The sequence below is a fragment of the Lampetra planeri genome, chromosome 25, assembly GCF_965212315.1.
Source record: "Lampetra planeri chromosome 25, kcLamPlan1.2.h2, whole genome shotgun sequence".
Classification (NCBI taxonomy): Eukaryota; Metazoa; Chordata; class Hyperoartia; order Petromyzontiformes; family Petromyzontidae; genus Lampetra; species Lampetra planeri.
The window spans coordinates 3116604-3260782 of record NC_136131.1 but is presented as its reverse complement, the minus strand read 5'-3'; the positions used below and the strand labels follow the sequence as shown (position 1 = coordinate 3260782).

General features: G+C 44.7%; 3 protein-coding genes across 3 annotated transcripts; 1 reads left to right on the top strand and 2 right to left on the bottom strand.

Annotated features, from left to right (window-relative positions):
- Positions 1 to 24686: 24686 nt before the first annotated feature.
- LOC144727253 (uncharacterized) lies at positions 24687 to 69445 on the bottom strand. The gene is made up of 6 exons (XM_078605945.1): positions 68689 to 69445; positions 61361 to 61506; positions 56514 to 56633; positions 49792 to 49928; positions 47071 to 47222; positions 24687 to 28158 (listed from the first exon to the last, which is right to left on the bottom strand). The coding sequence occupies exons 1-5, from the start codon at positions 68796 to 68798 to the stop codon at positions 47100 to 47102; spliced, it is 636 nt and encodes a 211-aa protein (XP_078462071.1). The 5' UTR covers positions 68799 to 69445; the 3' UTR covers positions 24687 to 28158; positions 47071 to 47099.
- Positions 69446 to 87799: 18354 nt separating this feature from the next.
- PPP5C (protein phosphatase 5 catalytic subunit) lies at positions 87800 to 121782 on the top strand. Its single transcript, XM_078605943.1, has 13 exons — positions 87800 to 87954; positions 98814 to 99055; positions 103267 to 103414; positions 103801 to 103922; positions 104865 to 104930; positions 106592 to 106690; positions 108446 to 108551; positions 109674 to 109816; positions 112809 to 112896; positions 115424 to 115464; positions 116632 to 116810; positions 118155 to 118236; positions 119419 to 121782. Exons 1-13 carry the CDS (start codon positions 87852 to 87854, stop codon positions 119479 to 119481), a joined length of 1482 nt encoding a protein of 493 aa, XP_078462069.1. The 5' UTR covers positions 87800 to 87851; the 3' UTR covers positions 119482 to 121782.
- A 15002-nt stretch (positions 121783 to 136784) lies between these two features.
- C25H1orf115 (chromosome 25 C1orf115 homolog) lies at positions 136785 to 140276 on the bottom strand. The gene is made up of 2 exons (XM_078605944.1): positions 139539 to 140276; positions 136785 to 137478 (listed from the first exon to the last, which is right to left on the bottom strand). Exons 1-2 carry the CDS (start codon positions 139941 to 139943, stop codon positions 137359 to 137361), a joined length of 525 nt encoding a protein of 174 aa, XP_078462070.1. The 5' UTR covers positions 139944 to 140276; the 3' UTR covers positions 136785 to 137358.
- Positions 140277 to 144179: the final 3903 nt, after the last annotated feature.

Below are 144179 nucleotides of genomic sequence, written 5' to 3'. Positions count from 1 at the left end.
CTCACCTTTAAAAAGGCGAATGTCACCTTTATAAAGTACAATATCACCTTTGTAAAGGAGAATCACACCTTTAAAAAGGCGAATGTCACCTTTATGAAGTACAATCTCACCTCTGTCAAGTAGAATCTCCCTTTGAATCTCACACCTCTCTGCGAATACCACCTTATTGTAGCTGTTTCCCTCTGCATGTAGACCAAATAATTTATCCATTTGTAATAAAGGACTCGATCCTGGGTCTGTCTCCGTTGTCCTTTATTCGGGTTCTTACACTTGTCCCACACGGCCCTCGCTCAGAGCTCTCCCCTTGGCAGCTCCATAGCTGCCCTCGCTCCCGTAGCCTCCACACCTCTGCAGCTCCGCTGCAAATCCCCTGTGCAGTCCTCCGGCTGCCCTCACTGCAGCTCCACCGCTGCCCATCGTTCCTCCGTGCTTGGTCACCGCTGGCCGACGGTGCCAAGTCTTACTCCACGTGTGTGTGGCAATCTCGCCACTCCTCGACCTCCGCCCTGCGTGGCCTCACTCTAACTCTATCTCCCACACTCCCCCGTCTCTTCCGGTATCTCTCCCTTAAGACCTCACCCCTCTCTCCCACGTGACCTAACTCCTCCCCCCCATGACGTCATATCCGCGAGGCCGTTTACGCCCGCATTACACCACCCTCCCCCGTAGAGAAAATCCAGCCGCCCTCGGCTGAACAATAACGAGACAAGTAATGCGAGCGAACACAACCATCACACATTCAAGGACAACGAATCATACAATAAATATAACAACAACAACAACACAACAGTAAAATTCAACGAAATGTAAGGGACTTTGAGCGGGTTCGGGTCGCCGGTCCGTCCCGGACGGGCGGCGGCCCTCCTGCAGACCGGGAACGTGACGGGGTTTTAGGAGCGACAGGATGAAGTCCTCCTGTCGCTATTGGAGGCCCGTCAACGTCCCGGTCCCGTGTCCCTGAAGGCCCAGCGTCGGGGGTGCGTCGCGATCGTGTCTGCGACGGGGTCGGAAGGGCGGCGGGGCTCGGAGTCCCCGCAGCCGTGGTAGGCACACCCCGAGCAGAGTCTCCTGTCTCCAGCAATGTCACGGCCGGCTTGTCTGTAAAAGGCACGACAGGCGCTCTTGCAAGGTCAACAGGCACAGGCAAGGATGAGTCGGCAGCCACAGACCCCGGCAAGGCAACATCGGGAGATGACACATCGTTTCGAGGGGCCACATATGGTTTCAAGCGCGACGTGTGAACGAACCAACGCTGAGATCCAAACCGAACACGCGCAGACTGTGGGTTGGGAACCTCGATGAGGCGAACCAGCCCTTGCCATAGTTTGTGTAATTTAGGAGAGGTACCTGGCCGCACCTGCGGGCAATGGAGCCAGGCCATGTCCCCCACCTTCCAGGGGCACTCCCCCTTCGAGCGTCGAGCACACCGCTCGTTCCGGGCCTGGGCTTTGGCAGTAGCCATGCGGGCCCCCTCCCGTGCCTCAGTAACCCGGCGAACGGTATCCCGAATGTAATCAGGAAGAGGCTTAGCAGGTCCCCTCACTCCAGTTCCCAACTGCACATCCATTGGCGGCACGTTCTCGCGACCGTACATAAGGAAAAACGGCGAATATCCTGTAGCCGCATGCGGCGTCATTCAGTATGCCGAAAGTACCCCAGGGATATGCAAATCCCAATCCGATTGTTTTTCACTCACGGTGTGACACAACATGGCGGACAATGTCCGATTTAGCCGTTCGACCATACCATCCGTTTGCGGATGGTAGGGAGATGTCCGTATCTTTTTAGTTCCAAGAGCCGCGCACACCTCCCCCAACAATTTAGAAGAAAAATTACAGCCTTGGTCTGTGAGGAGCCTCTCCGGCGCCCCCTTGTCCATAACGTACCCGAATAGAAAGGCGTCTGTGATAGACGCCGCTGACTGGTCAGGCAAAGGCCAGGCCATCGGCCAGCGGGAGAGGTACTCCACCCCAACTAGCAAGTATTTATTTCCCTTAGCAGATGACGGGAAGGGTCCCAAAATGTCCAACGCCACCAATTCGTTAACTCTAGACACCTGAATAGATTGTATGGGCGGCACATATGGTTGTTTAGGTGGTTTTCGCCGGGCACAATCGGGACACGCGCGAACGTGACCGACGACATCCGTTGTCATGCCGTGCCAAAAATAGTCTCGCTGCAGCGTCAATAGGGTCTTCTGCACCCCCAGATGTAAAAGCGTGTCCCCATGCAGAGTCCTAATCAACTCGTACCGCAAGGATGCCGGAACAACCAGACGCCAGCGTTCCTGTAACCCTTCCCTCCACATCAGCAGACCATCGCGGAGAGCGGTTTCCGGCATACCCCCCGTACCCAGTCCCCCACTCTTCTTCACAGTCCGATTCCGTAACGAGACCAATGAACCATCCAACATTTGTTCCTGAATCCACACAGCCCTTGGAAGATTCAAAATCCCATCAGCCGGTCCCGGCTCCTTTGGAGCTTCAGGCACGTCGACCGCCAACGCAACAGGCTGAGGGGGTTGCTGAATCGGCGCACATCTATGCGTCCCCGACGCGCACGCGCAAGGGGATCGCTGCGGCAACCTAGAAAGCGCGTCCGCATTCGCGTGACGCACCCCCTTCCGATGGTGAATTTGGAAGGAAAATTCTTGCAGCGTGTCCAACCACCGCGCCAACTGGCCGGATGGTTGGTCCATCTTAAGAGCATACTGCAAGGCCGCATGATCCGTGCGAACAATAAACGAACGACCGTAGAGATACGGTCGAAATTGGCGGAGAAAGAAAACAATAGCCAAACGTTCCCTGCGTGTGACGCAGTAGCGAGTTTCTGCGGGAGACAAAACCCAGCTACCATACGCCACCACGCGTTCCACACCACCTTTTGATTGAGACAACACGGCCCCAATGCCCGTGTCACTCGCATCCGTATCCAGAATGAAGGGGTGATCGAAATCAGGATAATCTAACGTCGGTGCCGTAGCCAGTCAATCACGCAGGCCCTGAAACGCCGCCTCTTCCGGCGGTCCCCAAGCAAATTTCCTTCCTTTACCCGTAAGGAGGTGCAAGGGCCTCGCGATCGTCGCGAAATCCGGAACAAACCTCCGATAGTATGAGGCAAACCCCAAAAAGCGACATACATCCCCCACCGTGGCCGGGGTTGGCCAGTCACGGACGCATGCTGTCTTGTCCGGATCCGTGGCCACCCCGTCCGCACTTACGATATGCCCCAAATAGCGCACGGACCGTTGCAGTAGGTGACATTTCTTAGGCTTAAATTTCAAATTTGCGGAACGCATCCTGGCGAACACCGCCTCCAACCGCAGTAAATGCTCATCAAATGTGCGGCTGAAGACGATAATATCATCTAAATATATCAGACATGTCTCCCACTGCAACCCCGTTAACACCAACTCCATCAACCTTTGAAATGTGGCAGGGGCAGCATTCAGCCCCATCGAAAGACAATTAAATTGGAATAACCCCTGCGGCGTACGGAAAGCAGTCTTCTCCCGCGAGGGCTCGTCAAGGGGAAGCTGCCAGAATCCCGAAGAGAGATCTAGCGTTGAAAAGAACTTCGCCCCCGACAAGGCATCGAGGGAGTCGTCCATACGCGGCAGGGGGTACGCATCTGCCACAGACACTTTATTCAATTTCCAAAAGTCGACACAAAATCGCAATTTGCCATCCTTCGTTTTAACCAAAACAACAGGCGCGCCCCATGGGCTGTTAGATGGAGATATTATGTCTGCAGCCAACATGTCATCCACTGCCCCTCGAACCTGATCTCGCTCCGCCGGACTCATCCGATGCGAGTTCAACCGAATAGGGGCAGCGTCCCCTATGTCAATATGATGGTAAAGCAACGAGGTGGGTCCCAAGTCCAAATCGTCGGAGCTAAACACATCAGAATAACTCAACAATAATTTACGAAGCGCACAACGTTGTTCACCGAAAAGGGAAGAATTTTCCCCACACAATTCGGCGATCCAGCGATTATCAGCGGCACCAGGACCTGAAACACCACCAACCACGACCTGGCTGCCCAGATGATCTTGTGCCGTAAACGCCGTAGTGGCATGTTCCACAACCGTACCAGCCGGCACACACATTTTCGGTACTTGCATTAAGCACCTGCAGAAACGGCTGCTGGTCAGGCCGGACAATAGTTTGCGCCCCAACGAGCGCCGCTCCGCCCGTTATAGTGGCGGACGGCGACAACAAAACCCCAATTGCACCCTGACGACCAGGTACAGGCTTCCGATATCGCAAGGGGATAAGCATCTGTGAGCCAGGTGGAATATCAACAGATACCTCGGACAGCGCCTGCACCTGAGCGACCGGAGCAGGTCGCCCCCAGGGCGACGGTAGAAATGTAATTTTTCGCCCACCCGGTAATTCAATGCAGTTTTGATTAATTCGAATTAGAATGGGCATCTTGGCCAGGAAGTCAGTTCCCAACAAGCAAGGAACCGCGAGGGACCTCGAAATTAACACAATTCCCGAGGCCGACACTCCCCCGATAGATATTGTAGCGTCCACCTGGCCCACAATGCCCATGCTACCCCCGTTGGCAGCGACGCAGGAATCGTAAACCGGACGCACGGCCTCAGGTGGGATGTTCAACAGATGGAAAATGACATCCGATATAATGGTCGCGGACGCCCCTGAATCCACTAACACACGTACGTCCACCCCTTGTATAGAACCAGGTACAGTGGACGAACCAGTAGCGGCCGCGACGACCCGCCGTGCCAATTTACGCCACTGCGTTACCGAGCGACGTGGCCCAGTCGATGGCCTACCCCCCGTTATTAACAACACCCGGATCGCACGACAACGGTGATGAGTGAGGTGTCAAGCCTTGCCGGGTGTCTGGTGCGCACTGACTTGCCTGTCCTGGAGGATCCTTCCGTGGCACGTCCGCCGACGAGGCCTCCTGCTGGGGCGGACCCGGGACGCGGGCCCAGCAGTCCCTGGCGTAATGGCCTTTACGGCCGCAGCGGAAGAGTCGATGTTGTTGCGCCGCGCCGCAAGCAGCCCGTCCCGACGCTCCCGTGGTGGCGGAGCAGATCGCGGCCCTGGCGTACTGCGGGCCGACCACTGAGCAGAGGCGGCTGTCAGCTCCTGCGGGCCCCCCCCATCAGGAACGTACACCGCCTTCTTGGGATCCCAACCCGCGGCACCTCCATCGACGATGGGCCCCCCCGTCCACGCCGTGACTTGCTTCCAACGGCGCAGGTTGAACTGGGCATCAAGACATTTAGCGGCCGCCCGGGATGTGAGCTTTTCGTGGCCACACACCGGCATAGGAATCCCCAAATCCCGGGACAGCTCGAGCATCTTACCCAAGATGTGAGGTTCGAGCAGGTCAGGCTCCATCTCCGGGTATGCAGCCATGGCCAACTCCAATACCGCACCCCTGTATGCCACCGGCGACTCCTCGGGTGCTCGCTAACGTTGAACAAACCGGTGATGAGCATCATCCGGTGGCTCATATGCATCTGCCATCTCGTCGAAAACTCCTCTCAATGTTTTCTTCTTCTCGGCCTTCATAGAGCGGAAGAATCTCACCGACTCGTCATCGAGAAGAGTCAGTAAAACCTCCAATGCCTCAGCGTCCATCCACCTTGCTGAGCGTACCGCCGCCAGAAATCTGCAGGCGAAAGCACTCCAATCGCCCCCGATGGAGAATTCTTTAACGGTCGTGAGATGATGACTGCGACTCCTCGTTGCACCGTCCTCAGCCGATGACTCACCAGGCGGCATATTCAAAATGGCGTCGCATCGCAACGTGTTCAAGATGGCGGCCTCTCCCGCGGAGAGCGCAAGATGGCGGCTTCCCGCCGTTCTTCTCCTGCCACGCCCAAGATGGCGTCTTCTTGCCGCGTGGCCAATGGCGCCGACAGCGGAGGCAAGGCAGCGACCTGCGGACCTCCATCGGCTCTCCCCAACGCTGTCCCCGGCGTGACGAGCTCGCACAATTGCGCGAGCACGATTCTCAGTGTCTCCAGCTGCGCCGCCATCTGCCTCCATCGCCAATCCGCGTCCTCTGGTGCAGACGGGTCCACCGACGCGGCAACATCTTGGACTCCCGGACCCGCACTTGTTCCCGCATGGATCTCCTCCATCGCAGGCAGGTCGACCGCCCGAGGAAGGTCGTCGTCGTCGGATGATGTAGCAGATGATGGCGCAGGAATATTCTTTCTTCTGAGCTGTTTTGACATGCCGTTTCACTTCTGACACCAGTGTAATAAAGGACTCGATCCTGGGTCTGTCTCCGTTGTCCTTTATTCGGGTTCTTACACTTGTCCCACACGGCCCTCGCTCAGAGCTCTCCCCTTGGCAGCTCCATAGCTGCCCTCGCTCCCGTAGCCTCCACACCTCTGCAGCTCCGCTGCAGATCCCCTGTGCGGTCCTCCGGCTGCCCTCACTGCAGCTCCACCGCTGCCCATCGTTCCTCCGTGCTTGGTCACCGCTGGCCGACGGTGCCAAGTCTTACTCTGCGTGTGTGTGGCGATCTCGCCACTCCTCGACCTCCGCCCTGCGTGGCCTCACTCTAACTCTATCTCCCACACTCCCCCGTCTCTTCCGGTATCTCTCCCTTAAGACCTCACCCCTCTCTCCCACGTGACCTAACTCCTCCCCCCCATGACGTCATATCCGCGAGGCCGTTTACGCCCGCATTACACATTATCTAGGACAGACAGACACTCATTTATAATTAAGACCCAGTTATATGTGTTGTATGAAGACACGTGCAATAACCCACTCCATCACACTCATCTCTCAAAACATATTGATTAAGTTCAATTCAAATGCCAATACTCAAGCAGGAATATAGCTTCGTCGGGAAACTATCGGGTTCCGAGGCATGGTTTCATATCCTAGTCAAAATCGACTGTGTCAATCAACAATTGAAGGCAGGTGAATTTAAAACCCCTTGGAGGAAGGTTAACACGCTTGATAAATGGTGAGACAAGTCGTATAGAGGTGATCAGGGCAATCCCCACCATTCTCTCAGGGCTACCCAATCGAGGTAAACTATATAATATCCGATGTTTCGGGCAATAGGCCTTCTTCATAGCACATGAGCACAAACGCCCATTGGCCAATACGTAACTTGTTGTTTATTTATTCTAAGGCCGCATTGTTATTGGCGAATGTGGTTGCGGGGTTTTTTTGTTACTTTCGCTTGTGCCGCACTGCCAACACGGCAGCAAATTATTTGTTTAAAAAAGATTAGAGATGGGTGAGCTGCTAAGTTTATTTTATCTCACCGGGATAATAAAGAAGATCAAAACAACATATGGCAATGACATGATATCATTCTAGATTTGAAGCTTTCGTGACTGCAAGGATTAATATTCTTAGGTTTTTGTCGGTAAAGTCACGTAGGTTAAAAATTCTAATTCATAAAAGTCTCGTGCTGTGACGGTTCCACCTGAAGACGGAAGCGTGTGTTGCCTCTGAAACGTCGTGATTTTTATTTTATTTTTATTTTTATTTTACTTTTATTAATTTTAATTTTTTACCTACGTGACTTTACCGAAAAAACCTAAGAACATGATATTTATATTATCGTAGAACAACTTCCTTGCGGGATGAATAAATAATAAAAACACTGCAAAAAAAATAGTATTTATATTGAATCACATCATATTCCCCACAGCATACGTTGGATCGGTCAAATTACTCGCCTGGCCCACACTTCCCATGTATGCCCAGTGGACTCTGAGATCCTTGGATGAATTGCGCCTTATAAAATGTCAATTATTATTATTAAAACATTCATAGTCGAATTAAGTTAGAGAAAACAGTGCGACCGCGACACAATTTTTATTTGTGTATTGCCGGGGGAGGGGGGGTTCGGTGAGGGGTTGGGGAGGGGGGATTGATGAGTGGTAACACTTTTATGATCAATTAAAACAACAACCTAGTTACATTCACCGTAACATAACCTGTGAGTCTGTCCGTCCTTACCGGCACCTCCGATTAGCACGGTTGCCTACGTACGGTGCGAAGGAAGGTCAACGTACACACGTGATGCGTTCTGTGCGCGCGCTTGCCCACTGCTACCAATGGCGATCTCTTCATCTTTCGTTTCACAATGAAATCGTAGTGTACACCGTGAGATATCACTTGAGATGGCTTGCCCTGTGTCCGTATGCAGTGGCAGAGTGTGGCCGCTTTACCCACGACGTGAAGCAAACCGTGACCCATGCTCCGCCGAGTGCCTGCCCAACGTAAGACAAATTATTTGGTATGTTTTTGCCTTTTAAGGCCACAACAGTGTTGTTGTAGACGAATGTGGTGGCGAGTTGTTAATTACCTCGCCTGGCATGCAGGCGTTCGTGGGTTCGATTCCGACCCTGATGCCTGCTGTATATTTGGAGTTTGCATGTCTCTCTCCCTGTAAGCGTGTGGAATTTTTTTCCGGGTCCTCCGGTTTTTTCCTCCACATTTAGAATCAACACGCGTTCTTAGTATTTGGCTGCTATACATTTCCACGTGATAAGCCACTTAATCGGGCTATCGTTGGTGGCCAGGTTGCTTCTGAAAAATAGCTACATAGCTCAGTGGGTCTTACCTGGTAAAATAAAAAAAAAACATAGTTTATAGTTCAGTTTATTTTCTCGATGAGGCAATTCAGCTTAAAATTATCTTTATTTTAAAAAAATCTATTCAAAGTGCTTTTTTTCCTGGTACGCAGCAGAATCAATCCTATTGGACCAAGGTGCAATGTGAGCACTTTTTTTCCTTTCTTGACAAAGCTGTACATATCAGCAAAAAACCTGCGGCCACATGAGGCCCCCTGCTGCCACTTGCACACAGAGGCAATTTTCACAAACGTTTAACTCGCTCCTCAAGTAATTTCAACCTGGCTGTGATCAACCGAAAAACATGGGGAATCCATCATTTTTCGTTCCCAATAGCTGGCACTTGCAAAGGAAATCTACCACTAGCCCCCGGACTGTCGGTACAGGGTGCGATTATGCTCCACGTTATTACCGTGTATATTTGCATTGCAAGTGTTGCGTATGGCATATTGTGATAACGTTCCAACTCATTATTATTTTTTATTCATCTGCAGTTGCCATTGCAGTATGGCGACCAAGTTGGTTTCTGCATTGCTATGACCCATGTCTGTGATTGCAGACACGGTGTAAATACTGCATACCTATTACAAGTGGTAAGAGAACGCACGGCTCATAACAGGAAGATTATCTATTATAAAAGCCAGGCATTCCCTTTGTCCGTCAACTAAATTCTCAGAGCATTTCAGAAGGCCTGAATCAAAAAGTTGTAGAAAGTGGAACTCCTCCGGATGTGAGGTTGAAAAGTTTATACAACAGGGTTACAACAATTGTCGACCCCCCCCCCCCAAACAAAATTCACTCCCTCTCCCCTCCAATTTTTATTTTATTTTGTAGGCAAATATGCCTACACACCCTACATACAATATAGTCAGTAGTTTCTACTATATACTGAATCTATATATAAATATGTAGTTACTGACTTGGAGACGTAACTCTTGGAGGCAATTCTTTAATTAACACCGAGCACACTGTTACACACTCTGCACTGTTACACAACGCTCTGTCTCTCTCGCTTAAACGCAACTCGATACTGGTTGCTGTCCTACAACACAACACTGACGGCAATGAACTAAGACAGCCACCTACTACTAGCAGCGCAATTATCAGCAGCGACGACGACGAGGAGATCCCACTCCAACGACAGCCTCGATCCCCCGCTCGGGGTCCCCTTTTATCCTGTTAGCGTCGCCTCGCTCCGCCTCGGCCACGCCCCCTTTCTGGAACCTAATAGCGGGCTCTCGACAAGTGCCCTCCGTAACATTTACCCGAGATTCCTCTCGGGTCTATCACGTGGCCTACTGTCAGTCAGGGCTGCTTCACTCTGCAGATCCCCTTCCCTGCCAGCTGCCAGCGCTATGCTACGTAGTGACCCACACACACCTTACATACAATAGTCAGTAGTAGCTACTATTTACTGACTATATATGCCTACACACCCTACATACAATAGAGTCAGTACTATCTACGATCTACTGACTATATAAGTCTAGACACCCTAGTATAGTAAATAGTAGTATCTACTATTTACTGACTTTATATATAACTGCACACCCTCAATATTTTCTGCACACGTTAGGGGGGAAGAAGAAGACATCAATGGAGGTGACGAGCGAGGCGTGAAGCGCTGAGAAGCCTCTACAGGAGCTAGAATAAGGAAGCCATAGACTGACAAAATTCTAGCTTCCCGGTGAGGGGTCAACTCAACCCCTTCATTGTTGTGGGGTCAATAAAGTGTAAGTACCACTTTGGTGGAGAGCTAAGTTGTTGTCTTAGGAAGAGAATAGATTCACCCTCACCATAGGAATTGACTGTAAGCAAGAGGTGAGATCCAACCCATGCTCTGTTGAAACTACTGTGGTGCCAAGACCGTGGAGCAACTCCGCAAGTGCCATGATTGTCCACTACCCCCCACCCTGAGCACACGCTCACACGCAGCACTTGCACCCACATAGTGTCCTGGCGGGGGATTGCCTGGCACATCGGGTTTTAATCCGAAAGGCCCCTAGATGGAAAGTCCCATGGTTTCCCGGTACCAGGAGATTGGCCGACTCTCGCAGGACAGGTTACATTGCGATGCCCCCACCATTGGTTTAAAATTGTATGGGTGCAGAAAGAAAAAGTTTCCTGAGCCAAACGCAATGTGTTACTCACAACAGTGGGGGGAGGACAGAGGGCCGAATATTAAGCAAGCAAAAGTGCAAGTACCATTTCCAGACAATGGGCAACGAGGGACAATGGGTGGCCGCCGCCGCCGGTGTGCAGCACTCGAGGGAAGACACGGGAGCAGGGGAGGCGGTAACCCCGGGCACGATTGGCCGAGCGGTACAATGGCACCCCGGGCCTTTGAAGTTAAGGGAATAAAAAGAGTAGCCCGGGACGATTTTGGGTAGGTGTCTTCAACCTCCGGGCCGTCAAGACCTACTCCCTGCCGTCCTGCCTCCTCGAGCCACTCGCTGCATCCGTGTGATGCCAGCGAGTGCTGCTACGAGGCAGTGATAGGTAAAGTTTTCTCTCGTTCTTCTCCCTCCGACTCTCAAGTGTCCGTGCGACGCTGTGAGTACAGCTTCGAGGTACGTGGTAGGACGTTTTAGTGACTCGGTTCGTAGGCAGAGTTAGGCTAAGCTCTTCTCACGAAATATTTCCCCCAGGTAGTGTATATTTGCGCCGTTAATAACCTTTAGTACAGAGTATCGGTGCAGTGTGATTTCTGTGTGTGGGTATAACATCAGCGTGGTGTCTGCGATTTGTGTGTGGTGCTACTGCACGGGGGACGGTGTGCGCGAGAAAGTGAGCGTAGAGCTGCAGCGTGTGCGCGCGTTCTGAGAGGAGATCATTGCAGACGTGGGTGCAGTCGTGCCACGGTGGGTCAGTGACGGTGTGCGCGGGAGAGCGAGCGCAGGGCTGCGGTGTAGGCGAGGCACGCGTGTATTAAACCATAAACAGCCGCCGATGCTCACGCGTCCATTCAGTTGTGCCGCGATAATATTAGGGAGGGGGCGGGGTGTGTTAAAATCCGCTCGCGACGCTCATGCGTGTTCACGCAACGATAATTAGCATTAACGGCAAGGCGTGCACGCAAATTTGCACAGCCCTTAAGAGCTAGCCTTTGTGTGCAAGCGGATTAGGGCTTAACCACCCGGAGGTGCGCGCGCATATACATACCGCCGCTTTAGCGCTAACCTTTGTGTGAAACGACCGCCTCTCTCCAGCCGCACTGACGCAGCAGCAGCATCGAAGTGTAATAAGAGCGCCATCTCCTGTATTATTGTGGGGCGTACATTGTTTTATACAGTTACGGTTTATCTATAGTCAGGATTATATCTGGGGTAAAGGTGATGGGGCGGATGCACCAGGGAAGGCTCTGGAACGTTCCCAAAGGTTCCAGGAGGGGCGTGGCCAGAGGCGGAGCGTGGCCAGGGGAGGGACTTAGCCCCAGGGAGCGAATATAAGCCGGGGGCACAGCAACGAGCGGGGTCAGTGTGTGAAGATCAAGAGGAGCTCCTCGTCGCTGCTACCCCACCAACTCCACCTACCACGTGGCGGCTCGACCTCCAGCCGCTCAGCCGCTCCCTAGCGCGCCGTCAGCCGGCGGCGTGTTGGTGAGCGGGTGAGCGCCACGTGGTGCAGGGCAGCGCAGCCACCCAAGCGGTTCAAAATCCACAGAGAGACAGAAAAAACTGAAGCTGTACCGAAATATCTATTAATAAATAACTTGAAGTTCTTACCGTATCCGAGCCACTCATTACACTGGTGTCAGAGAGTGGACTTTTCTGGTGGTGTTCTACTCAAGACGCAATGTCTAAACATCAGCAAAAGAAGAATCCACCTGCAGTGTCCTCCGACAACGACGAGACGGCGACTCAGCTCCTGCTGACCCCGGGTGCCGTGGCCCCAGTGATGGAGCCCACGACGGGTGCCGATGTCGTATCTGCGGCGGACGGCGCGGCGGAGTCTTCCCACCAGCTTCGCCCTGACAATCCGTGGCAGAGGGTGGAGACACAGTTGGGCGCTCTAACAACAGCGCTCCTCCACCTCGTCGCTCTCGTCATGCCGATCGCCGCTGGAAGTAGTCCGGTGGCAGACCGTCCGGGGGTGGACGAGCAGAGGGCCAGTGACGGTACCTTGGAGGGTCCCCCTGTTGTATGTGTTGGGTTATGAAATTTTGATAAAAATAATAAAAATTATTAATTTTCCGAAAAATGCGCAAATCGCAATAATTATGTTAATGTGTGTATTGACATGCATAAATTATGATAATGTGTGTAATTATATGCATAAATTATGATAATCGCGGAGATAATCGTAGTAATTTATGCGGATGCTTGCGATTATCTTACTGTGAGCAGTTATGATAATTAGGCTTAGCTTCGTTTATCCATTGTTATATCAATCAGGATAACACGATTATCATTGATTAAACGTTTACCGATTATCTAAGTGTGTTTATGTTATTTTAGGTCTCCATTTTCATATCTCATCGCAGGATACAGTTATCAAGAATAAGATAGTTTTGCATGGACTTGGAAAGAAGCACTCGAACAGTTGGTGTTAAGCAATTTTATTCTAAACAAGCACATGACACTCTCTTATCCGAAAGCAAGTATACGTCAATCAATTCATGGACAAGATTATGCGATTACGTAAATGAATGACTAAAAATACTTCTTCATTGGCATGATTATGCAGTTAACGAAAATGAATGACTAAAACATTTCTTATTCATGTAACTCGACGGCAGCAACTGCTTTGCACGATCCGTTGATATTGAACGCGCACCTCGAAATGGCAACCCTTTCTGAAACGCAATGACAATTTTTTCTTATTCGTGTGCGTGCTGTGTGTGCGTTGTCCCCTTTTAATATTAATTAATTCTTAGAGCCGGGAGTTGTGTCGTTAGCTTGTGTGGTGTGGGAGGATACGAACAGCGGCCAGAAGTTTTCTCTGGGTAGGGCGTGGCCGCCGCGAGCCCCTGCTGCTCCCTCGCTCTCTCTCCACTGCTGGACGACGAGTTGGCACGATGCTGTCCTTGAAGATGCTCGGTCGCTCGTGTCGCTCGGTGGCGCTGGGTGACGCTCGGTGTCGCTCCTTGTCACTCGGTGGCGCTCGGTGGCGCTCGGTGGCGCTCGGTGGCGCTCGTTCAGAAGACTTTGACTCTCTTTCTCCACTGCGGGATGACGAGTCGGTTTTGGTTGATGCTGGTTGATCTGGGTGTGTATTAGACACACGGCGCATTCAACAGCGCTGTCCTCCTCCTCACAGCCGTTTGACCAGGCTTTCTCCACTGCTTCGCGCTCTCTGCTTTGCTCGCTTGGCGATCTCCGCCTTTCCTGCGGGTTGTTCGCTGGTCGTCACTCTGACGAGGAGCGATGCTTCGTTCGTGGCAGGGTGGACGTTGGCGTCTTTGTTGGCTTCACTCGCAGCTCGGCGACTCAGGGTAGCGATTCTTCTCAGGTGGTGCAGACCCCTCGGCTTGTAGCTGCATGTCGCTACCCCGCGAACCTCGTCATTCTGGATGACGAAAACTTCTTGGTTGTCGGCGTTGAGATGAGGTGGGGCCCAGGGCCTCTGACGAGATGTGGTGGGGGTCGAAGCCCTTGACGATCTGTGTTGAATGGATTTTTCCCCGGCTTATATTGGGAAAATCCACTCAGTCTTCCCGAGTTGTTTGAAGGCCGTCATTTATCTTTCTGTGGGTTGAACACATCTGCGTCCGTGTGTTTCGTGTGTCGTGTGCGTGTTTATTAGTAAAGACACAGCTGTGTAACCATTCTGGAAGGAGGGGTGGGGAATGTTATTTGCTCGCGTGTGCAAATCTTGCTGTCCGTGCTGCGGGGAGACAAAGACGGCCGTGTTTAACTCAACGTGAGCACCCTCTCCTCTCTCCGCGTCTCTTGCGAGAGAAAACAAACAAAAACAGAGCGAGAAGAAGCAGACACCCCCGCGACTCCTCCTCGCGACCTTTCCTAACCCTCCAAGCATTCATGGGCCATCTGTTTGTGCTGCGGGGAGACAAAGACGGTCGTGTTTAACTCAAAACGTGAGCACCCTCTCCTCTCTCCGCGTCTCTTGCGAGAGAAAACAAACAATGTCAGCACAAACCCCCCCCCCCCCTTGTGACCTTTTTGCTCCCTCCTTGCTTGCCAGACCCCGCTGGAAGACAAAGGTGGCTAAGGAGATGTTTGTAATACATTTATGTGGTCCTGTGTGTTACATTTATTCTTGATATTTTTTTTTATGAGTTCCTTCGGTCTTAGTATCGTGGTAATCATTCGTCTATGTTTAATGAATATTCGTAATGATCCACGTCACATCATTATTTTTTAGGGTTTCGCCAAGTTTAGTTCCCCAGAGATTGGTGTTTTATTATGAGTTATTTTTGTATGTCCTGAGGTTAAGTGTACTATGTTTCCACTTAAGCTTTCTGGAATTCGTACTCTTTAGTTTTTTTGGAAGGTCGTGTAGGTAGGAAACATATAATAATAATAAAAATATTATTGTTTGTTGGTTAATTATCTTTGTTAATTTTCTACTTTTCGGTAAGGAAAACGTTAAGAAAACGCGAAGTTTCAACCGTTATTTACTCTGCACCTTATCTGTACATCTCCAGATGTATTGGGAGGTGTTAGTCCATACATCTTTTTGTCCATCTGGATGTCTATGACCTTTCTGTGACCGACTTCTTACCAGTTTAATGGCCGTTTCACAGATTCCTGGTGTGCTTGTAGTGGGTTGTTTTCATTATTTAATTAAAAAGTATATATATAGATATAATAAAAAGAGAATTTTTTTTAATTATTCTTAATATTAATAACGGAAAACAGGGCATAGATACAACAATCCGCCCTTTTAAAAATTTTCAGTGGTTGATTCGGCCACTGGCGAATTTTTAAACAAAGTAAATGCCCTGTTTTTTTCGTTATAAATCCATCAGCCGCCCTCACTCTCGGCGGTTATTTCTCACAACGCGCGCGTATGTATCACAATCTTAACATGGTTACATTTGAAATAAGCAAAGAAATAAAACACAACGTTAAACATCGGTACTAATCCATAACGCATTCCTTCCAAAGCGCGCGCATATGTATCACAATCTTAACATGGTTACATTTGAAATAAGCAAGGAAAATACAACAAAACGTTCAACATCAACACCACAAGTTACATTGATTCTCAACCATCATAACTACGGCAGATATTAATTTTTTTTTTTTGTTAAATCCTGGGAAACGCTAGGTAGCGGTTTCGAACGCATTTATGCGTTACCTTCCTCATATTACCTCGTCGCCATAATTTTTCCAAGCTCCGAGTGTCTGGTTTACCACTTATCACTTTGATCATTCGATCACGGTTTTCCGGTTCGTTTTTGTAATTTCCCCTCTCACTCTCTCGCGTCGTGGGAGTGTGTGGTGTAAAATTGTGCTGCACATAATCAGAATTCGCGCACACAACCAACTTCTGTACTCCGTTATCAATGGCATTCGCTCTCTCTGCGATTACATGCACATTTGCCGAGTCAGCGTGTCGATTTAATTCCGTGCCTCGTAATGTTGCCCTTTTGGTTTGTACGAGTGGGTTGGATTTCAACACCATTCCCGATACGTCATGGACATTCGTCTCCATTTCAGCACTCCGATCCACATTAATTTTAGTTTCATTTGGATATTTTCCATTCAGAGGCTCACGCCTGTACTTCCCAGGGTGGGTCTCTGTGTTCCCTCTCCCTGCACTATTATCGCACTCTTTTGCAACGCGTGGCACTGTTTTCCCTGTGCGCTCTGGTTTTCCTCTCTGTCTCTGCTGTCTGTTATCTACTGTCCGATCACACTTCAATTTAGCCCTGTCCTTGCATTCGATTTGCGCGTCATTTACGGGAGCACTGTCCGCGTTTCTTACCGCATCGTATGCATTTGATGTTTCCCGGTTGTGGTGGTATTTGCCCGCCCTGTCACTTGCAGCCTGCTTGTATTTCCCATTGAGCTCAGGGTTTAACAAAACTTCAGCGTGCGTGGCGCGTATGGGCTGCTCGCTCTCAATCACTGTGGGTGGTTCATCACGTATTTGGACCGCATTCTGTGTTATTCCTCTATTCCCTCCTGGTATAGCCGGTGGAGGAATTGGTCGGAATTGGACCGATTGTGTTTGACCTCCCATCCTGCGATTCTCGTACATTTTTGGCCCAGTGTTACTCCCATTTGGGTGCCAAATTTTTCCTGGATCGTTACTTTGCCATTTTTGTGGGTAATTTTGACCTTGCGTATGTCGGGGCATGGGGTGTTGATATGATTCTGCCCTTGGCCTCCACATTCTGCGATTCTCCTGAATATTCGGCTTTGTGCCGCTCTCATTCTCGTGCCAACCTCTCTCTGGTTTATTTTGCCACAGGTGCGTGCGTGTTTGCTCCTCCCTGCATTGTGGGACTGCTCGGTGAAGTTTTTTTTTCTCTGAGAGGCTGGGTTCCTTATCCCTCTCCCTGTGTTCTGGACCCGAATTATGATTCTTAGCTCTGTATAACCATGCCATGTACGCCTTGCTCTCTATGCGGCGTAAGGATGCGGTTTCTGGATTCAAAACCATTCTCACCCTTTCGGTAATCTCTGGGCTCAAGGATTCAAAAAACATAATTTTGAACATTTTATCTCCTTCGTGGTATTGATTCACATCGCCTGCGTAATACGCTCTTTTAAATTGTAAAAGGTAGTCACGTGGGTCTTGGTCCATGCCCTGGGTCATCGATTTTACAGCATAAAACCCCTCAGTGAGTGTCGAATATTCTCCAAACTTCCGAATCACTGCCAGGCTCAGTTGTTTAAAATCATTTCTAACCTTGTGTGGTAGTGAATTTACCCATGGGATAGATTCTTTATGTAAGCTCTGTTTCAACAAACTCGCTTTTTCATCCCGTCTCCTCAGCCCTCTAATCATTGCCTCCTCTTCTACTGTTGCGATATGTGTGTGTATATCCATAGACTGATTGTGTGGGTCAAAATCGGGAATTCTGACTAGAGCCTTGTCCATCAATTTAAGGGTTTTACTGTTGAATAAGTATTCCGAAAGTTGATCGCCGTCAGCGTCATCATAAAACAAGTTATCATCAGGCAATCTGTCACTTTGGTCTGTGCTGTGTCGCTCGTGTTTCAGCGGTGTGCATTTTTTGTGTGCGCGCCCAGTGCTGTGTCGCTCGTGTTGCCATTTCCCTTCAGTTTTTGCCTCTGCCCTTAGTGAAGAATGTCCTGGTAGCTTTACTTTAACATTTTGCCTTCCTCTATCTGTGAAGTTGTCAGTCTCACATGTTTTTGTTTGCATATGTATCTCTCCATCCCTTCTCTCGAATTGTGAGGGTTTCCCTTTGTCAAGGATTTTTTGTTCGATATCCATAATTTTTGTGCGATCAGTCCCTGGACTCTGTCCACGTACCCAAGAGTGTGATTTAATGTTACTTCCATATTTATTCTGTGGATAAACGTCTGTGAGTTTCGCTGGTGTCGCGAGCACTGATTTCTCCTCCCTTACGATGGTGTGAGGACATTTTTCCTCGTTTATTAGAGACGATTTCTCTCCCGTTTCCTTTCCAAATTTTTCCTCATTCCACAATCCCTGTCTGTATGCCTGTGGGAAGGCATGAGTCCTGCCCTGCCTTCTCTGCAGTTTTTGCATCGTGTTCGCCTTCGTTACATTTTATCCAGTCAATTAGTTTCCCCCGAGGTGTGTTCGTGTTATCGATACAGCTCCCTTCCCATATGTCTCTCTGACTGTACTGCTTTGTAACAGATCGGTCGGTACGTTTTAATACGAGCTCCCAGTATTCCGTAATCCATTCAAAAATTATTCTTAATCCTAGCATCTCAAGTGGCAGGAGTTACTTTGACCTTTCCTTTCAGAGTGCATATAAAACAATTATCTCACAGAGTGTGGTCAGTTTGACTCGAGCTATTCTGTACTTTTCCGATTCAGAGTGCGTACCTCTAACACCATTTATCACAGGATGCAATCGGTTTGATACGATATTATCTTAATTCCACTGTCTTTTTTTTTCAACCTGCTATTCTGGGTTTTAACCTCAGAGGGCGTTTTTTTTTTTGTTTTACGCCCGTTTACAATCACCATGCAATGTTTGATCACGATATTCTAGTTAACACGTAGTGATTCATTCCTTCATCCATGCAAAACACTGTCTGCGAGAGATCCCGGACGACGCCACCCATTATGTTGTATGTGTTGGGTTATGAAATTTTGATAAAAATAATAAAAATTAAGAATTTTCCGAAAAATGCGCAAATCGCATTAAATATGTTAATGTGTGTATTGACATGCATAAATTATGATAATGTGTGTAATTATATGCATAACTTATGATAATCGCGGAGATAATCGTAATTTATGCGGATGCTTGCGATTATGTTACTGTGAGCAGTTATGATCATTAGGCTTAGCTTCGTTTATCCATTGTTATATCAATCAGGATAACACGATTATCATTGATTAAACGTTTACCGAGTATCTTAGTGTGTTTATGTTATTTTAGGTCTCCATTTTCATATCTCATCGCAGGATACAGTTATCAAGAATAAGATAGTTTTGCATGGACTTGGAAAGAAGCACTCGAACAGTTGGTGTTAAGCAATTTTATTCTAAACAAGCACATGACACTCTCTTATCCGAAAGCAAGTATACGTCAATAAATTCATGGACAAGATTATGCGATTACGAAAATGAATGACTAAAAATACTTCTTCATTGGCATGATTATGCAGTTAACGAAAATGAATGACTAAAACATTTCTTATTCATGTAACTCGATGGCAGCAACTGCTTTGCACGATCCGTTGATATTGAACGCACCACCTCGAAATGGCAACCCTTTCTGAAACGCAATGACAATTTTTTCTCATTCGTGTGCGTGCTGTGTGTGCGTTGTCCCCTTTTAATATTAATTAATTCTTAGAGCCGGGAGTTGTGTCGTTAGCTTGTGTGGTGTGGGAGGATACGAACAGCGGCCAGAAGTTTTCTCTGGGTAGGGCGTGGCCGCCGCGAGCCCCTGCTGCTCCCTCGCTCTCTCTCCACTGCTGGACGACGAGTTGGCACGATGCTGTCCTTGAAGATGCTCGGTCGCTCGTGTCGCTCGGTGGCGCTGGGTGACGCTCGGTGTCGCTCGGTGTCGCTCGGTGTCGCTCGTTGTCGCTCGGTGGCGCTCGGTGGCGCTCGGTGGCGCTCGGTGTTGCTCGGTGGCGCTCGGTGGCGCTCGGTGGCGCTCGGTGGCGCTCGGTGGCGCTCGGTGGCGCTCGTTCAGAAGACTTTGACTCTCTTTCTCCACTGCGGGATGACGAGTCGGTTTTGGTTGATGCTGGTTGATCTGGGTGTGTATTAGACACACGGCGCATTCAACAGCGCTGTCCTCCTCCTCACAGCCGTTTGACCAGGCTTTCTTCACTGCTTCGCGCTCTCTGCTTTGCTCGCTTGGCGATCTCCGCCTTTCCTGCGGGTTGTTCGCTGGTCGTCACTCTGACGAGGAGCGATGCTTCGTTCGTGGCAGGGTGGACGTTGGCGTCTTTGTTGGCTTCACTCGCAGCTCGGCAACTCAGGGTAGCGATTCTTCTCAGGTGGTGCAGACCTCGGCTTGTAGCTGCACGTCGCTACCCCGCGAATCTCGTCATTCTGGATGACGAAAACTTCTTCGTTGTCGGCGTTGAGATGAGGTGGGGCCCAGGGCCTCTGACGAGATGTGGTGGGGGCCGAAGCCCTTGACGATCTGTGTTGAATGGATTTTTCCCCGGCTTATATTGGGAAAATCCACTCAGTCTTCCCGAGTTGTTTGAAGGCCGTCATATATCTTTCTGTGGGTTGAACACATCTGCGTCCGTGTGTTTCGTGTGTCGTGTGCGTGTTCATTAGTAAAGACACAGCTGTGTAACCATTCTGGAAGGAGGGGTGGGGAATGTTATTTGCTCGCGTGTGCAAATCTTGCTGTCCGTGCTGCGGGGAGACAAAGACGGCCGTGTTTAACTCAACGTGAGCACCCTCTCCTCTCTCCGCGTCTCTTGCGAGAGAAAACAAACAAAAACAGAGCGAGAAGAAGCAGACACCCCCGCGACTCCTCCTCGCGACCTTTCCTAACCCTCCAAGCATTCATGGGCCATCTGTTTGTGCTGCGGGGAGACAAAGACGGCCGTGTTTAACTCAAAACGTGAGCACCCTCTCCTCTCTCCGCGTCTCTTGCGAGAGAAAACAAACAATGTCAGCACAAACCCCCCCCCCCCTTGTGACCTTTTTGCTCCCTCCTTGCTTGCCAGACCCCGCTGGAAGACAAAGGTGGCTGAGTAGATGTTTGTAATACATTTATGTGGTCCTGTGTGTTACATTTATTCTTGATTTTTTTTTTTTATGAGTTCCTTCGGTCTTAGTATCGTGGTAATCATTCGTCTATGTTTAATGAATATTCGTAATGATCCACGTCACATCATTATTTTTGAGGGTTTCGCCAAGTTTAGTTCCCCAGAGATTGGTGTTTTATTATGAGTTATTTTTTTTATGTCCTGAGGTTAAGTGTACTATGTTTCCACTTAAGCTTTCTGGAATTCGTACTCTTTAGTTTTTTTGGAAGGTCGTGTAGGTAGGAAACAAATAATAATAATAAAAATATTATTGTTTGTTGGTTAATTATCTTTGTTAAGTTTCTACTTTTCGGTAAGGAAACGCGAAGTTTCAACCGTTATTTACTCTGCACCTTATCTGTACATCTCCAGATGTCTTGGGAGGTGTTAGTCCATACATCTTTTTGTCCATCTGGATGTCTATGACCTTTCTGTGACCGACTTCTTACCAGTTTAATGGCCGTTTCACAGATTCCTGGTGTGCTTGTAGTGGGTTGTTTTCATTATTTAATTAAAAAGTATATATATAGATATAATAAAAAGAGAATTTTTTTTTAATTATTCTTAATATTAATAACGGAAAACAGGGTATAGATACAACACCCCCTTGGTGAATATGGCCGCCATTACGGGCGGGGTGGAGACGGCTGGCATTTCGCAGTTCTCGCCAAACACGCGCGTCACGGCCGCCATTTTGACCACCGCCAAGGAGAACGGTGCGTCGGCCGCTAGTTCGTCGCTGCCACGTGGGGATTCGCTGAGCATCGTGACACCCGCTGCAAAGGAGAACGCCGATCATGGTTGACGCCTGCCCCAAGTGCATGAGTTTGTGGCAGCTGGCGGCGATTGGAGTGCCTTTCGATGGCGTTTTGAGGCCGCCTACAAATCTGTCCGCTGGTCGGAGGAGAAGGCGCTCATTGCAAGGTTGATGTGCACGTTGCACTGCGAACGCCTTTTCCATCTTGGCGTTCAGAAAACGTTGCTTACCCTTCAGAGGGATTACTATTTGCCGGGTATCATGTCTGACGTCATTAGTGCACTTTGATCATGCACCGAGTGTGCCCGGCAGAAGTCGCCCCGGCAGCGTTACATTCCGCCGTTACAATCCATCTCTGTCACGCGCGTCAATGATGTGGTTGCCTTGGATGTGTTGAGCCTGTTCCCTGTGACGCCTCGTGGCAATACATTTATTTTCATCGGCATGGAATATTTTTCCCGTTGGCCTGTGGCGTGGCCCCTGCCAGATCAATCCGCTTTATCCATCGTTGACGCCTTTGTGAATGGCTATGTGATGGAGAAAGGGGTGCCGGAATAGTTGCTCACCGATCAGGGTAAGAATTTCACTTCCAAGTTATTGCGTGACGTGTGTACTGCTTTGGGTACCAGAAAGATCTCTACGTTGTCCCGACCATCCTCAGACGGACGGTATGGTTGAGCGCTTAAATCGTACCTTGTCCGCCATGTTGTGCCAGACGGTCAATGAGCGGCAGGTCGACTGGGATTTGCAGATACCCAGCGTCCTCTCGGCTTACCGCATGGCGCCTCACGCTTCTACAGGATACTCGCCGTTCTTTCTCATGTATGGGAGGGAGAACGCCTGTTGATGTTCAATTGGGTTCACCGGTTGTACCTCCTAAGTCAACTCTTCCTGACCACGTCCAAGAGTCAATTTGGCAACTTTCGGAGGCGCAGAAGGCTGCCAGGTTGAATACCTCTAAAACCCAGGCTCGGAATGAGCGTTGTATGCGGAGGTCAAAAGCGGACATGCAATGGTCGGTTGGGGATGAGGCGTGGCTCCATTGCCCGCAGGTGCCCGTTGGCACCTATCCCAAGCTCCACAGACCTTGGCAGGGCCCAGTGACCATTGTTGAGGTCTTTGCGTCCTCAATGTGTCCGTGTTCGTCACGGTCGCCGGCGTTGGTTCGTTCACCTGTCGCGATTGAAACCGTTTGTTGCTCCCGCGAGGCCATCGTCATCTCCAAATCCCGGGATCCCAGTGTCTGATGTGGCCAACAGGCCGGCTGCCCCTGTGCAGAGTGATCTTCCGAAGTCTGTTTGTTTGCCGCCCATAGTGCCCTTGAGTGAGACGGCGGCACTGGAGGATGTCGCTGTTCCGCCATGCCCACCTGCGCTAAATCCGGCTGTGTCGCCCTCTCCTGGACCGCTCCTTTCACCAGCCGGTGTTCCTGTGCTTGTTCCGCCGCAGACGGATGGGCCGGCTATGCGGACACGCTCCAAAACGTCGCGGTTTTCTTGAGTCGTCCTGAATTGTCTAAATTCCGAAGTGTTGTTGGCAGGCATAGATTGTTCGCCATTCTGTTCCTTCTATCCACTTCCAGTTGTGCTATGCTTGGTGGCTGATGGTGCTCTATATTATGATTTATCCTTCCTTAGCCGGGATGGCTAGATTTTTCATCGGGGGGGGTGATGTAATAAGAGCGCCATCTCCTGTATTATTGTATGACGTACATTGTTTTATACAGTTACGGTTTATATATAGTAGGGATTATATCTGGGGTAAAGGTGATGGGGCGGATCCACCAGGGAAGCCTCTGGAATGTTCCCGAAGGTTCCAGGAGGGGCGTGGCCAGAGGCGGAGCTTAGCCTTCGGGGAGCGAATATAAGCCGGGGGCACAGCAACGAGCGGAGTCGGTGTGTGAAGATCAAGAGGAGCTCCCAGTCGCTGCTGCCCTGCCAACTCCACCTGCCACGTGGCGGCTCGACCACCAGCCAATCAGCCGCTCCCTAGCGCGCCATCAGCCAGCGGCGTGTTGGTGACGGGTGAGCGCCACGTGGTACAGGGCAGCGCAGCCACCAGAGCGGTTCAACATCCGCAGAGAGATAGAGGAAACCGAAGCTGTACCGAAAGATGTATTCATAAATAACTTGAAGTTCTTACCATGTCGGAGCCACTCATTACACAAGCACCAACCACCGTCAGAGCAGCAGCTCAAGGCTCCCCGACTCGTTCAGACTCTCACCTGTCCAGGCACTCACCTGTCCAGGCTGGCATATGGAGGGACTTGGAGCTCTTGACTTTGCGCCTCCGAGTTCTCGATTCGTGAAATTCGAGCTTTATAAAATCACCTTTGTCAGTATTATTTAACATTCACATGCTTCTTGAATTGAGTAAGGCTATCTGTGAGAGGTTTGGAAAACCAGACGATTTGAGGAAGTTCCAAAGCAGAGCAGTACCAGGGAAAGAAACAACAAGAGATGTGAGGTTACCTCCTGCAGTTTGGTGGGCAAGAGGAAACAGTCTGGTAGACGAAGTCTTCACCACGAGTAAAATCATCAATGTTTGTTGTCGTGGAGTGGTAGTGAGTGGTAAGCATGTTGCGCGACGAATCCGGCATCCTGAGTTGGATTGCCACTCATGGCCACCAAGAGTGGCGATTATCTGAAGCGATCCTGGGTTTCCGCTAAGTCGACTCAGCCTTAAATTAGTACCTGGTGTGGTGTGTAAACATTACCACTCGAGAGACAAAGGTGGCCGGGCGCGGTGATGGCCAACCTCCCCTTCATGTGACGTGCTGGCCTTCATAGGTGCTCACTAACAGAACTCGCACCAAAAGTTATCTTTGTTGTGATGTGCAGTGCGGTGGTGGTGGTTGAACATTGTGGATGAGACAAAATAGTCTGCCGGATTTCAGTACCGTGTGTGATGAACATACTATACAAAAAAAACAACTCCTAAAATGTTTAAATACGCAGAAACACAATTTTTTATTTGATTTATTTTTAATGTGTAAAAACTAACAATAAAAAATACAAATGTACTGTACATGTTTATAATATTACTTGCAATTATTTCCCATATTTTTGGTGATTCATGAATCAATACCAATATAAGCAAATGTCAAAACACGTGTTTTAGTTCGCCAAAAATTTGGGACCCGAGCTATTGTAGCATGCCTTATGTCAACTACCTCTTACCATATATCAAATATAATCAACTACACTTTGCATAAAATATATATATACATGCTCATGTTAACTTGCTTTCATAGATTTATATATATACTTTGCAAATGACAGTACTTTAATAACTTTGTAAATCACAGTGCCTCTGCTCCTCTTCTTGATAAATCCATGTCATTCCTCATGCCACGAACGAACCCCTTACAGAAACAAACGTTCCAACTCTGTATAGTTATTTGAATTGTCACAATCCGGTGTAATAATTTTATTTTATTCCATTCGGAACCAGTTTCTTTATTGTTTCACTTACACGCCTTGTTATTGACTTGCTTGTTCATGCCATTTGTACAGTTTTCCTCAAAATTGTTAGCCTTAAAGATAACAGGGCAACATTAGCATATGATTTACATCATTACTGAGTCAATTGTTTGCCTCTATAATTTGATGCGTGTATCACAAGCATGGTTATTGATTTAATCGATGAATTGTCACTTAGCATCACCACCGTTCCACACCGCAACAACGCGTGCTCGGACACAGTTTAGGATTTAGATTGTTCCAATCTTAGCTGGGCCCATTCCAACCTGCCTATTACTTTCAAAGTACAGCACAAGAAAATTATTAACAAAGGTCTTCTAAAACAAATACAACTGATGTCTTCTCAATAATATGACCTAAAATATATAAGAATACAATATAACAGAAGCACACCTTAACATATGACGTATGTGGCGTTGCTATACAGTATATGAATCAACACCATATCTTTCCAATCAATGCAGTCGCATATACACTTTTACATAAACATGAAAAAATGCTTATCTTAATTAGGAAAGAAAGAATATCTCACAATACCGAAAGAGGCAGAAACTACATGTGAATGCATTGTCTTGAGCGGTGGATTATCGCGCAGCTGACGAAAGCTGGGACATATAATGCCCCCGGTTAGACTTAAGGATTTCCCATGGCAGCCGCCTTCAACAAGAAGACGATCCTGGGAAAACCAGGACAGGTGGCAACCCTTATATAAATACGGTGTTAAGACCCAAGCGTAATTGTGTAAGCTGCAGGTTCGCTGCTCGTTTTAATTTTTTTACATGGCGTATACTTCTTTACATGAAGCATAAAAACTAGCACATTTTGTTAATCTTTAGAAAATGAAAGGACATTCGTTCAGTGCTCTTGTTTACTTTGCTTTTCTTGGTGGTCTCCCATATCTGTGAAGCTCTGCACATGCATCGGTGTGTTAATGCGCTGCTTTAAAAGAACGTTCATTAGGCGAGAGCCCTTTCCAGATGGGCACCATGACAAAATGTGCATTGCAGCAGTACAGTTGAAACCGTTGCTGACCTTACTTAAAAGCCAAACAAGTACTATACGCTTTCATATTATGTCCACACGCAAGCACTACCACATGGACGTGACGTTATCATAAATATGATATTACTTGACCATGGGCAACCGAAGATTCAACACATAACGTACTATCCGTCCAATGAATGCCATCTGGAAAGTGTTGAAATATTTAGGGTTTGAACCGTGATACAATGGCTGTCACACGACATCATTCCGTCTGGAAAAAAAACAGTAAAAATCAACCGGTACTGTTCAGTATAAAAAAAAAACTTGCTTTATATCCGAGTGGTTCTTTGGCGTGATTTCGGGTCATCGGCATAACTGAAAGTTCCGCTGCGCATGCTGGGGAACTTCGGCAGGAATAAACAACCAAATACCGCATTCAGTTCCTGCGCACGGAGCGAAACGCTGAACATCGTGCCGTACAAGACCGGGAGACAACCTGAAATTTACGTCAAAGAGCTGTACAGCACAACTGGCAACAACAACAAAAACCTGCGTGGTAATTTTTTATATCGCAGTGTCACGAGGCCTTTAGCTGGCATGTCTTTCATGCCGATTTCAGACTTATTAATGAGTTTAAACCATCAGGATAAAGAGTCGAGAGGCATGATTTGAACGAAATGAGGCTTCGGTCTGGGTGAATCGATTTAGGTTACATTCTTTCATATGATCCTTATGGCGGTACCCCAGGGTAACAAATAATACAAAATGGCCGAGGCAATTAAATATTGTATTTCTGGGACATTATTTTTTCAAGGGGTGTACTTAACTCCGCGACTGGGGTACCAATCAATCCAAAATCAGTGCCACTCCACGATGTCGAAACGCAGCGAGGAAGATTGCGCTGAAACCCTGAACGCTCGTACGCACCGTAGTGGTGCATCGTGTACAGCTCGTCGAGATGAGTCGATTGCCGCATCGCCGACCATCAACAGACTAAAAATGACTGCATCACAGACATTATGCGAGAGCCGGGGTATTATGGTACCCCGGGGTACCGCCATAAGGTTCATTTGTCGGAGCCAACCAGACTTTTGTCAACACAAGAACCCGTAAATTAGTTTCTAAATGCATAATTGATTTTTGGGTTTAGATTGCGCGAGCACAATGTGTGTCATCGTACACCGCACTTCACCTAATACAGCCAATTAATAAATTTGCATTGTCTACAATGTTTAACTGTGTGTCGATCGCTCCCCAACACACCACTGGTGCTGAAGCAGATACTAAATTGTCTACGTTTGTTCACGTGAAACCTTTATTCATTGACTGCGTCAGGTGGAGGAGGGTGCACAACACACACGGTTTACTCACGTGATCTGACCCAAAAATCTATGAGGAATTGTAATATTGCTCGCGAAAGCCTCCGTCTTAAAATTTATGGTGCCCCGCGCTTGGAGTTAAGCGATTATTTCCAAAAATGTGTAGACCGTACGATACTAGCATGGTTGAATACTGCAATATACAGCAAAATATACATGTGACTAAAGCAGAACTTAATGCGATATAAAGACTTTAAAGACAGGTGTATTGGTATTGTAGATTTATTTCGAAAATGGATTTACTTGACAATACCCATAAGCCCATAAAGCATTTGTGAATGTGAGTTTTTTCCCCAAACTCATAAGACGTTACGTCATGCTGGATAACTGCACACCCCAATACATTGGTGTATAGAACTAAACAATTATTGGACATTGGCTTGACAAAATCTGGCATTCAAATTAAAATAAAATGTATAAAAAATACCGTTTGTTTCCACCTTTATCTAAACCTTTAACAGTCTTCACCCATCAAGCATATTTAAAGAAAATACATTTCTAAAAAGAAAACGTGATGATCGAGTGCAGCGGTGGCTATTTCATAAAAAATGCACGGTCCTTTTGGTTGTTGGTGCTTGCTTTTGTAATTCTTGGGGGGGGGGGGTAAAAAGAAAGCAAGGGAAAAAATCAATCCGCACGGATTCTGGAATACTTTTACAACTCACGTTTGTGCTCGGGTGGTCTTTAATTGGGGATGACGAGTGGCGTTCGCGCCGGGGCGAATGAGAAGCTGCAAGCGATGGGACAACGAGGCTCGGATAGCGGCTCTGACGCGGAGGGCAAGTCTCGTCCTGAAGACGAGGTGGGGGGGGGGGCTTTTAGTGCTGGTTTTGCTTTTCGTTGTCTCCGAGTTTTGGGTATACCCCATTGATCAATTGGGCCAACTAAGGGCCCGATTGGATCATCTCTGGAAGAGTTTGTGTGCCGCCCTACATTGTTAAGGGTGGATGAGTGGGGGAGGGTAGGAATAATACACATTTCCTCTTTTGGATATTGAACCCTGTTCACTGTTTTTACTAAATAATCCGTATCATGTCAATAGTCGTGACTTTACCGGGTTGTAATTGCAACTGCTAATTTTGTAATAGTAGTAAACGCACTTCTACATGTACCAAGCAGATAAGTGCCACTAAACTTCGATTAGCACTGCTGGCTACGTACGGTGCGAAAGAAGTTCAAACATACATATATACTGCGTGACTTCGGTCCTATCAATTCACGCACAGAAACAAAATGAATCGTAGCATCATTGTAGGACCACGAGGGACAATTATGGTGTGGGGAGGGCCTTGCAATAAGTGATGACTGGTCTCGTTGATTTGTGACCGTTTCGGAAATCTTACATGACAAATAACAGTTTTAATTAGAACTTTAACAGGTGTATTTTGCATATGTGAGGGAAAAGAAACCCTTCACAACTCAACTGGTCAATTAATATGTAAAATGTAAAGATTACATAATCTCCTGGAGCAGTGCACTCTCTCATTCTATTGATAATTCAAACTCCACGATATAATGTGCGGTACTTTTTCAGTCCACTGCTGAATGAAGACCTGCCTGTACTGTGTCCAGTTATGGGGAGCTGTTTGATCATACTTCACCACAATGCTCAGTGTTGGTTGGTGAAGGCAGTGACGCACTACGGTATAATGCATTACTTTTCACTGACATTAGCCCTTGACGGAAATCTAAATCAGTTCTCTAGGTGAATTTATTGTGCGCAAACCACTGTACCGCTGCTTCCCACCTACTCCGTGATACTGCACCATAATACAGATGCTTACCAATAGCCATTCAATACACTCACAAACACCTTCCTTTATCTACCGATGCTGGTTGATAGGCCCGACAGCCTCTCCCCCCCCATCCACTTCTCATGCATTCATGTCCCTGTAAAGAGCTCAAACAAACCAAGCCTGGTCAGCTAAGCAATACATGGGTGCCTAATAACTACCTCGCCTGGTATACAAGAGGTCGTGGGTTCAGTTCGGACCCTGACGATGCCTGCTGTTTATTTGGAGTTGCCTGTCCTCTCTCTCTCTCCTTGTGGCCACGTCGATTTTTCTCCGGGCCCTCCAGTTTCCCCCCCACATTTAGAATTAACATGCGTTTCTCGTATATTTGGCTACTATAAATTTCCAAATAAGCCACTTCGTTGAGTTACCAATTGTGGCCAAGTCGCTTCTGAAAAAAAGAGCTAGAGAGCTCAATGGACCTTACCTGGTAAAATAAAAATAAATGTTTTAGTGTGCATTGTGAGCTACTCAAACACAATTTGGTTTCCAAAAATGAAGCAATTATTAGGACATGCCTATGCTAAAAAGAAGCTGCTTAATGGAGAATAACTTATTGAACATTTACTTTTAAGATATATACAGGAAACGTATTCTTTATTAACTCCCAAAACACTTTGGCATCCGCTCAAACTAACCAACAATGTTAATATAGTGGAAACATAGTATCTGGAAATATAAGGCAACAGCGTTTCTACCGATGTAAAATATTTTATCTTGCATATGTGGATATGCCACATTTTCAAACTGAATTTGCACAATGAAAACCCCCAAGATGCTACTTTATATATTCATCACTATTGCCTGTGTAAAAAAAAAAAAAAGGCATATAAAATACCAATTCACACCCCCATCCAAGGGAATCAATGAATTGTGACTGAATTGAAGAATCAATATCTGTTTTACTCTTTTGTGCTGTCTCATTAATATTGTTTCTCATCTATTATATCTCATGTGTCCATACGTGCATTACTCAATTGCACGTATTGCAAATGTAAGAATCAACTTTTATTGGATGGCTTTGTTACCTGCCTCGTTAATACCGTAGCACTTGTGAAAATATACAGCGTTTAAATTAAAACTTTATCACTAGAGGTGGTCAAATAGCCCGTGGTTAATGTGCTCACCACTGAGTATTATTTGCCAGAATCCATGGTACAAATGCTCACTGTGCCTGCAACGGGGCATTCACTTAGGACGCTGCACCTCGTATGAGTAAAGCCACCATTTACCGTATTCTTCGTATGAGAAAGACACTCTTTTCTGCAGTATTTTTAAAGCAAAGGTTCGGGGTGCATACTTTCATCGGGTAGGTGTGTGTGCGTGTGGGACCAGATTTGTTTCACTTCATTTACATCAAGCGCAAGTTTGGGGTATGTTTTGTTTTCTGGAGCATCTGATAATCCAAAGAATATGGTAATTATCAAAAACACACTAAAATTATGAACTATTAACGCAACAGTGTTGATGTCTATAGTTTTCCTGAAAAATATATAATCTTAGAATGCAAATTAAATCCAGGATATGTGTATAAATGCCCCTAGCGTGATTACAATGACAATTTTGAGTGTAGTCTTATCTTTAGATATATCTCACCATATGCGTGTGTCATTTAGATAGCAGTAGCATCGATTGTTATTAAGCATTGTCGTTATCTCACTAAGTATATGTTAGCTATTTCTTGCACCATTAAGCGTTAATATTACTTATACAAGTATTATTTATTCAAATAGCTACGTATTCATAATACTGTACTGATTAAAATATTGGAATAAAACATCTGTAACTTATGACAACATTTTTTATTTAAAGCTTTCGTGACTGCAGGGATTCATATTCTTGGTTCTTTCGGTAAAGTCACGTAGAAGGGAAATAATACAATAATAAAAATCTAAAAACAATAAAATTATCACGACGTTTCGACTGCAACACAAGCAATCATCATCAGGTGTGAAATCCACAGCAATAAAATTTGAAAAAAGTGGCGTTTTATTTCAGCATCACGGACAGTGATTTGGCAGTTGGTCAGATGGACGAGTCCATCTATGAGTAGTGGTGTTAACTACTCGCTGTTCGCAAACTGTGAGAGCAGATCGTAAACAAGGTTTTCCCGCTCAATCAAATGGTCAGGGTCAAATGGGGTGAGGTAGGATCCAAACCCAGATTGGGAAGGACCAATCAGAGGGTCCCACAAGGTGGCCGGGGATTGGACAACCCGGCCACGAACAGATATAAAAGCCAGAGCGCTGAGAGCTCTGGAGGAGTTCTGCTACACGAAGACCCAAGTCGGCCGAAGACGTCTAGGACCCTGGACCAAGCCCTCCAGCCCTTAGCAGGGCTAGGGCTCAGAGTAACCAGTGGTCGGGGAGAGATCCCCTAGGTCCAGCCAGAGGACGCTGGGAGAGCAGGGAGATTAGATAGCCTGCAAGGTCCAGAGGCTTGTACCTTCTGAGGGTAACGGGTGAGGGGACCATATACCCCTTAGTGGGATAGGGACTGTGTATTAAGATAATAAACAGTGTGTGCCATAAAGAAGTTTAGAAGTCCATCCTTACAACACTACATTGGTGTCAAAAGATGGAAACAAGACGAACGAACCGCACGCGAAGTCCGGACGACGCAAGCTCCAACTCACCCGTGGGTGCTGAGGGCGGCGCTGAAGACGCCGGCGTGCCGACAGCCATCCCACGACCAGCGGTGCAGCCGATCACCGCGAGCGGCGGCATCCCGGCTGCTCACACCCGTCTCGCCCAGCTACTGCATGCTGCAGCAGCCATCCTCGACGAGATTACCTTGGGGGCTGCGGGCGGAGCGGAGTGGCCGACGGCGGACATTGCCGCCATCACAAACCCGGAAGACATCGTGTTTCCCGCCAATGGGTCACTTGGTTCCGCCGGAAGCGGAAGCCACGTGCATGCTGGGAACTCCGGCGGCCAATCACGGCACACCGCGTCATCAGAGCACGACGCTGCCTCTGCAGGACCCTCCAGCAACGCCACGTCATCACGGCTGCGACGCCGTACAGTACATGTCGTGGATCAGGCGATCGCCGCGTTCGGGACCGAGTCCGACCTGGACGAAGACGACGACACAGCTGCACTACAGCAACGCCTGCCCGTCTTCCGTGAATTCTCGTCCACAGGGGGCGACTGGGCGGCATTTGAGCATCGCTTCCTCAGCCACCAGGAGATGGTGGGCTGGTCAGATGCACAGGCTCTTCGTGCACTACCAGCCATTTTGGACGACGACTCTCTCGCTGCGCTTATCTCCATTCCCAAGTGACAAAGAGCGACACTACAAGCAGCACTTCGGCGGCTGTCTGATGTCTACGGACCTCCCTCTGCCACACGCCACCAGTTTTACGAGAGACGATGCAGGCCAAGAGAATCGCCATTGGCGTTCCGCACCGCGCTACTCGCCATGGCAAGAGCGGCTTACCCCCGCATGGACGATGAAGCCATAGACGATCTTGTCCTACAGAAGCTGGTCGAGATGGCACGGGGACTGCGCCTTGTCATCCAAGCCGTGGATGATGAAGACATGTGCTCATTGCGAGCTGCCCGGAGCATCCATGCTCACTTGATGCTCGACCAGGACGAGCCCATGACCGCATCGGCTACGACATCGGGGCCTGCCAGCAGGGACGACGATCGCTCTCCAGATCGGGTCTTCTCAACGTCCAGGGCGACAGGCCGGCGATCACCGGATCGCACCAGACGCCGCGACGATCAGGAGCGGGGACGGGCCTTCCCCCGCAGCGACGTGACGTGCTTCAACTGTTGCCGCCGAGGCCACGTCTCTTCCGACTGCCGTGCACCTCGTCGGCGCTCCTCCGGATCCCGAGACCGGGACCACAGGGCTCCCAGCACACCGCGGCATAAACAGGCGAGTCGCGGCACCCCTCACGCTCGGTCCTCACTCACACCTCACACACCACAACGCACCGTTGACTTCGCTCGGGATTCTGCGTATGACGCGCGGTGTTCAGGCGACTCTTCACGGCCACTCCGACCTGGGCAGTGGTCAGAGCTGGCCCATAGGATGGTCGCAGCGACGGCGGGTTCATCGGTGGTTGTTGGTTCGATCGAGGGGGTAGAGTTGCGCGTGCTTGTCGATACCGGTGCATCGGCCACTATCATTTCCGATTTAATTCATAACATACTGCCGGTGCGATGTCGATCATTGGAAAAGGTCTCTGTTCCGTTTTTTTCCGCAAATGGAAGTTCGCTGGGGATTCTCGGGCAAATTCGGGCGCAAATTGCGATTGGTGATATTAAATTGGCCGGCCCTGTTTTTGTCTCTTCCTCCCTCGCGGTGCCGTGTCTCCTGGGTACTGATTTTCTCGCCAAAATGCCCATTAAAATCCTCATCGACCAGGGATGTATTGAACTCTTGTCGGGCCGCCGGATGGCATTTTTACCCGCAGCCACGCATTCACGGACGGCAAATGCCTCCGTGCAGGCTTTTACGGCTTGCGCTGTACGCATTCCGCCAGGGGCACAGATGCTTGTACCCTTGCGGTTAAAGAAACCGCACGCTCCCACCGCCTCGGTAAATGACATTCTGTTGGGGCCCTCCAACCCAGCAGTTAATGGCCTATCATTGGTGGCCGCACAGACTCTCGTAGCGGCCGACAGGGAGCCATTTCTACAGGTTTTGAATGTTGGTCTGTCCGAAACCGTCATTCCACAGGGGACAGTGCTCGCTCATGCGACGGTGGCGCCCCTGGGGACCGGGGTTGTTGGACATGTATCTAACAGTCAGCAGCCTCGCCCTCCTCCTAAGTTAGACGAGGGATGGATTGACGCTCTTTGCGCGGATGCCGGCGATTTATCCGGGTCACAGCAGAGTCAATTGCGGGCTCTTTTGCGGGAATTCTCGGATGTGTTCAGCAAATCACAATTTGATATTGGCTACACCAAGCTGCTGCGTCACCACATTGATACTGGTGATGCTGCCCCTATCCGCCAAAACCCGTTTCGGCTCAGCCCGGCGGAGAAACAGCATGTCAAATGGGCAATTGACGACATGCTGGCGGCTGATATCATTTCTCCTTCAAACAGCCCCTGGGGTGCTCCGATAGTGCTGGTCAAAAAGCACGATGGCAGTCTTCGATTCTGTGTCGATTTTCGGCGCCTAAATAAAATTTCCGTGGCTGACGCCTATCCTCTTCCACGTATGGATGAGTCATTGGATGCTCTGGCAGGGGCGCGTTATTTTTCCACTTTAGACCTTCTGTCGGGGTTTTGGCAACTTCCCCTCAACGAAGCGTCGAAACAAAAGACTGCTTTTCGGACACCACAGGGCCTTTTCGAGTTTAATAGATTGCCCATGGGTCTCCACTCGGCCCCAGCGACGTTTCAGAGGCTCATGGAGCTGGTCCTAGCTGGGCTCCAGTGGGACTCATGTCTCATCTATCTTGACGACGTTATTGTCTTTGGCCGCACGTTCAACGAACACATTGAACGGTTGCGCGCTGTTTTCGAAAAGATGCGAGCTGCTAACCTCAAATTCAAACCGCAGAAGTGCCACCTTCTGCGTGAGTCTGTGCGCTATCTGGGCCACATAGTCAGCCGCTCGGGAATTTCCACAGACCCTGAAAAGACAAAATGTGTCAGCCAATGGCCTACCCCCACCTCTGCGGGGGATGTTCACAGTTTTATTGGGTTCGCGTCATATTACCGACGCTTTGTGGCTGGTTTCGCTACAATCGCCAAGCCACTGCATGCTCTTATGGCGAAAGGGGTCAAATTTCATTGGGGAGATGCTGAACAGGCCGCATTTGACTTCTTGCGGAATGCTCTCGTAGCAGCACCGCCCCTGGCTTACCCCGATTTTGCGAAACCATTTATTCTGGACACTGATGCCAGCAACACTGGGATCGGCGGGGTGCTGTCCCAAACCGTAAATGGCGTTGAGAGGGTCGTTGCCTGTGGAAGCAGGGTCTTGTCCCCTGCAGAGCAACGCTATTGCGTGACCCGACGCGAGCTGTTGGCCATTGTTTACTTTATCCAGCAATACAGGCCATACCTATATGGTCAACGATTTACCGTTCGCTCCGATCACTCTGCGTTGCAATACGCTTTGCGCGTTGACCAACCTTCCGGCCAGCTCTCCCGGTGGCTTGAAGTCCTCCAGGACTACAATTTCATGGTGATTTACCGTAAGGGTACACAGCACAATAATGCTGACGCGCTATCTCGCCTTCTGCCAGAAAAAAATGCGCGTGCTTTACGGGTTCTGGCCGGTGCAAGCCACAAATGGTACAGCCGGTTGCACCTCCTGAAACATTTTCTGCCGCGTTTCCCTCAGATTCATTGGCGGGAGCGGACCACGAAAGTCCGCCAGCGAGTGACGACTTGCTGGGGATAACGCTGGACGAATGGGGTTGGCACCAAATGAACGACGCGTCATTGTTGCCTCTGCGTCGCGCATGTGATACGACCTCATGTTCGGGTAAATTGAACTCTTTTGCTATGCGGCGCGGTCTGCTCATGCATTGAGATGCTGATTCCTGCCAGTACAAAATTGTGGTGCCATCGGCTTTGCGGTGTACGGCTGTGTGCGTGGCACATGAGCGATTGTCGCACCTGGGTGTGCACAAAACCATGGGGTTGCTAAGATTGCAATTTTACTGGCCGGGCATGCTTCGCGACGTGACTGATATTTTAATGGGCTGCACCCAATGTGCGCAACGAAAACCACCAGCGAAGCCGGCATGCCCACCACTGCAGCCCATCTCGGTATCCCGTGTGAACGAGCTGGTTGCTCTTAACATTTTGGGGCCTTTCCCTACTACGCCTCGTGGTAATAAGTACCTTCTGGTTGGGGTTGAGTATTTTACACGGTGGCCTATGGCCTGGGCCGTCCCCAACCAGTCGGCAGCGGCCGTTGTGGACGCCTTTGTTCAAGGCTATGTGTTGGACAAGGGTGCTCCAGAACGGCTGCTGACCGATCAGGGAAGACATTTTTCAGGTACCCTGTTGAGCGAGGTATGCCGCTTGTTGGGTACTAAAAAGGTGCGCACATCGCCCTATCACCCTCAAACTGACGGCATGGTGGAGCGCCTGCACAGGACGCTCACCTCTATGCTATGCCATCAGGTTGATGAATCCCACCAAGACTGGGACTTGCAGATTTCGGGGATCCTCGCTGCTTATCGCATGGCGCCCCATGCAGCGACGGGGTTCTCCCCGTTTTTCCTAATGTATGGCAGGGAGGCCATTCCTCCCATTGACGTTCAGCTTGGGATAGAGCAGCTTCCACGGTCATCGAAGCTCGCTGATCATTTACGCTTCAATCTCTGGAAGTTGTCTGAGGCACGTGATGCGGCGATTGAAAATTCCGCCTCCCTCCAGCGGGCCAATTTGAGGTTGCAAGCCCCTCGCGCGTCCGTGCATCGGTGGGCTCCAGGTGATAAGGCAAGGCTTCATTGCCCCCAGGTGCCGGTGTCCACATCGGCAAAGCTCCTTAAACCATGGCGGGGTCCGGTTGAAGTCGTCCAGATTGTACGACCACAATGTATTAAAATCCGTTGGGGACGGCGTCGCTGGTTTGTGCACCCTTCTCGCCTAAAGCCATTTGTTGCTCTGCGCGGCTCTGCGTCAAACTCACAACACGAGGGCCGAGCGTGTGATGTGTCCGACGAGCCGTTGCCGCGTTGGTACCTAATCCACGGCGCAGACGTGTCATTCCTCCCGCAGATGATGCAGGACTGATAGAGTCGTGCGAGCCGCGTTCTGCCGCTGGGAACCGGGGGGCGCCACGAGTCTCTGCAGAGAGGCCTCAGGACCCACCCAACATTTTTGTCAGGCTTCCTGACCCGCCCGACATTTTTGCCAGGCTGCCTCACCCGCCTGCGCCTAGAGTCTCCACAGGGAGGCCTCCTGACCCACCCAACATGTTTGCCAGGCTGCCTGACCCGTCTGCACCAAGAGGCTCCGCAGAGAGTCCTCCTGACCCACCCAACATGTTTGCCAGGCTGCCTGACCCGTCTGCACCAAGAGTCTCCGCAGAGAGGCCCCCTGTCCCTACCGACATTTTTGCCAGGCTGCCTGACCAGCCTGCAACCCTGATGAGGACACACATCCCCTACGATGGGCCCGCGAAATATACGCGGGCTAAATTGCGTCGGTTTTCATGATTGGCCATCGTTTTTTTTCTGCAGCGGAACGCTGCATGGGTTGTTGCATCGCGAATGTCGTTATTGGTGATTGTCTCTCACCGTGTACATATGTTGCGTTATTGGGGGGGTATTCATATTGGGGAACTTGTTGTTCTTGCTGTTCTTGTGGTTCTTGTTGTTTTTTGGCACACACATCGGTTCATTGATGGGGGGTTTTTCTCTTTGTAACAGCTGGGATGGCTGAGGCTTCCGAAGGGGGGAGTGATGTAGTGGTGTTAACTACTCGCTGTTCGCAAACTGTGAGAGCAGATCGTAAACAAGGTTTTCCCGCTCAATCAAACGGTCAGGGTCAAATGGGGTGAGGTAGGATCCAAACCCAGATTGGGAAGGACCAATCAGAGGGTCCCACAAGGTGGCCGGGGATTGGACAACCCGGCCACGAACAGGTATAAAAGCCAAAGCGCTGAGAGCTCTGGAGGAGTTCTGCTACACAAAGACCCAAGTCGGCCGAAGACGTCTAGGACCCTGGACCAAGCCCTCCAGCCCTTATCAGGGCTAGGGCTCAGAGTAACCAGTGGTCGGGGAGAGATCCCCTAGGTCCAGCCAGAGGACGCTGGGAGAGCAGGGAGATTAGATAGCCTGCAAGGTCCAGAGGCTTGTACCTTCTGAGGGTAACGGGTGAGGGGACCATATACCCCTTAGTGTGATAGGGACTGTGTATTAAGATAATAAACAGTGTGTGCCATAAAGAAGTTTAGAAGTCCGTCCTTACAACACTACATATGTTCGGAAAAGAGGAGGTGGGAGAAGAGAATGGAATGCGGTCTGAAAGTCACGGTAAGCGCGAACACAATTAATTAAGACCCGAAATGGTTTATCACGTCCTTCTAATGATTGCTGAGCCAGAATCCATCTTCTCGGTTGAAATTGTCTCTGTGTTTGTATATGTGGATAGCCTCATGAACGAATCTCTCATGGTAGCCAGATGGCTTGCAGAGAACCTCTGTCTTGGAGAAGTCAATGTTATGTGAGCCCACTGAATAATAACAGTGATCTGCCACGGCCGAGGTGTTGGTCCTACCGTATTTTAGGTCTGCTTTGTGCTCACGGATGCGGTCCGAGACAAATTTTCTTGCTGTGGATTTCACACCTGATGATGATTGCTTGTGTTGCAGTTGAAACGTCGTGAGAATTTTATTGTTTTTATATTTTTCTAATTTTATTATTTCCCTTCTACGTGACTTCACAGAAAGAACCAAGATTATGACAACATATTCTAAATGTGCAGGGCTTGGATGTAAGCACATTTTATATGACATAATGGTGATTATTCGTTGATATTTTTGCGCTAAATTACATGTAACAACTATCATTTACTAATCTTTCGATTTGGACTTCTGTGGATTGCTGCTATCTATTTTAAAGGCTACATTCAGTCATTTTATTGTAATTCAGGGCATTTAAAATCATAGTCAAAACCAATATATAATACAGTGTGTTCTCCTAAAATGCGTGTTGTCATGACACCAAGTGGATATAACGCGATGAATGCATTAGGGAACACAATTTTTAGAACGCGGATGCGAATTTGATTTCATACAATCGAGTGAACGAACTACGTCGCGCGAGTAGGAATAAGCGATTCTACGGCTGCCTCGGCGTAGCATCACACAAGGAGGGATGCTGCTGGATGCTTCTAGACGCTACCCACGCACCTGAAGTCTTTGTTCAGACCATGTACGCATCTCACGTGTTATCGTGGACTGTGCTTTACACTATATCATATATTATAACGCACTTTTCCATAATGCAGTGTTCTTCAAGAACACAACTACTGCGTTATAGGAGAACAGACTGTATTCATATTACTGCATTTACCACGTTACTCAGAAAGCAAGTGGCACTAAAATTCAATTTTGAGAGTTCTGAAAGCTTGTAAGAAATGGGAGAAACATTTGAGGTTTCTCTGAAAACGTCTGCCTGTCTAACAAACTCCATCCAATCTGATTGGCACGGACAATACACAATATTGTTCAGACTTGCTAACAACCGATGTAACCCTCACATTACATGGGTCCCAGTTCCATGGGTAAGAAATACTTTTTAAAAAAATTACTTGAAGAGATGGATATGTGAAGGACACCTATTGTCTGATTTTTTATTTCGTCATTTATATTCTCCACGACAACGCCAATGATTATTTTGTGCCGTCCTATAGAGTTGAACTCCTCTGATCCGCAGTGTTTTGGGGGGTAAGCATCGCAGATCCTATTATCCGCTATGTTGCCTGTTAATTTTTTCCATCACAGATCCTATTATCCGCTATGTTACCCGCGAATTTCCTCCACTTATTTGCAGGAGAAATATCACGAGCAATCACGGATAATGGGGATAATAGAGCCGCATATAATAGAAGTGGATGGTAGGGCTGTTAAATTACTTTGTGTTACCAGCAAATGAATGAATGAATGAAAAAAAGGTATAAACTATTACCGGTTTGCTACAGATATAGAAATGTGGAGGGCATTGAACATGACCGTTTTACATATTGAACTGAGAAATAATTGGATGCTATCACTGTGTAATGGTGAGTATACGGGACTTCCAATTCACAGATCAGTCTAAACAATTGGGCATGTTTCTTAAGCCGTGCAATAAGCGCCTTAAATCTGCTCGCCTCTGTCCGCCCGGCAGTTTAGCCAGAGTTAGTCACGTGTGGTGGTGTGAAATGTGGGTACTCTCAGCTCTTCTAAGATGTCTGGCCAGTGTGGAAGAGTAGGCCAAAATGCCCTTTAAAGGGGCTCTGCAGAGCTCCATCTAGTGGAGGCCCTTCCATGAGCAGTGATGCAAGAAATAAATTGTAGAGCTGCCCCTTTACCTTTAATGTGACATAATTCATACCAACATGTGGTGGTTGGTCTAGAAGGGTTTCATGATTATATACAACTAGCCATTTGCCACTCCAAGGACGGGTGTATTGCAGTAAATGTGAAACTTGAAAGTGGAAAGCAGACCGCGACGTGATATTCACTTGCATTAATGCGTGTGCAATTTGTAAGGGCGTGGTGACACAGACCGATTTCATTTTAAGGTTATAATCCCTTGTTCATCACGACGTCCTTTTTACTTTGATGTCTTAATAGCGTTACGGAGTGAGGGTTGTAAGTTGACCCCAAGGAGGGGGGAGGAGGCGCCTCGGCCCCCCATGTGGAGTGACGTAAGCCGCTAATTATTATGAATGGGGGGGGGTGTCCATTTGGAGGACGTCACCTTATAATGATTATTAATGAGGGGGGCCTATTCAATTTGGAGTGACGTCACCTGCTCATGCTTATTAATGAGGGGGGCTGGTCGACGTGGAGTGACGTCACGAGCGTTGCACACAGAAATTCTTGGCTCATTATAGTAGGTAAGAATAATGGCGGGGGTGTCTATTTGGAGTGACGTCACCTGCTCATGCTTATTAATGAGGGGGGCTGTTTGATGTGGAGTGACGTCACTTGCTTATGATTATTAGTGAGGGGTGGGGGGTGTCCATTTGGAGGACGTCATCTGCTCATGACTATTAATTAGGGGGGCTGGTCGATATGGAGTGACGTCACGAGCGTTAAGGACAGACATTCCTGGGTGATTATCGTAGGTATTGTGGTCATCTACACCAGTGGTTCTCAACCAGGGGTACGCGGGCCCAGGGTGGTACGTGAGTTCATTTCTAAATGTGTGCAATTATATTGTACATGAAAGTCATTGATGAATAATGATGTATGAATCTGCCAAACAAAAATAACTACGATAACATTAAAATCCATCTGGTAGCGTAGAACGATATAAAATAAATTTCTAAACTCATTTATCGTAAACAATGCGGTTTCCTAGAATAACTAGTGGACAAATGACGTCACGCATGCAGAGCAGCCGTTCTGCATGCGTGACGCTTGCAGATACTAGCTAGTAAGGGTGCCTCGCAAAATAGGAAATGGGTGAAAATGCTTATGTTCATTATTCATACATTTATTTCTCAGAGCCATGTTGGGTCAGCCAGGGGGGTTACTCTATTTAAAATAAATTAAACAAGGGGGGTACAGTGGCCAAAAAAGGTTGGTCTATACCAGGGGTCTGCAACCTTTAAGACATAAAGAGCCACTTGGACCCGTTTCCGAAGGAAAAAATAAACTGGGAGCCGCAAAACCATTGCAACATTTAAAACAAATATAACACTGCATATATTGTTTCTTACCTTATTGCTATATACAGGATCGTGCAGTCAGCTGTCAATCTGAATAAAAAAGGACTTTTTCACTTAACAATGTAAAATATATTTTTGCAAATTAATAGCTAAATTACCTGGTTAATGGGATTTTTGCTCCTGAACCTCAGTGCACAGTGTCTGCACATCAGGGCTGTAAGACGTCACCTTCATTTTCACACAGGCTTGCAAGCTGTCATCTGTGAGGCGTGATCGATGTTTGTTTTTAATATAGTTCATGTTGGAGAAGACCTGCTCACATACATATGTGGAGCCGAAGATCGACAGGACTCCAAATGCATACGTTTTCATGTTTATATAAGTGTTGGGGATGGCATTCCATGTTTCGAATACAAGTTTGTCCTGTTTGGGAAGGTTTTCAATATCACTCCATTTATGATTCTGAGCCAGAATGGCCTTCTGACGGGCAACATCCTCAAGAGTAGCGGTCAAGCATTTGAACTTGGACACCCATATATCTTTGTCGGCTATATCGGCCAGTTCCATCTCAAGATCAGGTTGACTTACACCTGCAAATGCAGTCATATTCAATAGGGATGGATCGATCGCCAGGGGAGTGACAGGGAAGGATAATGTCGTTTTTTCCTCTCTGAACTCACAGAATCGTTTCCCAAACGAACTTTGCATTGTGGTGATTGCAGACTTGAAATATTCCAAATTTATCGTATCATGACTTTGTTTGAACTCTCTCAAAGAGGGAAAGTGAGACAGTGTACCTCTCTGTAAATCTTTGACAAACACTGTCAACTTGCGCTCGAATGCCAAAACCTCCTCCAGCATGTGCAGGGCTGTGCCTCCTTTCCCCTGAAGGGTTGTATTTAGCGTGTTTAGATGTGCTGTCATGTCTACCATAAAATGTAATTTTTCCAGCCACTCTGGCTGTTCCAGCTCAGCAAAGGTGAGCTCTTTGCTGCCCAGGAAGGTTTTTACTTCTTCCAAACATGTGACAAAGCAACGGCAACGTTATTGCCTGTCACCGGGCGGGCAGTGTGGAGCGGAGCGGCGACCTGTCAGCAGCGGCAACGCCAGAGCAGGTGTCACAGTGCGCCTCCTCCCCTCGCTAGCATCCGCCCCGGAGCCGCGGTCAAGGTTCAAAAGAGCCGCATGCGGCTCCGGAACCGCAGGTTGCCGACCCCTGGTCTATACACTCCATCTTTACCGTTTACTAGCTTCTTATAAGTATTTTAGTTTATAATTTAAATATCCACGCATACTGTAAATTCAAAGCGGATTAAACAATCGTTTTGCCTACCATTCAAATCTCATTGATGTTTTCCCCAGAATATTAAGAACTCTCAGTCGGTTGAGTCTTTTAGGTTCCATCGTTTAAACATATTTGTTTTCAAGCTAGATTCGAAGCTTTCGTGACTGCAGGGATTACTCTTTGGTTATTTCGGTAAAGTGACGTAGAAATAAATTTAATTCAATAATAATAGAATACGACGTTTCGATTGCAACACAAGCAACCATCATCAGGTACAAATGAATGAGAAAACAAACATAATACAATTGGAAATATAATGCAATACAACACGCTAAACTTCGAATTTAGCAATCTTTGGAAGAACGTAATCAACCAGGCTATGCGTTAACTGTGTGCTAACCGACTCTCTGTGTTGCATTGCATTACGCTTCATAATTTTACTAAATTTGCTTTCTACCGTGCTTGTTTATAAGTCCATTCTCTCCTCCGGCCACTACGGGCAGTAATTCCACACAACGCTCCGTGCTTGTTTGTTTCGCAGTTCAGTGTCCAGCTCGTCCGTCCCCTATGAGTAGGAATTCCACACAACTCCCCTTCTCTCTATTTAAGGCCTCGACACAGAGACGTTGTCTTTCTGTGTGTCTATGTGTGTGTGTCTCTCTCTCTCTGTTTGTCTCTGTGTGAGTATCTCTCTGCTTCTGTGTCTGTCTGTGTCTCCGTGTCTATGTTTTGTCTCTCTCTCAAATTTAGCAATCTTTGGAAGAACATAATCAACCAGGTGGGGTGTTGACTGTGGTATTGGCCGACCGTTGTTTTGCATCATATTTCCAAATTTACTATGTTTGTTTTCTCATTCATTTTACCTGATGATGGTTGCTTGTGTTGCAATCGAAACGTCGTATTCTATTATTATTTAATTTCTTTCTACGTGACTTTACCGAAAGAACCAAAGAATATTTATTTTCACTTGAATATTCGTCGTCTGTGTTGGTTTTGTGGGCCTTTTAAATGTTTTACACAGTTTTTTGTTTCATTCAGTTTTACCTTGTGAAGGATTTTATTCAGCTTTACTCGTTATGGGGGTTTGTTAAGAGTTGGGTTATTTTATTTGTTGTGAGGCCTTGTGTGAATGCCACTGTATAAAATCGAGTTTTAGCAAATTCAATAACTAAAAAAAAAATTGGCATTTAGAACTCATTGATGTTTCGTGCGACCTGTACAATGACAGCGCTGCGACTGCACAATATCACAGGGTTGGCTGGAAGTTGCTCGACAGACAGAGTTGGGTTTACAAAGCTCATTTTTTTTAAAAATTAAACCCTTTCCTGAAGTGTCATTTGATTTTATGGCAGTGTGATAAATATCATCGATATTGAACACTATCTTTTTTTAGCTGCTGACCTCTCAAAGGAATTATCTTTCTTTTATCTCAAGGAACATACAGATTCAATAAGTCGTTAAAAGCAAACTTGAATAATTTATAATTGATTTTCGGGTCAGATCGCCACGAGACGTAAATAAAAATGCAAATGTAGTGTCATGAAGTTGTCACATGAACAAACAAGTTTTCACGTGATGAGCCTCAGAATTGTCACGTGAACAAACAAGTTGTCACGTGAACAACCTCTGAATTGTCACGTGGTTCAGCAATTGTTAAATGTTTGCAGACTGCTCTCTCTAGCAATACGGGCGGCGTACTGCAACAATGAAGAATGCCCACGTTTATTCTTGTGACGACTTTATTTGGATATGAGTTGGGTGGAGGAGGGCGTACGACACACATTTACATTTTAATCAAGCAACGATCTGACTCAAAGATCTTTTTTGAATCATAACATTGGTCATGAAAACCTACGTGTCAAATTGAATCAGATTTTCATTTGACCAATTGTGGATTTTTGTTTTTTACATTTTACACCTGCAACTATTTAACGAATCAATATTTTCTTATACAATGTACAATTTATAATGGATATATACATTTTTTTGGTATTTTTCTGTATCATAAAGCTTTCGTGACTGCAGGGATTCATCTTCTTGGTTCTTTCGGTAAAGTCACGTAGAAGGGAAATAATAAAATAATAATAAAATTATTATGTTTTCTTTTTATTATTTTATTATTTCCCTTCTACGTGACTTTACCGAAAGAACCAAGAAGACGCACCCTCGCTCTTAAGTGGCCTCCAAGCCTTATGAACTCTATCTCTCTGACCCCCTCACTTATGTCTTATGCAGAAGGGCCACTGTCTGAAAAGTCGCCAATTTATGTTTTTTTTTCTTTTAAGGCCACACACTTGTTGACACATGCCTTGAGTGTTTTTTTTGTTTTGTTATTACTTCGCGGGGCCGTGGGTGATGGTGGCAGACTGGGGAGGTCTTCATCCAGCAATGGACTGACCATTGCTAATGATGACGATGATGATGAAATCGTATTTAACAATGAAAGAAAACAATGTTACGAACACAATTTCCCACTCTTGAGCCTTTACGTAAATCATATTGCGTAAGATTAACACCAAAACTAAATGGATGTATCTTTATATATCTTGGCCCCAGGCATTCATTAAAACTTAGAAAAACAATCATAAGAATCTACCGAAAAATGCCAGATCGTATTTGATGTAAACTTCAATGGGCTGCTATTTGAATGGCCGTTTAACAAATCTCAATAAGGTCGTTGTATATAATGTAATAAAATAGGCACTTGGTTGATTTGCTTAGTGGACGTAATTATCAAAATAATTTAGTCCTGAGAATGTTTGCACAGCTCCACTTTTGTCATAGATTTTACTTATACTGTGAATGAAATAATTATTGGATTTTCTTGTAATTTATCCTTCATTGTATCTATATTGTGAGTGCAGTTTTCATTATTAAAGTTATCTTTATCAACTTTTAATGTATTTCGATTGGATGTTATCTGTACTTGTGAGTGTATTTCATTATATATACAGTGCTTTGAGATATTTCGATATGAAAGGTGGTAAAATAATTATTATTCTTGCGTTACACATTAATCTCAAACAAAAAATATGCCACGTTGTGGTGACACGTGATGTAATTTTTTGTGTGATTTTAAATGCCCCCAATTAGTCAGGTTAGGCAGTTAACAAGTATCATGCTCGTTTAATGTCATGAGGACCACAAGTAGTATTGCCGTGCAGACCTTCCTAGCTGCTCACAGAGTATATGCAAGCAGCTTCAAGTTGTCAGAAGTTATAATTTCAGGCGGCAAGCATTATCGACATCGTAAAAGAATACCATTAATTGTCAATCAAGAAAACTGCTGATGGTGCTCCGAAAATGAATCGTTTCGAAAAAAATGTTAACAAATTATTGGTAAAATAATTTCAAATCAGCATTAATGGTATAATGCTCATTTAATATTGTGCTTCGCTTAATTATCTTTCAGCAGCTTGACGTCTGGGGCTTTCCAAATGTGCTGTGGCTTATATTTCACGAGGAACAGCACAGAGGCTGCAGAGATAAGTCAATCAACGTCCATCGCAATTGTGTTATTGGTGTCGTGTCGGCATCATGTACCCTCTTCAATTCCTCGCAGATCACTGCGACCAATTGTGCATGCAGGGTCCACTTAAGTAGACATTACAGAGCTATATATGAGAGGTCACTTCAGGTCACCTCTGATTCACACTCAGTAGAGGGCAGCACTTTCTCTCTCGCTCTGTGTATAAGAATAAGGTTTGTCGTACAACAGTCACATCAATACGGTGTATTCTTTCTCAGGGCTGGAATTTAGACAAATTAAGTGCAGGTGCAAATTTGATGGGATCGTTGTTTTGCTCTCCAGCTATTGGTGACCAGCCTGAGACTATCAGCTCAACTACGTTCGAAAACCCCACGTTGATATTGAGGACCTGTATTTCTCGAGGTTCAGTCTGCCAAACGTATATACGTTTGCAGCCCTATTGTGAAGGTGTTTTAAAACCTATGTTGAGCACCTTCGACTGAAAACCACTCAATGCATCGGGTCTGCAGACACGTGCCCAACATTCCCCATTTCCACACTGCGTTGTCCGTGGTGCTCGCACGTCAACAACGCGTTGTACCCTGGACCCATTGGAAACATCCGAACGAGGTTTTCGAAGTACCTGGAGCATGCCACTCTATCCCCCGGTCGCTACTGGCAACCACACGTGGCCGTCAAGGGCACGTGGACGACGGCGAGGGCGTCATCGCCGTAGGCGAGCAGGAAGCGAGTGAGCGGCGCCTTTGGCTGCCGTGTGCCGCAGCGATGCACCTCCTGGCGATGGGCAGAAGGAAGGCAACAGCAAACGTTCACAGACATTTACATTTGCATTGGAACCGTGGGCGTAGGTTTCAACCCTTCGTGACATATTTTTGGTTAATTCAGATTTATTTATTTATTTGTTTTTACACATATATATACAGTAAAACCTTGGATTGCGAGTAACTTGGTCTGCGAGTGTTTTGCAAGACGAGCAATTTTTTTAAATACATATTTATTTGATAAACGAGCGAGGTCTTGCAATACGAGTAGTAATAATAATAATAATAGTTCAATTTGTAACGCGCGCAAATTTGCAGACGTAGTGGCCGCAACTCTGAGGTGCGGGTACGTGTATACGCTTTGTCTGCCGAGCGTCACGTGATCACAACTGATATACGAGTGCTTTGATATACGAGTGCTTTGGATTACAAACACGTTTCCGGAACCAATTATGCTCGCAATCCAAGGTTTTACTTACAGTGTTTCCTTGTTTATTCGCGAGGGATATACGTTCCGGAGATGCTCGTGAATTGTACACTTTGCGGATAATGATGTTGGCCTAGGAAGTAATTACCTTAAATAATTACGTAAATAAGCTACTAAATACTTGAACATTATCATAATAACACAACAATATAAAAATTTGTTTAAATAAACATTAATCAAATAAAAATAAAATTAATATTTACGTATTAAATAACATGTTTTAAATTATGACGATGCGCATCATTCACTTTATCTCTCATCACTTTATCTGTCATCACTTTCACTTTCCCTCTATGCAGTCGTGTAGAGTTCCAAATGTGATTCGCGGATAGCAATTTCGTGAACAACGAGGGAATACTGTGTGTATACAGCCGTCCTCCTTAATTTTGGAGCTTTCGTGACTGCAGGAAATATTCTTTGGTTTTTTCGGTAAAGTCACGTATAAAGATAAAATAATAAACGTCGTATGCTATTATTTAATGTATTATTTTATCTTTATACGTGACTTTACCGAAAGAACCAAAGAATAGCCGTCCTCCTATATGCCAGAGGATCTTAGATCTCTTTACATCGTCATATCTCATCGTCTCCACACATTTGAAAGGGCACCTCCCAATTGGCAGCCTTCCCTGTGTGACTCAGCACCTGGCCTACTTCGTCACACAGGTAACTCAGCACGTGACCTTCAAAGCGACCATTAGTCTGCCTACGAGTCAGTAGAGGGCGATGATTTCCTTTCCTGTAATGTGCACTCCTGTAGTGTTTTTGTATTGTATGTTGTAACGTTCTTACCCCGTGCCCCTACTGGACATGTACGGTGCTTTTTTGTCTTTCTGGAAGACTTTGCAGTTTTTTCCTGGATTTTTCTGTTTGCGCAGAGTCACTTTAAGATTCTAGATTTGAAGTTTTCGTGACTGCAAGGATCCAAACTCTTTGGTTCTTTCGGTAGAGTCACATAGGTGACAAAATAAAAATAAAAAATAAGACTAAAAGTATAGAAATAACTGTTTTCTTGTTCATGTTGCGGTTGCACCCGATTGAAGAGCCGAATGGCTCACAGGGCTATACCAAATAAATGAAACTGAAACTGATCTGTGAAAAATAGCTTTATCGCTCATCGGATTCCTCCAGTATAAATCTTCTGATTCTTATGATTGTTGCTGTGTACAATCCCAATATGAGTGATTTGAACGCATCGGAGGGCTACATAAGCACATCCGCGAATGTGTTAACTAACTGCTGTTTGGGAAATCCGGCATCAGATATTATCTTTGTAACATTAACCAACCTGCGTCGGGGTGGAATTTGCTGAACATCACCTTGCCTCACCACACAGCGGGGATTTTTGCAGTTGAGCTGCGTATCTCTCCAATGTGTGTTCGGGTCGCTACCACACGTTGTTCGGCATGATTTTCCTGGAGTTTTTTTTATGGCCGACTGAAGTTTAGCTTGAAGTCACACTGAGTGTGCGATAACCCCATTCCAGGATCAGCTGAGCAGGAAAACTCCCAATTGAGCAGAAGCTCGGTCCAACCCCCGAATACAAACCATAGGGGAGTGGTGTGGCCCAGCACCCTATCTACCACTTTATTTTTTTCTAAAAACAAAGATCCCCCATATAGCCTTCATAGACAGTTGGGCCAAGCGCTGTTAGCGAGTAGCACCTATGAAAGGCCGGCAGGGACCACGCCCTTTCGACTTTGTCTTCCCAGTACTGATATTTACACATTGCAGCAGGTATTCGTTTAAAGTCCAGTTTACCTAGGGGAGGCCTAAGACCAGTTCAGATATTCGCCACTGTTCATGGGTCGCGTAGCAGGAATTTAATTCGGGTTGCAGGATTCGTAGCACCGTGCGCTAACCACTGCGCTGCCGCTTGCTACTTTTCTTTCTTAGCGCATGCCCAGACACACCATGCATGTACAATAAGATAGCCTTACCCTGACATGCATTGCTCCCGATCATTACCCCTACCACGGTAAGGTGGCTAGCCCAGATGCCCTCGTTCCATGCCTAGTTTTGAGGGCGGTGCATTACGCCCGTGGCTGGGCCCCATTATAACGCTTCATACAAGGGATTGGGAAATATCAGTGACCTGAAGCGGGGGTGGCTGTGGGCCGGTGAAGTGGGACGAGCACCACTGGTGGAACGTCTCCTCCGCCGTGGAGCAGGGCACGCACAGGGTGTAGTTGAATGCCTGGGGCAGCAAGATCCACGGACTCCATCCGAGTTCTGGGGATACACACGAGCAACATTACAATGAGTTTACACATTTTTGAGCACTGTGATTGTTGGTGGTTGGTTGGTTGTTGGTGGTTGGTGGTGGTAGTGGTTGGCAGTGGTGGTAGTGGGTGGTGGTGGCTACACTGCACTTGGTGTGTAGTCCAGCACTGTGGAGGCTGCGAGGGTTGGTGGATCAAGATGGTATGGGGGAAGGAGGATTTGCCATACCCTGGCTCGCCAGAAGGTAGTACAGCACAAATGTGGACTCTACATCTTCCAACTGTATGGAATTGAGTAATGCCTCCTCGCATTTTTGAGTTTCATGTGGGTGTTGAGGTTTCCTCCCACATATAAAAGCTCATTAACACCTTCATATGCAGAGGACCATAGAACTTGGGGGGGGGGGCAGAATTTGGTGCCGGCTCATCGCATGGCTACTACTACCTCCCCGCTTGTCTGTGGTTTCTCATCGCGCCTCTGAGTTGTTCCAAGTTGTAATTATAATTATAGAGCCATATAAATAAATGAATTTACAGCCCTATGTCAATCCATTGTTGAATGATGGTGTCCTTACACTGTTCCGGTTATGTGGGTTAATTTAGTTTTGAAGAATGTTATCCTCTCCCCACCTATGTTAGCTGTGGGTGGATTCAAATTCTAGTTACCATGGTTCATTCCGCAACGTCCAAAACCACTGCACCACCACGCCACCCACAGGCAAGTAGCATTCATTTAAACACGTGCCAGAATATGGAGTCGCGAGCTTTCAATGCTGCATACTTTTCGAATATTGCAAACAATATATGTATGTTGTATGTATGTTTAACTTCTTTTGCACCATACGTAGTCAATCGTGCGAATCAGGGGTGCGAAAATGTCAGTTCACCTGAGTTTTCAAACATGTTTATGCTTGCTTTAAGCTATTTCCATGTGGGGCACAATGTTTCTTTTGAATGTAGACAGGCACGTGTTGATGCCTATCGCTTAACTTGCTTAAAAGTGTGTTTCTTCATTCCAAAGCTTCGTCAATAACACCGTTGCTTTAAAAGAAAAAAATGTATGATAGATGGCGTTTTCAGGCGATGGCCCTTCTTCATAGCAAATAAATATAGGCCATAGCGAGAGCAGCTACGGCGAGCTGGAGACTGCATTTGTTTACACCATGGGGACTGATGGGCATTACATAAAACAATTGTCATGACCAGTTTTTAAATGGGAATATGAATAGTTGCCCGATAGTAGCTAATGGTTAACAGACAAACTCTGCAATAATCAAAAAGTGGTACTTAAATAAACCTACTAATATTAAAAGCAACATTATAATGTTGCCTGCACATTGCATTATGACAATATTTGTTCTTGTGAGGATAAGGGACAATCCACTTCGCAATGCAGACATTTTATCCATTGTCTTCCCAGAAAGCATTGTGCCAGCAACACTTTGGTGGATTGTGCTTATCCTCACAAGAACAAAATTATCTGCAACGTGCAGGCAACATACTTTGTGATGATTGCAGAATGTGGCAGTTGGCCAAGAACAACTATTATTTAGCTTATTCATATGGTCCATTTAAAAATTGGTCATGACAATGTTATTTGTATATCCTCTTAAGGCCCCAAAGTGCATTCTCCAACTCTTAGCAACTCTATATCTTCGTCTGAAACGTCACAGGTTAATATATTTTTTTCCTTTTGAGGCAACAGTGATTTTAACGAACGTGTTGAGTTTTTGTTTTGTTTTCTGTGCTTGTGCACCACTGCCGATGCAGCAGCAGCAGCATCACCAAAATAATTCGTTTCAATCGTAGTCGGTAGCCAAATGGTGAACTCTGCTTGCTGCGTCTAAAATCTGCCACTAGAGGGTAGATCGCGGCCTTCCCTCGGTGACGCGTCGCAATTCTGTTTTTGCAGGCCACGCTTGCGAACACGTTTCAAGGAGTTTCCTCCACGTACAATGATATTTAACTAAACAAAACGCGGGCCGTTTTGTAAACTCGTTTTGAAATGATAATTGAAGATTGCCCCTAATTAAAACAACGCGTGTCTGCATTGCAAGCAGGTGCTGTGCGCATGCAAATGGTGATAACTTTGCAAACAGTAAAACACGAAATCGCCGACCCGTTGTTGCGATACATTTGATATTGGGTAGTACAAAGTTGAAGGGAAATGTAGCAAAGGCTCGTGACAACATTGACCCTCATAGGAAGTCCAAGGCCAAATTCCCTATTTGTTGAATCACTCTATCTTTGATGCTCTGAAAATGGACAAGAGAGGGCATGCATTAAAACAACATCTTTGCATCTGGCTTTTCCATCCCCTCCCTATATCTCTGTGCTCCGTTTTATAATTGTGGCCGAAATAACCGTTTGACTCTGGTTTGACCACAGGCATATACTATGCGTGTTTAATGTCAGAACAATTTCTAAAAGTGGATTATAAATTGTGTTCAATCTCTGCAGGGATTTAATTATATGGGGTTGACCACCTTTAACTTCTGAACAAATACTTTTACTGATCCGAGAGGGATAATGGTCCATGATGTTTGTATTGTTTTGACAGAGGTCATTTATTTTATTTCAAGTCCCCGAGTCTTTCAAGTATTGTTTTTGCTGGAGTTTGATTCATATGACCAGAAACAGTCTAGTATAATTTAGCACGTTGGCTTTCACGACCAATATTATTCATAATAAAGGTTTTTTGGGTTAGATCACGTAAATATGAAGGTGTCGTCAACCAAAACCACACGACACAGCCAATCAGCAAGGTTTGTCACGCAAACAAAACGTGCCAATTAGTTACTTCTTCAGCACAGCGGTGTGTTGGAAAGTAACCCCATAACATTTAAAATATTTGCAATTCGATGATTTGCGGACTGAAAAGATATGAATTTCGAATCCGTTTACTCCAGGCAACATTTGCAGCAATTGGGGTAGAACGGCAGCACAGTGGTTAGTGTACTTGCTGTGACGTATGGTTAAGTAATCCGTGCATATGAGGCTGCATTTTATAAGTGGATCTAGGCTGCATAATGCTGCATAAACAAAAAAGGATACAGCACACTTCCTTCTGCCACCACGAGGGCATTAGACCCGAATTGCCATCAGTGTTTACCTGATGACTGGCTGCTTGTGGCTTCCAAGCTGCTTCCGGCCCTTGGGAAGCAGCTTGGTGAGATGTTACCTCATCTGGTATGCAGGAGATCGCGTGGATTATTCTCCGGGTCCTCCGGTTTTTCCTTCCACATTTATAATCAATATGCGTTCAGATTATTTGGCTTCTACAAATTTCCACGTGAAAAGCCAATTCGTTAAGCTATCTTTTTGCGGCCAGGCTGCTCCTGAACAAAGCTATATAGCTCAGTGGGCCTTATCTGGTAAAATAAAAAAAGAGTTTAATAGTTTAGTTTGAATATAAATCTTCAACAAGGCGGAAGATCGTTTTATCCCACCCGAGTCACAATGAGATATCTCATCATTCAATTCGAAAGGCAATTGAGACGGACTGAGAGTGCTGTTGGACGTCGAGGAAGTAGGAGACAGAATGGGCAACTAAATTAGTTATTAAAAAGGATTCATGCCAAGAAGGATGAGGAAGATTGTAGAACTGACATGCAGATGCATGGACAAATTAATGGAGGAAAGTGGGCAATGGGTTTGACACAATCATAATAATGAAGTACATTTGGTATTTGCGCCATTCTTTTAACGATAGGCTATCATCACAGAGCAAGGTGCTGCCGTTTCGCAGACAGCCTGCAGTAGTTTCACAGTAGGGGTGATGTTGCTGTATGTGTGTAAAACCAATTGAGTAATTTATACAATCGCACTCATTACACACAAAGTGCTTGCCACAGATGAACCAAAATACCTTGCCAATCTCATTCCGGAGAATAAACTATGACGCAAACTCCGGTCATCCGTGCAGCAGCAGCTTTTGGCTAACCATCAAACAAAGACGGTCACCGCATCGCGCGCTTTCCTATGCACTTCTGTGGCCGTCTGGAACGCTCTTCCTTCCGATATTAGGAAGCTACTGGAGTTATACACTTTTAAATCTATATTTAAAACTCATCTCTTTATAACTGATGTTTGTGTTTAGTTTGTTGTCCTTCCCCCGCACTTCAAATTTGCATGGTTGACTACTTATGGTGCGAAAGAAATTCAACATACATACTTGTAAGAAATTTGGACATTGACGCCAACACATATTTTACACTCAATCTGAAGCTGACGGCGCACACTTAATGGTCATTGCATCTGCAGTGACAGCCAGGGATATATTTTTCAAACTTCAATGTGAAGCCTATTTCTATGATTGCAAACATTTCCGTGAAAATATTTACCACTAATAATAATAATTAAGATTCATAAGATGCCCTTTAACAATAGATATCAATGCACCATGTAGATAAAGGAGGAGGGAATAAGTGAGAAGTAACCGGTGATGGAGAGACGAACGAGGATGACAGTGAACCAGAGAGAGAGAGAGCGCATGTCAAACAGATGCAGTGGGGGTCCTCAAACGGGACTTAAAGTCTCCAACGACTGCGATCTCCTGACCTCCAAGGAATGGGAACTCCCAGAGCCTAGACGACGTGTAGACAAAAGCCCCGTGGTAGTCAACCCAGTGTTCGAAACCCTGGAGCGCGGTTACGCTGAGTAGGGGGGCACGATCGGTGGATCTCAGAGATCTCAGTAGTGGAGTGTGTGACTGGGTAGTGGAGCGTGTGGCTGGGTAGTGGAGTGTGTGGGTAGTGGAGCGTGTGGGTAGTAGTGTGTGTAGCTGGGTAGTGGAGTGTGTGGCTATATAGTGGAGCGTGTGGCTGGGTAGTGGAGTGTGTGGGTAGTGGAGCGTGTGGGTAGTGGAGCGTGTGGCTGGGTAGTGGAGTGAGTGGCTGGGTAGTGGAGTGTGTGGGTAGTGGAGCATGTGGCTGGGTAGTGGAGTGAGTGGCTGGGTAGTGGAGTGTGTGGCTGGGTAGTGGAGTGTGGGTAGTAGAGTGTGTGGTTGGGTAGTGGAGTGTGTGGCTGGGTAGTGGAGTGTGTGGGTAGTGGAGTGTGTGGCTGGGTAGTGGAGCGTGTGGGTAGTGGAGTGTGTGGCTGGGTAGTGGAGTGTGGGTAGTAGAGTGTGTGGCTGGGTAGTGGAGTGAGTGGCTGGGTAGTGGAGTGTGTGGGTAGTGGAGTGTGTGGCTGGGTAGTGGAGTGTGTGGCTGGGTAGTGGAGTGTGTGGGTAGTGGAGTGTGTGGGTAGTGGAGTGTGTGGCTGGGTAGTGGAGTGTGTGGCTGGGTAGTGGAGTGTGTGGCTGGGTAGTGGAGTGAGTGGCTGGGTAGTGGAGTGTGCGGCTATATAGTGGAGTGAGTGGCTGGGTAGTGGAGTGTGTAGCTGGGTAGTGGAGTGTGTGGCTGGGTAGTTGAGTGTGTGGGTAGTGGAGTGAGTGGCTGGGTAGTGGAGTGTGTGGGTAGTGGAGTGAGTGGCTGGGTAGTGGAGTGTGTGGCTGGGTAGTGGAGTGTGTGGATGAGTAGTGGAGCGTGTGGCTGGGTAGTGGAGTGTGTGGCTGGGTAGTGGAGTGTGTGGATAGTGGAGTGTGTGGCTGGGTAGTGGAGTGTGTGGCTGGGTAGTGGAGTGTGTGGATAGTGGAGTGAGTGGCTGGGTAGTGGAGTGAGTGGCTGGGTAGTGGAGCGTGTGGCTGGGTAGTGGAGTGTGGCTGGGTAGTGGAGTGTGTGGCTGGGTAGTGGAGTCAGTGGCTGGGTAGTGGAGTGAGTGGCTGGGTAGTGGAGTGAGTGGCTGGGTAGTGGAGTGAGTGGCTGGGTAGTGGAGTGTGTGGCTGGGTAGTGGAGCGTGTGGGTAGTGGAATGTGTGGCTGGGTAGTGGAGTGAGTGGCTGGGTAGTGGAGTGTGTGGGTAGTGGAGTGTGTGGCTGGGTAGTGGAGCGTGTGGCTGGGTAGTGGAGTGTGTGGGTAGTGGAGTGTGTGTGTAGTGGAGTGTGTGGCTGGATAGTGGAGTGAGTGGCTGGGTAGTGGAGTGTGTGGGTAGTGAAGTGTGTGGCTGGGTAGTGGAGTGAGTGGCTGGGTAGTGGAGTGAGTGGCTGGGTAGTGGAGTGAGTGGCTGGGTAGTGGAGCGTGTGGCTGGGTAGTGGAGTGAGTGGCTGGGTAGTGGAGTGAGTGGCTGGGTAGTGGAGTGTGTGGCTGGGTAGTGGAGTGTGTGGCTGGGTAGTGGAGTGTGTGGCTGGGTAGTGGAGTGAGTGGCTGGGTAGTGGAGTGTTTGGCTGAGTAGTGGAGTGTGTGGCTGGGTAGTGGAGTGTGTGGCTGGGTAGTGGAGTGTGTGGCTGGGTAGTGGAGTGTGTGGTTGAATAGTGGAGTGTGTGGATGGATAGTAGAGAGTGTGTTGTCGGATAGTGGAGTGTGTGGCTAAATCAACTCCTGGCTATAAGGTTGAGCAAGCCCAATTCACCCTAGCCCAATATAAGTTCTGAGAAGATAAACTTATATTTTATTTCCACAAGAGGGTCAAACTCCACCCCTGCCTCTGCAATCTATGTGAGTGGGAATATAGTATCCAGTGGTCGTGCCGTAGCGTGTGTGCGTGTCTGGGATATTCACTTGACACGAAGATCTCAAAGCTGAACAGGCAGAGCTGGGCAGCGTTTGGCGTTGGCGGCGGTGAATGCGTCAAGGTCGCGACTCCTATCTCTGGTGGCTGCAGTGTGGACCCCTTCTTGCCTGCACATTCATACACATGCCCACAAGCACCAACATGACAATACTTTCATTTCATATCGCTTCATTCATAGAATCCCACAACACTGTACATTCATTATATATGAGAACCAAATCCCATATTCAACCACTCCCAAGCAAATGAAATCCCTACTATGAAGCAAAATCAAAATCACATATGAATAAACCAATTAATGAATGGCCTTCGGCCAGGAAAGTCATGAAAAAAATTGCGCACGAACGACGCATTCATACAAGCACCCAATGCTCCGTTTTGAAGTTTTAAAATGAAACATCTTTGAATTGTATTATATTTTGAATTAGATCATTTTATTTCTTCATTAAAAGCTTATATCATTTTACATCTGGAAGACTTCAGTGAAAAGGACATTTCATGTGAATTTTCGCTCGTCGTTAAGTAGATGGCCTTGCTGGGGGTTCGGTTCGATGCGGCTTTCACCGAGATAAGGTGACATAGAGCTGGCCGTGCGAGAAGACTGCCGTCTGCAGATCGATTCCAACGTCCTCGAACGTCTGTCCCTGCGCCACCGTCGTTCATGCAGGGGCATGTAAGTTTGCAGCGCCCCCTGCATGAAAACGACGGAAAGTGCAGTGTTCATCACAGATAGATATAGTTGTGTGCTTATATAAGAGTATAGGACCGCAGATCTTGGGCAATTGCCAGCACCAGCTCACTGCGTGACTCGCGCTTTTCCGTCATTCTCTCTCTTCCAGAGTGAGCGAATACTGTGCACTTTAAAACTTGAAATTATTATTAACAAGTCCAACTCTAATCTTGATTTGAAGCTTTCGTGACTGCAGGAATCCATACTCTTTGATTATTTCGGTGAAGTCATGTGGGTAGAAAAATAATAGATCACGACGTTTCGATCGCAACACAAGCAATCGTCATCAGGTGGGACAACCACAGCAATAAAAAACTGCTGAAGTAGGCGAGAGTTTTCACGTGGCACGAGTGGACCACCGCTGCTGCTGCGGTGGTCCACTTTCTGCCCCGCCTCCTCCCCCCCCCCACTTCACTCCCCCCTGCAGCCGATCTCTCAAGTGCTGCTGCGATGGTCCACTTTCTGCCCCGCCTCCTTCCCCCCCCCCACTTTTCTCTCCCCCCCTACTGCTGAGGCCTATGTAACCTCGTGCCACGGCAACTCTCTCGCCTACTTCAGCAGTTTTTTCTTGCTGTGGTTGTCCCACCTGATGGCGCTTGCTTGTGTTGCGATCGAAACGTCGTGATCTATTATTTTTCTACCTACGTGACTTCACCGAAAGTCCAACTCTGCAGATTGAAACCCAGAAGATCAAAACTCGTCTAGTTTTCTCAAACAGTTCCACTAGTTTATTCGAAGAGTGCATTACAATAGCCAGTATTTCCACACACTTTGGTACCATACATCAATAAGAAGCAGATCCTAACACGGCTCTCAATATCAAGCTGATGATCGTCGAGTCTCAGCTCATGTCAAGTCTCGAGGCACAGATCATGGGCCAACTCTGGACATAGAAAATGAACAAAGTCATTGTCCAGATTTAGGCACAGCTCTTGGCTCAGACAATATCGCACTTCATGATCCAGATCATAAAGCCAATGATTTAATACACATTTTGCATTATCAACGGTTATGCATCTTTTTTTCTTGTAAAGATAATGAGAGTTGACAGACATTTTTCTTGTAAGATTTTGAAAGGACTGAAACCAGTCTGGAAGGCAATAGACTGAAGGACGAAGACATTTAATTGCTATGTGGAGACAAAGAACACCATTTCTGAATGTATTTGCATTTACTCATCATAGCATGAGAATGGTAATTGGTCTAAATGAGTGCCAATTACAGCCACCAAGGCACATGAGTGTATACTTCTTCTGTTCTGGGTTACCTACAGATGGATTTTTTCGTGGCTCCGATGTTAAACCCTCGGCTGGCTTTGTCTTCCTTATTACTAAAACTGACACTGTACCACATTACCGTCGTCACACCGCACCGCATTCACTTTTACGGGAGGCTCAGGAGAAAATCACATACCAACCACCACTGCTTTTGCACGCATACGCATAATTTACAAGCATGTGTGTATGCACATACGCATTGCGACCAAGGTCATTTACCAGTTCAACTCGCAGCTTGTGCATTATGAAAACAAATTCCTTCTTCCCTTTGAAAAAAAACATTTTGTTAGCAATTATTTATTTTAAGTGTCTGTAAATATACAAGTATGTTGAGACTTTTTTCCAACGGGGCTTTACTTTTGTGTTTTGGCGATTAACATATTTAGAGTTAATTATGGCCAACATTCCTAAATAAATTTTGTATCTGTAAATCAAAAATTGATAGATTAATGTTAGTAGTGGATACTTTTTTTTCCTGGTCCAAGCGAATGTTGTATATATCTTGAACTTCTTTTGCACCATACGTGGCCAACCGTGCTAAATATCAGTGGGCCCCCTTGGCTTTTAGCTGGCTTTAGTCGCATCTGAGAGCTCACACCAAGCAGTAGGTGCCTCTCCATATCAGGCTGAGTTGACCTCAGCGCTTAGAGGCCCTCACTGGGTATAGAGGCTGGCACTTATCCAAGGTCACTGAAATGGAAGCAATGTGAGCGAGCCACTATGCTTACTCCCTTTATCCTCATCCTATCTCCACTTTATCTCTTACTCGTGCCACCGCAAACCACAAGTCCCACCACAATGCTCCCGATGCATGTGTGCATCACATTTAAAGATAAAATGTCTTCTTGGTACCTTAATATAAATGTTTCTCCTTGTCGTACGTTCCCATTTATCGTATTTCCTCAACCTTTTTCATACTTTTTTAACAAGACCACACCTTTCCACGATGCATTGTGCTAATCCGGCATATACAACACCAGCAACATTTTATAATTTTACTCTAATATAAACGACTTTATTTAGAAATAATAACTTGTGGTTATTGGTTCTGAATAGCTATTACCTGATGATTTATATACCCCTGATTAAGTGCAGTTTGATCAATTCTGTCTCTCTGGCCTCTGTTTATGTGATATGAAGGTCTATTGCTGGAAACATTGCCAATTATATACTGTATTTGCTTTATCTTAAGGCCACAGTGTTGTTGACGAGTCTATTCAGTTTTTTGTTAAAGCAACAGCATCGCCAGATTGTTTGTTCAACTTTGCACCAAAATAGACATCGATCCCTGGTCAATAAGTGAACACTCGAAGGGCGAACCGTCTGTGTTGTTCCGATGGTCTGGAATAACCGTCCAATACATTTTTTTAGCCCCAGTTTTGTCTGGATCGAGCTGTCAGCACCACGTCACAAGACGAAGCAGCTATTTAAATGTATTACAGAACTAGCGCAATGCTTCCTGTTAAAGAACAGCCCGTGGAAGTGGACAGAGCTTCCTCTGAGATACCCAAAAAGTGACCTCTGGGTCCATCTGCTCTGCCACCGAGGGCAATGCTTATTGCATGATAGTCAAATCGATATTTAAATTCTCAGAGCTAGAATTTAGTGGCTTCATTTGTGCTTTATTCACCAGATGGGCACGTGTCCCCCCCCCCCAACTCATTGGAGCCCTGCTGGGTTGAGAGACTCCTTTGCAGGAGATTTCTCCCTTCATGAATATGTTTGCACTTTAAGATTTCAAAGGGAAATTGGAGTGCACACAAAAAATGAACACATTGAATGTTAACAATCAATCTCCACACAAACAAATTAAAAAGACAGGTGCTGTACTGCTCCCTACAACCAGCCGTTTTAAACTCAAATGGGCATTGAGGCTGTGCTCACTTTAACACGTAGGCTTTTGAGACCAATATGATCTATAAGAGGTTTCTTTTTGGGTTAGATCACGTGCATATAAATGTGTCGTTAAACCCGCCACCACCCGACACAGCCAATTAGTAAGGTTTGTCACGTAAACAAAACATGCCACTTCGTTACTAGTACAGCACACCAGTGTGTTGGAGAGTAAACATAACTTGAGCAGTGCTTACAGCATGTTGACAGCGCTTTGTCAGTGGCGGATATTGAACATTCCTATGGAGGGGAGAGGGGTCTATAGGACAACCACTGTTGACATCCTTTTCTCGACCCCAGAGGGATGATGGGATGACTCAAATCTCACCAGGATTTGAACTTGAAAACCTTCCGATTGTGAGCCAATCACTCTGCCGCTGAGCCACCTGGCCAGTTGTCCTGTCCCCATTTATGATCCTCATGGCCTCTGGCATGAGTGTCTCGTGTACGTGGTTCAGGCGTGCATCACTACCACATCCAGCCTGAGAGCTGACCTCCTCAGCCATCTACGGTCGCTCCGAGTTCCGTTACTGAGTCTACTAACGCCATTCAAACATGTTAGCAGAACTACGACAAGCAATGGTTTTAACCAATGCAAGTAGATTTTGACAATGTCAGTTTTCCAGAATTCTAAGATTCCCCACCAGTGGCTGATGCAATAAATATAAGTCTGAAGGCCCGCTTTAAACTATCCATTTTTTGCCTGGCCAAGGCCGGCCACTGAGTAAAGAAAGCAATAATTAAAAGTCAAGTTATGTTGTCCAAAATTCTCGGCGTGGGAGGCTGGAAGCTGAAATGGATTCCACAATAATGTGCCACTGTGTGCCAAGTGCAGAGGGCCACGACAGAAGCAATCGCTTGATAGAGAGCGGCGTTTTAAGCCAACAGGTGACCTTGGTGGCGCCACGTGAGAACATCGCCTCCAGTCACATACCGGCCTCTGGCTCCGTGCGATTGCCTGGAGGGGCTGTGGGATCTTCGTGTAGGACGCCAATGCCTCTGAATGTCGGAAAAGGCAGCATCAGCCTGGTGGTGTTGAAGAACCTCTCGCGGAAGGTTTCCAAAAAGTGGGCCTTGCATCTGTGTGCAAAATCAGCAAACGCACCGATTAGCATTATCGCGCACAATTTTTTTTTGTTCAATTACGTACGATATCATATTTTCGGTTTTTTTATTTTTGGGGGTGCTGCCTTGATGTAATGAATGGTTAAGCACACTGGACCAACAATCAAGAAGTCGCTGGTTGGATTCGACCTCCCAGCGTGGCAGTTGAAACGACGGGGCAAGTTTCTTAAATCCTCCCCCCGCAGTCCAAATGGGTTCACCATAGCTAGTCGATCACGGGTAGTGGGGTAAAATATGGGTACCGCCCCCCACACCTCTTACAAGAGGACTGGCCAATGCAGGCAAAGTAGGCCAAAAACACCCTCTCGGGGGTGGCGTGGGGGGTCTATATAACTTCTTCTCGTGGAGGCCCTTCAGCACACGAAGGCACGAACAAGGAAATTGCAGGGCGGCACCTTTACCTTGACTGTGCCTTTTGGTTTGACAGGGGGACATAAATAAATAATAATCTCTGGATTACTTCACCGATTGGAGACAAATTGTCCCGTCAGACTCAAAACACAAAGCATAGGGCACTGCAGTCATGCATTCATCACAGAAGCCCCGATAGACAACACAATTTTATCGCAGATTATAAAAGCACTTCAGAAGAGACGCCACCGAGATATGCGCAACTTATGTCAGCAGACCTTCTTTGCCACAAACACAAGCCAGTGCTCCTTCAGTAGAGATGAAGGGTTCACTTGGAGTTTATATCCTAACGTCTATAAAATACAGTGCTCAAGTCCGGAATAAACCGGGTGGCCAGTGGCGGTGATGCACACCTGTAATACAGTGCTGTGGAGACAGTGGGGATGAGTTGAACATTAATCGTACAAATGTTGTGAAACTCCGTTCCCGTGGGCATCGAGGAGGAGCCATACTCTGGATCGTCCGTAGAAGGAAGTACACCTGATCCGTCTGCATGGGATAGAGTGTTTCCCCCTCGCACGCGTGGATTATCTCCGGGTGCTCCAGTGTCCTCCCACATGTAAACACTCACTAATTGGCCGATAACATGTTAATATATAGAGAGTTGCAGAACTTGTTGGTGCCGGTTCACCGCGTGGCTGCTGCCTCGCCGCTCGTCTGTTGTTCCTCCTCGCGGTACGTAACAGGTTGGAATGATACCATAAACCATATTAAATGGATTCAAAATATAATTGATGGGAATGTTTTTTGTTGCAGGAAAATAAACTCTCAAACTCAGGTGAACACCTTTGGCACAACCCGCCAAAGAATCCAGTCACTTTTATGCCAATTACAATTAATTGCCATCAGGAAAAATTTTACAAAAAATGGTATAATACGTTGGCAGTGATGCTCATGCACAAATAACAAACAAATGTAAAAAATCGTCATGAATACTGCCCTAAATATATTTTACAGCACGCAACGGGTAAGCATTGCATGGGTTTTCTTGTCATTCACAGACTGGTATTACTGCCCTAATATGAAAAATAGAAGAACTGTACTAGGTGACATTTCAGATAATGACCATTCGTGTGCTATACAGAAGGGCCATTGCCTTGAACGACATTTTCTATTTTCCTTCTAGAGCAGTTTTAATGACGAACATGTTGACATTTTGCTATTGTTACATAAGTTTTACAGTTGTAATAAAAACAACATACCAAATGGCACATATGGAAAATTTGGAGGCATAATTGCTGCACAAGACAAATAAACTACATGGAACATAAGCCAGCTCATAAAACGCAGTTGGTCTGGTAAGCAGTTACACCGAGAGTAACATATATTTCAATCAAGGGAATTCCTGAAAGTATTCACCTGAATTATGTACAAAGTATTAGGGAGCTATTGCCCTCAGGATAAGATATTTTAAAACATTCCCCTTATTGCTGATGAAATGCAACAAAAGTATTTTTTAAAATCTGCTCAATGGAGACGTTAATTGTTTATTTAAGCTTTGGAATTCAGTCACTTTAGGAACAATTCAAATTGGAATCATTGCAGCCTTAAAAGCACACTTTAAAACATATTTCATTTCTGCAATGCTACCTTTCTGCCTGATTACACATTAAAGAGCATTAACGCTACATGTGAAAGACGTCTTAGAATTGTAAAGGTGATTTTGATGTTACCGTACTGTAATTGTTATGGAAAATAATTCTAACTGTAACGGCTATATCTTGATCACATTTTGGGAGACAGCTCACAAGCCAACACTAAAGAGAACATGTCACAAGATCCATTCATGTTCGTGTTTAAAAAGACTACAGAGTCTGGATTAGTGAAAACATGCAGATAACTATGCAAGCTTCGGTGGTCTGGGTTGGTATTTACTATTTATTGAACTAAGTGGCAACTTGAATACTTGCAGTGTCTATTATGATATGTTTATCACAATATATATTAGTCGTTCGTCCCTTTGGCCAACTATAGATGTATTTGTTTATTTAAAAAATTATTGTGATGTGTAGTGCCCTGAATACCTTGTAGAAAGGCACTTTATATATGTAATTGATTATTGATTATTACATATGTAATGACATATGATGTCACTACTCTGTTAGGACTGTACGGGTGTAGTGACATATGACGTCACTACTGTGTTGGGACTGTACAGGTACTGTAGGTGGGGTGTCACTGAGGTCACGTCAGGCCGTGACACTCTGCGTGAACCCGATAGGGCACGTGACCGGATGAAAGGGGGCCAAGGGCCCCAGGGGGGAGCTTGGTGGTCACGTGGTAAGGGGCCCGGACCTTCTAGAAGGATTGGGAAGCGGGGCGTGGCCGAGGGCGGTGCCGGCCACGCCGCAGCAGGTATAAGCGGGGTGTGAAGAGAGATCGTGGCTGTTCAACCCCGGGAAACAGGTCCCTGCGAGGTGGGCTGGTAGGAACGAATAACCAAAGAATATAAACATAATGTATTATTACACTTGTTTAGCCAGGAAAGCCTCACTGAGTATAAAGGTTTTTGTAGGGTCCTGCCAAGTGTTTGCAGTAGGGGGCGATGTTGCTTCACCTAATCGGATGATACGAAGGGAGAGTTTGAGGCCTAGTTCTAGGCTTTATGCCTATCTGTAGGCTTTAGGCCGCTGTGAGTTAATTTTTAATTTAAATGTTTTAATTATTAATGTAAAAGCTTTAAATGTAAATGTTTCTATTTAAAAAAAAACATCATGGAATGTAACATTGTTAAACATTAACTCCCTTTGACACGCGGGGGTACAATACGAAGGGAGAGTTTGAGGCCTAGTTCTAGGCTTTAGGCCTAGCTGTAGGCTTTAGGCCGCTGTGAGTTAATTTTTAATTTAAATGTTTTAATTAAAAGCAATCTCAGGGAATTATAAGGGAATGTTACACTTGTTTAGCCAGGAAAGCGTCACTGAGTCTAAAGGTTTTTGTAGGGTCCTGCCAAGTGTTTGCAGTAGGGGGCGATGTTGCTACACGGACGGACGGACGATATCATCTATTGTAGGCTGGTTCACTTCGTTCCTACCAGTATTAAGACGCCATCAACGGTCCTCGAGTCTCCGATCTTTGTCCGTTACGAGGCAGCCTTTTAACCTGCCCTGGTCACGTTATATAGTATCCCCCCGAGTGTTAAATTAGGAATGGTGATCACCACCTTATATATAGTGTTCGAGTTGTCTGTTATGTTGTTAATAAATAGTGTTGCCTCCAAGTTGAGTGTGCGCCTCAATCGAACCCATTACACATATGTAGTGAATCACTTCAGAAACACTAATAGTAGGAGGCACTCTCGTTTATTCTAGCCATCACAGGTACAGGGGATAACTACACTATGGTCAGGACAGTTAGCACACTGCCTGACCAACCATGCCGAGGAGGTGAAGACGAGCACTAAGATGGAGACGAAGACTTGGTAGAACGACGGGTTCCATTCCAGACGACAGCCCCGACCTTGAGTCGGGGCCTCCCTTTAGCCCCCCAGCGTGGCCTGGCTCCACCCATGGCCACGCCCCCTTCTGGAACCTACCAGAAGGTTCCCGGCTTCACCGCACGTGCCCCCTCCGTCACCTTTCCCCAGCCTATCACATGCCCTGCCGGCAGACCGGGCCGCTACACTCTCAGCTCCCTCTCTCTACCAGCAAACCAGCGCTACGCGCCATAGTGACCCATTCTATGTCACTCCATCTCACATGCCCTGCTGGCAGACCAGGCTGCTACACCCACAGATCCCTCTCTCTGCCAATAACCAGCGCTATGCACCCTAGTGACCCATTTTACGTCACTACACATACAACGCTGCAGTTTCAGGAGGGCAGTTTTTATTACTCATCGTTTACAAATAATGTTTATGTTTCAGAATGTTCGTATCTATGTTTGTTGAACTCCATTCGCACCATACATCGCCAACCATGCTAATCGGAGGTGCTGTGATCCATTCCACAATGATGCCACCACAATGGGGATGTGGCGGCATAGCCAGTGTGGGAGAGTCGGCCAAAGTACCCTCGAAGCAGTTCTCCAGAGCTCCCTCCAAATGGAGGCACCAGCAGTGGCGTGGGCAACAAGCAATTGCAGGGCTGTGCCTTTACCTTTCACGTCACATAATTGACACCTATATGTGGCGGTTGTTACAGAAACATTGAATGATTCTTGGCATGTGTGGTCGTCTATACACTCCACTCTCATTTTCACTGTCACTGACGTACCACGCACACAATCGAAACTTGCCGGCGCTTGATAACAACACTTTCACGCACCACTGTCTGAATGCGCATGTACATATGCATTATCGCTCTGTGATTGTGAGCAAAAGCAATCGGCCAATGGCCCTGAATTTACCTCAACGTATGAGTTTTGTAAACCGTTAGTTTAAAAAAATATATATTTTATTGAACAAACAATCCAGGGGCTGCCAGTGGCCCGCAGGCCTTGCAAGGAAGAACGCTACTCTAGGGGAAGATGGTGGAGGTGGAGGGGCATTAAAAGGGAGGGGAGGGAAGAGGGGTGGAGGTGCCTAAATGCCCAAATGAATTCTCTTAAAAATCAATGCTCATTGGAGGAGACGCTGTGAAGGGTTTCACCTAAATCGTTATTGAAATTCCTCTTCTTGGTTCTTTCGGTAAAGTCACGTAGAAGGGAAATGATAAATAATAAAAATAAAACATAATAAAATACAACTCTCACGACGTTTCGGCCACAACCCAAGCAGCCATCCTCAGGTGAAGAACAGGGCTGTCGGAAAGACAGCGTCCGAATGAACACCACCAAGCTTGGCAGCGTATATTTAAGCAGGGGTTAGAGGAGGAGAGGCGCTCTCCTCCTCTAACCCCTGCTTGCGTTGTGGCCGAAACGTCGTGGAAATTGTATTTTATTATGTTTTATTTTTAAACATAATCAAGTTACAGGCCCATCATCTTCTGGAGAATCTCGGTGTGTGGTGATGGTGGTGGTGGGCGAGTGAAAGCGTGTTGTGTGCTGCAACATCAGAGAGACACTCCGAATATTTACTTGTACTGGAGGAATCCGATGAGCTATAAAGCTCTTTTTCGCAGATGTTCAGTTGTAAATCCAGCTGCTGTCTTCAGCAGACAGAGTGTCGATGGCACCCATATCCTCGGAGAACGCTCGCAGTGGACACAGGTTCCTCCCAGAGAGCCAACGACTCAGAATCATAGCGCCGTTAAGCCATCCTTACCACACTGGTCAGTGTGGGATAGTCTTTGCCCGGAATCAAATTCAGGGAGGCCAGACTCATTAGTTCAGCACGCAGCCCAATGCACCACTGTACCACTCCTATATTCAAATCAATGCTATTTATGATTAATTGTAACTCATGATAATGTAACTGCAGCTATATTTTTTATTTACAGTTCTTTTTTAATATATAGAGTAGGAAGTTTGCCATCCTGAGCCTCAAAGCACCTTCTATAAATTATGAAAGAACAACAATCTTACCCGCCACTCTTTCCTTTAACAGAAAGCCCAGGTAAACAAGCGAACATAAACTACTGGCCATTTTTTCAGCACCCTATCAAAATCAGACCCAAGACGTGTCTCAGCTGCCCCGAAACTCCAGTCTTGGTCCTTCTGCTAAGATGGCGATTACGCCTGGCCCAATACATGGAGACTGGTTGTTGTTATTATTACTGACAAAAACCGGTACAATATCCAGGAGAACAGCTACCTCAAAAAGAGGACGATCCTGAGAAAGCCAGAGCAGGTGGCAACCGTGGGAACCAGTTTAAAGGTAATGTCCCAAAAGAAGTGCCAATCCAGAGGATATCAGATTCTAAATGAAATCAGAGGTGGGAGTAAAAATAATTTAGTGCAATATAAATCATATTCAAACTCTAAGCTTGATCTGGCAAGCCACAAGCAGCCACTGCAGGTCACGGAGTACAAGTGTAATTCGTTCCAGAAGATGTAAACAATGAAGTAAATATCCTGGCTGCTGCTGCATTCTGTACCAAATGCAGTTTACTAATTCGAGGCAAAAGTGGAGTAATAGTCCAAGGCAGAGAAATATTTCCCTCGGGTTTGTTTTGTAAGAGAGATGACGGCTCTCCGTGTGCTCCGTGTGGATTCAATTAGATAATTTGAATTGGGGCATTATCATCACCCTCATCAGTGAAATAATTCTCCATCTACTTCCAGAGGCATCATAAAAACCACTTTGTAATATTGTAAAACACCTAGATATTTTTGCCTAAAAATGCATGTAGAAACATTTTATCCGAAATAAGAAATACACAAATGAAAGATCGAATAGTCCATCAAATTATTTTGTGATGCGACTGCGTTGCTGCGCAAGCACGATTAACAAGCACAAAAACTCGACACATTTGTCACAAGCGTGTTGACGTTTGTTCTTAATAGTCCATCAGAAAAAGGCACATGCATTAAATGCTCATGCCAGACGAAAATTGAAACACAGGGCTATCACCTGCAAATCACCAAGAAGCACATTTCTCAACCATAGGCGCACAGCGAAAATTATTTCTGAATGCGATCGCCGTAATATCATCCCCAACCCTGACTGCCGTCTCCCCGAAACCAAAGCTTGGTGGAAATCCGTTGAGATTCCCAAAAGTTACCGTGCCCTTTGCACACAAACCCGTGTCCTGGGGACAGAGCTACAAAACACAAATGTACGGATGCTTTTATGTCAAAGAAAACAAAAACAACGCTGACACACACACAGGGTGGACCACACCTCACCTAAAAAGGGTGGCTTGCGGTCCATTTCCCAGAGGCGCTCCATTTCCCCGCGGCGTTAGCAAGCCCAGCAGCAGGGCGACGGCTGCTAACAGATGGGTGTGCTTCATCATCGTCGGTCGTGGGGGGGAATGCCTCGCGTCGTCGCAGGGCTGAAGAATATTAAGGGGAATCGTGGCGTGCCACGCCGAGCCCAGACAAGACACCTTCACAGCGGGGGTACCTGCTGCAGCAGAGGCGAACGTTTTGTGATGTTAAATCTCACCCCGTCCTTGGGTGCCCTATCCGTTTAAGGAGGGAACTGCTCAGGGGGATACAAGGACGTGGGGTCCTTCTTCAGGACCCAATTCCTTTTTAAAGTCTCATCAATTTGGACAAACACACAAAAAAACACACGTCTTGCTTCCCCACGTTTTTAGGCAATAAAATTGCTGAGATAAAGAAAGAGCCCAAGCTGTTCAGATACAAATTAATCATTCAATGTCAGAAAAGGTACTTTTCTTGTCAAAGATGTGCTTCATTTCAAGCACTGGAACTTGCGCTTATCTGCGCGCGTGTGTATGCATGTGTGTCTGCTTTCACGTCTGTATTGTCTGTGTATGCGCCTGCAAGGAATCTGTGCTCATGTCTATGTCAAGGTCCGTGCATGTTGAATTTGTATGTGCGTGTTATTTTCAAGAGGCGGAGAGCGGTAGCGTGGCGATCAGAGAGTACTGCGCTACGAACCCAGTGGTCTGAGTTTGATCGCTGCCTATGGCTGACATCAGTGGTGATTACACGAACCAGGATTGGGGCCTCTCCAAGGTCAACTAATGCCTTTATTGAGTTACATGGAGCATAATCACGGTAGAGACAAAGGCAAACCAGGCACGGTTCCTGGTCACACCACCCTCCTCATGCGCCACTGTAGGCGCTTACGAAACAGCACTTGCCCAAGCAGCCTGTGTTGTCTATATGGGGGGCCTTTGTTATTTTCAAAACAATATGCTATTTTCCCAAGATTTTTGTTGCTGTTGTAAATTCTTTGTGATAGACCATGACATGTAATGTTAGCATGACATAATCTTTGGTTCTTTCGGTCAAGTCACGTAGCTAGATAAAAAAAATAGATCACGACGTTTCGATCGCCACACAAGCAATCGTCTTCAGGTGTGGCAATCAAAACCTCTTGATCTATTATTTTTTCTACCTACGTGACTTTACCAAAAAAACAAAGAGTATGGATTCCTGCAGTCACGAAAGCTTCAAATCAAGATTCAAGATTAGCATGACATGTTCAAATGTTTAAAATGGCCCTGTTGCTTTGACAGTGTGCTAATAATGCCTGGGAATAGTTTAAATTCACATTGGCATTTCACACACACATTATCAATAAGCAGTGATGCATGTAATTATTAAATGCAATGTGCATTTACCGTGCCCACGCTCTATTGAACGTTGTTGATGGTAAGGTATTGAATACAATTTTAGTGTCAAAATTATGATTTTTCAATGGAAAATTGCGATTATTTTTTGCAGTAAAAACAATAAAAAGGCACAATAGCCGCACCGGTGGCTATTGTACTTCAGATGAGCACGGCTGGCTAAATACGTGCGATCGAAGTTCAACATACATACATTTAAACCTATAACCAGAACAAGTGCATACTGCACTGTAACATCAACCTTGACAATCCACGACGTCGGTCAGTGCGGGTAGGTGAAGGGTGGCGGGATGAAGGACTGGTTCAGACATTAACCGGGCAGTGGTGGCTACACACGTAGCCTATAATCCAACACTGTGGAGGCAGCGAGGGTTGGTGGACCACACAGATGCTGTGAAACTCCCTTCCTGTGGGTATCCTGGAGCCACACCCTGGCTTGCCAGGAGGAACGGTAGGGAAAAATGTGGACTCCCACCTGTTGCATCTCTGTAGGATAGCGTTTCCTCCTCGCATGCGTGGGTTTTCTCTGGGTAAGTTGGTTTCCTCTGACATATAAACACTCATGAATTGGCTGCTTACACCTTCATATAAAAGTGTCATATCTGTGGAAAAGAGCTTTATAGCTCATCGGATTCCTCCAGAAAAAATACATCTTCTGATTCTGATTATCACGTGGCTGCCTTCCTGCTTATCTGTAGTTCCATTCGTACCTCCAACTCGTTCTCTGTCGGTGAGAGTGCGCAAATGCTGTACGGATTACAAGTTGATATTATCATTATTAGATGTAACTCAACGCCGCTGCTAGCCGTGTCCAGCAATCCAACAGTCTCGTTACTCCACCAAATGACTCTTCAAAGAGAATAACTGATGGTCCTTTGCCAATGCACTCGTGGATGAATCAGAATAAGAATCAGAATCTTTATTTATCCTGGAGAAATCCGATGAGCTATGAAGCGCTTTTTCAGTCGGGGCGGGTCTGAAAGTCACAACAACAAACAATAGGAAAGATAAGCAAATCACCACGAATAAATACGTAAAATATAAAGTATATAAGTTCAAACTGCATAAGTACACCAACTCCTAAGTTTGGGCAAGGTAACAAATCAACAGCAAAAAAACAGTCCGAGACCACACCAAGACAACAACACACAGCCCCTCAATACAATTTAAATATATCCAGATCAGAGTTACAACAACAAACAATGCTAAAAAACGATCGGAGTGAAAAGTATAGGAAAGGTAAACACATCGATTTGCAGCGCAATCGAATGGGAAAACAATGTTTGTTTCTGCGTTAAAAAAGCTTAGCTTTCATTTTCTTTGAGAAGTGATCAATATAGACTTGAAATATACGATTTGAATCAATCAGTAAACCCAAGTATTTGAATCACTCCGTTTGTTGTCTCTGATATTCGTAACAGGTGAAGGGAATAAAACTGGATTTTTGCTGGAAGAAAATTGTATGATTTTCGTTTTTGGGGGGGAATTTAGGAGCAATTTTAGTGATAGCAATTGATGTTGAATTAAGTCGAAATCGTGTCGGAGGTTCTGTTTGACTTCGTTTGGAGATTTACCCGATACTAGTGAGTGTCATAAGAATTTTTTTTTTATTCTGAGTGATTAGTTCAAGATTTTTAAATGAGAACAGAATTGAACCGAGCACGGGACCTCCCTTTGTTATTTTAATATTTCTGGATGATATGTTACCGCTAAACCTTTTTAGAACGGTCTGAGAGGTAGCTCTTAAACCATTTTATTGTACAGTCTGAACATTTTAATTTACCAATTCTTGAAGGCCTCTCCTTGCCGCGTCTTGGTTATGGGGGGAAGTAGCATTACGATACTTCACCACGCTGGTTAGTCGAGTTGATGGAAGTGGTGGTGCCAGGCATGAATTGTTCAGATATCAGTCGCCAATAATTGTTAACCATGTTAACTGCCACACCGTTAAGAACATGTAAATCGTATGGTTAATCAAATTACTCTCTGTGACTTGACACGTGTGGATTTTTGTCCATGGTGCTCAAATAAGTTTCCGACCAATCCATCTTGTCTTACAAAGAACATCCTGCATATGATTTATTGAGTACTTCAGTTTGAACTGGACGTAATGCGCTTCCAATTAAGTCGATCTCCCACCCTCTAGCGGATAAAACCTCGCAACCACTCACAGTGCACGTGGATATCTAAACAACACATACACACGTGTAAATACTGCAGCACTAAGCATACGTGCACTATGCAAAAAAAAAATCGACATTTCCTGAAGAAGTACACTGTGGTCCTCTTGTATTAGATCACCATCAAAATAAAATGTTGCTAAATGTAACAGACAGCAGCAGCAGTGATGCACTGATAGAAATCTGTGGACCGGTTCTTATCTCATTCGGACATAATCAGTAGATGACAGTCACCAATGCTCACTGTTGCAACTCTGTCTCTGGGCACGATTGGACCCACTGGCTTGGCTAATGCCAACAATCATCGAATCTGTCATTTCCAGATGCGCTTCCTCTGCTCCACACTCCCATACCTGTGAAACCCATACTGGTTACCCCGTATTTTTGTCGATGGAAATTGAGTTTTGAGGTCCATACGTCGTACAGCCGTTTCAATACGGACAAATACAATGTGTCTATTTGTTTGTGTTTCTCTCTTGTGATGGGACTTTGTAAGGATGCACGTATGCACGTTGAGATGTATAAGGGGTACGGGGGTGACCAATGCGGTCTTGAATTGGTCTGTAATAAGATAGGGGACACTGATAAGGAGTTGACAGGTACGCACGTGCGAACGTTTACATCGAGCTTGACCAATATACGTTTGATGCAGTTTCATATGAACTTCCGAAAACGTTGGACATGGCAACAATAGCCGAACGAATACAATTCACACCTTCACGCATATGAAGTCCGTCGAGCTATCGCGGGTTGACCCCGCGAGACAGCGTCAGAGCTTTAGAGCGTTTGCCAATGGCCCAATGTTGGCGGTGCTTCTCCGTGTACATTGTTGCCGTATTAGGAAACACTCTGGATCGGTTTTTTTGTCATTGAATACAGCGGTCCTCTCGGTTAACGATGTACATCGGTTCCACGATAAATTATAGTTCATTGGAAATTGCCGTTAAAGGCTTAATTTGTTCCAAGCCGTTCGCACGTTGACCCTTTTCACCCACAAATACAAAGCTTACAATATTTAAACGTGCAATTTTAATAAATAAACGTTATAACAACACATTGAAGCATTACTATTATTAGAAACGTGGATAACTAATGAATAAAGAGAGCATTCAAAAGGTGCAAGAACAGAGCATAAAATAAAATAAAGTATTACCTTAGGCTTTCTTCACATTCATTTTAAGGGGCCATTGCTACTGATCTTACTTAACTTTTAAGTTTAAAAATGTAAGTATTCAAGAGAGCTTTTTTCATAAGAAACGCACCACCAAACATTGAAAAGCTTCGCACCAAACTACACTCAAAACGCTCATGAAAGGACGTCGCTGATTGGCTGAGGTCTGCCGCCGAGTCCACTTAGGAGGGCTCCGATTGGCCGAAATTGGCGGGAACCGCGTTATATCCTAAACACTCGTCAATCAAAAATTGTGCCATTGAGAGCAATGGGTTCTTAACATTTACTGCAGCCTTGCACCCCTTTGGGTTCTTCTCAATCGTAAATAAACACGTAGGGTTTGATGAAACGAAGTAAGTTGTAATCAACGTGCCCGTGCGTAATTTGTGTTTAGATTATTTACCTTATAAAAAAAAGTCTGGCCATGTCTCTCGCACACCCCCCAGAAAGGGCAAATCGTTCAACGAAATATCGTTCATCGATGGCATCGTAAAACCGAGGGACCAATGTAACTCATTTATAGGCGTTATTAGATCGGTGGGCCACTTGAGAAAAGTGCACAACGTTCGTTTTTTTTTTCGTCACAGTTCCTATGATCACTGTTACATTGCCTATGGCTTTATTTTGGTGATTTCGAAAAGTTTTTTGGTTTGGCCATGTTTGTTTGTTGTAGTACGGAGTTAGAATGATGGCTTTAATCGAAGTTGTCTTGTTGTTGTTGTTTGACTTGCATCCCACTGGGATTTTTGCACAGTGTTGGTGTATGGTGCATTTTTTCTGGAAGACTTTGCAGTTTTTTCCTGGATTTTTCTGTTTGCGCATAGTCACTTTAAGATATTTTCTTGTTCATGTTTTTGTTTGTTGCGGTTGCACCCGATTCAAGAGCCGAATGGCTCACAGGGCTATGCAAAATAAATGAAACTGATATTCAGAATTCATACCCAGAACAGAGAACAGCTAACTTCAAAGGACCTTCTTAAGCCTTTGGTTCAGGAGAGTCAGGACATTAGGGTTTCGAGGATTCTGAAGTAATGGTTCAGACACGTGTGTTTATTGGAAACTACAGGAAACATAAATTAAATTCATTAAAAAAAATCACGACATTTCGATCGCAATACAAGTGGTCGTCATCAGACGACTGATGACGACCACTTGTGTGTTTTTTATTATTTTATTAATTTCTATCTACATGACTTTACCGAAAGAACCTAAGAATACAGGCGGCATCTTTGTTCCACGTGACGTTAAAATATAGAGTAGCAGAGATGGGTATTGAAATCATGTCGGTTTCAGTTCCTCCTGTAAGGTATCCCTATCTTCTTCATCAATGTATTATCCAAAATGGAATACATGGTGCTTAAAAAAAGTAACACTTATATGGGACTATCGTTTTTAATGGGAAAATAATGGATAATACACTGTAACATGATAACAAATGTAATGTTAATAGCTTCTAAAAGTCAAAGAGTCTCCACTTGTTCGTCATCATTGTCAACACGTGCCTGGAATCTTCTCCAGGTGATCTCCAGAGCCTGGCGACACATTTCTTGTGATATTGTTGCAAATTCTCAGAAGTGTTAAAAAAAAATGTTGAAGCACCCTGTATATCGCACAAACTCCTGGCGTCATATTCTTAGGTTTTTTCGGTAAAGTCACGTAGGTAAAAATTTTAAATTAATAAAAATAAAATAAAAATTACGACGTTTCGGAGGCAACACAAGCTTCCGTCTCAGAAGTGTAAAAAAAAAATGTTGAAGCACCCTGTATATCGCACAAACTCCTGGCGTCATATTCTTAGGTTTTTTCGGTAAAGTCACGTAGGTAAAAATTTTAAATTAATAAAAGTAAAATAAAATAAAAATTACGACGTTTCGGAGGCAACACAAGCTTCCGTCTTCAGGTGGAACCGTCACAGCACGATAGCTGTATCAAGTGAGAGAAATTCCAAGAAAACAGTCCTTGTATAGTTTGTCACATTAGGAAGTTCAAATTGCTAACACGTTGTTTGAAAATATTGCAATGTCAAATTTCATATTTTATGCAATAGCGTAAACATGAAAATATTCCGGTTACACAATGAGTCACAATGCCCTCCCCATCCATGGCTGCCTACCACATCACTACTTCCCCATCACGACCTTGCCTCTAACAGCCAACCACCGTCACATACACACATGAAGACATTGTACAAATTATTTGGTGATGTTGCATTGGAAGTGGTGTACAAACACAACACAAAAAAACCTCAATACATTCATCAATAACAATGGGGCCTGAATATAATATATATAATTTGCTATGTTTCTGGCAATGCCCTTTTTATGGCAAACAAATATAAAGGCCGAAGACGAGTTGGTGACTTCACTTTTACACCATGGGGCCTGATGAGAATTTAAAAAAATGTGTTCTGATGACCAGTTTTTGAATACAAGGTAAAGGTACAGCCACCTTTACCATTTAACTGAGAAGCAAGTGCAAATTGACTAGGGCCATGGTGCCGTTTGTAGATTCGCGCGTGTCAATTGGTGCATTCATTGATAGAATTCCACCGAAACTGGTTACTTGTTCCTAAGTTTTAGAACCTGTGATAGTCTGAAAATGGTTACCACTTTCCTGGTTGTCATCGAACAACCCTTGGTAGAGACTGAACCCTGACATAGAAAAGTTAAACTGTTCCATACCACATTTTCTACTGCTGACTCTATTGCAGAAATGCGTGGCAGTTAAATTCCTTCCATTGAATTGGTATTAGGGCCCAGAAATTAGTCTCATAGTTCTCCACATTTTAATTCCCAGACTCCTCTGCCTCAGACAATCATGACAGTTAAAATCTTTACATTGAAATGGTAATCGAGCCCAGAAATGTACTTCCCATGATGCATTGTGCCAGTAACATTGTATAACTTCATTTTTTATATATATATATAAATAACTTTTTCTAGGAGTAATACTTTTGATTATTGCAGGCGTTGGTTCTCAACATATAATCTTTGATAACTATTTAAAAACTGTACATCAGCATTACTTACATTTTTCAAATTACATTTTTCAAATGTAATCTCATTCGGCCCTATGGTGTAAAGTGCAATCTCCAACTCTTATTATCACTGTATTCCTCTGGCCTGTTTATCACGACGGAAAAGGGCCATTGCCCAAAATGTCACCAATTATGTATTGTTTCATGCCACTATGTTGTTCACTAGTGTGTTGAGTTGTACTGCTTACTTGTGTGGGAATATACATTTAGACATAACCAATTATTTTACCCTAAATTATTCTGTAGATATTCTCACACTGATCACTGAAGCCTGAAAAAAGTGCATCTTTATTTCACTGAAGCCACTTTAACCTTGCTTCTTAATTGCGAATAAACTTTGAAGCTTTCTCATGAATTAAATTGCACTGTGAGAACATGGAACAGTTCTTAATCCTTTAAAAAAACGACTCGGTTCGAAAGTTGTTAAAACTCCCATCCAGTTGATAATGTGGGAGGAGGCTTGGAGATTGAATTTTGATAAACAACACCACTTTGTAGACATAAGCAATCCCAGTTGTGAGATTAATATTGAGTAAACATTGTAATGTGCCTATAGAAGTCTCGCCAAAATACGAGAGGGACTCAATTATTAATATTCTGCCAACACAAAATGCTGAAGGTTTCATAAACATCCCATAGCAACACTTGTTGTCTGCAAGCACACACTTTGCCCGCCAGCTATTGAACACTTAGTCGTACTTTTTTCACTTTAAATGTTTCATTTATGCCTTGTAATTCACACCAGTGATGTTAAGAAACCAAGAACTGTGTTGTATATTTTCAGTCATGCGACACAACAGCCACTATGGGCTCACTTAGACATGGCATTAAACATGGCACGCTGATTGAGTATTCATGAATATATGTTACGGTATGTTTGCTCACAAGAGTTTTGAATGGAAATTCAGAACTAAAATTATCGCCTGGTGGAGTTTATTTTGCAGGCATTACGTTTTAACTGAGTGGGACTAAATTTTCACGAGTACACAGTGAAAACAATGAACACAGAAATACGCAGGAGTCCCAAAACCTTTATAGTCTGTGCATTTTATTAGAATGCTGCCACAGTGAAACGGTCAGCACACTGGTCCTGACATCCAGAGGTCACCGGTTCGATCTCGAGGCACGTGGCAGTTGAAGCAATGGCGCGAGTTTCTTAAATGCCCTCACCTCTCTGTCCACCTAGCAGTATAAATGTGCGTCCACCATTTACAGTGGATCGGCAACTTGTGTGTGGTGGGGTCCGACCAGCATGAAAGAGTAGGCCAAAACACCCTCTGAAGGAACCTCTAGTGGATGCCCTTTTGCTGGAAGTGGAGTGAGCAAGTAATTTTTTATTTCAAAAATACCATACGCTGTTTTGTTTAATGCTAGATTTCACGACCAATTTGTATTTCATACAAATCGCTCCCATTTGCTGTTGTATCACACGTTGTGTGGGTTTTTTGCGGTTTCTGCCGTATAGCTCCCCCGACAATTTACGCGATTATAAAACACACCGAAGAACTGTACTGCACACTGCGAAAAATTAAACATAACGACAAATATACCAAATAAATAACAAGGTGCGCAATTCCTACTCATGGCCACCGATAGTTTTTTTCCATAAGTGCGTACAGGTTAACAAAAAACCACCCGGTCACATCAATGCCATCGTGCAGGTTTCCCTTACATCTAGACTGTGGTCTTGATAATGAGGACACTGCAGGCTTGCAGGGATAAGGAATTAATTCAGGGAGTGCTGGTGAATTTTGTATCCTTGGGATACTCCCACAAAACAATGACTTCCACACAACAGGTGTTTGGCACGGGTGTATGGGAAACGCACGCGTGTCGCGTACGAACAACTGCTCTATCTCAGGCACGTAAAATAATCTCGGAGGCCAGTGCTGTTTTAACATGTTATAATTTATTTACAGGTGACTGTTACACTTTCACAGGGCCAACGGTTTTATTAGCTTGGGGTGGTCAGAAGTTAACTGGAAGAGATTAGAACAGGGGTCGGCAACCAAAATAACAAGAAGAGCCTTTTCTTTCCAATTCGGTACAAAATTCAATATTTCAAGAGCCGCAATGCAACTGAGTACATACTGTACATACGTACATATCGTCAAGAAGCAGCCCGTAAAGAGCCGCATGCGGCTCCGGAGCCGTAGGTTGCCGACCCCTGGATTAGAACAACAAAATGGAGGACAATATAGGTATATTGTATTGCCAAACCAGAATTACTATTGGGTATGTATTTAGTTTTTCACGTATTTTATCCCAGGGCACAATATATTAGATATAAATATGGAATGGAACTGTTGCATATGACATCCCCTGGGTGGGGTGGGGGGATGGAGCAAGCAATGAAATCAGCTCATCAGCTTGTGTGCAGGAGCCATGTGGATTATGATGTCGTAGGATCATGAAAGATGGTGGTGGATTGGGGAGGACTTCATCCAACAGAGGATTGGCCGTGGATGACGATTATATATAGCATACGTTTTGGGATATATTGTACATCAACTCGCGTGAATAAACACAGTATAGTAAAACATATCGTATCCAAAATTATGTCATCGTACACTATGAGATCTCTTTTACCAGTGGCAAAATATGATAGTAGGTTATTACCCTTTTAACTGGTACAAAACTGACACCTTTATTCAAGGCATCATGTTTGCAATGACCACAACACAAGTAGTCAAAAAAGCAAACAAAAAGAAGCAACTCTGATAAGGATGATAATATGCACTGTCCTTGAAGTTGATTGGCCCACACCCGAGACGGCTTTCTTTAGAGCCTAGTCCCCATTGGTGTAGGGCCAGATGACACCAGAAGGCGTACAACTCAAACACAGTGCAATATCAGAGTATTGAGAGCTCGGGGTAAGCATTTACACTATGAGATCTCTTTTACCAGTGGCAAAATATGATAGAAGGTTTTTACCCTTTTTAACTGGTACAAAACTGACACCTTTATTCAAGGCATCATGTTTGCAATGACCACAACACAAGTAGTCAAAAAAGCAAACAAAAAGAAGCAACTCTGATAAGGATGATAATATGCACTGTCCTTGAAGTTGATTGGCCCACACCCGAGACGGCTTTCTTTAGAGCCTAGTCCCCATTGGTGTAGGGCCAGATGACACCAGAAGGCGTACAACTCAAACACAGTGCAATATCAGAGTATTGAGAGCTCGGGGTAAGCATTTACACTATGAGATCTCTTTTACCAGTGGCAAAATATGATAGTAGGTTTTTACCCTTTTAACTGGTACAAAACTGACACCTTTATTCAAGGCATCATGTTTGCAATGACCACAACACAAGTAGTCAAAAAAGCAAACAAAAAGAAGCAACTCTGATAAGGATGATAATATGCATTGTCCTTGAAGTTGATTGGCCCACACCCGAGACGGCTTTCTTTAGAGCCTAGTCCCCATTGGTGTAGGGCCAGATGACACCAGAAGGCGTACAACTCAAACACAGTGCAATATCAGAGTATTGAGAGCTCGGGGTAAGCATTTACACTATGAGATCTCTTTTACCAGTGGCAAAATATGATAGTAGGTTTTTACCCTTTTAACTGGTACAAAACTGACACCTTTATTCAAGGCATCATGTTTGCAATGACCACAACACAAGTAGTCAAAAAAGCAAACAAAAAGAAGCAACTCTGATAAGGATGATAATATGCACTGTCCTTGAAGTTGATTGGCCCACTTGTGTTGTGGTCATTGCAAACATGATGCCTTGAATAAAGGTGTCAGTTTTGTACCAGTTAAAAGGGTAAAAACCTACTATCATATTTTGCCACTGGTAAAAGAGATCTCATAGTGTAAATGCTTACCCCGAGCTCTCAATACTCTGATATTGCACTGTGTTTGAGTTGTACGCCTTCTGGTGTCATCTGGCCCTACACCAATGGGGACTAGGCTCTAAAGAAAGCCGTCTCGGGTGTGGGCCAATCAACTTCAAGGACAGTGCATATTATCATCCTTATCAGAGTTGCTTCTTTTTGTTTGCTTTTTTGACTACTTGTGTTGTGGTCATTGCAAACATGATGCCTTGAATAAAGGTTTATGTCATCGTATTCAAGTCTCTGCATTGTAGCATGGGTTTCTACACTGTTTAGAACCATGGCTTATATCTTGACTTAAAGCTTTCATGACTGCAGGAATTCATATTCTTTACGTCTTTCGGTGAAGTCACGTCGATAGGTTCAAAGAAAATATTTTTTGTTATTTTCTTTAAACCTATCTACGTGACTTTACCGAAAGACCCAAAGAAAATGAACCATGGCTTAGTTTTGGGACAGACACAGAGAGATTCTATCACAGTATCCCCCATGCAGGTCGACTCACAGGATGTTACAGTGCCAAGAAAATATTTTCACATATTTTACATATTTCAAACCTAAAATGTTATTAGATCTTAATCTAAGTCCTAATAATAAAGATAACCTGATTCAACAAATTACACAAAGAAACATTACACTCTTTCAACATGTATTTATCCTCAAGTAATTCTACATTAAATAACCATGTGTGAAAAAGTATGTGAACCTTTAGATTCAGTAACTGGTGACACCCCCTTGAGCGGCAACATTTCGATGGGATTTAGGTCCAGAATTTGACTAGGCCATTGTAAAACGCAGAATGTATTCTGCAGACATCTGTACATCTGCTTGTATGTTTAGGATCATTGTCTTGTTGCAAGACCCACCTTCCGTTCAGCTTCAGCTCACGGACGGATGGCCTGACATTCTCCTCTAGAACCTTCTGATACAATACAGAAGTCATGGTTGTGGCAATAATGGCAAGCCGTCCAGGTCCTGAGGCAGCAAAGCAGCCCCAAACCATCACATTCCCACCACTATGCTTGATGGTTGGGATGAGGTTCTTCTGTTCGAAAGGAGTGTCTGGTTTTCACCAAACATAACGTTTCTCATTGAGGCCAAATAGTTCTACCTTTGACTCGTCTGTCCAGAGAACATTGTTCCAGAAGTCTTGTGGCTCATCTATGTGCTCTTTTGAAGAGCAGTGGTTTTCTCCTTGCTATCCTTCCATGAATATCATTCTTGTTCATTCTTTTTCAGATAGTTGAGTCATGAACACTCACATGAGCAAAAGTGAGAGTGGCCTGCAGAACTTTGGATGTTTCTTTGGGGTTCTTTGTGACTTCCGTGATGATTTTCAGGTTTGTTCTTGGAGAGATTTTGGAAGGACGCCCGCTCCTGGGTATAGTGACTGCAGAACTTTGGATGTTTCTTTGGGGTTCTTTGTGAATTCCTTGATGATTTTCAGGTTTGTTCTTGGAGAGATTTTGGTAGGACGCCCGCTCCTGGGTAGAGTGACTGTGGTCTTGAACTTTCCCCATTTGTAGACTATCTGTCTGACAGTGGTAGGCTGGAGCCTCAAATCCTAAGAAAGAGTTTTATAACCCTTTTCGGACTGATGAGCATCAATAACTTTTTTTCTGAGGTCCTCAGATTTATTTTGCTCATGGCATGACTTGTTTCCACACACACCTGTATGGTGAAGACCAAACTCACAAAGTTTCTGATCTTTCATCTTCTTGGTTCTTTCGGTAAAGTCACGTAGAAGGTAAATAATAAAATAATAAAAATGTCGGGGAGACAGACCTGGTCTTCACCTGAGGACGGCTGCTTGCGTTGTGGCCGAAACGTCGTGAGAATTATTTTATTGTGTTTTATTTTTATTATTTTATTATTTTCCTTCTACGTGACTTTACCGAAAGAACCAAGAAGATCTACCTAATTATTTAAACACCTGATTCAACTTTTTCCCTTAATTAAGCTAATGAAACCAGGGCTAAATTACTTTTTCACCTACCCAGAACCTTAATTCCTCATTGGTTGTTTAATTCATACACCGTGTTGTTTCAAATGCATGTAATTTGGTAATATAAATCCTATTGGATATTTAAGAAAATACCGGTTTTTATTTAAGGTTATCATGGTAAAACTATGGAATTTACATAATTTTAATTGGGGTTCACAAACTTTCTCTCGGCACTATATATAGGTAAATACCTAGGAATTGAATCTTATAAATCTAGTGGTATGTCCAGCGGGTAAGATGCAGTGCTTAGATCTCCACCTGTGTTGGCCCTGGAGGCATATGCTGCTTGTGAGTTTGGTGAGGCCACGGAGCACGTGAATAGAAATGGATCAAGGGAAATGGTTCCTCCAGTGGCTGGACGCTTTGTTGGACAGATCTGATACATTCCCAAGGCCATTCCCAAGCCATTTCAGGCTGTTCCTTGAAAGATCCTGGAATGTGTCAGAATGACCTGAATTCCATTATGGCTTTGCTGTTTCGAAATGTGGTCCTCCTGAAATTGGAATTTCCATTAACCATCATTTAAGAGATGCAGCTGAGGTTTTCCTACATGGATAGAGAACTACGATTATTTCTGCTACTTTTATTGCTATTGTTATTTCTGTGGTTTTTGTTATTGTAATTAAATTCAACTTTGTGTTCACAGTTGTCCTGTGAGCATCATGTGTGGCTGTGGGGTCGTATTGGGGGCCATCCATAAATGACGTCACGCGATTTTGGACGATTTTTGACCCCCCCCCCCCTCGTCACACGGCGTCACAAAAAGTCAGACCCCCCCTCAAATATGACGTCACAAAGCTCTGCCCCCCCCAAAACCATATTTCCATTTTGAAAATAAAACACGCTTCCAATCGCTTTAAACTATTGTCATTGTAGTGCGTATTTATTGTGGTGCTGCACTCTGATGTTGTAGGAGAAAACATTTATTAAAAAGTCTATTTAATTAAGTAGAACGTGTTGTCTATATTTATTTAAAGTTGCGCATTTTGATGTGACGTCACATTTATCTAACCCCCCCCCCCTCGTCACACATCGTCACAAATGTCTGACCCCCACCATCCTAGGTGCGTGACGTCATTTATGGACGGACCCTTAACACATATATCCAAATACAAAGATGCTCCTAAAGCAGCTATACAAATTGTGGGGGCAAGTGCTGTTACCTTTTAAGGCCAGTGCCGATATTTCCACATCACACCAGGTAATTATTTAGGGCGGAGTTGACCCATGGAAAGCCCAAAACCAGCACAGATGATCACTTCTGTTCGAATGAAACCTAGGTCACCGGATTATTAGCATAGTGCGCTAAACACTATGCCACTGCTCCACCCATCACATATAACCACATATGCACACATTGCTACAAATTACCACACATTGCTATATATACACACAATGCTAAACATGAGGATACATGCACACATTGCAAACACATGACCACACATGACCACAAGTGCATACCTTGATGCGCATGTATGTAAAACTTATTTTGCACCAGACGTAACCAGCCGTGCTATTCGCACGTGGTTATGATTGTATAATCATGTGCACATGCCAATGTCTTCATCAAGTGAAACCTAAGAACGTGGCACGCCCACACTGCCCTGGCAAGATTGGAATTGAACCCATGTGCTCTGAGTGTGGGGTGGATCAAAGTTATGTATGTTGAACTTGTTTCGTCCCGTATGTAGCCAACCGTGCGAATCGGAGGTGCGGGGGAAGGACAACAAACTAAACACAAAAAGCAGTTTTAAAGAAATGAGTTTTCAATCTAGATTCAATAGTGCAAAAAATCCAGTGGCTTCCTTATATTGGGAGAACGTTCCAGATAGCCACACGTGCGCATTTGATAATGCGCGATGCAGTGACCATTTTTATTCGATGGATAGCCAAAAGCCATTGCAACAATGACCGCAGTTTGAGTGGTCTATGCTCCTTGACGAGATCAGCAAGGTTTTGTGGTTCATTTATGGCAACCGGAAGCCAATGCAACTTGGCGAGCACTAAACGCACATGGTCGTAAACCTGCAGTACCCGTCACAACACGTGCCAAACAATGTTGTACACGCTGTAGCTTGGTAATGTTTTGCCAGATCTCCTGTCGAATAGTGAGTTACAATAAATCGAGACTTGTCGCAATACGCCACCGCGTTTCCACGACTCAATAGTGGTCGAATGTGTCGTAGAGCCCTGATATTAAATTGCAGGACTTGGTTATATTTTGCACGTGGTGATAAAACGACAATTTTGGTCGAGTATGGTGGCGAGGCTTTTTATACGAGTAGAAAAATGGATCTTGGAGTCTGCGACCACCATATACTGATCCTCCCGACAAAATTAATTGGCTCTGAATGTAGCCTAGGCAGGTGGGTCCTCAAGGGCAAAGAACCTGTATTGGCAATTTTAAAAAAGCTCGTTATAAATGTTTACAACTGGCAGATGGGGCCGAAACGAACACGTGTGCACCTGTCGTGTCTCATGAAGATAAAATTCTGACTTACCGAAGGCCACGATTGTCCATTTGCGTTATTCGGACAATAGATCGTATTCTTTTTTAAGAAGTGGCTTAGGAGGCCTTCATACAGCAGTGGTCAGACCATAGCTGATAATATTATTTATTTGATGTATTCATATTGTCGGTAATATGGAAAAGCTGTCCTCGACTTGTGTGTCGGCATTGTATATCGCCCCCCCCCGCACCCCCCACAGTGATAATGTTTTGAGGAGACAGGAATGTCTGTGCCAGGGAACCTATTCAAGGTAATGGTGAAGGTATCAGATCGGCTACCAACAACTACTACATATATCGACCTATCACATTAAAAGTAAGATCAATCCAAGCTTGCAGATCATAGTGGAAGCCAAATAATGGCAACTTGGCAATGAGTGTGAGTCAATAGAAATGTGAAGGGCTAACATCAAACCATCTCCAAAATGTTGAATGGTTGAGCCTCAAACATGAGTTACAAAAGCGGTCAGCTCACATGTTGATTGTGCTTGATGCAAGCCAATTATGTGACTGGAATAAACACCTTTGTTGTGTGACCGATGAGATTGGAATACACTCGCAAACCATTAACAGTGGTAAAACTGCAGCTTATGGTTGTCTTCACTGTGACTTTAAACTTGACAATTTAACTTTAAGTGATTATTTGTGTCACTTGTGTATATTATCATTTCTGGTCTTCCTTTAAAAACAAATGGGACTTCCTATCTCGATGGGTTCTTACCTGGTTAAAAATACGAGGCTGCGGTACATACTCTGTAAATAATAAAACAGTGACATACTGTACATCAATTGAGCACTGCTGAGAGGGAGTGGAGCAAGACATGCTGTCCCTGAAGGCTAAGTCGTTTGCCCAGCCTTTGTTGGTGCATGAAAAAAAACGGACATCGCCACGACTCTACGCCAATTCCTGGAACTCTCTCTCTCTCTGTGTGTGTGCAGCGTGGTGCGCACGCGAAGCTGGAGCACAAGACAGAGTAATAGCTAGCTCCAAAGTTTAATAGCCGACCACTGTGGTCTCAGTAAGTTAATGGCCGGAGTATTGTTGACATTCGAAGCATTTAGGGATAAATTGTGATTTTGCATTTCCCGGCATGTGTGCGCGCATATGATGTCAATGCCAGAACGACTTGTCGGCGGCATTGAGAAAGTATGACTTCATGGTCCTCCAGCCTTCAATCTCACAATACATTGTCACCGAGGGTGGGACAGCACAGACACCAGACATAAAAGTATGTAAATAATCCCGAGGCTATGCCCTACACTGGATTGCTTCTCATTGTCAGCACGCCTGATGTTTATATCTGGGTGGCTTCCAGTGTTGGTCTAAAATTTAGTTGCAGCAATGGGAAATGACAGAGTTCAGTGTTTTAACTGGCGTAGAGTGCCACTAGAATAAGGCCTCTAAAGTTGTTTTTGTTTACAATTTATGAAGGGGTGGGGAAATTTTGGTAATTATTGTACTTTGTCAATGACAGGGATGGTATTAAGCCCTTCAGGACATAATCGGAAGCTTGACGTTAGCAAAAAAAAAGCTCCAGAAATAATGCATCGTCGCAGCTCAAACTTTTGTTTTGGAATCTCAGCAGTTTAAAAAGATCCCATGTCGAGATGAAGAGATTTATATGTTAGCTGGGGATAAAGATAAAAGTTCTCAAAACGGGAATTCAACAATTGTGCCACAGGAGCGAGATACTAGTGAAGAAAGTGCTTTACTCAATCGGCAGGCAAGAAAGCGGAATGGAGCAGAGAGTGATCACTGATAAGAGTTTCAGTTTAGTTTCAGTTTCATTTATTTGGTATAGCCCTGTGAGCCATTCGGCTCTTGAATCGGGTGCAACCGCAGCAAACAAAAACATGAACAAGAAAACATCTTAAAGTGACTATGCGCAAACAGAAAAATCCAGGAAAAAACTGCAAAGTCTTCCAGAAAAAAAGCACCGTACACCAACGCTGTGCAAAAAAATCCCAGTGGGATGCAAGTCCAACAACAACCACGGGACAACTTAGATTATAGCCATCGCTGTCGCTGCAAACAACAGAGCTGGCTTTGGAGCCACGATTGGGTGGGTCACCGGCTGCTGTGGAAAATACCGAGAACTGCAGGGGCCACTTGGCGAGTCACAGCTGGAGTAAGAGAGAAGGGGACAGTACCGCTTTGCTGTGGGTCACCACCCCATTGCAGCTGGCCAACTGTTACAAAATGCTGGGATTAAATATGCTTCAGGCACAAGAGGAATTGGAACACATTGAAACACGCCGATCGTCCGGCAAAGGCTAGTGTTCGTGCAGAGTGCACGTGTAAATAACAGCAAAGACAAGGGGCACACTCCACATTCATGCGAGACCTCGCCTGGCACCCAGATAATTGTTTTAAGGTTTAAGTTGATATATTTAATTGTAAGTTTCTGCTTATTGTCAAGGCCTTTGAAGCGAACCTCGTTTATGGCTTGAAATGCATCTGCATCTAATATTTTTTTTTTCTGGCGCTTTTGCTCCCACTTTTGCACTTGTTCGATTCGCGTGTTTACGTCCCTATTCCTCTTGCTGTTATATTAGTGTTTTCAGTGGTATTTTCAATTCGCGTGTCTCGTCTGAGACCGTCACACACCTCACTTGTTGGGCAATATCTGCAACAATGTGTTTTTGTTGTTGCCTTGCTTACGCACCACGCATTTCGCTTATAAATTGCCTAAATCGGGATCATTCCCGTGTAACAAATCAAATTCAAAACACGTGGTCGATCTTCGTACCCACCGCGTGTCTCATTTTCGCACTCACATTTTGTTCCCGCCCACCGCCCCCTCCCTCGCCCCGCCCACCGCCCCTCCCTCGCCCCGCCCACCGCCCCCGCCCCTAAATTGCCCCGAATGTGAGCTCGCCTCCGATTGGCTGCACGTGAGGAAGAGGCCGCCTGTGGCCACCCGCGCGAGAGCTCGCTTCTGATTGGTCGCCCGCGCCCCCCTCCACCCCTCCCCCGGCCTATTCCCTACCAACATGGCGGACAGCGCCGAGTCGCGCGTGGAGGAGGCGGCAGCGGGAGACGGGCAGCTCGAGCAGGCGGAACGCCTCAAGGCCAAGGCTAACGACTACTTCAACGGTACGAGCTGCGGCGAGACGCCGGCGATGAGCGGTGGCCCTCGGGGAGGCAGAGAGCGGTCGCGGCTCGCCGGGGCACGCGGTTGTTGCCGCCACGGCGCACGCCCTTGCCTCGGCTAGCCCAGGCCGCGTTTGCCCAGGTGTTTGTATTGCGTGGTCCGCATAGGCGCGACTTGTGGGAACGCGGGGCTCCGATTGGTGGGCGTGCCGCGTGTGACGCACGCGGCGAGGTGCGCGATTGGCCCGTGACAGGATCGACGCGCGTCTGATTGGCTTGTGACCCGCTGCCAGCTCATGTGATGTAGGAAATGTAATCGTGTTACGCCGGTTAAGTTGGCCCCGCGAGTCTTACGTTGTGACTTTGGGAGGGTGGATTATGAGAGCGATATCGAAGTTAATTGCGATGTTATACACGGATGATTTTCAATTTGCATTGACCACCCCCTGTCAGTAATGTGGGTTTTTTTATGTTTAATAATATCCTCGCCCGCCTTGTGACGAGTCTGCAAAGTTGACGGACTGTTGGTTTGAAACGACTCATTCAATTGAAAGCTTCTCGATGTTCAAATCGCGTGTTTCTGTCACCGTCGTCGTATGGGTTGCTTAAATAGTGGCCTAACGGGGGGTGCGTGCAGCCACGTACGTGATGATTGTTGCTCTGCTAAAATAATAGCGTGGCGCTGTCGTGAAGGGCCGCCAACATGCGGCCCCATCTCCCCATGACTAAGCGGATGGCCGAGTTGAGGTTGTATAAAGACCACTTGGCATCAACGTCAGCTCCGTTTAGCCGCCTATTTACCGATGCGCTTCCACTTTTATTCAATACGAATCCAGGCCGAATCAGAATCTATGCGGGCTGAATCGGAATCAAAGGACATTCTCACACAAGCTTGACTTAAAGCTTTCGTGACTGCAGGAATTAAGATTATTTGGGTCTTTCGGTACAGTCACGAAATAATATTCTCGCACAAGGCAACTCATGAGTCCCCTCCACTACATTCATTCCTTTGGTGTACCCCCCCCCCGTTCCTCGCTAACCTTCCATACCCATCTCCTTCTATCACATGCCAGCATTTCACTTTGAGCTAACCTCATTGTACAGTACCATTTATAATTCTTGTAAAGCGCCTTGGATGTAAGAAGCTCTATAAGATAAGATTAACCCCCCCCTCCCCGTGGTGTCGTAACTGACTTGCGTCTGATTCTAGAACAGTCTACGCGTCGTAATGGAATAGCTATCAACCCATACGGTTTACCACATTCTTGAACAGGGAAATTTAGTTTTCAGGTCCATACGGCTTACAGACGTTTGAATATGGGCATCAACAAAACGTGTATTGATTGTTGTTTCTCTCTTGTGATGGGACTTTGTCGGATAAGCGTAGAGATTTCTCAGGGCACGGGGGTAACCAATAAGGTTCGAAACATGAGCACGTTTATTTTGTGTGTTCACAGCACGAAAGCCTAATCTTTTACAGCATTAATGAGCAGCATAAGAAGGAAAATAACCGTGTGTTGAGTGTTTATACAGACTGGCGGCACATTACTAACTTATAGCAATTCCCTGTCTTGAATTTACTCCGAGTAGACAGCTGTGAAACTCATTTGCTTAGCAGTATTATTAATGTATGTTGGAACCGACTGCCTGTTTTTGGCATGATGCTCATCTCTCATTGTAAATATCGCACTTTCCTATGGTTTGTGATTTCCATATAGGTTTATCTCCGTTTTGGATATGTGAAATTATATTGATTAGTTCATAATTGTGTCAATATTTAGCGTGCACGATAAAAAAAAGTTAAAAAAAACAAGACCGCATCCGAGGTGATCATTACCTCATTGTTTGCGCGCAGTCACTTTTAAGATGTTTTCTTATTCTTGGTTCTTTTGTTTTATATATTTTTATTATTATTTTATTGTTTCCCTTCTACGTGACTTTACCGAAAGAACCAAGAATATGAATCCCTGCAGTCACGAAAACTTTAAATCAATGGCTCACAGGGCGATACCAAATGAATGAAACTGAAACCTCGATACACGTGTGGAATGTTAAACATGTTAACAACAACCTCCATTCGCCACAAAGTGGCGTTGACGTCACCACAGCGCTTGTGCCAGGCTACGTGCACGTTAAGGCCACGTGAAGGGTCGAACGCCCGCCGGTAAGGAGGTCACGGGGCTGACCCAGCAGGTGCCATGGGTCAACTGATTGAGATGACTGGCCGATGCACCACCTGTGCCCCCTACTGTGCCAACTTGCTGTGTTTTAGCGACCCAGCGTTGCGCTCGTTGTTGTGAGCGTCGCTTCTCTGCCCTTCGTTATTGCTGGAGGGTGACTACCTCCAACTGCCCAGTAGCAGCGTCCTTCACGAGCCTCCTCCATAACATGTCAACGCACTTAGAAACAAACGTTTGGAATGCACTGATAAACACAATACAAAGTGAACTATTGATGATTTCAGCCAAGTGTAATGATATTGGCAGAATTCTACTCATTTTCTGCTATGTTGTGCAAGGTCGGGATTTTACCTTTATGATATTAAACGAGTATTAATTCCCCCGTCTTCACGTTGTACTTATTAAATTTGTAAACCTCAATGTTTAAACCGTGGAACAAGTCTCATGGTGCAGGATTATCAAAATTCAGGCACATCTGTTAAGATGAGTAAATTAAGAAATCTTTAATATCCTTTCAGGTCCTACGGAGTCTTCTGGAAGATTTCCAAAGCCCAAATTGGTGTAGTGTAGCATTTCTTCGGGGGGGGGAGCCATGTTTCCACACCTTAACCCTTTCAGTGATGACAGCCCTCTGTGGTCACTGAGTAATTGCTGCTGCCGTGTGCTGCACGGAATGGCTGTAACCTCAAGAGATGTTTTCTTTTATGGCTGTTTGATTTAAATGCAAGTAAAATATGTTATTATTTTCTCTCCAAACTTTTTACTGCTTTATCACTGGCCTTTAAAAAAATATCTTGGTTAATGTGAGATTATTACCATATGTATGTGATGATAAATAAAACACCTGCTCAAGCAGTTTAGGCCAAACGTTTGTGTGTTTTAACACTATGCCAGGTCTGGTGACAGATGTTAAACCCTAGTTCCTCGAGAGAATAGTGTGGATCACCAACTGGCTCTACAGATAGTTTCCTATGTTGGGATAACTTTTGTTATACAGTGCATGGAAATTGTGCATCCATGGGATAATCTAGCGATATATATATAAAACATTACAACCTTGTTATTCATTTCATTTAAGCTATGTTGTACCATATTTGTGGGTAATAAGATAAGGTGAAATAACGGAATGAATTGCAGATAGGCTGCATCACAGATAACTGGAATTACAATCAAAGATTTGCGTAAAATAGTATGTATAGAGATATGACAATATCAAATAATTAGGTATATTATAATATAAAATTATATAATATAACTATGTATACAGTATGACTACATATACATTATTTATTAGATCAATGTCATTAAATATATTATTTATAATTATATATGACATGACTACTCGAAATGTACCCGATCTCAAAAGATAAGCAAGCTCTAGCCTTGATAGTGCTTGAGTGGGTGTCCACCATAGATTATAATCTATGGTGGACACCCACTTAATGATTATGAACAAGTCACAGAGTTGTGTTGTTACTCTTCAGACTATAGAGGGCAGTGCAACAAAATCTATTGTTCTGTATTTGTGTGCTTCCACATATTTTCCCCATCTTCGCACAGCTACACTGACCAGCTTAGTAAAGGATGATCATATAACCTCCACAACCTACATTACATCGTTTGGCAGTAGATTTACAAAGGTACGCTATATATTGCAATGATATGCACTGTTTCAATGTATAATCTTGATACATGTTGGAGAGGCTATAATTGTTTTTATTCGGTATTGCAAAAGCAGGTTCTTGAAGCATGTCAGCCTTCTGTCTCGGGGATATGCGGGGCGGCATGTCTGTATAACGATTCTCCAAGTTGTGGGAACATTGTGTGACAATTTCACACGGGGAGTCACTCCACGGGTGACTGAGAGATGTCACCACCCACCAGATTTAGGTGGCAATTGAAATTGTGAATGTGTGATTGGCGATTCATAGGGATAGGTTCCCATATTGAGTGCCTGTTTCCATTCATTGGCCCAAAGGGAATGCCCCCTTGGTTGAGCAAAGGAATATTTTTTTCCAGCAGCAGACATTTTATGAAAAAAATGGTATTCAGCTGTGGGAATTGCAATGTCCTTTGTTTTTACTGTCCATTTTTAAGTTTATTTCACCCATTTGTATGGCATTACTAATATAACGGGCCAAGAATGTGTGTGTGCCGCACGTGACGTCACTCCACATGAGGCCCCCCACCCCGTCATTAATGATCATAAGCGGGTGGATTTTTACATTCGCGCAGAAGAAGGTCGAGCGGAAAGAAAACATTTGTTACACAAATTCGCTTTAAATTTGACGTTTCTTTATTGGGAGTGAATCAAATGAATAATTCCACACAGCAACAAAGTGGATTTGGTATCTTTATTTTTTCAGCACTTGAAACAACAGCTAAGTCTAATTTATGCTTCTAAATTATGATAAAATAGACATTTCCCTGGTGATTTTCCAGATATTGTATCGAATTCAAATTTATTTCAACCCCAGCGAGCGAAAGCTGAAGAAAAAAGTATCAGAGCAGTGAATTTGAACAAATTGAAGGTGAGTTAAATACAGTGCTACCATGACATGAAGTGAGGTATTTTATGATGTAGTTTTGTGCAAGAATCACTGCCATTAATAAAGTGCTACAGTGAAATGCAGTGAAGTGTTTGATGACTTACTTTTGTGCAAGATTCACTGCCATTGAATTAACTTTAATGGTTCTTTTTGGTCTTTTTTAATTGAAAACTGACTTCTGACAGTATCGGCAGTCTACTTCACTTTTCGCTATCAATCGGCCATCAGGGAAGAAAAAATTGTCAGTTCAAAGCTTCAGGTGAGTTGAAAGCAGTGTTAAAGTGAAGTGAATTGTTTATTCAAATTATTTTGTGACAAATTGTTTGCCTTTGAAAATTGCACAAGATACAGAAGAGTCCCTGCTAAAACAAATCACCAATGTTAATGCTTTTTGCTCTTAAAAAAAAAAATTGGCATCTCTGGCGATCTCACTGCCCATATAAAGTGTCTAAAATGCGAGAGCCAACCTTATTCGCAGTGTTCCAGCTGCTGGAACATGTAAAGTGTCATATCTAAATACGTCAGTCCAGGGTTGCCAACTATCATGGAGGACGAAGATACTGCAGCTAAGAAACAGAATTTGCAAAGAGAAAAAAAGCAGAGATGGAGAGTTCACCAGAGCCAAGAAATTTTGGACAGACTTCTGAGAGAGAATGCTGAAAGGAAAGCAAATCGACGAGAACAAGAAAGTCCGGATTGGACGCAAGCTTGACGTGCAGCTCACGCTCTTTCTCAAGCAAATCGATGAGAGCAAGAGGGCAATACTGATAATTGTCTCGCAGGACATGAACATCGTAGTCAAGCTATTCGTGCTGAGGCAAATCACTTTGTGGAAGCTGAAGTGATTGAATACAACTGCAGTGTGTGGAATGTCGTTTGCCAGTTCTGTGGTTCACGAAAATTTGCTGCGGAGCGGCCATCAGATGGAAAATTCAGAAGTTGCTGTCGGAAAGGCAAAGTGAAAGTGGAAAAGCCGATTGACTCGAATGGAAACATGGTCCAATATCTTCAATTTCTCCGTGAGCTTCGATCAAATCCTGAGCATCCCGTGAAAATGTTCGTTCATACAACAGAGCATTGTCATTTGCATCGATGGGAGCTAAGGTTGTTGACTTCCATGGAGGCAGTCCTTACGTGTTCAAGGTTCATGGCAAAATTTAGCACAAGAAAAGCCATCTTGAACCAACTAATGGTCAAGCAAGACAATACGCTCAACTTTACGTTGTCGACAGCACACAAGCAACAGAAATTTGAACAAATCATCCTGCCAACACTCAGTGCAATCCACGGCTTCTGGATCAAATTGATCGCTACTTTCGAATCCACAATCGATTCGCCAACACATACACCATGCTTCGCTGAAGTAGAAGATCGAGCTGCACAGGAAGCAAATGCTGCAGGCGAGGCGACGCCGGTTGTGAATTTGGTGTTTCGGCGAGATCGTCATTAGGATCAGCGTCAACTACAATGCACCAACTGCCAACGAGATCGCTATGGTGTTTGTGAACAACGATGGTGAGCCGCCTTTTGAATGTGACATTTGCGTGTATCTGAAGAATCCAGACAACTCCCAACAGCCTATGTTTAATCTGAACATTCTGAGACCAAATTTGGAGGCAATGTCCTATCCGCTGTTGTATTTGTTTCGTGAAACTGGATGGCCACTAAATTGGCAACGTGAGGCTTATGCTGGAGCTCAAGTCAACGCAACGAGAGGGAATGTCACCAAATTACATTATGTTGCAGCGCAAACGGCTATCAGAGGCACATTCAAACCACGAATCAGTGCTGGAAAGCTCACATGACAGTGGATTGTCGATTCGTACCTGCAGGTTGAAGCGAATAATTTGAATTACATTCGCCAATATCAGCAGAAATTACGAGTTGAGCTTCATGAAAGACTTGCCGATCACATGGAGAATGCCTCTCATAACGCTGGGGGACAAGCCGGAGTTCCTGTTATTCTGCCTTCATCTTGCGAAGGTTCACCCCGGAACATGAAAGAGCAAAGCACGGACACGATGTCGATTTTCGCGAAGCTAGGCGCTCCTAATCTTTTCATCACATTAACTGCGAATCCAAGCTGGAAAGAAATTGCCAACAATTTGCAGCAAGGTGAACAAGCATCTGATCGACCAGACTTAGTGGCACGTGTTTTCAAGTTGAAACTGAAATCGTTGATGCAGGATCTCACTGCACATGGTGTTCTGGGAATCTCAACGGCTTTCGTCTCCACCATCGAGTTCCAGAAACGCGGACTGCCTCATGCACATATCTTGATAACATTGCGAGTTGACGATAAATTCACAAGCTCTGAGCCCATCGATCAAGTTGTGTCTGCTGAAATTCCCGTTGCGACTGAAAATCCGCGGTTGCACGAAATTGTCACGATGCATGATGCATGGCCCATGCGCAGCTGCGAATCCTCGAACACCTTGCATGCAAGATGGTAAGTGCTCAAAGGCATTCCCGAAGCAATTTGCTACCACGACAGCACACAATGTGAACGGATATCCTCTGTATTGTCGGCGACAAGGAATTTCAGGTGATGTTCGTGGATCATCAATGGATAACAGATATGTGGTGCCGTACAATCCCTATCTGCTGCTGTGGTATAATGCTCACATCAACGTCGAAGTCTGTACATCACTTAGAGCTGTGAAATATATTTATAAATATTTACAAAGGATTCGACTGTGCCAAAATGACGATCACTGCCGGCAAGAATCCTCAACTTCTACACGACAAGTTGTCAAATTTCATCAACACAAGGTACGTGAGTGCACCAGAAGCTATGTGGCGTTTGCTTGAGTCGCCAATGCATGGCCGTTCGCGTTCCGTGATGAGATTGCCCGTGCATTTGCCAAATCAGCAATGCGTTGTTTCAAGAAGGTCGAGAAGAAGAGGCGTTGGAAGCCGCATGAACTGGTTGCACGAAGCTCGAATCTTTGTTTCAGCTCAACGTGATTGATCCAAACGCCCAAGATTTTCTCTACAACGACATTCCATACAATTATGTGTATGTCAACAACAACTGGAAGTAGCGACAAAGAGGAGGCACTAAGATCGTTGCGAGATTGTACACTGTTGGAATCAAAGATGAGGAGCGATTCTATCTGAGGATGCTCCTGCTGCACGTCAAAAGCGTTACCAGTTTTAAATTCCTCAAAACCGTCGATGGCGTCGTTTACAACACCTTCAAGGAAGCTGCCTTTCATCGTCATTTTCTGGATTCAGACGAAGAATGGGATTGATGCATGTCGGAGTCCGCGACATATCAAATGCGACAGACATTTGCATACATTTGCTGCTTCTGTATGCCAACAAACGCTCGCCTGTTGTGGAACAAGCATTCACTTGACATGTCGCTGGATTATCTACGGCGTCATAACGGAAATGTTGCATTGAACATGGCTCTGCACGACATCAACTCGATTCTCAAACAACATGGATTGTCTTGCGCATCAATTGGTATTCTGCAACTGATAGGACATCCAATCGAAGCTCAGCTATACGACGCAGTTCAAGAAGAACAAGAAGCTGAAACGAGAATTTGCTCCCTTAATGGGCAACAGTTGGAAGATTTCACAGCAATTATGAGAGCTGTTGACGATGAGCATGTCCAGAACAGACTTCTACTTAGATGGTCCTGGCAGCTCTGGAAAGGCTTTTCTGTACTCCACGCTGGTCTCATTTGTTCGTGGAAAAGGTCAAATCATTCTTCCTTTTGCGACCACTGGAATCGCAGCGACTTTACTGAAAGGCGGACGAACTGCGCACAGCGGATTCAAGCTTCCAGTTCCCCTCCTCGACACATCGTTTGCGTCGATGAGACTGAATTCGCCAGAAGGCAAAACGCTACGACAAGCTTCGCTCATCATCATTGATGAAATTACGATGCTGACAAAGCATGGCCTTCGATGTGTCGATCAGCTGTTGCGCGACATCCTGCAGATTCAATGGCCGTTTGGTGGAAAAGTCATCGTAATCGGTGGCGATTTCAGGACAGACTTTGCTGGTTGTAGCAAAAGACACCCATGTTGATGTTATCGAGTGCTGCATCAAATCCAGCGTATTATGGCAGCAGTTTACCAAATTGACTCTCACGGCAAACCTTCAGAGTGATGGTGAAAATGAACATAACAATTGGCTGCTGAAATTTGGATTGGGAAGTTTGCCGGAGATATCTGGTGTGCCGTTAGGTTCCATTGAAATTCCACCTAAAATGATAACGGTTGATGATCTGGTCACCGCAGTTTAGGTCAGAACTTGCAACACATGCCTGCCGAAGAGCTTGCGAAAAGAGCGATTCTGGCACCTACCAACAAGGACATTCTCGAAATGAACAGAAACATCATCACACAGCTGTGTGGATATCTCTGAATTTATTACAGGTCTGACTCGATCGTGTCGGAAGATTCTGCGGACGCATTAAATTACCCTCCAGAATTTCTTCATGATGAAACGCCTTCAGGAATGCCGCCACACACATTGGCACTGAAGACAGGCATTATCATCATGCTGCTGCGAAATCTGAACCGAAGAGCGGTCTTTGCAATGGAACGCGTTTGATCGTCAAATCATGACAAAATAACTTGATCACCACAGATATTGTATCGGAATGCAACCGAGGCGAAATTGTCTTCATCGGGAGACTCGACCTAGCTCAAAGTGATGTCACTCTTCCTTTCGAACTGAAACGACGACAAATTCTGATAATTCCTGCGTATGCGATGACGATCAATAATTCCCAGGGTCAGACTTTTGAAAATTTGGGTATTTATCTCAATGAACCCGTATTTTCCCATGAACAGTTGTACGTGGCTCTGTCTAGATCTAAAAATCCTCAGCGGATGAAAGTGTTCATCAAGGATAGTCAACTGTAGGGAAACCTTTTGACCAGTGATAAGAGATTCACACAAAATATTGTATACCAAGAAATATTCCAAAGTCCTTAATTTCATTTAATAAGTTAAGAAAAATATCTTTGTGCAACATTTCCTAAAACAAATACAATCACACGAGAAAACGTAAATGTACATTCTAGATTTGAAGCTTTCGTGACTGCAAGGAATCATCTTCTTAGGTTTTTTCGGTAAAGTCACGTAGAAAGTAAAATAAAATAATAACAAAAATCACGACGTTTCGGAGGCAACACAAGTCTCCGTCATCAGGTGGGACCGTCACAGCCAGATTTTTGTTTTTATTTTATTTTACTTTCTACGTGACTTTACCGAAAAAACCTAAGAAGAAGGTAAATGTACATCTTTAATATTTCAGCTTCCGTCCGAGGACGGGCAAACAAGCTAGTAAATATGAAAAGTGTAAGTACACTTAATGAACTGTCCTGTTAACTAGCTGCTTTTATTTTATTAAATGCATAATTAATGCTCTTAAATTACTCGTGTGACAGCCCAAGGCGGTTAAGTTTTATTATTTTAGTTTGGATTAGTGTTATGGTCGACGATCAAATCGACAATCGCAATATGGCGGGTTCAAATTTGTATCGGGCGCTATCTTGCTCCTCCATGGACAATACAATGATTACTGCTTTATGGGAAGTCAACATTGGTTTTATTCGTGAGAGACTGTATCCTGCGATGAGATCGGCATTTTCACCACTGGTAAAGGGCCACTAAATGGGATGACCGTTACCCAGATTTGTTCAAGCTTGAAGACACCCAAAGATGGTATACGCTGACCTTTTTAAAATAATTTTTATAAAGAAATACGTGAACTTTGTAGCAAAATTACATGAAAGTGGCAGGAATTGGACAGATAATTCCACGACAGTATGCTGACCACGAGACTGGCCAGCTGATGCATGGCAGCATTCTTGGGATGTTTAGCTTTTGTCCACCCTTTGTGTACCACCTTTCCATCGTAGAATGAACAAACATAAAGGATCACCGATGTGTTTCGGGTCATGCTGCGTCGAAGAGCAATACAGCGCAACTGTAAAGACCCACGTAACTTGGTAAAGACGTATTGTTCCTTCTTAAAATGTGGGATTTCCTAAAATGCTTTAGTTGATTTCAAGTGCAGTCAACTTAAGTGTGGATTATTGAGAGTCCATACAATAATGTGGAAAATTATCATCCCTTGTGCCCTCTCTTCCCAATACCCCTTGCAGTGAAGGACTACGACAACGCCATCAAGTTTTACACGGACGCCATCGCACTGTGCGCCGACAACGCCATCTACTATGGCAATCGCAGCCTGTCGTACCTGCGCACCGAGTGCTACGGCTATGCGCTCGCGGACGCGACGCGCGCTCTCGAGCTTGACAAGGCGTACATCAAGGGCTACTACCGGCGCGCCACCGCCAAAATGGCACTGGGCAAGTTCAAGGAGGCCCTCAAGGACTACGAGACGGTGAGAGGGTGGGGGGCCCGTGCTGGGTGGGGGGCCTGTGAGACCGAGGTTGGCATCCTATGTTGAGGTTTCGGAAAACTAAAAGTGCTCTCCGGCCTTGATCTAATGGACCCAGCTTATCTTATCGTAATGAGATTTATATAGCGCCTTTTAGCAAGGCCCTTTACAGCAACTATTCAATTGTACGTTGCATGACAATAATTTAAAATTACGAATTAGGACTTTTGTAAATGGTGGTGTAGTTTTTATCCAGGAAAACGAGGGATTGATCAAGAGGGATTGGGATAGGCCTGGTCCTCCATGAACCTCAACCTCAAAAAACGGGGCACATTCACCCCCCACCTCAGTCCACCCAGCAGTATAAGTGGGTGCACTGCAGTTTGTCGATCAGCAGAGTGCATGTGGTGGGGTAAAGTGCGGGTACTTCCACCTCTTCAAACATGTCAGGCCAGCATGGAAGAGTGGACAGAGATGCCTAGCAGTGGAAGCCCTTCTGCCAACAGTGATGTGAGCAAGCAATTGCAGGACTGCATTTTGCATTTATTCACATGACTTTTGTAAGGACAGTACAGGGTGATGTAGGGACAGTACGGCTTCCCGTGGCCATGGTTACTAATTAACGTAATGGGAACAGACAGGATCACGTTAGGGTAATGTGGGACCTAAGTGGTCGCTAATAATGATTGATGCGACAAGCGTTGACAGTGTTGAGTGAGGGGAAGCACGGGACCTAACGGTTGTAAATTGTAATAAGGGCAGAGACAGACAGGGCCAGGTGTGGTGAGAGAGGGTTTGGGAATAGGGGCGTGCCCGGGTCATGAGGGGATAAAAGCCGGCGTGAACCGGGGCTCTGGGCTGCTGTTGTGGGGGAACTGCCGTCGCCGTCGTCATCTTGGAGCGGGTCGTGTTCATCATCCTGGAGTGGGCAACTTGTAGTCTTGGAAGGCTAGAGTTATGTTGTCTCAGAATAGAGTTACCTAAGTTACTCAAGTGTATATAGTCACACGCGGTTGCTCGTTAAGTTATCAGTGAGTTGGCGGATTTTATTCATAATAAATATACACATGTAGTGACTGGGAAAATGCCACTGTGTGGTGCCGGGCTTGCAAGGCCACGGCAGGATGTATACTGTTGTGTGTACACCCCGGACACGGGGTGTAGTACCAGCCCTAGTGGGGGCTTCCCGGCCCGATATAAGGGGGGCCCTGAGAGGGGCTCGGGGTTCTTTCTGTTGGAGAGGCAGGAGATCCACGTCAAGCTTAAAGAAGACTCCAGCCACGCGGTCCAGGACCCAGCTTGTGGTCCGGACCAGGATAGTGGAACCGCGTCTAGTTTCGCCGTAGCGTGGTTAGCGGGTGGTCACCACCCGAGAGTATGTTGTGTTAATAGCCTGGAGTATGTTGTGCTAAGAGTTAAATAAAATGTGTTGCTCCCAAGACAATGTCTGCGACTGAGTTGGACTCATTTCACATATAAATGAACAAGACAGTGTCTCTGAGAGCTACGCTACACTTTTATGGTGTTGGACCTCGGGGCAGAGCAAAGGCTTTTTTTTGTTAAGCCTTCAGCATTAGGAGTGACGCAACTTTGCATGCCACCTGCATGTTTTCGACTGTATTCCAAACGTGTACAGGAAAGTGTGCCATTTGCTGTACTTGTGTACATAGAACAAAAAAACACAATTGGATAAGTATACTTTAAATGTATGCAGTCTTCTGTGACCAAGTGCACTAGAATTGAATAAATGAGCACTGTGCTACTGGATCATTACTTGATTCCTGGCACATGACAGCTCTCTGAGCAGGCCAGTGACTTGTAATGCAGTTTCAATATCAAACATATGCTCTGCAGCCACAAATCACGGAACACATTAGGAGCCAGTAGCTAAGACTATTCTACACACATTTTTACACAGGGTATGCCGCCATGACCTTGACTTTCACGTTAGCATCTTCTGTTGGATTTTCTATGGGCTTTTGTGAATAGTACTCTCACACTCCCTGCCGAAGGAACCACGCAGTATTGTTGCCTGTGGAGCTTCCTGCTTGTGACCGTGCCAGAGATGGGTTTCTGTCTGTGTGGGCTGCCAATTTAATTTGGACTTATCATTCCCTGGCTGCGTTTGCACTCTCGCTCTTTTTGCACCGTTCCATTTGCCGTTTGCCCGCTCGTGTCTTATTGTGCTTTCCCAAATTCTCATTTGCCTTATTCGGTGTTGGTGCTCTGTGATAATTAGAACCCAGATGTTTACTTGGTGAATAGTTTGTGGAAACTGGGAATTAAATCCAGATTGCCAAAAGTCATTTGATGTGACTCGGGGAAAATTATAATTGGTAGTTGCCGTGTTATTGCTCGTAAAATATTTCATGGTTTAAGTTTGTTGGCCACATATCAAGCAAGTTGCTCTTCATGCAAATCGATTTATTTAGAAGGAATCTTGAACAACCTTTTAGACCATGGGACTGTCACAATTTACCATATATCAGCATTCTACCACCTGTAGTTTTGCATTTAAACCTGCAAATCAATTTGAAAATCACATCTTAAATAGGTATGGTGATAATTCTATAAGGCCGGGTGGCTGTTATAGGCATCTACTTGGAATAATTGGTGCTGCCCTCCGCCTTATTTGGGTTTTGATATGGCCCTACAATTACACTGGAATATCCGCTGAACTGAGAGGTCATATTTTTTACATAATTAATTATCTTCTTTAGAAGGAGATATGTTATTACTACTTCCATGAGTATACAGAGGAGTCACTGGCTATTTGTCAGCTCACCATCTTTATTTAGCTCCCAGCAATCTCCATTGGATGTGAAATATTTATAAATACTATTTGAGAGCTGAACGATGAAAACTGTATTTGCAAACAGTTGTAATTAAACGACTAAATTATCAACGAGTTGGCGTGAAACCCTCCCTACTGTTTGTCAAAAAACGATTACCTTCATAACCAGATGACCTTTATTACCAGATGGGATGACCTTTATGAACCAGAATAGACCACACTGAAACCGAAAGTTTCTGTTTCCATAGAGACCTGGGTATAACAAGTACAGTTGTAACAAACATACATTTTTAAATATACAAGGGAGGTAAACAAGTTTTTATTTATTGGATATTCTTGATATTAGTTTGATTGTATATAGTATCGGTACAAAACCATGTTACACTGGCATACTGTTAGACAAGAGTGATGTGTACACAGACCAGGGAGCATTATCATTGGTCTGTGTACACAATATTTACACAATTGCCTTCACATCTATTGAATTATAACAGTTCAGACAGACCTTGTGATGTAGGTAAGATCAATCCTTTGTCACTATCCCAAGGGCAATTACTTGCAGTTGTATTGAAGACATTTGTAGCTTCATTTGTTTATATAATTATTTTAATTGTTTAGAATTTGATATGCCCCATTTTATGAATTTTCGGTTTGATTAAGTTGCTACAGATTTTGTACATTTATAGTAGTTTTATGCTTATATTTTCTGTGAGAATTTTATTTAAATTTCCATTCCAATGGTTTACTTTTAAAACTGTTGTTAGTTTACTCCAAGTTTTCTATGCATGTTTTTTCCCCTTCGAGTTATTTTATTTTCAGGTTCCCTTAGTATCTGATTAAGGCTAAATAAAGTAGAAAGAAAGAGGGATGAGAGTTATATTTTTTAAAGCTACTCTTGGCCTTGTCTTATTCCCAGATTTCCTGATAGCACAAAGCTATGCCATTCATAAGTATATACTTTGAAATAGTTTTTACATGTCATACGTTTGCTGTGTTTGTGTCAATTCTTGCGTGTGGCAGCATATTCTGGAGCTAAATGGCAATGGCGAGGTCTGCTAGCTACGAGAGGGCTTCAGGAGAGTTGGTGAAGTTTTGTTGCTGCATTTGAAGGAGCGCAGACTAGTGGTTTACTGTATGGCCCATAGTTTGCATTGCATGGCCACAATCGCACAACTGTGGCTTGTTTTTAATTTCCATTCATGCAGTAGTTGTGCTTATCGGCCTGTTGATGTTCTGGTGCGGTTGATTGTTCCACCAGTGTCACTGAGAACTATCCAAGTATGTCAATCGAAAACGAAATCTTCCACCTTCAGGGACTTTCCCTACGTGGATCGCTTTAATAATTTATGAAACGATAAAAAAAAAAATGTATTCCTTTGAATCGCACTCCTTTCATTTCTTAATTGAATCGCCTGTTCAGGTGGTGAAAGTAAGACCCAACGACAAGGACGCCAAGCTCAAGTACCAGGAGTGCAGCAAGATCGTGAAGCGCAAGGCGTTTGAGCGCGCCATCGCAAGCGACGACAGCAAAAAGTCTGTGGCCGATGCCTTGGACCTGGATAGCATGGGTAAGCTTTGCCGCAGAAAAGTCTTACGGCTTAAGAGTCATTCAACCACAGCTCTTGAGTGCTGTAGACAGACAGCATCTCTCTTGAGCTTACGGATTTAGGAAATTAACGTGTCTAGTAAATTTATTTTTTTCTAAGCAGGTTAAAAGCCTGTTCGGACCACGCAGTCAATGAGTTGACCGTTTTAAGTTCGGCAGCGTCTTCTATATTGATTTGAGGAATTGCCAAAGAGGTATCGTCTGCTGTAAAGTTAATTGTTAAAGATAACGCACATTCCTCACGCACGACTTGCAGTCACATTGCCAATTCCATGGAAATGTAAGCAAATGAAACTTGCATGGTGAAATGAGTCGTGAATGTGTTTTGCCCCATGGGTTTCATTTCAGCCATTGAGGATGACTACACCGGACCGAAGGTGGATAATGGCCAAGTGACGGTCACGTTCATGAAGGAGCTCATTGAATGGTTCAAAGATCAGAAAAAACTGCACAGGAAATATGCCTATCAGGTAAACGAATGTGTGGGATTGATGGTTTTGTGCGTTGTGATGCAGTTAAAAACAAAACTGCATCTGCACGATATTGCATCAAGTAGATAAGCAGCAACATTTTTTTCATTTAGTGCCAGTGGTCAACCTCGTGTGTGTGTGTGCGCGCGTGCGTGCGTTACACAAGAATGCGTGCCTTGGACCGCTCGGTTATCAGAGGAAAAGCCCTTGCATTGCTCTTTGCGATTCAAATACAAGGTCGGTTTCGGAAGTCTGCTATTATTTATACCGTTTTATCTGTGCAACTGTTTGTACAGAGAGTATGCTACACATCCATGCAGGGGAGTGGACGCATTTGTGAGCAAACTCCTGGCTTGCTGAGCGGAACCTGAGCCCTCCAAATGCTTATCCTTCCCAACGGAAAAGTTTCTTCTCTCACAACTTGAGGCCTTGAAGTCAGGATGTTGAATCGGTTATCCATACTGAAACGCTTTCTCTCTCTGACTTTAATAATTATGTTAACCTCGTTTAGCCACGCTTGGACTAAGCGCTCAGGACTCATCCAAGATGGGTGTACCTTCTCTTTATTTATAGCCTGCAGTGACAAGAATGTTATGACGCATTATCAGCCACCTTACTGTTATATAATTTACAAATAAGTGAATGTCAATGTACCATCATGCAAATAATGCAATGTATGAAAATGTATATTCGAAATATAAAAGGTATTACATTTTTTATTCATATTTTTAGTCAATTAAATTGCATTGTGGAAATAAAAAAATAACATTTCAGATATAAGCATTTGCCCAACACCAAATGTAAACACATTGTGCCTTTTCCAACATGGATGTTTAAGTAATAAGGGCATCAAAGCCTCGTAGAGGAATGTGCAAACATATACTACAACGTCTAGTGCCGCATGTGCATTGGTTTATATTTGGTTTGTGTTTACTTCCATAGATCCTCCTCCAGGTCAAGCAAAGTCTTCAGAAGTTACCCAGTCTGGTGGAGGTGACAATCAAAGATGTAAGTTTTGTTTTCCCTATTCGCTCACATTTGTAGGTACCGTTTGCTTGCAGCAGAGCACCTGCTGTAATGGAATCCAACATATTACCCTGCTGCTTAGCTCAGCATAAAAGGGCACTTAATTTACAAAAATGTCCAATGAAAGGTTTTTTATTTTACTACAAATATTCATATTCTTGGTTCTTTCGGTAAAGACTTTACCGATAGAACCAAGAATATGAATCCCTGCAGCACGAAAGCTTTAAATACAAATATTCAGTTGAGTATTGTGAATTGAGTCGAGCGAGTTATGTACATCAAGCACAGTGATCATATCAGGTGCATCTCAATGGGCTCTGTGATTCGCCAGAAAGCTATGATCAACAATTACCCAGATTTCACCCCGTAATATTCTCAGACGTAATGTACTAGCACCATCTAGTGTTATAAGAAACATAATCTATGCCTAGTCGGAGATTTTAGTTTGCCATCAGCAATAGTCAAAATGTTTGTTTATTTATGTTAGTGTTCTGATTTGTCCTGAGATTCCCAAAAAAAATGCGCAAGGCCTGAATGGGTTGGTGGGAGAAACGTGTGAGTTTCATTTATTTTAGGTGTCCTAAGATGAACTATGCCATTTATTTTACAATTTTTAAACTGCTGCCCTCTGCATCGATAGGTGGCTATAAAATATTTAGGGTAAAATTGGTGATAACTGCAATTAAATCAAGGTAAACTTTTTTTAGACTTAAACTGATATTAAACTCATGGGTGACTTGGCAGGAAGAAATAGATGCTTTAAATATTGGTACAAAAATCACACATTGCAATTACACATTTAGTAAATTGTACACAAATTAATATTTTCTTCGTCTTGCTGACATGTTTAAAATTGTCGATTATTTTTGCTATTTATATAAAAATGTTTAGTTCGCAGAAAAGCAGTCATTTGTGGCAGTTCTGAAAGTGCTATGAGTATTGTCTCTGTTAAGGGTATAAGCATATGTTTGGGGTGGTTCGATATGCTTTTATGAATGCAGTTCACACTCAAACTATTTTAGTTCAACGAACAGTTGAATTATCCCCAGCTGCTGGGCGATGTGAAGAATTTCCATAGCACTACGTTTACTGTAAAGTGGTGACGTGATTACGTTAAGTTGTGCCAGTGCAGTGAATGAAATTGCAGCTGAGAATGGACAGCTTACCTAAACATATTCAGGTGTGTGTGGGTGATCATAAATTACACAAAAAAAGCTGACACGTTTCGTTAATAATGCTGCCTTGAAAGAAATATTTATAATCGGTGACTGTTTCGGACAATAGCCCTCCTTCATAGTACCTGAGCTATGATGTGTGCTATAAAAAATCACCATTGTCCAAAATGTCCCCTATTATATATATTTTTTGTTTTGGCAGTTATTGACAAAGTGAGGTTTTTTTGGTTGTTGTTTGTGCTTTTACCCCTCTGGCATCCCAGCAGCGTTACCAAGTAGTGTATGCATTACAATTGAATTGGCAAATAAGTTACACTTCTATCACACATTATTGAACCAGCGTCATCGGTTATGTTCATGTGTTTAGACACCAATCACAACACCATCATAGTAATGTCTGAATTACCACTTGGCTCACTTGGCTTGTTTTGTGATCATGTTTGAATGACTTGTCTCTTTCTGGAACAGGGTGACATGATTACCGTCTGTGGAGATATTCATGGTCAATATTTTGACCTACTACACATTTTTGAGCTCAATGGGCTCCCATCTGAAACAAATCCTTACGTATCCTTCACACATGCTTTTGGAGTATTTGTCTGTTTTTCAGTGTGGCATTATGACAATAAATTGCGGTAACAATGTTGTAGATGATGTTCATTTCCATCGGGACACTTTCATGGTTTTGGATGACAAAGCAATTCGTCATTTTCTGTTCAACTTTAAAAAGCATGAGCCATGTCCATAATCACGTCTTTTTTTAAACACTTTGCTGACCCCTGGCTCAAAGGCCCAAGACATTAAGCAGCCAGCAACAAACAGCACGATCGAAGTTGTAATCGGTAACAGTTAACACGGTAATCTGTCTGAGCTGGTGAGCACAGTGGGGAGTTATTTCTAGATTTGAAGCTTTCGTAACTGCAAAGATTCGTACTCTTAGGTTGTTTCGGTATAGTCACGTAGGTAAACAAGAATAATAAAATAATAATTAATCACGACGTTTCGGAGGCAACACAAGTCTCCGTCTTCAGGTGGGACCGTCACAGCTAAATTTACTGTATCAAGTATAAAAAAAACTAAGAGTATAGTGGGGAGTTATGTTTGCAATGGTTTCATCTAATAGTTCAGAGGTCGGGCAACCAAAATAACAAGGAGAGCCGCAATGCACTGTGTGGTGAACACGAGACGATGGCCCTGAATAAATAACATCATGAAGCGGTCCTTAAAGAGCCGCATGCGGTTCCGGAGCCGCAGGTTGCCAAGGCCTGCGATGATTGTTTTTGTAAGTTTTTCTGTTCTTTCTAGATTTGAAGCTTTCATGACTGCAAGGATTCATACTCTTAGGTTTTTTCGGTAAAGTCACGTAGGTAAAAAATAAAATTAATAAAAGTAAAATAAAAATCACGACGTTTCGGAGGCAACACAAGCTTCCGTCTTCAGGTGGAACCGTCACAGCACGATTGTTGTATAAAGTAATTTTTGGTGACCTAGAGTCACTCTTGCAAATTTATCCTGATCTTTCGTTCTCACCTGGTTAAACAAAGTGAAGTTTAAACATGATGAGGGAGGGGGCACCGGTGTGAGGACGAAACGAGGAGAGAAGCTGTGAGTGATGGGTAACTGAGTGGAGGGAGATGTCTAGATACAGAACTAAAATCGGCTTGGCAAGTGCAAGCTGGGGATTGTGCCACAACTGCAGGAGATGGTGCAGAGTGGGAAACGGTATCAGGGCAATTTTAACATGTTTGAATAGGGTCATGGTTTATGGCAGACTGCGTATGTGGTGAACAGAAATACGGTTAAGCAGTGGTCTACTGTATTCAAGAAGACCAACTCGTGTGAAAAAGCCCACCGGAAACGTCTTAATCTAAAGTTAAACCATGCCACACTCCCGTGTAGTAAACAATGGAACTTCATTGTACATTATTGGGCCATTGCACTCAATCACGGGGCTTCACGATAATTTCCTGAGGTGAGTAAAAAAACAAAACTGAACCATCTAATTCTGCTCTTGCCCTGGAAAGGGCGCTATCTAAATCCTAAATAGAATAGAATACATATTGAGTGTTTAATTTGAATTACATTCATCAACAATGCATGCACATTGTTTGCTCCAAAAATACTAAACATCGCATGGATGGGGGTTTTTTTTTTACTCAGGCATTATACTATGTTACTGTTAAATAGATCAACTTCATTTTACGTACTTAAAGCAACTTAATTAAAAAAAAACAAGTGTATTTTGCAACATGTTTTCTCTTCCCAACAAATGATCAAAGTCAAGAATGGACTCCTTAGATTCCTTAAGCAGAGCAACCGCAGGTATTCAATGGCGATTTCGTCGACAGAGGCTCCTGGTCGGTGGAAGTTATACTCGTCCTGTTCGGATTCAAGCTTCTCTATCCAGACCACTTCCATTTAATGCGAGGTGAGATAACCCTAAAGCCGCATGTTCATTTTGAGGTGAAAAGTACCGAGAGTATGCCTCCATGTAATTAGCGCAAAATAAAAGCAATTTCCAATGTGGTGGTCCCAAATCAGTCACCATTGAAAGAGAACATTGGTTTTGCACTGAATTCAGTAATGCGCCTATGCAAGCACACTCAGTAGTGGTTGTATGAAATGGTGGTATGAATTAGTGGTTGTATGAAATGGTGGTTGTATGGTGTTTGTATGAAATGTGCTCTTGTTTAAGGTTTGCTTTAATGGTGGTGGTCTACAGGATTTACAAATGCATCACATGGTGCACTAACTATGAACCCAGGATCTGAGCTCTAAACCCTGGCAGGGTTTTTTTCTTGTTACACAACTCCAACATATGTTTTTGAGACTCGTACTGCTTGCACATTGTTTCTCATCAGTCTCACATACTGTCTCAGTACCGAATAGTATTTTAATTTAAGACAATCTTCGGTTTTAAAGAACTGACATTTTATTTATTTTTAAGGTCGAATACTTATTTCATTTTCATGTTCTTAAATTTTGTTTAACTTCTGCGTTCAGTGCAATCACAAAAGTAAAACATCTCCCCACATTCATCATTGACACATCCGTATGTGAACTAATTGTTAGAAGCCAGTGTAATGATCAATGTGGTTGTTTTTTTCCTTGAACGTGTTCACCTCCTGCAAATGCAATCTTTTCATGTTTACATTCAATAAAGTTATTGGCATTTTTCAATCATAAACATTAATTACCTCTGCGTAAAAAATAGTATTTTAACTTTAATTGCAGCGGTTTAATTTAATTCACCTAGATATCACTCTTTGCATCCATTTGCTTCGTATTATACTCCTACTATCATGTATTAAGGTAAAACAATAGAAGTAAATGCAATTATTGCCAAATTCAAGAACGGAGGTCATTTTTATTTTATGCATGCTCGTATATTCTTGGGTGTTCAACAGCAATCTTGCTTGCTGGGATAGATATATTCTAGCTGGTCAGTAATAACAGGTTTTTTTTTCCAATGCAGCTAAGGGAGGTAAAAATCTCATTAAAAAAACACTCTTAATCCGTGGTGACTTGTTACCTGCGCTCAACGCTGTAGGTAACCATGAGACGGACAACATGAACCAGATGTACGGCTTCGAAGGGGAGGTGAAGGCCAAGTACACGGCTCAGATGTTCGACTTCTTCAGTGAAGTGTTCCAGTGGCTTCCCCTCGCCATGTGCATCAACAGCAGAGTGCTGGTAAGGTGAACTTGCATCCATTGCATGACAAGCAAAAGGCAATCGCCATTCATTTTAATTCCACTGCTGGTTCAAGTTCTGCCCAGCGTGTACATCTCAACGCACTTGCGTGCTCTGATTGCCATCGTTCAATACATCCTTTGAGCAACCCCTTATTCAGCCTGCCTCTGTCCACAATAACTTTATTTTAGTGTTTTTTTAATGTACAAGTTAAATGTGTTTTTATTTATTTTGGCTGGCTCTAGTCAACATGACTTTTTTTCTTTAAAATATATATTTTTTTTAAATCGGCACAAATTACTTTACTTAATCAGTTTCTTGTCAGGCATATCGACTCTCTTTTTAAAAGCATTACACTATTTCATCATTCATTCCTGTGAATTGTGGGCAAATTCTGCTTATATATTTTTCTTCCTAGGATGAGTTTAATGACATTAAAGCTAAATTCCAGCAGAATATAGTTTAATGCCCGCCATCTGATCTGCAAACTTAGTTAATGATGTGGTGGTTGGCATCCCAGTGTGTTGCTGGTGGACCACAAAACCCCCTGTTGTGTTTTCATGTATTGATTTTCTCACGGTTGAGCACAGGCCTAAACACAACAAGTGTTCAGTAACAGACGGCGCTGTGGCAAGTTGTACTCGATGAGGGAACACTGGGATTGGACTATGTTATAAGAACTTGAGAAAAGAGGGCAATACAAGCAACATTACAATTAGCATTTTCTCGCAATTTTTCAAGAGTTCTTTGCATTTTTTTTTTTCAAAGAAGAGTGAAGTGTATGTAAAGTTCCAGCGTTGTTATTATTATGGCTAATAAAAAAAAAGGTAAAATTCACTTCCCAAGCTGTGCGTTGGGCAAAAAAATGTCGGCTGAAGGGAGTGTAATTGGAAGAGTGTTTTTTTTTTTAAAGTTTATGTCGACAAGTGTGCGTTCAGGGCCAGAGGAAGAGCTCTTCATAGACCGTATCTCAAATATCCTGTGGACGTGTAATTTATGCTATTGGTAATGTAAATAAATGGCCGCTCCCGCAGCCTTCATAAAGGCAGGTATTGAGTTTTCGTGAGTTACCCCCCAGTCTTTTTCTCCTCGGAAATAAACTTTCCCCTCCTGAGGAATTTCTGGGAGGTGCGATGTTGATTAGATATGTTTGTATGAACTGGCGCTGACAACCACAGAAAGAATTTATAGCAATTAGTTGAACAATTTTCTCAAACATCCTCTGATTGGTTATCATTTGCCGGAGACACATGTGGACCCCCCTGACCTTTTTCTCTCGTCAACACAAGCGCTCACCTTACACAAACCCTCATAGCCTCCTCCACCACCGGCGCATACGGTCAGGACATGTTTTGCTGAGTTTGATGGGAAAAAAAGAACCGCTTGAATTTACAGTAACTCAAGAAATGACCGATGAGACGAAAGGGCAGAGGTAGCTCAAGAAGGCCGAGTTCCACTCATCACTGCCCATTCCCCGAACGTTCACGATGACATTTCCTATTAGAAGAGTGCAGAGTGCTGATCTTTATAATGCAGTGCTTTGGGATGTTTTGTGTTTGTGAAAGACATTGTACAAAGTAAATATAATATTTATTAGTATCAAGGAGCAATTTCACCCAGTTGTAATGGCACTAGTTACTTGGTTGATAAGTCAATAAAAATGTATTTTCATTATACACTAATATATACACTTTGCATAACCCATTGAAAACATATTTGTAATGTGGCATGGCTATTCAACCAGTCACGCACAAAGGAAGGCTAAAATTACTGGGAAATATAAATAACGTGACCGAACAACATAGATTAATTAAAACGGATAATCCCATTACGTTATTTTATGTTAATTCCTTTTAAAAAAAGTTTGTAAAGCTGGGAGATTTGTTTGTTTTCACTGAGTCCTTGCTATTACATTCACGTAGGAAAACAGCTGAAGGCCAGTTCGGTCTTCGCAGGTGTCTGCTTATAATATGGTTGAGTATCTGACATGAGTAGACAGATTGCTAGACGAATAAATAGTCGTGAACTAAACACATCTGTATTCCAAAGGTGTCTTTTTAACATTTAATTTAATTATATTTCGCCACCCGACTGCAAGAGCATTGTTGAAAACATATGGCTTGGTGGCATAGCCGGGCGGTGGCGGCTATGCACGTGGCATGTTATCCAGTACTTGTGGAGAGGAGGGGGGGGGTTGGTGGATCGCACAGATGTTGCGAAACTTCTTCATGTGGCCCTCGTGATGTCATAATGCTGGCTGGTCACAAGAAAGCAGTAGAGCAAAAATGTGAACTCCACCTGTACCGTCTGTATAGTGTCCCCCCCCCCACAAGCGTGGCTGTTCTTTGTGTGCTCCAGTTTCCTCCCACATGTCAACCTTTATTCATTGTCCGATAACGGTAGAATATTAAGAGGACCGCAGAACTTGGGCAATTGTTGGCACGGGCTTATACTGGTAGGATCCACCTGGTTCCACCAGCCCACAGGGGATTATTGTGTCCGTCCGTCGTGCATACAAAAATGGGAGGGGTGGGGCTGGGTGGAGAGGGGAGGGGCTTGGTGGGGAGGGTGGGGGGGCTGGGTGGGGAGGGGGGGGGCTGGGTGGGGAAGGGCTGGTCACCCCGTGGTGCCCTTATAAAACTCAACGTTTAATCTACTCACGCCGGCTTGTGCCCGCCCTCACAGTCGGCCATATTTGCGGAATACACCACGCCGCCGTTGACCCTGGCCATTGACCGAGCAACCCAACGTTCCTACCAGCTCCCTCTGCAGGAATGTGTTGGCGTGACTACCTTGCCCGCTCGTCTGGTTCCTCCTCGTGCCTCCGAGTCGTTCTCTCTCCGTGAGAGTGAGCAAACACTTATGCGGGTTATTACTCGTTGAAATTATGAAGGCTTGAACTTGCAAAGGCCACGTCCCCGCAGTGGATTGAGAGCACTTGGTGATGTAACTGCCGGTGGAAATGATTGCGATGTTGGGATTTGTGCTGCAGATAATGCACGGTGGCCTGTTCAGCGAGGACGGGGTCACGCTGGACGACATCCGCAAGATCGATCGGAACCGCCAGCCGCCAGACTCGGGTAGGCAAACGCTTGCTGTAAACCACAAAGTGGTGTTGTGTTCCTTTTAGCTACACTACCTACAAATGTACAAGACCATTCTCTTTAAGCATTGTAGACTCGATTAAACAGGCTGGTGTACTGTTATATGCAAGTTGGTGGAAACTTGCACGTCAGTGTGTTTAGTAGCTTAGGGGTTCACCAAATTGCACTTTTCATATTTTTTTTGGGGTGCAATTATGAACAATAGCCATATCAGACAATACACCCAATCGGCATAATCATTGCTTCACCGTTATGTCTAACACTATATCTTTTGAGTGAATCTAAATTCAAATACAATTTGTAATTTTTGTTACAAGGTTTGTTAAGCCTTTCCCATTCCGATGACGTACGTCTGTGTCATAGGAACGGAAGTCTCTTTCTCTATATTATCTGTCTCTACTTCCCCTGCCTCGTCTCTCACCCCCCCCCCCCCGTCCCTATCCTCCCACTCTCTGTCTCTCGCCTCTCACTCATCCTTATCATTGCTCCTCCCCCCCCCTCCTTCCCTGCACTCCCCTCTCCGTCCTGTTCCCCGCAGCCGGCCACACTGGTCACGTCACAACGGCAATCGCCAGTGCTCAAAACGAATATTTCGCTCCGCAATTATTTTCTTGCTTTAACCCAACCCTATCTTAATATTGAAAAAGATATCTTCAGCTAAATTTGAAGGAAAAGCAAATATCTGGGTGCAGCCTTAGTTATAACCGTATTGGCTTATTTTACCTCATCATAATTGAGAATGTACGCCCAGGTTGAGCATGTAAAGTCATGATTGTTATATTTTAAGGGGCGCTGCGGTGGCAACCTTTATAACTCCCTCACCTGGTATATCGGGGGTCGTGGGTTCGATCTGGACTATGACGCCTGTATATTTGGAGTTTGCATGTTCTCCCCGTGGTTGCATGGATTTGTCTCCGGATCCTGTGGTCTTTTCCTCCACATTTATAAACATGCGTATCGAGAATTTAGCCATTATACATTTCCACGTGATTAGCCACTTCGTTGAGGTGTCATTTGTAGCCAGGTCTCTTCTGAAAACGAGCTACATAGCTCAGTGGGCCTTACCTGGTAAAATGGGAAAAAAGAATGTGTTCGTAACACCACAACCATACCGCCTTAATAGGGTACAATAAATGCACGTATTGATCATACACCATTAAAGTAGAACTAGATGAGAAGGCTTCTCATTGTGTTGACACTGCACTGGCTGCAGTGCACCGCAGAGGTCGCAATCGGGTACCCGATACCCGGCTACCCGTACCCGGCCGGGTACGGGTACCCGTTTGCGATCCTGGTGCGGCCGGGTACGGGTACGGGTAGGCCGTGAGTCACTGGTGAGTAAACGTTTGTCACTCATTTCCCAACGTCTTGTCTCTTTTCACAATTCAAGTTCCTAGAATCAACCCACCCGTGCCTGCAACATGGCTTCATCCCAGAGGTCGCAATCAAGTACCCGATATCCGTACCCTACCCGATACCCCGCCGGGTACGGGTAGCCGGGTATCGGGTAGGGTACGGGTACCCGTTTGCGACCCTGGTGCGGCCGGGTACGGGTAAGGAATCAAAACCCGTTTGCGACCTCTGGTGCACCGTCGGAATGCGAAGGTGCAGTGCTGCCCCCTAGGCCAGCGTGTGCGCTATTGCATGGCCACATTCAACATTTCCTCTTGCTTCTCGAGGTTCATCTTGACGAGAGCTAACTCGAAGCTAGAGTCAACTCATATATTCACGTTGATATGTATCCATTGCTTGCAACATACTGCCAAGTTTCAGCTATTGTCATCATTTAAGGCGCACACTGTTATAGTTTCTTGCTAGATTTCTGGCACCTTCCTGATGATGCCGGTTGTAATACCAGCGAATCGCTGTACTGAATTATTAAATGTTGCGGATCGCTCTCCAGCACACTGGTGTGCTGAATCAATAATGAATTGACACATTTGTTCTCTTGACAACTTTATAAATTTGCTTTGTCAATTGGGGGAGGGTTTATGACACGCATTTTAGTTACACAATCTGAGCCAGAAATTAAATATGTGTTAGCAGAGTCCCTTGCTGACATCACTCCGCAGTTTATTCCCCCTGTACCATGTTTTTCGTTAAGTTCGTTTTAATACGCTTGTTAAGTATGGCTCGTTTTTGCATTCTCATCACTAAGTACAGCTGAAACATGTAGATACCGTACCAATTTTTGGCTTGACAATGATAGGATACGTTGATATTATCTGTGTGGCATCACTTGCAGCTGGCGGTTACAAGGTTCAGGATATTTTTAAAAATTATTTGGGTCTTTCGGTAAACCCACGTGGCTTTACCGAAAGACCCAAAGAATATGAATTCCTGCAGTCACGAAAGCTTTAAGTACATTTTTTTTAATGTTTGTTACTTACAAAACTAGCTGTTATATCTTCACCACTCACAGGCATATCTTAACCACCTACAGAACCACTCACGGATCAAGGACTTCAAATAATATTATTCTTTTGTTTCTTCCTTTGTCTAGGTCCCATGTGTGACTTGCTGTGGTCAGACCCACAACCACAGGTGAGTTGTGTTTATTCACATTTGTTTCTTTTCACTTGCTTAATGAACCATTTTGCATGTGTGTAATGTTTTATCTGCTGTTCCAGGCGTTATATTTGCGCATTCCTCCAATTAATGTTTAGTGTTGTATAGCCTCGTTGTGAGTGCAGTTTGAATCTGACAATTGCTGAGGGACCACAGACAAAGCTGGGAAGGCAGCCAAGACGTTCAGGTGTCACCAACAATTGCCCAAGCTTCGCAGTCTATGGTGGCGAGATGTCAACTTCCTCGCCTGGTATACAGCGGGCCGTGGGTTCGATCTGGACCCCGACACCTGTATATTTGGAGTTTGCATGCCCTCCCCATGGTTGTGTGTATTATTCTCCGGCTTTTCCGGTTTTTCCCTCCAAATTTTAAAAAACACACGTTTAGAGTAGTTGGCTGCTCTATATTTCCACGTGACGAGCCACTTTTGTTGAGCTATAGTTGTGGCCAGGTCACTTCTGAAAAGAGCTGCATAGCTCAGTGGGCCTTACATGGTTAAAAAAAAAAAAACTTTTTTAAAAGATGGTTTTAGCCGATTAGTGTTTATGCTTTTGGGGGGAAGCCATAACACCTGTATCGTTGCGAATGAGCAACATCTCATACAGAAGGGACAAAAAACATCAGTCTGCAATTTGCATCACCATCTTCGCATGGTGAGCCAGGGTGTGGATCCACCTCGATCCCCGCAGAAATGGGGTTTCACAACATTTTTATGGTCCACCAACCCCTCACCTCCACAGTGCTGGATTACAGGGATGCAGAGCAACCAGCGCTGGCTTAAATGGGGTACACTTATGGTACACACAGTTGGTATACAGTGTAGCAACATTTCACACCTATTAACACTACAGCTATGTAATTCAGCGATACGTGACATCCAGTCGCACACATTGTTGTGGCCTCACCAATAGAATAAGTCCAAATTACATTTGCCAGTTTACGGTAATGGGTGGTATTGTGTGCTCATCTTGGCTGTGACACGAGACAATTGTGGGATGTTAACATAAACTGGAGGTTATCATCAAATTCCATGACTTTGTTTGAACTGTGAGGAGGTTCGTGATGATGGTAACAGATTTACCGCCAGGGTGAACATTTTGTTTAATTTATTTTTGTTTTCATGGCTGTGGTGGTGTGCCACAGCCTGGCCGTTCGGTGAGTAAGCGCGGCGTTAGCTGCCAGTTTGGGCCGGACGTGAGCCGGGCCTTCATGGAGCAGAACAACCTCGAGTTGATCATCCGCAGCCACGAGGTAAAGCCGGAAGGCTACGAGGTGGCCCACGACGGCCGCTGCGTCACCGTCTTCTCTGCACCCAACTACTGGTAAGAGGGGAAAGCACCGTGTCTTCTCTAGGAACCTTCAGCTGCCTCACTCGTTCAGTTAAAATATGACACTACTCACTAATTCACTCGAGTCACTCTACCAACGCTATTCTTGCCATGGATAAACCACACAATACCTTGCTGATCTCGTCAAGGAGCATAAACCATTACGTAAACTCCGGTCATCCTCGCAGTGGCTTTTGGATAACCGTCGAACAAAGACGGTTGACTGCATTGTACGCTTTCAGATGCACTGGCAAGGGTGATGACATCTCTCCACCGCAGCACCCAAAATTAGCTTCTCGTTTCCTTCCAGTCGTGTACTCCACAGTTGCTCTTTGTAGAAGACCTGAGACATTCCACGGCAGTGATGGAAAAACTCCACGTAACTTGAGTTAACTGGCAACAGGTATATGTTGTGTGTATGTTGAACTTCTTTCGCACCGTGCTAATCTGAGGTGCGGGGCAAGGACAACAAACTAAACACATAAAGCAGGTCTATAGAAATTAGCCGTCAATTTAGATTTTAAAGTGGATAGCTCCAGTGGCTTTCTAATATCGGAAGGAAGAGCGTTCCAGACGGCCGCAGAAGTACATCTGATCGATGCTTGATGTTCAATCTTCCATCAAGAAATCTAAAACAATCTCCAGCGATTGCAAAATCATCTCGCCCGCATCGTTTTCGACGCCTGTCACCCTCGGCTAGATTCCCTCACCTCCCTCCGCGCTCTACGCTGGCTTCCCATCGCCAGCAGGGTCAGCTACAACATCGCCTGTCTGTGCCACCATGGCTCTACTTTTGGTCATCTGCCGTGTCTTCACTCCTCTCACCCTGCACTGCAGCTCACAGAATACATCTCCCGAGCAGCGCAACTCAGAAACTTGCTCTATAAATCAAGGAGCCAGGACTGGCCACTTCTGGGTGTCGTTTCTCCGTTGCAGTCCCCATATTTCTCTTCACTTCTGTAACCCTGCACCACAGCTCACGGTAGAGTTATCCGTAGCAGCAGCACGACTCACGAACCTCCTCTCTACCCCAAGGAGCAAGACAGTCACTGCCAGGCCATGCCAGCCTCCGCCGTCTATAGCGCTATCCCACGGCACAATCGGAGCAGCGTTCAATGTACACCGACATTTCAGAGGCACTTAAAGGCCCCTTCTCCTCTTTCACCTGGCTTTCAAGTGACTGAGAGTCACGGCCCCAGAGTCACAGTCATGTACATCTGTGAAGTATTGTGCACGTTATGAACGTCATTATTATTAAAAAGAACCATTCTGTTATTATTTTTGTGATTAACGTGTTTCCTTGTTTCATACTGATCGTGTTTGCTTTTGTCCCTGCAGTGACCAGATGGGCAACAAAGGCTCCTACATTCATCTGACGGCTCCCGCATTAAAACCGGAGTTCCATGAATTTGCTGCCGTTGTGAGTACAAATCGAACGAACCGTACAGTTAGTGCCCCTAGCCTGAGCATGAATGGGAGATGCTTTGGTAAAAAAAACTCAAAGCCAGACTAATTGTGTGCAAAGCCCCTGATGTTTACAATTTAATAACTAATCACTTTTCTACAGTTGAATTTGAGGTGCTTAGCATCACCGTGAAGCTGAGGGGGAGGGCTGAGGTTCACTGCTTATAATGGGTTAAATAGATTTTAAGAGAGGCCTGAATAATTTTGATTCTTTGGAAAATAAACCCGAAACTTAAAAAACGAGAGCGAGCGATAGTCCAAGCAGGGCACGTGGCCTCCAAAGAAACGGGTTTGCTGAATTCTATACAACAGATAAGTTTTGTGTGTAACTTTAGAATTGTTAGTGCACGTAGGCACAACGTTTCCCATGATGCACAGTTTCATTAGGACTGCGAATAGTGTATCAGTTGGAGTTGTTTTGTTAATTATTAAACATTTAGTTATTTGTGTTGCCTTCTGGTTTACCCTGCATTTTGGCTTACTCGAATCTAGCTTAGAGAAGGTATTATTGTACATCAATCATGCAATTAGAGTCATCAGGACAACATGTTGCGTACGTACAGATTTCATAATCCCAGACTGGTTGGCATGAATGTGGTTTATTGCCAAGCTAAGCACATCGCTTGGTTTCACAGTATGAGCTCATCTATATGAAATAATTACACTTTGGTCACTGGTCTCGACAATATCTCAACTGTTGTACATTTGGTCATTACAAGGCCACCGACAGCGGTTTAACATGTACAGTGCTCTTTTCGTTAGATGCATTTAATTTGTGAATCTTGTAAAAGCTACACCTTAAAAGTGTTGACACATTCTCATTTTTTTAATCACACATAAACTGAAATGTTCACTCAAAGAATGTTTGAGCATGTCAAAATTGCATCTGCATTTAATAAGGCATACATTTAAAGAACCTCGGAATGTTTTCATTTCTCTGTACAGACAACAGTGACTGTAGATTAGGGGTGATGTATTTCAAATGTGTAACTAATGTACTTGCACTTGTTATTATTTTTCATTTAATTCTTACAATTAATTGTGTCTGTGCGTATGTGTCTTTTTGCAACAGTGATCACATTTGTCTCTCACTGGCTAAAGGGCAATATTTTGTCTTTTTTTCTCTTGTCACCAACAGCCTCACCCGAATGTGAAGCCCATGGCCTATGCCAACGCACTCATGCGCATGGGGATTATGTGAGCTCTGCAATGCAAAGGGAGGGTCCTGCAAAGACTCGCCACCGCGTTGTTGAGCGGTGGATGGGTTTGTGCAGGCATGGACAAAAATGAAACGCAAGGAGGGAAGAAAAAAAGGCTCTTCTCCCTCCCACCTTCACCAACTTTTCCCGAACCACGCATTCCCGTGAAACAAGACGACCCCACGCAGCCCACCAAACTCCTACCTCTAGCAGGCTGCCTCAAGCTCCTTCTCAAACCGCTCTTATGGAAAAGCAACGTTCATTATTTATTCTCTCACCTGTGCTTTTTACAACAACAAAAATACTCACTCAAATTTTTTTATGTCAAGCCAAGAATTAATCTTCAAAGATCTTACCATGAAACTTCTCTGACTCTCCCAAAGTTTTGCAGTTTATATGAACCAACAGGTTTGTTAAATCCTCTCAATTTTGATCAGTACCCAGTGAGTTTATTATTAAATAGCTGTGAAACAGGGATACCTCTGTCATATGTATGTTTAAACTAGGTAAGCCCTGATTATGTTTGTTCCTTGCGATAGTTAAAGTTGGAATAAGGGGGAGGATGGCGTCCTGCGCTTCACTCTCCAAATAAGAACAGATCTTGCCCCTTGGTGTGCATGTAAGATCTATGACAAAAATTAAAATCTTATTTCACGTACCATGTTCATGCTTACCAACGAAAACTTGCAGAATGTCACAGTTTGCGCCTCCTTCCAGTGCAGATGCATGTCTTTACAAAGGCAGTAAAACACATTTACAACCCGTACTAATTCGCATGAGCATGCTACTGTACGCGGATGTCTTGGACAAAAATCCCAGAGTTATCGCAAGGAACATCCCACTGTGTGCGTACCTAGTAAAACTCTGCCATTTGGGAAAAAAAAGAACACCTGATATTTTGCTGAATGCATCGTATCACAAGTGTGCAATCAGCATTCATCAACCAGAGTTCTACACGCTGCATACCTGAACCCCGCACAGCCATGGAGCTACCGGTCTTGTCGTAGACTTCTGACAGATATCCCTTGAGAGGGCTTCTTTCGCACAAATGCTAGTCTGAGCCGTCTTTATTTTCGCACAAATAAGATTTATTCTGCACAGTTCTGCCAAAATAAACCCTCGGAACTGGGGTGTGCTGACTTAAAATGCTTATATTTTCATTGTTCAAATATCAGTTGTAAAGCTGGGATGATCAAACGTTGCCATTGTCAACTTGCTTTATTTTCTTTTAAGGTTTCTATTCAATTCAAACCCAATGATTTGAGTGGTACAGGCAGAGTGCTTTTATGCGGTCATTCGCCCCCTGAGCCATTCAGCCACTTTCCTTTCCCCACATGTGTCACTTGTGAGTGCTCTCAACATTTGGAAGCACCAGGAACATTTATGCTTATTTTGTATCCAGTAACAGTATGGGAGTCGGTGCACTGCTCACTCTGCCTGTCTTATTGGGTTATAACATGAGCTGGATACGTGTGCTCGAGGTAAATGAGCTATTTTGTTTGAGATTAATATTTACGCTAAATTAGCAAGGTTTTTTTTAAAGGTACATCTTCGTAAACGTTAGCATTTTGGCCATTTATTTTACAGGTGATCAGCTGCACTGGCTATACGCAGGTCCCATTGCAAAATAGTTAATTTTAATGAGAAGAGAAATTTAAAAAGTTTAACATTCGCAATGCAGCAGGCAAAAGAACTGAGGTTTAACCATTTTATCACCAACAAAGAGCTGGCCTTGATCCATCCCTTGAATACATATTTTTAAAGTTGTGCAAAAGTTTTGACAGCCATTTAGCTCTGCTGTCAGTATAGACTCAACCTTGGCACCCAATTTTCCAATGCTAAAGTGGGGACATTGAAAGTTGGCTGGAAGTGGCTTGCGTTCATTGTTGACGCTCATATTGAATGCGGTGGGTGACCTTTTAACATCGTAAAATGTTTACACATTCGTCAATAACTCTGCCGTAAACGTAAAAATGCATGGCACATGTGCTGCTATGAACAAATGCTATTGCCTGAATGTCACATCATTTTAAGGCGACAGTGTTATTGATGAATGTGTTGTGTTTAATTTAGTTCATTTTGCTCATGCGGCACTATCAACGCAGACTTTTAACATCGTGGCTATCCAACGCGGCAGCATCACCCACATTGTTTAATTTTAACATGGCTAAACATTGGATGTGGAAGGCACACTGTACGATAAATACTGTATTTTTTAATATTCAAAGAGAACTGAGAACATTTACGTAAGCATTGTGCAAGCACTGAACACATTGTGGTAGTAAACTTTATTTTGTGATGAATGACGGGAATTTTGTTTTATCTTTGGTTAGTACAACACTCACTGGAGCCACACGACTTACCGATTTAAATCCACTTCACCTGAAATTTGCAAACAGCCCTGCCCTTAATGTGGACTGCTCTGCTTTGAAAAAAACACATACATTGCTTGAAAACCAGCATAAGAATTATACATCTAAGCCACAGTGTTTAAATAATTGTAGATTGAAGTCATCAGATAACTTGCTTTTTTGTAATGTTTACTCACTTAGCATTTTTGTTTTTACGTTTGTTACGGAAACGTGACGTCAATTCAAAAATGTCCAGCAAACGTGGGAACAGTGGCCTCCATAGGCAGGCAGCAGCCTGGAAGGTGAAGCTGCACTAGGATGTTTCGATTTAAAGCTTTCGTGACTGCAGGGATTTATCTTCTTGGTTCTTTCGGTAAAGTCACGTAGAATGGAAATAATAAAATAATAAAAATAAAACAAAAGAATTCTCACGACGTTTCGGCCACAACGCAAGCAGCCGTCCTCAGGTGGAGAACAGGTCTGTCAAGAAGACAGTCTGACATTCAGACTGATATTCAGACTCTGTCTTCTCGACAGACCTGTTCTCCACCTGAGGACGGCTGCTTGCGTTGTGGCCGAAACGTCGTGAGAATTCTTTTATTATGTTTTATTATTTTATTATTTCCATTCTACGTGACTTTACCGAAAGAACCAAAAAGATGCACTAGGATGATCCATCGATGAGCTCAAGTGAACACGTGGATGTGACGCGCGCGCCCTCTAGCGGCCTCTCACGGTATACGGTGTAGGGCATGTCGGCAGAGCATCGATGCAAAGTTATTGGGGTTTTTTTTGTTGGTCTTAGTTCGGAGCACTGCCGCGTGAGACTTAAAGCCTCAGAACATCCTGTGTACATTTGTGATGTAATGTTACCTCACTGACGAATATTTGCATTAAATTGCGAAGCATGGCTACAGCAGAATGAGTGACACGCAAATGTTATGAGACTTTGACTGCCGGACCTCTTAAGGTGTTTGTTACTGGCCACTTGCGGCTATGGGCCTTTGAACTTGTGCTCAGCGACTGCTTGAACAAAAGTTTGTGACCCTGCTGACCTATGCTAAAATCCTATGGAAAATGTCAAATATCGTGTGGCGTCTAGCAACGAAAAACTGGGGAAATCCGGATCCACCAAAATGTTGAGGCTTTAGTACGCCGTGACAAATTAAGCTAGGACTGCAATACGTGTGTTACGTGCAGTTAATAATTTAGTGGTTCTCTTTTTACAATTGAGCATTTGGTTGTTCTGCTGAAAGCCAGCATGGATTTTTTTTGCTGTGCATTCCAGGGGCAAGACGTCTAAGATTGATTTCATTCGACTGGTTATGTTCTAATGGTTAGAGGCGTGTGTTATTGTGTACACAATTCAGTGTGTATATAATTGTTTTTTTAAGTTTTTTTAGGGGAGGGGGGGGGGATACATTAATGTTGACCATTACCACCATTGATCCATTTTCCCCAATTAGTTTTTTTTCTAACTTGAAATTTGCTCCGCTTTAATTTTCTATCCACTTTATCACCAGATGCGCGTGTGACCTTATTCGCAAACATGTGAGCCATGAATTAACTTATTTTTTTGAACAAGACATTTCAAAATTACATTGCACTTGTTGCTTTACCTCGATCACATCGCGTCGCCTGCTGTCAAGAGGCACATCATAAAGTATCACTCAATATCATCCTTTGTCTTCAATTTATTTTGAAAATGCATAACTTTCCTCCCGGACACAACGTGCACTTGCTGGTATGCTTTGTACAGCCCAATGCATGACTACTAATCCAAATTAAAGTTATATAAATACTGTACACTTACACATTGCAATTAAGCTTCCTTTGATGAGGATATATTAGGACACATTACTATATTTCAAGGAACACGTCGGTTATCGTTGCTTATTTTATCAAACCAATTCATATTTTTAGTGAATCATTTTCTTGTTGGGTATTATCAGTTCTGCAATTTACCCTTGTGGCTTTAGGAATTAAATAATCTTACGTGCATACTGTTTCAGTGTCAAATTTACGAACCCCTGTGTTTATACAGCTGTCTATTTACATGGGGCTGCCTATTTATCCGGAACGGGATGCTTAATTATTGCGGTGAAACATTGCACAACACGATGGAAGAGCTTCGCACGGAAGGCCACAAAGTTCGACAAGAAGGCAAAACAAAGTCACGTTCAGCGGCTTGATTAGGAGCATGCATATGCAGGTGGAGTTTTAACGGATGGCGGAGGCAAACGAGCAGGATGGAGTGCTTTCGAGGAACTTAGATTTGATCACGAAAAGAGATTATTGGGAGTTGCAAGTTTTTCATTGATGTATAATGCTGGCTTATGATTTGTTCATCAAAAAAAATGTGAACACTGACAAAATGTAAGAAGAGCTGGAAGGTGCAGAGAAGCATGGAAAGATGCATCCTTGGTGCGTAATTGACTTAAGTGGGCTTGAACAGGACACACATCACATGGCCATTGAAGGAGATTTGTGAAAGAATGACAGCCTAAGGAGGGAAACGCACACACCCCAGAGGATGACCATTGCAGAAATGGAGCGATTCAAATCGGCTCGGCTGCCACAGTGAGCTGGATGTTTGAATCACAGACCCAAGAGGGCAGCAGCATTGGGATAGATAATGGCTGATGATTGTACAGATAGTGGAAGGGTAGTCGAAACGTTTGGGGGAAGGGTGGTAAAATGTTGCACTAACCTATTGTACTTGTTTCGAAGCCCATGTTTTTGTTCGGTGACCCAAGGCATCGACATTCTTTATTTGCATTTTTTGTGTATTTTGTTTGCATTTTAAAAATCCCAAATTTACACTTCATTCCCTCTGTAATGTACCTATATACTGCTGCATATATTCATTCAACGTACTGGAATTAAGCTTGACATGAAAACAAAAGCAATGGCATTGACCAGCAGGAGTGGGTGTGGTGTTTTCCGTTTTTACATAACGCCCCAGAATTGCACAAATGGTTTAAACGCGCGTGGTGTGTGAATGTTGCAACCCAGTGGACGAACGAAAGTATAAAAAACACATGTGTCAATGTTATAAACCCGCAAAAAAAGAAAATGTGTGTAACTCTGTTTACCAAAAAGCTTTGTGTTGTGGCTTGTCTGTAACGAGGAGTCTGATCAACGACATCCACCTGACCCCTCGTTTGCGTTCAACACAACGGACTTCGGTTTAACGTTAATTGAGTGAGTGGGACCACTTAGCCATTAATCACAGTGCCATCTGTGCCCTGTGTGTGTGTGTGCATACATCCATCTCCAAGTTTTAACCTGGACAGCATGAAGGAGCAGTTAGTTCCACCGATTGTTGGTTCACCCATCTCCAAATGGAAAGAGACCTGGCACTTTCAGAAAACTTACCAAAATGTTTCATGCCGTGTACAGTGTTCCCTCGTTATTCGCGAGGGATACGTTCCGGAGATGCTCATGAATAGAAAATGTCGTGGGTAGTGATATTGGCCGATGGATATCGTACGGGCAACGTCTGCAGCAGCTTCTACAGCTTCGAAAATAAATCTCTCATCTCTTTATCTCATCGCTTTATCTCATCACTTTCTCGCATCACATTCTCTCTCGTCACTTTATTTCATCACTTTGTCTCTGTCTCGATGCAGTCGTGTCGAGTTCCATATGCGATTCGCGGATAGCCAAAATCGCGGATAGCAAGTTCGCGAATGACGAGGGAATCTTGTGCACTGATACTTTTTTAGCATATTTTTTTCGCTGTCACAGTTTGAAGTGATTCAGACGTTGAGACATGGTGATGGAGACTTGCCCAGTGGGAAGTGTTGTTAAGAAAGGAGGATCCAACACACTGCCTCGTGTCAAAACGCACAATGTGGAGCGTGTTGATTCATCTCTTTTTTTGTATTGCAATGCTTTGTTTTGGGGGTTTGCATGATTAAAGTATATATTTTAATAGGGGAAATCCTCCTGGCACATATATTGTACCTTCTTTTTCAACGTAACCTATAGTAAATTGGACCAAAGGTAAACGAACAGATTGACCAATGCAATGAGACTTGCCACCGTTGAGGAGAACTTCTCTAACATTTGAGGCGATGTGGGGCCGGACAATTCACATTAACCTGCAGAAAAACGGGCTGTTGAGAGAAGTGATTCTTCACCTGGGGTGCACGCATCTGCTGGGGGTGCGAGACACGGCCAGATTATTTTAGAAAGTAAATAATTGGAAACACAAATTACGCACGGGTACGCAAGTACAACGTTGTTTAATCAAACCCGATGTATTTATTAACATAAATTGTTTAACAATTGAGAACCAAAGGGGGTGTAAGGCTGCAGTAAATTTTCTTGGTTCTTTCGGTAAAGTCACGTAGAAGGGAAGTAATAAAATAATAAAAATTAAACATAATAAAATTATTCTCACGACGTTTCGGCCACAACGCAAGTAGCCGTCATCAGGTGAAAACCAGGTCTGTCGAGGCGACAGCGTCTGAATGAAACAGCACACGCGCTTGGAGCATGTATATAAGCTGGGTTGGAAGGGGGGAAGAAAGGGGGAGCTCCTCCTTTCTTCCCCCCTTCCAACCCAGCTCCCCCTTTCTTCCCCCCTTCCAACACAGCTTATATACATGCTCCAAGCGCGTGTGCTGTTTCATTCAGACGCTGTCGCCTCGACAGACCTGGTTTTCACCTGAGGACGGCTACTTGCGTTGTGGCCGAAACGTCGTGAGAATAATTTTATTATGTTTTATTTTTATTATTTTATTACTTCCCTTCTACGTGACTTTACCGAAAGAACCAAGAAGATGAATCCCTGCAGTCACGAAAGCTTTAAATCGAAATTTAACCGCTGCAGTAAATGTTAAGAACCACTGCTGTAGGTTTGGACAGTGAGTGGCACGTGAGTATTGAGGTGAGGGAAAAGTAGTTTCCCCACATTCTTATTTCATGTGATGAGAGTATCTGATGAGCTGACTTAAGGGATGAAACGTTTCTCATTTGAACATTTCATAGCGTATGAAGAATATTTTTGGCCAAAGCGTCCTTTAGCGAGTCTGCATGATTATCCGTGAGTGCAGAATATGGCCATAGTCATATGGAGCTGGGGATATACAAGGCGTTCAAAATTATGGGAAATTCATTAAATATTTCAAGTCCATATGGCCCTGCCTATATTGGGAATCGACTGTTAAGAATATGACAACCGTGGGTGCTTGAAGTTTGTTTTACATATTTTGGGCACATTTCTGATCTCATCACGATAGCAGCGCATCTCGCATTGTATGGGGGGGGGGGGTGGTGGGGTTGGCAATGATTAAATCAAAACGATGTATATTTAATTAAATCATAGGGATGAGGTGATTAATGCCTCCACGTCTGAAACGGGATTGTGTCAACACTGACACCACCTTCCGTGCGCCACACACACACACCTCTTGCCAATGACTGATCGAAGGGGGTGGGCGATTGTCACAATGACAGCATCACTCTGCAGACTTACTGCAGCCTGTGTCCTGAAACCCTCACCCGTTAGACGTTTCAATTTCACCTCTTGCCCGATGGATGGCCTGCCCCGTGCGTTTGCCATTTCCATTGTGTTCGGTGCTTCCACGGCATGTATACTGGTGGCATGCGTGAGTGGATGTCCTGTGGGAATGCAGAAATTTAAATTCCCTCGTCAAAATGTGTAGAGAGCACTGCACCGTATCTATCAGCCATTCAAATAATTGGCGTTTCCTCCAAGCAGCTGTGTGAATTGCACAATCAATAACTTGAGGAAATGTTAGCCGTAGATTTCAAAACAATGCTTTCTTTATCCTTAACCTTCGTGAATATAAAGGAAGTTCTACAAAATGCCGTGTTTTTTTATCAAAACGTCACAGTAAAACATTTTTTTTGAAGATGAAAACTGTCTTCTTGGAGAACATTGTTCCCCAAACTCATATCGCAAAAGACAACAAAAGCTGATAGTGTTGAAGCAAAGCTGGCATTATCTTGAGGCGTTGAGATGATGCGTGTTCCATCGAACTTTGCTTTAAAAGGGCTCACCCCACATCATTTGCAGGAACTAATACATTTATATATTCCATCAAGGTCATTTAATATCTTATGATCTCAAACTGCTCAGCACTCCCAGGTCGAGGTTGCGCTCTTTTGGTGATTGGGCTTTTGTTAGTGTAGCACCCAAACTGTGGAACGCCTTTCCACTTGAAATCAGACAATCAGAATCGGTTGATGTATTCAAGTCTACTTTGAAACCCAATCACTTTAAAGTGTCCTTCCCTCTAGTTTGGTCGGTTGCCCTGGTTCTGTTTTTGTTTCCTGCTTGCCATACAGTGCGCATCGGGATCCTTGGATGGAATGCGCATTACACATTGGAATAATTATTTTGTTATTGGTCCTAGATTTGTTTTAATTTCAGACAGACACTTGTGTATAAACCAGCAGACGGTGCAGGGAAAACTTGATTGGAACCATAAAACAGTTGAGCCCGGACCGAATAGCGCACTTGTCAGTTCCAGTTGAGGTGGCATCACTTTCGCGATTCTAATTCCTTTGTGACCAATAGCAGTGAACGCAACAGTGAACTCTGTAAATAAAAAAAAATCTAGTAAGTCTTTATATCTAGTTTAAGCTTTGATGTATAGATTCCTTCTCAATTTCAATATCAGTTCAGATGCATTTGAACAGCTTTATGATTTTACATTTTTCACTATAAATTAAAATTTTACTTTACGCGATACGATGAACCATCGTCGGCGACCTTCATATTATAATCAACCGCACAGTTTTAGAAACGCGTTTAGAGCGTTTGGCTGCTCTAAATATCCACGCGATGATAAGCCACTTCGTTGAGCTATCGTGTGTCGCTTCTGACAAAGCTATATAGCTCCGTGAGCCTTACCTGGTAAATAGAAAATATTAGTTTTTTATTTCAGCATCACCCAGCACGTGACTAAAAACTCCTTAGTGACGACATGGAGCACATGTCATGATTATTTAATATCTTAACACATTTAACATTCGAATACATTTTATTTCATTCGTTAGAACGCGTGCTCAACATGATTTCTCCATCTTGCAATGGAAATCACACGCAGCACATGATTTCTCTCGTAACATAAAAGCAGTTTATGGAAATGCCATGCCGTGTAACATCTCCAAATTGTATACAATAACCTTGTCCCTCTCACCCACCTCTGGCTTTTGCATTGCCCTCTTGTGCACAGACTTAAGTACTGTAATCACAGTACAAATTCGTTTCTGTTTTGGAGTAAATGTCCAGCCTCCCAAACAAACAACAAAAATAGCTTGTAATTGAATTTGTTCTATTTTTGAACAGTCGTAATATGGTATGAACAAAATAATTATGTTTATTTAGTTTGTTGTCAGGGTATAGTGTTATTTGATACACTTCAGTTCGCACATATTTTGTGACGAATTAGGCTAATATTGTTGATATAAAAAGTTTTGTAATATTACGCACAACGATCAATAATTTAGTTTCCATTGGGTTAATTGTGAATCATAATATCGGTCTTGAAAACCTACAAATGAAGCTTAACACACGTTTTGAGAGCCAAAATATTTTGTTTGTGACAGTTTAGCTTGAACAAAAATCTAACTAATTTGTTGCAATATTTAAAAACTTGGAAGTTAATACTGTTAAGTAGACATTGACATGTTAAACGTGTGGCTGCGCTTATTAAATTAATAATATTTTGTTATTATCTTGAAGCAGAACTATGGCGAATGAAACCCATTGGTTATAATTGCGTGTATCAGAAAATCTGAGATGGTTAATTCTTATTTTTTCCTCCTTAATTTCGCAAAATCAAGTTTTTTGTCAAATGTATCCCAATCTTGCTGTGCATATTTGTGCTTGGAAGAAAGCAACCTTTATAGGAAAGGATTTATGTAGTTCAGTTTCGTGCCACTTGTCTTTGTGTAATAAAATGCTGTTGTTGCAGGCAAATTCTTCACACTTTCCTATATGAAAAATAAATGCAAAGGTCTTAATTGGTAAAACCGCAGCAACATTAATAGTTACATAATATAGTCAATATGTGGATTTTCAACATGAAAGTATAATTACATTATCTGACTACATGCTTGGACCGGGTCGTAAGTGTATACTGTGCACATTATTGTAAGTGTTGCAAAAGTGTAATTCATTCTTGTGAAGATATAACATGAAATAATAATTTAGCATCCTTGTGAAGAATATAAATAACACATTCGAAAAGCGGGTAATATGCCCCCTTTCATATCTCTCGACACAGAAACTGAAAGGTATTTCTTACAAATTAGACCTTACAGACGTCTAATGATATGCAATTTGCAGTTGATAGAGTTTGGAAATTTAGGTAAACGAAACTGATCCCATTGCTGTCCTGAATGGGGCAAATGAACAACACTCGGGGCTCCCAACTGTAAAGAGGTCCGCCGTCGAAAATGTATTCAATTCGTACTTTCAAATGTCACCGAGGTAAAAGATGTCTCGGCACCTCGATGTTCTTGATGGGAGGCACGAGATGCGTTTGACGAAGGAGCTGTTATGCTGAAAAATACATTTACATAAAACGAGCGTAAAAGTTTGAGGGTAGGGGGGTTGTTGGTCCGGCTGCGAGGAAGTCGACATTGCCTCAGTGCTGTTTGATCTACCGTTTATTGTTTTAAGCCGTCATCTGACATGCAGCGTAACTTCCCGTCCCCACGCTTCTATTGGCTTTCTATTGTTTCCAGAGCGCTTCGTGACCATAAAAGAAAGCACTGCTTGCAAAGGGATCACGAGTGACATTGGAAGCTGAGATTCAAGTGTTCGGACATAGTATGCGGTTGTGTCATCAGTGGTGATGTTCATGCACACTGATACGCCAGCAAATTTAAAAATCACTGGCTCAGTCCAGGAGACTGGGTTTCGAGTCACTCTGTAGCAACGTGAGTTTGAATTTTGGCCAATGTCACTTGGAGACTTGCACATTTAAAAATGGAGTCGCTTGCCTGTGATCTCTGGCTGGTAAAAACAAATGGCCACTTCATTATCCTTTGAACAATGCTGCCCTGCAAAGGTTAAGACCATATTTTTTACATCATTGCGCCATAATTTGTAAACCTAACTTGTTCTAGATTGATGTATACAATTATTGAGAGCTCATACTAACATTGTACTTGCTAAATATGTATGAGGGTATTTTCGTTATTGAGATATCCAATTGCCTGAGTAATTAATAACCCTACCAATTATCGGTCCGATTGCTAGACGAATCGGATAACACAAACATAGTGGGATAAAAAAAAGTTACATCTGCTGCCACCACGTGGTGCCCCTGGACGGGAGGTGATGTGGGCGGGGCTTAATGACAGCCCCATCAAGCTGGGTGTGGCTTATAGGGGGTTTCCTGCCTTCCGCATGGCAGGTTGTTTTGTTTGGGCAGCCACCATTTTGAAGAGGTCTTGAGTATTCACACAAAATAAAGCAGTTGAGTTAATCGACTTAAGTGACTAATCCCAATTTTAGAGATGAGTCGGTAAAAACACATTGTCAATTTACCTGGTTTGCCACTATACAGTGGAAGTTTCCTAAATTTGTTCTGTTTTCACCCACATCTCTTCATTTTCACAGAGATGAATGATATTAAAGCAGCCGCCACTGACTTGAATTGTTTACCCCCTTTTCTGCAACTTCTTCATTACATTTAAATGACCCGTGTACAATCCCACTGTATACATTTTGTCTTATTACATTTACACTAACCCTAACCTTGTGATTAGGATAAGTGAAATTTTAACAGAAAATGTTCATTCTGTGATCAAACCCCATTTCGCTTAACGCTTCAAGGGCCTCGTTCATGTTCTGGATTGCAGCAGCTTCCACCAATGTTCCGCAGAAAAATGAATTGCCAGGAAATCGTGGCAATTTGGTTATTTTCCAGCAAATATTGGTAAAACGTGCCTTTTTGGCAGCACATGAATTAGGCTCTCAGCCTCTAAATTACATTTGTTCCCCAATTTTACAGTCACTTAATTTAAATACGACTTTTAAAACGTTTGCGTAACATGTTAATACATGTTTAACACGTAGGCTTTCGCGACCAATATTCATAATAGAGTTTTTTTTGGTTTAGATCGCGTAAATATATAAATGTGTCGTTAAAACCCGCCACCACCCGACACAGCCAACTAGTAAGGGTTGTCACGTAAACAGAACGTGGCCAATTCGTCACTAGTACAGCACACCGGTGTATTGGAAAGCCAAGCCACAACATTTACAATCTGAGTACGACGTTTCGCCAGTAATTACAACTCGCTTCATCAGGCGACAGCCAGATTTGTGGAGAAGTCCACCTGTTTCGTTCCTTATATAGAGGCAACGTACATTATGCATTATGCGAGCCCTTTGAACTCGTCCTGCATGCCTACAAAGGGTAGCTTACTTCAATAGGGAATACTGTTGGTACGGCTATTTTAATACACACAATAGACAGGAAGGACAAGTTCAAAGGGCTCGCATAATGCATAATGTACGTTGCCTCAGTAATCCCCTCCCCCAAGTGTCGCAAGAGCGCAGAACTGTGGTCACCACATCTGCGCCTCGATATAAGGAACGAAATACGTGGACTTCTCCACAAATCTGGCTGTCGCCTGATGAAGCTAGTTGTAATCACGTCGTACTCAGATTGTAAATGTTGTGGCTTGGCCCTCCAACACACCGATGATGCTGTACTAGTGACGAATTGGCATGTTCTGTTTACGTGACAACCCTTACTAGTTGGCTGTGTCGGGTAGTGGTGAGTTTTTAACGACACATTTATATATTTACGCGATCTAACCCAAAAAAAACTCTAATATGGATGTTAATACATCGTTGCAGAACAATAACCGGGACGTTAATATATCACGTTTTACTTTGTCTTAATTTGTCCACGATGGCTGTTTAACAACTTGAAAAACGACTTGCTACTCAGCTCCTAACACACAGCTGAATGTCTATAGTATTTATTAAACTCTTTATTTTTTATGTGTCCACGGGTTTTTACTGCAGAGGCTATAGTTTGGTTTTTTGGAAGAAAAATCAGGGACGTATAAAGTTTCATTAAAAGATTATATGAATATACACGAGATCCTGTGGCTTTTGAAGTTTTTGTTTGTTCTAATTTAACTTTTTTAAGGAATGCAAAAACATAAAAGTAGTGCGATTATGCAGTGTTTGTAAAAGAATATAATTAATAAAGAAATAAAATGTAAAAATGTTAATGTTCTGCTTGATTTTTTTTTACGCTCTGAAAAGAAATAACTTTTACGTGTTCTATTCTTGCGTATGGTAAAAAAAATGTTTAGGAACGAAATGTTGAGGTCTGCTAGCCACGACTCGAGGGCTTCAGGAGAGAGTTCCTGTGGTTTTGCAGACTGTGTGTATGTTGAACTTTTTTCGCACCGTACGTAGCCAACCGCGCTAATCGGAGGTGCCGTGGGAAAGACAAACAGGTGCCGTGCTTTACCGTACGGTCCATAGTTTGGGTCGCATGGCCACAATCGCACTACCGTGGCTCGTGTCTTCAATGCTCCATTCGTGAAGGAGACGTGCGCATCGGCTTGTTGGATGTTTCTGATGCGGTTGATGGCTACACGACCGGCGTCTTTGGAAGAATTTCACAACCAGGAGCTGCCATGAATAAGGACATGCAATCAAAAAGTTGTTTTGCTCACTTAAACTGGTTGGAGAGATTGGATGCTCAAGAGCTATGAGTTCTGCAAAGAGCCTAGTGTTGTGTGTAATAGAGGTTTTTTGGGGGTTACTTCGCATAAATGTAAAATGCGTCGCTAAACCCGTCGGGTGGTGGAGGCTTTAACGACACATTTATATTGACGCGATCTAATCCAAAAAGAAACCTCTTTTGGGCAATATTGGTCGCGAAAGCCTACGTGTTGAGCCAAGTGTGTCCATAATATGGTATCATGTCACGCAACCTTAATTCATGAATCTTTGCTGCTGTGACCGTGCATTCGACGTCATGCCCCCTTCGACAGAACCACGTGTAGGCATCAACAAGGCGGCTTGAGAGACGCCATTGGCCTCCGCTGCTTTAGTTGGTGGACAAGTGAACGACGAGGGGGGGGGGTGCATTGGAAGACACTTTTTATTCTTTGTTCTACAAGATAAGGCCCACGAACACGCGTGTAGGGTACACAACGCTCGCATAGACAACCACGGCTGCAAATGCAAGATGAACGGGAGCGAGTGTGCAAATAACGTGAAGATATAATTGGTGAGAAAAAAAAAACGGCGTTCATAACGTTTCTTTTACGGTTATAAGTGTTTCACTTTTCCAGACGCATTATAATTTGCAATCAAATGATGTACACAGGGAAGAGACTGGATTAAATCAACATTGCATATCATAAATAGAGATGGCATTCATCATCATGTAATATATCCATTGAAATGCATATTCTATTCATAGGAGGCATATGGCTCTACCTCAGTGATACACATTCATCAATAACACTGCCTTAAAAATAAAAAAATAAAAGTATATATTTGGCAATGTTTAGTTCTGTGTAAAGTGGCTCAGAATTGAATGCGTAGACTTTTACCAAATGCCTGTAACCGAAACTGATTTTACAACACAGTAGTAGACGATAATAGGGGTTTCCCCCTTTTTTCTGGCAACAAAACAGGTGTTAAGATGTTTACATACCAAACTGAAACCGTTTACAAGGAATCATGTCTGCATTAACCACAATGCTTGTGGTCAGAATGCAAAAAAGACACACTCAGATAGTATATGCATTGTCCTTGAAACTGATTGGTCCACACCAGAGACAGCTTTCTTTTGAGCCTCGTCTCAAACGGTATTCGACCAGAGGACGCCAAAAGGCGTACGAAAAAAAAGGGGGGGGGGGGAAAGGGGAAAACCCTATTATCATATTTTGGTACTGGCAAAGGAGATTCCATGACAGTAGTAGACAAATACGATTTTTTTTAAAAACCTATATTTTCTAAATTGGTTTGTGAAATCAAGTAAGAACAAAAACAACTTCAATTCTGCCAAATTCTGCTTCGCTTTACTTCGCGCTGCCGATATGAACGAAATGTTTCGGGGTGAAATGTGTGCTTGCGTTTCTGGGCACCAACCTCACCGACTGATAAGTACCAGAGTGGTGAGGTATGGTAAAAAAAAAATCCCGTGCCTAACATGGAGTGGCGAAGCCATCCAGCAGTGGATTAACAAGACACTAAAAATAAGTGCTACGATCAGTGTTGTGATAAACATTCTTAAAATACAGGGGTTCAAAAAGAGCCAAAAATGCAATGGCTGTTAGCTTTTAGTTAGTATGTCATTGTCACGATTAATTGTTTTTACTACCGATGTTTATACTCTTAGGCTTTTTCGGTAAAGTCACCTAGGTAAAAAATAAAAATAAAATTAATAATAGAAATACAATAATAAATCACGACGTTTCGGAGGCAACACAAGTCTCCGTCATCAGGTGGGACCGTCACAGCTAAAATTACTGCATCAAGTGATGTTTGTCGTGTGAAAGAAGATACCCTGTGTGTCTCTTGCTCTATATCCGTATGCATTCTGTCATTGCGTATGATGAGAGCAATATGCTCAGGAGCTAAATGCCATTGTCAAGGTCTGCTGCTGGTCACAGCGAGAGAGCTTCGGGGAGAGAGTTCGTATCGTTTTGCTGTTCCTCCTCGGTTCAAGGGGGGCAGACCGCAGTGGGTTTACTGCACGGCCCGTAGTTGGATTGCATGGGAGACGATAACCCCTTCTCGCGCTGGCTCCGCCTGTTGCCTATTCCCGTGTCAGCTGAAACACAACTAATTCAGCCATCCAGGCGAAATAAACGACGACTACAAGTGCCATTGTTACGAGGGTCGGCGTTGCCTTAGCAAGTAAATATTCAGAAATTCGGTTTTCGTGATGACAACAGATGGGTACATCACTGGTTATTCTGTCTGTCGATGTGTGTGCCTGCATACACGTGTGTGTGCTCGTGTGAACACGTGTAGTGGTTAGCGCGCTGCACTACGAACCCGGCGAACCAAGTTCGATTTCTGCTCACGGCCAACACCGGTGACGATTATCTGAGTCGGTCCTGGGCCTCCCCTAGGTCGACTCGGCCTCAAATGAGTACCTTGTGTATGGTGTTTAAACATCGCCACTGGGGAGACAAAGGCGGCCGGGCGTGGTGTTGGCCACCCCCTTGTGTGCCGTACCGGCCTTCATAGGTGCTCGCTAACAGCACTTGCCCCAACAGTCTGTTACAGGCATATGGAGTATCTTTGTTTTTGTTTGTACCAGTGTCTGTGTCGATCTGGTGTCATCCTCATCGCTGAGGATTGATGCCCACGGCGGATGCTTTTAGCCTTGCGCTATCTTCAGCATCTCCCCACGGAGAGTCCCAATCCGACTGCTCGCATTGTCCCAACCACATTTCCCACGCGTATAATCATTCTCGCTTGTGAATCACAATTGGCTTCTTTTGGTTTAGGCGGTGTAAAAATGTGTGTCGTAAAAAACAAAAACCTCCTCCACCCGACGCGGACAATTCATAAAAGTGTCACGTGACTCAAACGTTGCACATTTACTGCTGCTGCAGCAACACACACCAGTGTGGTGCTAAGTGGTATATTAATTTGGGACGTTCGATTCACGTGACACTATTTTATGAATCGGCTGCACTGGGGGGAGGAAGATTTACGACACATTTCTTCACTGCGACCTAACCCAAAATAAACCAATGATAAATCGTAGTGGTCGTCGTGAAAGCCTACGTATGAAATACAAATACTAATTTATTCGTTTGTGTCTGTGCGGTGCTGTTCAAGCCACAGCTCTACCCATAGTATGGTACGTAGCACCCCAGCCGGGACTCAAACTCGAACTTGCTGGGTTCTTCGTCGTATCGCAGTGCGACACAACCACGGCGCCACCACTCACCCCCTTCATCTCATACACAGCACAGTGTTTAATTTGTGCACTTTAGCAAAACACAGAAATGTTAAACCAAATGAAGCGAAAGACGAAATACTGTACGGTGTTTTGTGCATTGGCGAACGGGCTGAGATCACGTAACTCACCGCACACTAGAAACTGGTTTAATTTCAAGTGCTCGTCCACACTCAACCGCAGAATCTCACCAGGCCTGGCCCAGTAATCGGACACGAGCGTTAACCTCACCTTCCTCTGCCACAAAATATGAAGCGTTCATTAATCATCGTTTTGAGCCAAGATGTGTGCCACCCTTGCATGCGAATGGAAGGGTAAAAAAAACAAAGCTGCGGTGTTTTTTTTCATCAATTAATTGCATTTTGTAAAACACATTTCAATGCTTTGGCAAAGACGCGGGCTGATTATGGAAATTCTCGCAGGAGTGAGCCACTGCCTCTCCTTCAGTAATCCGCCTCCGGTGTCGAACACTCTCACCCCAGCTGCCCGCAAGTTGATCGTTGACCGTTGGAGCAATGGAAGTGAAGGCGACGTCCGGTTGAGATGGGTGGGTGGGTGGTTGGGTGGAGGTCGCAGGTCACTTGGAGGACGTCCTCATGACGGAGGCGGCCGCCCATGGAGAGACGTAGAAATTGGTGGCCGAGGTGAGCCCCGTGACGAAGTAGGTCCAGCTACGTCGCAGGGCCCGGCCCACGTTCTGCGAAGAGAGTGGTGCACAGGGTCGTCGTCCACCACGGCGTCATGGCCCAATTGTGCCAAATTTGATGCTTCCCTCGCAAATTGTCTAACCGGGGATCGAACAATGTAGCATCAGAGCACCCTAAGATTACACTTTTTAAACACTAACTAGACTATATTATTTTTGTATTCACCAGGTAAGGCCCACTAAGCTATGTAGCTCTTTTTCAGGAGCGACCTGGGCGCGAAATATACATCAATAAAGTGGCTTTTCACGTGGAAATGTATATCAGCCAAATACTCTATACGCGTGTTTAATAAACGTGGCGGGAAAAACCGGAGCGCTCGGAGAAAATTCACGTGCCCACGTGGAGAACGTGCAAACTTCAAATATACAGCAGGCGTCAGGGTCGGGATCATACTCACGACCTCCTGCACACCAGGCGAGGGAGTTAACATCTCGCCACTGCGGAACACAATGCGTCCGATCTCACAAGATCATGGAAGTTAAGCAGCCATGAATCTGGACAGTTTTCAGATGGGTGATCACAATGCTTTACTTAAAAGGTGTCATCGGCTGTGTGACTGCTCTGCAAAGCAAGACAACAGTGCAGCAGCATCCACTGTTGTACTCTACTATGCTTCCACAACACCCCGTACTGACCAACATGGTGAAGTATGGTCAAGATAACCCCCACACACAACTCGCACGGCGTAGGAAGGTTCCTCGTGATGTTTAAAGTCACTTCTGTGCATGTACAATGTTTATTGTTGTGTTTAGGTGGCGTAGTGGTGGTGTAGAGATTCCCCGCCCACTAGCCATCACCAGTGACGAATAATTGAACCGGTGCTGGGCCTTCCCGAGGTCCACTCGGCCTTAAACGAGTGTCCCTGGTGCGGCGTGTAGACATCACCGTTGGGGATAACAAAAACAGCCGAGCGTGGTGATGGTCACATCCACCCACAACCTCGTGCGCTGTTCCAGCCTTACTTAATAGGTGCTGGCGAACAGCACTTGCCCCATGTCTTTTCAAGGCTACACGGAGGATACACACTCTTTGCTAAGTTGTCCCCACCTGAAGAAGGACGCTTGTGTTGCGCCCGAAACGTCGTGATTTAATTTATTTTATTTTTTCACCTACGTGACTTTACCAAAAAAAAACAAAGAGTATGAATCCTTGCAGTCACGAAAACTTCAAATCTAGAATTGATACACGGAGGATCTTCGTCTTTTTTTGTCTCGTAAGTAACATTGCACGTGTAGACGCGTGTTGTGCTGCGGTGCACGGCATCACGTCTCCATTGTCACTTGTTATTATCTTTAATTCACACCATTACTTCTGGGATGTCCTCAACATCGCATGAACGTGTCATTGCGAAATGAGCATGCCGTCTTACCCGAGTTGAATTAAGTAGCGTCGTATTCTCCCATTTATAAGACCAACTTTTTCAGAAAAATGTATCTTAAAGCAAACACAACATTTGTGTGGGATCCGCACGTCTTACTTTCCGATGCGTCTTTACTACGGTCGATGTATAGATGTCTGTACCACATCATAAAGCGTCAATATTACACGCATTACCTTATAAACTAACACTTTTAAAGAGCAGATTGAACCACCATCGTTCATTGTTAGAGAGAAAAAAACCCACGGCTTATGAACTCAAATTCTCACGTGAATACGTCAGAATTAACCCTTAAAATCATGAATAAGTGAAAATAGATCAAAGTGAGAGAGTGGGAGAGAGAGGGCATCGGAATACAACACTAAGATCCCCCGAATAGCCTTTAACAGACTCTTGCGTTAACGAGCAGCACCTAAGACAGCCGGCACTGTGGCACACGAGGGGGCAGGTGGCCAGCACCACGCCCGGTCATCTTTGTCTCCCTTGTGGAAATGCTTTTACACAACGCACCAGATACTCATTTTGAAGCTGAGTCGACCTAGACGATGCCCAGGCCCGGTACAGATAATCGCCACGTGGTGTTGGCGGCCGTGAGTGGAAATCGAACTCGGGTCGCCGGGTCAGGTCGTCATCACAGACCGACAGACAAACACACACACAACACACACAGACCTTCCTGTACTTCTTGTGCTTCTCTTTCTTCATCCGTTTCCTCTCCTCCTTCTCCTCGTCCGTCACCAGCTGCTCGTACCTGTCGGGCAGCGGGGCGATGTTGCCCAACCTGACCCGAGCACCCACGGAGGTACCCTGCTCGTGGAAGCCGTCAGCCCAGACCGCCTGCCAGCCGGGGGAATCGTCCTGCCCCGCGTCTCCCCCGAGCTCACGGTCCCGCGGAGCGAATGCGCTGTTCTCGAGTCCTCGAGATCCACTCTCATCCTCCTCCTCCACCTGCGCCTGCTCTTCCCGCTGATTCTCTCTGCCCTTCTTGGTTCGGCGCAGCGAGAAAAGCTTCTTAAACCCCTTGCTGCCGTCCTTGGCGTCGTCCCGCTGCAGCTCTTTGCTGATACCCATGACCATGATGACGACGCGCGGTGGAGATTTAATGCGGTGCAACTCTCGGCACGCTTCACGGTGCCTCGTCCCTATGGACTCTTAGAATGCGAGTGACCGCCAGTCACCGGCCTGCAGCGTGAGACGTCTTGCGGTAAAGTGAACGGGAGCGTTTCCGAAGTTCTTGGCTTTAGACCTCTTCTACCTTGGCGGCCGCGCGTGCGTGTATCTCACGCTCAGCCGTCTTCGCCGGCCCGCCTGACGGCAACTGACATTGTTCTGACAAAATCCCAACCAAGTGTGTCGACATCACTCGATCGAGGATGCTGATGCTGTTGCTGCCAGCTGGCTGGACTTTGGATTCCTGAGCCGACCACCCCCATCGTGACCGAGTTTAGGGCGTAACCGACCACGTCGCTGCGAGTGAGGAGTGAGACATGAAACAAAGACAAAGAAGTGCTGTTAGCGAGCAGCACCTATGAAGGCTGCCGGCACGACACACGAAGGGGGTGGGATGGCCAGCGCCACGCCCGACCGCCTTTGTCTCCCTCGTGGCGATGTTTTGTTTTGTTTAACACATCGTACTAGGTACGCAATTGAGGCTGAGTCGACCGAGGGGAGGCCCAGGACCGTCACCGGTGTTGGCAATGAGCGGGAATAAAACTCGGGTGGCCGGGTTTCATTTGCGCAGTGCGCTAACCGCCCCACTACTGCGCCCACACACGCGGCCACACTGGTCACCAGAAGGCAGGCAGGCAGGGACAGAGGCTTTGTTATCCCGAGCCCTGTCTGCGCAGGTAAATAGCTTGCTGCCTGCTGCCGGTCTCGGGTCAAACGTGGCACGGGGGGAATGTGTGAATGCGCCACTCTGCTGCTTGCGGTGATGGAATGCAGATCGTGAAGCAGCAATATTTAGCACCCCGAGATACACCATTGGAACCTCCTTTGCCAGTAGCAAAATATGATATTTGTTTTTTTACCCTTTTATTTGGCAACAAAACTGACACCTTTTTTTACAATGAGTCATGTTTGCATTGACCACAATACCTGCGGTCGGAGCTCGGGGTAAGCTTACCCCGAGTACTCATACTCTGATGGTGCATTGTCTTTGAGTTGTGCGCCTTTTGACGTCATCTGGTCCAACACCATGTGAGACTAGGCTCTAAGAAAAGCTGTCTCGGGTGTGGACCAATCAATTTCAAGGACAGTGCATACATTATCAGAGTTGTGTTTTTTGTTTGCATTCCGACCGCAGGTATTGTGGTGAATGCAAACATGACTCCTTGTAAAAAAAAGGTGTCAGTTTTGTTGCCAGATAAAATGGAAAAACACCAATTAGCACCCCGAGATAGTTTGGATTTGCAAACCGGGCCAGGTGACTTCGAAGGTCGAGCAAGCGAGTGAGCGAGCGGCTCGCATTCAGAAGGTTGCGAGTTTAAATGTCTTGGTTGGGGTAGTTGACTCAGCCAATGATCACTCGCTCCGGTATAACAAGTACCACTTTGTGGGAAAGTCAACAGCGGTTTAAACGAATTATATATTTTAAATTTTACCAGGTAAAGCCCACTGAGCTATGCAGCTCTTATTTCAGAAGCGACCTGGCCACAAATGATAGCTCAACAAAGTGGCTTATTACGTGGAAATCATCCAAAGAATCTAAGCGCATGTGTCTAAATGTGGAGGGAAAAACCGGAGGACCCGGAGACAAAATCCACGCGGCCACGGGGAGAGAGACACGCAGACTCCAAATATACAGCAGGCGTCAGGGTCTGGATCGAACCTACGACCTCCTGCATAGCTGGCATCTCGCCACCGCGGCGCCCGGTTGATCGATGCGTCGGATGGACTCTCCCCCCGTCATACATGTTTGCCAGAACAGGGAGCCAGGGGGGATTGGTGTCGGTTTCAGTGTTCCAGTTATTCACAACAGAGGCTGTTGGGTTAGATCGCGCAAATATAAATGTGTCTTCTGGGTTCTTTCGGTAAAGTCACGTAGAAGGGAAATAATAAAATAATAAAAATAAAACATAAAATCATTCTCACGACGTTTCGGCCACAACGCAAGCAGCCGTCCTCAGGTGAAGAACAGGTCTGTCGAGAAGACAGAGTCTATGTAGACGCTGTCTTTCTTTCTACGTGATTTTACCGAAAGAACCAAGAAGATGAATCCCTGCAGTCACGAAAGCTTTAAATCGAAATATAAATGTGTCGTTAAATCCGCCACCACCCGTACACAGCCACTTAGTCAGGGTTGTCACGTAAACAAAACATGCCAATTCGTTACAAGTTCAGATTATCATTGCGGTTATAATTGCACGTTGCATTATGTAATTGTGCATCTAGCGCGAAGGTTGCTTTATGAGCTCCCGGACCAGGCTGGAGCACAAATCCAGCAGACGAGCGAGAGTGCGGCGCCTCGCGGCACATCAGACGGTCCGGGCCAGCGGGTGTGTGGCGAAAGAGACGGACTTAACAGCGACCCACCGAGGGGGGGAGGGGGAGTCGGTGTTTGTGGATTTTCTCCCTTCGCTTGCCGGTCACAGCCTCCCGGAGAGGACGCGTGGAAAGGGAGCCAAAATAATGTTGCTCAAAACTGGCATCCGAGGATCGTCGGAAGTAGGTCGCAGAGTTCCTGAGACGGCGGTGTCGATGCGCATTGACCGAATGTGACAACAGGCTTGGTGTATGCGACGACCGATCAGAGGCAATCTTCTGAGAAAGCCCCACGTTGAGACCGCGGTAAACAAGTGGCAACAATCACAGCACAGACGGAGAGACAATCATGTCGCGTTGGTGAACGCCGAAAGTCAAAACAAGCTCATGGGAATTGTCGCTGGTCAGGACAGGTTTAGCGTGGGCCAAGTGTCCCCAAAGCCAAATAGAACGTAGATCAGACTGAACGAAGTTGTGTGTACGCGTGTACGTTGAACTTCTTTCGCACAGTACGTAGCCAACGGCGCTAATCGAGTTTTTTTTTTTTAACGGGGCAAAACAATATGTTACAGAGAAGGAAACAATATGTCCAAGAAACGACGACAGTACTTCCAACAAGAACAACTGTGTGCAGCATTTTTGTTTTTTTCGTGGAATTTACTCTTATCCCCTGCGAGAGAAGAGTGTCGATATCATCGCATTCCATGTGGGAGGTCTCGGGGCCCAGGAGGCCATCGTCTGTAATATTACCTTCATAGCAGCAACGATTGGAGCAGTGGCTCAGTGGTTAGGACACTGCACTGCGACCCCAGCAACCCGAGTTCAATTCCACAAAGCGTGCGATATTTGAAATCAGTTCCGCGACGCCCACCTTTTGCCAAAGGAAACCAAACCGAGCAGCGTGGTAGACGTGTGCCATAGGCTGGTGGGGGCGATGGTAGCCGGAGGAGGTAAACGCATCCGAGATGACCGCCACAGATATGGAGCAATGAGAACGGTTCACGTGCAGGTGGAGGTGGATCGTGGCATCGCGGGACGCTGCGCGGGGTGGTGACGGCATGGGGGACGCTTTGACGCAGCAGTGGATGAAGGGCTGATTATCGACAGAGAGAAAATCGTGCAGGACATTTGCACAGCCATTATATCGTTCAGCTTCTTTGGAATCAAGGCAAATCCAACTGCTCTGTTGTTTGAGATGGTGGCGGCTTGGAGGAGACCTTCATCCAGTAGTGGATTTACCCTAGCCGATGACTGAAAATCAAAAATTCTGAGTTCTTTCTTGTTTAGAACACATTTCACCACCCGTTGAAACACTACCATTGCCTCCGCTAAAGCCTCACGTTTGCGCAAGCAAGTCAAAATAGCGTTTCAATCTCTCAAGGGATCGAATCTGTGCGTCACGGAGCAACGGCGAAGGAATCTGAAATTTTATATTAAATCTCGGGTCCTGATTCACGGTGCCAGTCGAAGATTGTCGTAATTTGCTGGTCACGGTCACAAAGTGATGACGCAACTGGGTCAGGACAACCTGCAGTGCCCGCATCGTCACAAGGGGAAATGAAGCGATGCCAAGCGAGGTGTTTGCACCTCTGTACATACTGTCCGTATTCATACGAGGCTGATGGGGGTAGGAGATTTACGAGAGTCGCCGCAGTGTCGAGATGTTAACTACCTCGCCTGGTGTGCAGGATGTCGTGGGTTCGATCCCGACTCTGACGCCGGCTGTATATTTGGAGTTTGCGTGTCTCTCTCTTCCCGTGGTCGGCATCGATTTGTATCCGGGGACTCCCGTTTTTGTTCCACTACACATTTAGAATCAGAGCATGTGGC

Bases quoted from the DNA above. Each gene is read 5' to 3' on its own strand.
- PPP5C (XM_078605943.1), top strand. From the start codon at position 87,852: ATGGCGGACAGCGCCGAGTCGCGCGTGGAGGAGGCGGCAGCGGGAGAC. The intron at 99,056-103,266 runs GTGAGAGGGTGG...TCGCCTGTTCAG, and splicing joins CCCTCAAGGACTACGAGACG to GTGGTGAAAGTAAGACCCAA. The intron at 104,931-106,591 runs GTAAGTTTTGTT...TTTCTGGAACAG, and splicing joins TGGAGGTGACAATCAAAGAT to GGTGACATGATTACCGTCTG.
- LOC144727253 (XM_078605945.1), bottom strand. From the start codon at position 68,798: ATGATGAAGCACACCCATCTGTTAGCAGCCGTCGCCCTGCTGCTGGGC. The intron at 56,634-61,360 runs GTATGTGACTGG...ATGAATGTGCAG, and splicing joins TCGCACGGAGCCAGAGGCCG to GCAAGAAGGGGTCCACACTG. The intron at 47,223-49,791 runs GTCACTGATATT...GCCCATCGCCAG, and splicing joins CACAGCCACCCCCGCTTCAG to GAGGTGCATCGCTGCGGCAC.
- C25H1orf115 (XM_078605944.1), bottom strand. From the start codon at position 139,943: ATGGTCATGGGTATCAGCAAAGAGCTGCAGCGGGACGACGCCAAGGAC. The intron at 137,479-139,538 runs GTCTGTGTGTGT...CTCTCTTCGCAG, and splicing joins AGCACAAGAAGTACAGGAAG to AACGTGGGCCGGGCCCTGCG.